This window comes from Crinia signifera, chromosome 4 (assembly GCF_055691185.1).
Source record: "Crinia signifera chromosome 4, ASM5569118v1, whole genome shotgun sequence".
NCBI classification, from domain to species: domain Eukaryota; kingdom Metazoa; phylum Chordata; class Amphibia; order Anura; family Myobatrachidae; genus Crinia; species Crinia signifera.
In genome coordinates this window covers 284534451-284649592 of record NC_139220.1, presented here as the reverse complement: position 1 = coordinate 284649592, position 115142 = coordinate 284534451, and the positions used below count along the sequence as shown (strand labels likewise).

Sequence of the window (115142 nt, the reverse complement as noted above, 5' to 3'; positions counted from 1 at the left end):
CACTCCTGTTAGGAATAACACACATTCTGCTTATACTGTATGTGCATGGTTTTTATTTATCATTATGGTAATGTTATTTTGCTTCACATTTAATAAAACAAGTAACGTCTGAATCTGTTTTGGTAATGGTCGGTACTTTGGGCCTAATTCAGACCATACTTGCCTACTTTTAAAGTTGTCTCTCCAGGAGATTGTCTCTCCAGGAGTTGTCTGATTCAGACCCACTTCGCTAGACAGCATACACTCACTGCCTAGCGAGCAGGTAAGCGCCTCCCTGATGAACGCCCCACCCCTCACGTCCATTGCCACCCGCATCTCCTCAGTAACATGCAAGATAATGTGTAAATTCCTCTATCTATATTTATATATATATAGATGTGGAAGAGTCAGCAAGAAAGTAATTTGGAGGATCCAGACCAGGTTTTGGGGCAGTAACAAACCCAGGTGTGTAATCAGCAGCACCTGGGTTTTTCCTGATAGAAGGGTTTCCAGGGCAGAGTCACCTTGCTCTTGGGGGGGGGGGGGGGGGGGGGGGGGGGGGGGGGGGGGGTTATTATAGGGACCATTGGTGCATTTCAAGAGTCTGCATGGATTCTCCAGGCTGCATATGGATTGAATCTGCTGTGCTGTGACTTGCTGTACAAAATACTGTAAACAACACAGTCTTCATCTGAGTCCCTGTTTACATATACACATATACAATATATACATATTAAATACTTTGTTCTTTATATAGTTGAATGTGCCGGCAACAAAATCACACAAAAAATTATCAATCGAAATCAAAATTGTTAACACATGAAGGTCTGGATTTGGAGTCACACTCAGAATTAAAGTGGAAAACCACACTACAGGCTAATCCAACTTGATGTAATGTCCTTAAAACATGTCAAAATGAGGCTCAGTAGTGTGTGTGTGGCCTCCACGTGCCTCCATGATTTCCCTACAATGCCTGGGCATTCTCCTGATGAGGTGGCGGAGGGTCTCCTGAGGGATCTTCTCCCAGACCTGGACTAAAGCATCCACCAACTCCTGGACAGTCTGTGGTGCAACGTGGCGTTGGTGGATGGAGCAAGACATGATGTCCCAGGTGTGCTCAATTGGATTCAGGTCTGGGGAAGGGGCGGGCCAGTCCATAGCATCAATGCCTTTGTCTTGCAGGAACTGCTAACATACTGTACTCCAGTCACATGAGGTCTAGCATTGTCTTGCATTACGAGGAACCCAGGGCCAACCGCAACAGCATGTGGTCTCACAAAGGGTCTGAGGATCTCATCTCAGTACCTAATGGCAGTTAGGCTACCTCTGGCGAGCACATGGAGGGCTGTGCCTCCCCCCAAAGAAATGCCACCCCACATCATTACTGACCTACTGCCAAACCGGTCATGCTGGAGGATGTTCAGGCAGCAGAACGTTCTCCTTGGCGTCTCCAGACTCTGTCATGTCTGTCATGTGCTCAGTGTGAACCTGCTTTCATCTGTGAAGAGCACAGGGTGCCAGTGGCGAATTTGCCAATCCTGGTGTTCTCTGGGCAAATGCGAAAGTCCTGCACGGTGTTGGGCTGTAAGCACAACCCCCACCTGTGGACATCGGGCCCTCATACCACCCTCATGGAGTCTGTTACTGACCGTTTGAGTAGACACATGCACATTTGTGGCCTGCTGGAGGTCATTTTACAGGGCTCTATCAGTGCTCCTCATGTTCCTCCTTGCACAAAGGCGGAGGTAGCGGTTCTGCTGCTGGGTTGTTGCCCTCCTACGTCCTCCTCCACGTCTCCTGCTGTACTGGTCAGTCTCCTGGTAGCAATTCGATAGAAAGTTGATGGATTGACCTTGCGCCTGTGATTTTGTGCAGTTGAATGGATCACCTATCATACAGAAAATAAACATTAAAACAAAAAGATACCAACAATACCTTGGCACTGACAATTATGTCACTTTTGTTCTCATGAGGTTGTACCCAAAAACAAGAAGACAACAATAGTGCTATACAGTCTATATAATTAGACATAAAATATTCCGGAGCTATTCAAGGATGGTAGGACTCGTACCCCTTAAGTTGGTCTACTTTTCAGGGTAGACATAAATCGCTTGTTGGGGAGCGGTAACGTCACCACCAAATCTTAAGTGCCTCCGTTTCCAGATGTGATATGCAAATAAAGCAGAAGCTGGTATAGCGTAATACCTCTTTTTATTCAGACAAACCTTCACATTTAAAACAAAGGTACAGGTATGTCACAGCTGACTCTCACCGAGTAAAAATGTCCACAAGGAATTGTAGACAATAAAAGCAGATGGTAAAACAATTTACAGGCGTCCCTGGAAGCTTGTTACCCGGCTCAGTCAGATGTCCACCTTTTCCTCCGCACGTCCAACGCGTTTCGAACCAGTAGATTTCTTTATCAAGGCATGTGGAGGTAAGGTGCCTGATCCTATATTTATACCCCTATTGGGGAAGTCCTATTGCCAGACATGGAATATCCTAACCGGCTAATCCTGGCTTTTCATAAGCTAATGGTGCCGCTTTCCTGTCCAAGTTTTCCGCAGATGTTCCGTTACTCACAGATGTTCCTATTCATTGCCGCAATTCCGCTGCCAGTCCTCACCGAAAGCAGAGATGACTGATGCATTCCAACGGGGATGGCATGTGCGTTCCAGGGTCTTTCATTTCCAGTATTTTCAAAATCAGGTTGAAGGAGATTATGAAACTGATCACAGAATTGATTATAGAATACCCGTATCCAATAGATTTTCAAACCTAGAGGATAACTACTCCCCCAAAAAGAAAATCCAACCATCATTTTTTAGAAAGGTCACACCTGACAGATTTGAAAACATTACGAAAACTACTAGAGGGAAAAGGGGAGGAGAGAAAAATAAAAACAAAAATAAGAGGAAAAATAAAGAAGTAACAAGGTTAAACCCAGGGCCGGCGCCACCACTGGGCAGCTCTAGGGCGCCAGTTTGCAGCTGGAGGTGCTCGTGGAGGTGAGTGGCACCGGCGGTGAGTTGCACCGCAACTCCCCCCCCCCCCTCCTGCGGCTGCCTCTCTACCCCTGGTATTACTTAGCAGCGGTCGCCGGATCACCTGACACCCCCCCCCCCCCCCGCCCCCGGGAAATGATGTGGCGGCACTGCCCAAAGCCCGAAGAGAAAGGAACTATTAAAATGTTTAACTTAAGTGACCACTTCATGATTACAAGAGGAGAGGACACTATTAAAAAAAGGTTTAAAATTCTGCCCCTCCATACCGATTAATCAGTTTGATGTCTTCAAAGACCTTCAAAAAATTTTAAGAAAACTAACTTTACACTTTTTTTCATAATCAAGACTCAAATGATGAGTTTGATTTCGAGGCTCCAAATTTTAAGCAGAAATCAACTTTTTATCCATCACATCTAAAGGTTATTTAGACTCTTAGGGTGAGATTTAATAGGATGAGAGATTCAGAAAGTGAGAGATTTTGTGAGAAACCTCCAGTTTTTTTTAAAGCGGCAATCATTTACACTGCAAAATCAGTTTGATTTTGCAGTGTAAATGATTGCCGCTTTAAAACAACTGGAGATTTCTCACAAAATCTCTCACTTTCTGAATCTCTCATCCTATTAAATCTCACCCTTAATACCTTGGTAATGGATGATGTAATTTACTTAAGTAATTTTTCTTAAGTACTAAAAAGGTCGAACAAAATTTATCTCACAAAGAACGTAAAGGTTTAAAGTCCCTAACAAGTAATAAAGACCTGATCATCAAACCCACTGACAAAGAGGGTGGCATAGTCCTTCTAAACAAGAAGGACTATAAAGGAAAGATTTACAAACAGCTCTCTGATCAGGAAACATACAGTATAGGAAGGTGCAAGGTGATCCGACCCAGAAAATCTCCACCCTTTTGAAAAATCTCACAAACAAATATAACAAATTAGGTGTGATAACAGAGGAGGAAACTAAATTCCTCAATGTAGATTGTCCGTTATTCAGACAATCTACATATATATGTGTGCCGGTAGCCAATCTTAGTGCTGCTTTGTTTGATTGGCATTTACCTTGCCAATCAATTCCATAATTTTAGCACGCTAATATATGCTTAAGGTTACAGATATAACTTGTAAGAATTACTTATATCATATGTATATACCTAATTTTTTTAATCCTGATTGGGCCCTTGAACATAGTTATTGGCCGGCATTTAATCCCTTATTTTATTTATTTTCATCTTTATTTTTTGTTGTCCATTTATCAAATATTTAGATATTTAAAGACCCTTTACATCCCCCCGGAAGACCAATTATCTCTGGTGTTGATTCCATAACCTCAATGTTTATAGATGTACATTTGCAGCCTCTAGTGGTTAAAAATCCTTCCCATTTAAAGGATACCACCGGAGTTCTCCAAGTCATAAAAACTCTAGAATGGGGTGAAAACCTCTTTCTAGTCACAGCAGATGTGACTTTGCTCTACTATACTACTCTCTATTATAATTCATATACAAGGTGTAGAGGCGATTAAAAAGGCCTTATCAAACTCAGAAATTAATCAGAAATTACAAAATTTCTTAGTTGAAGGAATTGAATTTATTTAGCAAAATAATTATTTTGGGTACTTGTTACCTAGAACGGCGCCCACAATTTTGATCCTAGGAATCGCAAGGAAAAAAATCGCATGCGATGCGACCGACGCGATTACCGCGATTTTACATAGGGAACAATGTTAAATGGCCCAATTGACCCGATTTCACATAGGGAACAATGTTAAATAGCCCACAGACCCCAAATAGCCACCCTGAAGTGTAAAATGGGCCCCCCAATTGTTAACGCCACCCCACGATCAACATCAACCCGTAGCGTGGCGAGCGCAGCGAGCCCGCGAGGGGCAGCGGTACGCGTCCTCCGACCTTTTCATACCCCCACTATCCACGTCGGCGTGGAGTTGAGAATAGAAAGTGTGGCGAGCCACCGAGCCCGAAGTGTGGCGAGCGCACCCCACGGGTTGACGTTGATCGTGGGGTGGCGTTAACAATTGGGGGGGGCCATTTCACACTTCAGGGTGGCTATTTGGGGTCTGTGGGCCATTTAACATTGTTCCCTATGTGAAATCGGGTCAATTGAGCCATTTAACATCGTTCCCTATGTAAATCGCGGTAATCGCGTCGGTCGCATCGCATGCGTTTTTTTGGCCGCATGCGATGCGACCGACGCGATTTACCTTTTACCATTCATTTCTATGTGAAATCGCGGGCATCGCATCGGTCGCATCGCATGCGATGTACATGCGATGCCCGCGATGGGCGCCGTTCTAGGTAACAAGTACCTTATTTTGTTTTTAGAGAGGAGTTCTATGTCCAAAAAACCCACCATGGGCACCAGATTTGCCCCAAGCTATGCTAACATCTTTATGGGTGAGTGGGAGACCGAAGTCATCTGGCCCCACCACCAATACGGGGAAAACCTGGTGTGCTGGCGGAGGTAAATAGACAACATCCTTTTTGTTTGGAGAGAAGATAAAGAGGGGCTGGATTCATGTTGTGAATACCTTAATCCCAATAATAGAGGAATTAAATTAACATTGGTACTCTTTACCTAGCACGGCGCCCACGATTTTGATCGTGGGCATCGCAGGTAAAAAAATCGCGGGCATCGCGGCCATTGAATGCACTAAAAATCGGGTGCGACGCGATGCCCGCGATTTCCCATAGGGAACAATGTTAAATGTCTCAATTGACCCGATTTTCATGTTCAATGCCTCAATTGACCCGATTTTTCCATAGGAAACAATGTTAAATGGCCCACAGAGGCCAATTAGCCACCCTGAAGTGTGAAATGGCCCCCACAATTGTTAACGCCACCCCACGATCAACGTCAACCCGAAGCGTGGCGAGCGCAGCGAGCCCGCGAGGGGCGGCGGTACGCGTCCTACGACCTTTTCATACCCCCACTATCCACGTCGGCGTGGAGTTGAGAATAGAATAGTGTGGCGAGCCACCGAGCCCGAAGCGTGGCGAGGGGACGCGGATACCTTCACAGGTAAACGCGTCCCTTCGCGGGCTTCACAGGTATCCGCGTCCCCTCGCGGGGTTCGCTGCGCTCGCCACGCTTCGGGCTCGGTGGCTCGCTGCGCTCGCCACACTATTCTATTCTCAACTCCACGCCGACGTGGATAGTGGGGGTATGAAAAGGTCGTAGGCCGCGTACCGCCGCCCCTCGCGGGCTCACTGCGCTCGCCACGCTTCGGGTTCACGTTGATCGTGGGGTGGCGTTAACAATTGGGGGGGCCATTTAACACTTCAGGGTGCCTATTTGGCCTCTGTGGGCCATTTAACATTGTTTCCTATGGAAAAATCGGGTCAATTGAGGCATTGAACAGGAAAATCGGGTCAATTGAGACATTTAACATTGTTCCCTATGGGAAATCGCGGGCATCGCGTCGGTCGCGTCGCACCCGATTTTTTAGTGCATTCAATGCCCACGATGGCCGCGATGGGCGCCATGATAAGTAAAGAGTACCTTAACATTCAATGTCAGTCAAGACCAAGTTAGTTTTCTCGATATTATAATCTATGTAGTTATATACTAAAGACAAAAAACTATATAAAACCAACTGACTCCCAAGCATACATTAACAGAACTAGCTGCCACCAAGATTGATGGCTTGACTCCATTCCTATGGGTCAATTTAAGCGCCTTAGGAGAAATTGCACAGACCACTCAGTTTTTGAAGAACAAGCTAAAGAGATGAAAAAAAAGTTCTTAAAAAGTGGCTATGATCCCAATAAGGTAGACCAATCGTTGGTTCAAGTGCAGGATTTAGAACAAGAATCATTGTTCATCTCAAAAGATAAAAAGGAAAATCAAACTGAAAGATTTAAATGGTCCATTACCACAAATTACTCTTCGCAACATCAGTAGATTAGGAAAATTATCCAAAAACATTGGGGTCTCCTGAAGAAAGACCCCATCATAGGGACTGAAATTCCCTCAAAACCGGTGTGCACATTTAGAAGGGCGCCAAATCTAGTCAAAACTTGTTAAAAGTTTATGCCCAGTATCCCCTAAAAAATCTACAGTGACCTCAATAGGGTTTTACAGGTGTGGTACATGCGCAGGATGCAAAACAGTTAAAAATAATTTTGGATCAAAAGCAACTGAGGTAGTCATTAAGGAGAAAAAACATGTCATGAAGGACTTTTTAACTTGCCACTCTTATAATGTAGTCTATGCAATCAATGTTATATTGGCAGGACAAGCAGACCCTTTAAAGTTAGACTGAATGAACACATAAGGAATATTCGTAAGGGTCTAAAAACATCAATGCAATCCTGATTTTATAAAGAATTTTTGGTACTCTTTACCTAGCACGGCGACCATCGCGACCATCGCATGCACTAAAAAACGGGTGCGATGCCCGCGATGGCCGCGATTTCCCATAGGGACCAATGTTAAAAATCAGATTGGTCGCGATTTTAGTGTTAAAAGTCAGATTGGTCGCGATTTTTACATAGGAATCAATGTTAAATGGGCCACAGAGCCCTAATAGTCCCCCTGAAGTGTGAAATGGCCCCCACAATTTTTAACGCCACCCCACGATCAACGTGAACCCGAAGCGTGGCGAGCGCAGCGAGCCCGCGAGGGGCGGCGGTACGCGTCCTCCGACCTTTTCATACCCCCACTATCCACGTCGGCGTGGAGTTGAGAATAGAATAGTGTGGCGAGCCACCGAGCCCGAAGCGTGGCGAGCGCAGCGAGCCCCGCGAGGGGACGCGGATACCTTCACAGTTATACGCGTCCCCTCACGGGCTTCACAGGTGTCCGCGGCGACGCGGACACCTGTGAAGCCCGCGAGGGGACGCGTTTACCTGTGAAGGTATCCGCGTCCCCTCGCGGGGCTCGCTGCGCTTGCCACGCTTCGGGCTCGGTGGCTCGCTGCGCTCGCCACACTATTCTATTCTCAACTCCACGCCGACGTGGATAGTGGGGGTATGAAAAGGTCGGAGGACGCGTACCGCCGCCCCTCGCGGGCTCGCTGCGCTCGCCACGCTTCGGGTTCACGTTGATCGTGGGGTGGCGTTAAAAATTGTGGGGGCCATTTCACACTTCAGGGGGACTATTAGGGCTCTGTGGCCCATTTAACATTGTTTCCTATGTAAAAATCGCGGGCATTGAGCCAATTAACGCTAAAATCGCGACCAATCTGACTTTTAACATTGATCCCTATGGGAAAATCGCGGGCATCGCGGGCATCGCGTCGCACCCGTTTTTGATTTACCCGCGATGCCCGCGATTTTTTACCCCCGACGCCCGCGATTGTAATCGCGGGCGCCGTGCTAGGTAAAGAGTACCGAATTTTTATGTTTTAAAGAAAATCAAAGGAGACAGTAGAGGTGGAGATATTGCCACCTCCTTAGCTAAAAACGAAATGACTATGATTTTTAGTTATCAGACGCTCGCTCCTAAAGGTCTCAATAAAGACTTTGAGCTTAAATGGTTTATGTAGATTTATTTTTTAGAGATCACATAATTTTTATCTTTTTTATCTTTGTTTTTATTAAAACTAATTTTTAATTATGCTATTAAACTATTAAATTACCATTGCAGTTTTTATCAAGTAAACATTTCTTATGATGACAATGAACAAAACAGTATTTGTCCACTATTATGAAAACTACAATAAAATGGAGGACGGAAATGATGCATGGACACTTTAAGAACCAATATCCTATAGAGAAATCTCATCTGATATCGAATGACGGCGAAAATACCGAAAATGAAAGACGCTGGAACGCACACGCCATCCCCGTTGGGACGCATACGTCATCTCCGCTTACGGTGGAGACCGGAAGCGGAATCACGGCAAAAGTTTGCCACGAATAGGAACATCTGTGAGTAACTATGGGCCTTATTCTAGTTCACTCTTTCTGACTAAAATCCTTCTTAGATGGACAAAGCCATGTGCACTGCAGGGGGGCAGGTGTAAAATGTGCAGAGAATTAGATTTGGGTGAGTTATTTTGTTTCTGTGCAGGGTAAATTCAGACTGCTTTATTTTTACACTGCAATATAGATCCCACTTTGAAGTAAAACCCCACCCAAATATAATTCTCTCTGCACAAGTTACATCTGCCCCACCTGCAGTGCACATGGTTTTGTCCATCTAAGAAGGATTTTGTCAGAAAGAGTGTACTAGAATAAGGCCCTATCTGTGGAAAACGTGGATGGGAAAGAAGCACCATTAGCTTAGGGGGCGTGGCCTGATGCAAGCTGGAGACGAGGAGAGAAGGATGCCAAAAACTGTGCTGAGTGCCGGGATCGCACTATACAGGCGGTGAACGAGCCGTGAGAACCGTGAGTGCACTGAGCGGGTCCTCCTCATTTGTTGCTGTGTTGCCAGTGTGGATTACTTTTAATATCAAGTGGTATACAGTCCACCACTGAGGATTTTATTGGTACGCATGTCGTGCATTGGAGTTTTTTAACGTATTAAAGTGTAATTGATGACACTGCACTATTAGACATCCCTTTCTTCATTTTTTTTTTATATATATATACACAATACTCCAAAAGCCCAGCACTCCCAGTATCTTATACTTAAAGCAGCGATGCCCCAACAGTCCACTTACTAATATCCATATAGGTGCGGCACTCGTCTCCAGGAGAAAAAAAGCCACTAGGACTCCAGTTTGACAAGCAACGTTTCAATGCTATTTAATAAAGAATTTTCACCAGGCCTGAAAATGCTGCCGAGCAGTACTTACTGTCCAAGTGACTTGAGTTGGTATAATGGTTACGGTGCCAGCCCCTAATTGCTCAGTTGTAGATGTCCTATTAGATTCTAGTAATGTGGACCCACTAACATATAAGGCAGAGTCTCCTAAATGAGGTCCTTAAGGTACCCTAACACTCTAGATATTGGCTATTTTTAAAACCTGGAGGGTTAGGGTGCCTTGAGGACCACCCTTGGGAACCACTAAAATAGGGGATTATGATGACTCAGGCAATGCTCCCTACACTGCTAGGACAGGGGACAAAAATGGGTATCTGGATGACTCACAGACAATATCTCGATAGACGATCAATATGTCGACACCAAAAGGTTAACATGCATTGTGTCAACATTAACCAAAGGTCAACATGGCAATGGTTGACATGTGAAAAGGTTGACATGGGATTTCATAATTTAAAAAAAAAAGTTGAACTTCTTGCTTTACCGTCAACATAGACTCCAATTGGGAACGGTAAAGTGTTCCGATGCATGGTGAGCAAAGTGAGTCATACAAGGCTACTCGCTACATTAATTCTGGGTCTATGTGCTTATGTGTCTACACGGAAAAAGGTTGACACATGAAAAGCTCAACATGATTTTTTCAGTGTTGACCTTTTGTTTGGGTTGACCTTTTCCATGTTGACCTTTTACTTTTGTCAATTGTTTGTGCATGTCGACCTTTTGTCTTTGACAACCTAGTGCATGTCAACTTTTTGTCAGTGTCGATCTTTTGACTATTTTCCTCTGCCACCAATTAATAGATATATATATACTGTATATTACATAGCAAACGCAGTAGAAGGCACTCCAAAGATTTGACAAAACTGCACATCAGCAGTATATATATATATATATATATATATATATATATAGATCAATAAAGAAGATACAGGTAGTGCTATATATATATATATGAGAGGGCTGTAAAGAATCTCTTTGTTATCCCTTTCTTCTACCACTTACATAAATAAAGTGTGCAGACGCCATTACCATGTACGATTTACGGCGGAAATATAATTGAAACACTTAAACTTTCGAAGTTGTTTAAACAATGGGTGTATGCAGGTATTAACATGCCGCTGGTGTTAGGTGACTTGGCTCTTACTGAATTATAACCTCATAAATCAGCTATTACAGTCTTCACTTCATCACAGTCCTCTGGCTATCCTGAATATATAAGTGTTTACATACAGCAGTGACGTGTAATGAAATAATAAAGCATCAGTCAGATAAGTAGTCACATCTAGTACAGACAGGACGTCTCATTATTGCATGATGCTTACAAGATCATTCAGGATGACGGTGCCACCCTCTGGCCAATGAGGATGACAGTGCCAGCCTTACATGCTGACATGGTAAGTGAGAATGGCGGTGGCACCTCCTATAATGACGTCGCCAATGATGATGTGGCACCCTCTTGTATTGAAGTGGGAAATTGGAATGACGGTGGGGCCCTCTTATATTGATGTATTTAGTTAGGAGGATGAGAGTGGTCATATTTACGTGGTCAGGGAGGATAATGGAGGCACTCTTCTATGGGTGTGATACAGCAAATACACATCAAAAAGATAGACAAACAATAGGTCGACATGGAAATTGTAGACAGTAGAGAAGGTCAACGTGAAACTGGTCAACACTTTGCTGTGGTCGACACAGGTTACTTTGCCAATCGTAGTGCAAATGAATGGGAAATTAAGGAAAAGTTGGGGAAATATTGACGGTCTATGTTTGTACTGTAGATCTGCCAACCGGATACACTTTTATATTAACACTGTTAATTAGGATGATGGCTGAACTTAATTAGAGTAATGAGGTCAATCGGGAAAATGAGGCACAGTCTTATGTATACAATGAAGATGGTGGATGACTCCATGACGATGATGGAGCCACTCTTATATTGACACAGCCAATGCGGATGATGGAGACACACATTTATTTGGTCTTATAGCTGAGATCACCAAGGATGATGGAGGCACCAGCTTATATTTATGTCATCAATGAGGATTATTTACTTATATTTAGGTAATCAATGAGACAAACTTTTGTATTTGTATAAGGTCAGTGAGGACGAGGGAGGCACTCCCTTATAGTTACATACTGTAGTCAATGATGACAATGGAGGTACTCATATTAAAACGGCTGATGTGGACGATGGAGGCACTCATATACAATGCTGATGAGCACGATGGAGACACTCATATACAAGGCTGATGAGGATGATGGAGGCACTCATATACAAGGCTGATGAGGATGATGGAGGCACTCATATACACAGATGATGAGGTTGATGGAGGCACTCATATACACAGCTAATGAGTACGATGGAGGCACTCATATACACAGCTGATGAGGATGATGGAGGCACTCATATACAAGGCTGATGAAGACAATGGAAGCACTCATATACAATGCTGATAAGGACAATTGAGGAAGTCATATACACAGCTGATGAGGACAATGGAGGCACTCACAAACACAGCTGATGAGGACGATGGAGGCACTCACGTACACAGCTGATGAGCACGATGGGGGACTCATATACATGGCTGATGAGGACGATGGAGGCACTCATATACATGGCTGATGAGGACTATGGAGGCACTCAGATACACAGCTGATGAGGACGATAGAGGCACTCGCGTACACAGCTGATGAGGATGATGGAGGCACTCATATACACAGCTGATGAGGATGATGGAGGCACTCATATACAAGGCTGATGAAGACAATGGAAGCACTCATATACAATGCTGATAAGGACAATTGAGGAAGTCATATACACAGCTGATGAGGACAATGGTGGCACTCACAAACACAGCTGATGAGGACGATGGAGGCACTCACGTACACAGCTGATGAGCACGATGGGGGACTCATATACATGGCTGATGAGGACGATGGAGGCACTCATATACATGGCTGATGAGGACTATGGAGGCACTCAGATACACAGCTGATGAGGACGATAGAGGCACTCGCGTACACAGCTGATGAGGACGATGGAGGCACTCGCGTACACAGCTGATGAGCACGATGGGGGACTCATATACATGGCTGATGAGCACAATGGGGGCACTCATATACATGGCTGATGAGGACGATGGGGACACTCATATAAACCTGATTTGAATCTAAATAACATACATACAGATAGTGGTAGATGCTCAATTAGTTCAGTAATATTACTCAGGTGCATGAAGGAGGGGTTAATACTGAATAAGTAAGCTGCATTCAAAATGGATTGTAGTGGTTTTCTTAGGAAGACCTGTAAGGAGGCTATTGCAATAGTCAATGCATGGATTAGAGATTTTGTAGTGTCTTGTGTAACACGGACACATTTTGGATATGTTTTTAAGATGCATGTAACATGATTTAGAGACAGATTATATTTTAGGAATAAAGGACAGTACAGAGTCAAGGATGACCCCTAGGCAGCGAGCTTGTGGAGTAGGATTGATTGTTGTGTTCTCAACAGTGATAGAGATATCAGGTTGGTAACTACTCTTGGCTGGTGGGAATATAATTAATTCTGTTTTTGAACTGTTGAGTCTGAGGTGGTGAGATGACATCCAACATGAAATGGCAGAAAGGCATTCAGAGACACGGAACAATACTGATGGTGTCGTCTGGGAAGGATAGCTTTGAGTATCATCAGCGTACAGATGATACTGAAAACCAAAGGAGTTGATTAGTTTGCCAAGAGAGAAGGTATAGGTTGAGAAAAGCAGAGGACCTAAGACTGAGCCTTGTGGTACTCCAACAGACAGAGGTAGTGAGGAGGAGGTAGAATCAGAGGAGTGAACACTGAAAGAGCGATTAGATAGGTAGGATGAGAACCAAGAAAGGGCTGTATTCTGAAGACCTAGAGATTGTAGTATTTGTATGAGAAGAGAGTGGTCAATTGTGTCGAATGCAGCCGAGAGATCTAGAAGAATAAGGAGTGAGAAAAGGCCTTTAGATTTAGCAGTGGCCAGATCATGTACTACTTTATTCAGTGCTGTCTCTGTGGAGTGTTGAGAGCGAGAGTCTGACTGAAATGGGTCCAATAAGTTGTAGTCATTAAGAAAGTGTGTGAGGCGAGAATAATATAAAGTCTCTCAAGTAGCTTGGAGTGGCATTGGAGCTGAGATATAGGACAATAGTTATGTGGGGTACACACGAGGATGATATGGCCCAAAACGAGCCAATTTAGATACAATCTAGACCGATTGTATGTAAATCGGCCATGTTTTGGGCCATTTCGCTGCCCTTTTGAAGTGATCCCGTTCCGATGTGCAGCCCCGCGGGTCGGTCTGTCTTTTCTGAGATCCTACCTGCTGCAGGTAGGATCTCAGAAACAACCATTGTAGTAGTTGGGGGTCGCGATCGGATCGCGATCACATCAGGGGTATTTTCACGCGGGTCGGCAGCGCCGTCAGCTCGTGAGCGGGTCGTGAGTTCCTGTAACGACCCGCTCACAAGCACCATCGTCATGGTGTGTACCGGGCATTAGAGAGACAGTTTGGATCAGAATTGTGCATTTTCAGAATGGGAGTAATGAACAGAGAAGGAAAGATACCAGTAGAGAGAGAGGTTACAGGTTTTAGCTAAGTTTGGGATAAGCACAGGAGACAGAGCTTTACTGACTTGTAAGGGTATAGGATCAAGAGGAGAGTTAGTGGAGTAGGAGGATGAGAAGAGTGTTGATACTTCGGGGGAAATTTACTAAAGGAAATTTGTAAAAAAAATAGGTGTATTTGTATCCAGGAATACACTTATTTTTGACATTTACTATCCCGAAAATACGGCAATTTGTATTCGTATTGATAGCACATCAATAGTAAATTTCCCCCTTCATCCTCACTTGTGGGGTCAAAGGAGGAGAAAGTGGCAATGGGCTCAGGAAAGAAAGTGAGCAGGTCACTAGCTGAAGAAGAGCATGCCATTTTAACAATCTTGTCCTTGAAGAAGGAAGCAATTTCTTGTGCACTGATATTAGCTGGTGGGGAGGGTGCAGGCAGCGGGAGGGTAAAGAAGTGTTGGTGGTATGAGAAGAGATAAGAAATTGAAAATATGTTTGTTTAGCAGTGTCCAGAGCATTACGATAGGAGTGGTAGGTAGTCTTGAACAGTGGCGTAACTATGGAGGGTGCAGGGGATGCAATTGCTATGGGGCACGGCGGCTTGGGGGGCCCCAGAGCAATCCCCTGCACCCTTTTTATTATGTTTCCTCCAGATACGCATTTAGCATGTCCTGCAGCCTCAGTGAAGGGAGACACCGCACCGGGGAGAGGAACTCACGTTGCGGTTATCGGCACCAGGAGCCTGCGCCATGAAGAGGAAGGTGAGCAGGAGAGACCCGGTGCAGTGAGCTTAGGTAGGAGACACCACGCCGGGGAGATGAAGACCCTGCACGGTGAGTGGTCCCAGGAGATACAGTACTGCACTCAGTGCACTGGGGAGGAGGCATGGTAAGCGGGAGCAGGTAAGGCCACGCCGGGGAGAGGAAGTCCCGGTGCGGTACGCAGGAAACACAGCGCCAGTGAAAGGGAGCCTGCACTGTAGGTGTCAGTGAGAAGGATCCCTGATTTTCTGCACTGCTCGCTTGGACAGAGAGGTACACAAAGCTACACAGTCCTCCCTGTACTTGGGGGAGGATTAGGAGGGACAAGTGATGGCTGCCACAAGTTTGTAATCCCCTGCCCTCTGGCCTCTCCTCCTCTACCCCCCCCCCCCTTCTCTAACCCCCCCTAGCATCCTGTACACCTTCTCCTTTTCATCCTCTACTCCCTCCCCCTCTTGTCCTCTACTCCCCCCTCCTCCTTTACCCTTCTCACCCCTTCCCCTCTCTTTCTATCTCTGCCCACTCTATTTCTCACCCTTCTCTCTCAGTCCACCTCTGTGTCACCTTTCTCTTTTTACGATGGAGCCGCTGTCAGCTAACCTGCAGAATCGCCAGATTGCATGTGCTGGTGCAGGCTGGTGGACGGTGGAGTGGCTAACTGGGACGTGCGTCCCCATCAGCAAAATGGCGGGGAGCGATGATCGTTATTCAGTGTGCTGAATTACATAGACCCCTTTGTTGCTCATTCCCATGACTCTCCTGCCCCCATAAGGGGTATTGTAGTGACAATGGGGAGGGGGCCCCTTTCAAGATTTTGCTATGGGGCCCACTAAGTACTAGTTACGCCCCTGGTCTTGAATGTGAGGGAGTCACTTGGATTCCGAGATTTATGCCACTGAGTCCCACTCAGGTGTCATGTTAATTTAGAGTGCTGTGGTTGGCATCTAAGCCTTCATGGATTGTGAGGGGTAGCTGGAGCAACTTCATCAAGGGCTGTTTGTAGTCTGGTTCAGGTGGGATACAGCTGCTTCAGGACAGGCAAGTGTAGAAATGGGTAAGAGCAGTTGTTGCAGAGAGGTAGAGTATTTCTGTGGGTTAGAGGAGGCTTGCATGATTTCAGTTTTATAGCGTTTGGACAACTCGAGGAGGATGAGAAGGTGATAAGGTTGTGATCAGAAAGAGGGAACGGAGTGTTCTCGAATTCAGAAACAGCATAGTCTGGTGAATACAAGTTCAAGGCAGTGGCCCTCCTTGTGAGTAGAGGACTCAGACCATTGGGTGTGGGTGAGGCCAAGAGAGATGGTTAAAGAGAGGAGTTTAGAGGAGAAAGTTGAAATCACCCATGATGATTGTGGAGATGTCAGAAGATAAGAAGTGTGGAAGCCAGGCAGAGAAACCTTCCAGGAATTGTTGTTTTTGTAGATAGATAGATAAATTGATCTTGTGGTAAGTGGAGGGAGGGGTTGTTTGTGTCCAAGCTGTGCAGATAGAAGAGGGAACTGAGGGTGAAAGGAGACAAGGGCACAGGGCTGGTCCCACAGGAGGACTATAAATTTTGCGCCGCACTGCCTCCAAAAAATTATGGCACCTCAAACCCCTCAAACGTGCCAGTGTTCCAGGAATCTGGTACTTTTGGGTAATACTATACCCTTTACACTTCCCTGATGCTAGAGGTCCCTTAAAACCTCTAGCATTCGTCTCCTCCAAGGTGGTGCCCATTTTTTGAAGACCACATGGAATCTGCATGGACCATGGGCTCATGCAGTGCCGGCTCCTACAAGCCACTGCTTAGACTGCAGTGGCATTGCTATGCCATGGAACCAGCCCAGAGTAACTAGTCACATACTGTATGGGTCAGAGCTAGGGGCAGGGGGTGAGAGCCAGGAGGGGTGTGGAGAAGGTCTCTGGGGAGGGAGGAGGTGGAGCAGCCGGAAAAGGTATCTTCTTCTTTCAGAGACTACAGACATACTGCCTATGGTTCTGTAACCCTAGACAGCAGCCTCACTGCACCCTAGACTCCGACTGTCACCTTTCAAATATTTTTGTGGAAAAGATGACCCATTGCCCCATCCCCAGCCAGCGCCTATGGGTACAGTAGGTACTTGTGACTTTGCCATGAGCCCTCAGCAAAGTCACTAGTTCTTAGTGAACAGATAGGCCACAAATGGGCTGACATGAGAAATGTGTAAGTTAAAGCTATTTCACAAGCTTCTGGCAAGCAGCACAAGCCAGGACCTGACCCGGCTTGCTGAACTTCTGACTATACGCTTTCACACACCACTCATTTCACACGTCCAGTGACCTTGTAGGCAATTTCCCATTAGGCACCTGCGGCACATGCCTAGGGCCAGCACTTGTTGGGGGCTGGCACTTGGATGCTTGTGTTCATAATGTCAGCCTGAAACTTACCAGTAACTGCAAGATATTTCCTCTGTACTGTACCAGATGCCATCTTCAATGGAGTGTCTAAATGGGCAGGACATGCACATACTGCCCCTGTAGTAAATATGTATACATAATTAAAAAAACAAAAATCATAGTGGCTTTTTTTTTATTCTATTAAACTGGCTATCTTCAAATGACGGCTTATAACTAATCAATAGAAATAATACAATTAGGCAGGATGGGTTGGCCATTACAGTTGTGCCCAGGGGTACCCTCACCCCCAAATCCGCCCCTGCTGGTAGGTGTACGCTGCCTAAGTGATGCAGTAACAGGTTAAGTTAACCCGGCCGTACAAGACAAAACCATTGCTTGTGATTGCCCATACATTTTTTTACCGATGGACGAAATGATTGCAATCCGTTGTGTGTGAAACTAGCCTGACAGGTGCACTGGGATCTATACAATGCTCTGTAGTACAATAATCTGCCGTTAGTACATTGCGCCATTCTGTAACACTAGATCTATATTACTGGTTGTGAAATAGGAAAAATGACACCAGCACTTTTATTTGTGAATACAACAAAAGGGGGAGAGTGAGACATGACCGAACTGTGTGATTTGGCAAGCCTGCATTCACATATACATCGCACATATATATAACAAATCAGACACTAGGAGCACATTTACAGCTACAGGGACACTTGTGACACACACAATAGTACACATAACAGGTAATGTCCCACCAGAGTTGACCCTGATTATTTGATGCCCATGACAAGATTTTTGTAGTTGCCCCCTAGCACTCTCACTAGCTCGGTCCCTGACCCATTTCTTCTTTTTTACATTACACCTCAAGGTACTGTTCCTTATTTACACTTCACCACACAGTATTGCTCCTTATTCACACTGCACCGAACAAGACTGCACCTTATACACATAATGCCACATAGTAAGCGACCCTTATACACATAATGCCGCACAGCAATAGCAACATTTATTCACATAATGCAACCCAGTAATAGCACCCCTTATACACATAATGCCACACAGTAATAGTGCCCCTTATACACATAATGCGGCACAGTAATAGCAACCCTTATACACATTATGCCGCACAGTAATAGCAACCGTATACACATAATGCTGCACAGCAATAGCGAACCAGGGGAGAAAGTGTGGGGGTGAATGTGGAGGAACCTGTAATGGTAGGGGAACAGTTCCACATCCCCCACAGCCCTGCACAGTAATTCCAACAGAAAATCCTGTCCAAGCATCACTGCCACTAAAGTGAAGAAAAGCCACTAAGAGGAGCAGGCTCTGTGCAGGTTGAAGACAAGGTGAGAGGAGTCTGGAGGGACACAGAAAGGCAGAGAAACAGCTGGAGGGACTCATGGCTGTTGGGGGAAAAGGGGCATTGAGCTGCTTGAGTGACAGATGCAGAAATGTATATAAGGGGCACTACTGTGGGCATTAAGTGCATAAGGGGCACTACTACTGTGGGCAGAGGCAGAACTCTGGGAGGCAATAGAGTCATCTGCCGCCGGGCTCCTGCTCCCAAAGGGGCACCTCTCCCTGGAAGTTTAAATCAGTTATTTAAAAGCCAACGATATTGCTTCTGTGGCTGAGTTCTGAAATATATATATGTATATATACATGTTCTATCTATCGATCGATCGATCTATCTATATGCTGAACAGAATATATATATTTTATATAAGGTTATATAGAGTTGTGTGTGTACGTATGTGTGTGTGGGGGGGGGGGGGGGCACCAATATATATCTTGCCTCCGGGCAACTTGAACGAACTTACGCCACTGACTGTGGGCATGAGTTCCACCACCTGAGCAGGATCACAGTAAGCCCTGCAGTGACCCTTATACATGCGGCAACCGTGCTTTAAGCAGGTGTTAACTAACAGCTCAAAGATAAACACACAGATATTATATGATAAAGTCACAGATATTATACTTGGTTCAGGGACGCATTTATCAAGTAATATTTGCGGCTAAATCTCCGAAAACAACCATTTTCGGGGGTTAGCCGCAAATATTAAGTATCACCCCAATGTATCAAAGGGGACCGCAGCAGGAATCTCCGATCCCTGCTGTGATCCCCCCTTCGCCGCCGTCCACATCCCCCATAGGGGGATGCGAAGCTGCCCAATGTATGAACATCAGGCAGGCACACTGGCTTTGCACCCCTGGGCAATCGCCATTCTGATATGTCGATAGCCCACTGTATGGCTATGGGATCGCGCTGCCCCCCGGCTTCTGGCTCCGGAATTCGCAAGAATGGGCTCTTCTCTGAGCCCTGTCCGCTCAGGGATGAAACATCCTGCCGATGGGATCGCATTTTACAAGGCCCAGATTGCATTGTAAATGCGATCCTTCATAAATGGGCCCCATAATCTTTCAATAATAACTTAGCAGCAGCCAATGAACATGGCAGGACTTGCTCTAATCCATCATGTTTTATATACTGCACATAGGGGGTCATTCAGGGTGGCATGGTAAGCTGCGTACCTTTGCAGTTTACCGAGCCATGAGACACTGCCCGCCGGCCGTACAAGGGATCTACAGAAACCGTTGACAACCATTATGTCGACAAACAAGAAGGTCGACAAGCAAAAAGGATGACATGTAAAAAGGACACAAGCATTAAGTCGACAGTGTCTAGGTCGACAGTCGAAAGGTCGACATGGGGTATTTCACTGTTTTTTGAGCCATGTGCTGACGGCGTTATTTCATGCCCTACCATCCACTAGGGCGTGGTGGGAGAAAAATATAGTGTGCCCGAAGCATTGCGAGGGGATGTGGTGCTCTTCATACTATGTCCATATCGACATACGGGTCAAAAACCAGTGAAAAACCCCATGTCGACCGTATGAATGGATGTTCAGTGATTGGTCTGTTCAGAAGAAAAGGGGAGTGGCTTCACTGTGAGAAGACATTTCTCCCCTGTAGCTGGGTGCAGAGGGGAGGGGGTGTGCGCATGGGACCCAATGCGATGCTGCCCGATGTTGATACATCGGGTAGTATTGCATCCTCTATGGGGGATGCGGCTGGTGGCGGGGCAGGAGGAAAGGCAGCAGGGATTGAGATTCCTGCCGCAGTCCCTCCTAGATACATTCAGGTGATAATTAATATTTGTGGCTTACCCCTGAAACCACCTGTATCAGCCGCAAATATTACATAATAAATGCATCCCGAAATGAGAAGTCGCCCTATTATCCCAGTCTGCAGTACAGCACATTGTATTGTTCACCCTACAGAATACCAGGCTTATACACTGTACGTGACCTTTGTGGGCATAGAGCTGGCGCATGTGCCTCAGATCGCCCTTTTGTCACTGCCATGACGGCCTCTGTGGGCACAAGTAGCTCTTTGTCTTGTTATTTGCATGTTTCATTCCTCTGATTCAGGCTATGCCGCATACATATTCATCAGGAGAGACAGATGCAGAACATTGGGGCTTATACATTAGTAGCAGCTGAAGAGACGCGGATTTCTTGGCACACACTTGCTTATGAAGATCAGTATCCTATGCATGTGTGAAGGATTAGATAGATAGTCAATAGGTCAACCCCTATGGGTTGACATGCAATAGGTCGACAGGATCAAAAGGTCAACATGGGGAAGATTGACAGGGTCAAAAGGTGGGCATGTAAAGGTCAACACAAGTTTTTAAAAATAAAATTTGCTCTGACCCTACCGGCCCCCATAGACAGGAATTCCCACAGGCCAAGTCATTAGGATTCTCTCCTAGCAATGGAAGCAGCTTCAGGTATTTCTAATTCTAACTTCCAATTTTATATTCATGGTAACTAAACTGGGCGCTACCTGTCAAGCTTACTGCGGGGCTCTAGGCCCTCAGCAGTGGTCACAGCGCTAAAACCCCATCCGGTATAAGAGCCCATAAGCAGGGCCGGCGCTACCCACTCAGCAGCTCCTGCAAAGCAGGGAGGCGCCATGCTGAAAAGGCGCTGTCTCCCTCCCTGCTCTGCTAAAGCTGCCTCAGCCCTCACTGTCACTGCCTCCTACACTCCCATACCTCCCAACTGTCCCTCTAAATGCGGGAACGTCCCGATTTTCGGGTACATTCCCGCATCCCTCCCACGACCGGCAGTGTCCCGCTGCGGAAGGGGGGGGTTAATTTGGGAGTCCCCCCCAATCTCACAGAATAGACGCTGTGCGCATGCTGGCAGCAGTATGAAGAAGCCGAGCAGCTCCCTGCACCACGCACACACTGTCCTCCTACGACCTGCCCCCTCTTCCTCACGGACACTTGCGCTGAGGCATGTAGCGCTGTCTGTGAATGCCTGGATGACATGTCATGTCCGGATCCGCCCCCCTACCGATTCTCGCAGCGTGTATGGGCACCTTTAGTGCCTGCAACATTTTGCGGACACAGCACTGACATGGTGTATGCATACATGTACATGCACCAGAGATCCTTCATAGGATCGCATGTTGCATACGCTCCCACAATCGGGCTGCAGCTTGTTGCAATGGCAATGTGAAAGGGCGCAAAATTTATGGTTTGTAGGAGGGCGTCGGACACCCTAGCACCGGCCCTGCCCATAAGGGAGAAGAGATTCTTAACATATTTAATGAATTCTATACTAAACTATATACCCAATATACTGTAGATCAGGCTCAGAGGGCGACATTCTGGGAATCAGTAACACTTCCTGGGATCTCGGACTTGCATAGAGACCGAATAATGGCACCTATTACAGATGAAGAAGTCAAGCAGGCCATTTCTTTGTTTAAGGCTCCAGACCCAGGCGGCGTCTCCTGGGAATTTTACAAAATCCTGGCCCCCAGGATAGGGGAAACTCTTAAGGGATGCAGTCAAAATCCTGACAGTGTCAAAATACCGACATATAGAATGTACAGGAGAAACAGTCAAAATGACTTTCGGTTGCGAGGTCGACATGGCTTTTTTCACTGGTTTTTGAGCCGACATGTGCCGACAGGCGGTATTTCATGCCCTACCATCCACTAGGACGTGGTGGGAGAATAAAATAGTGTGCCGAGCGCAGCGAGGCACCGCGCCCCAAGGATAGCGAGCGAAGAGAGGGCCTGCGGTTCACTTCCAACTGTGTCAATGCCGACATGTTGACTGTTTCTCCTGTACATTCTATATGGCGGTATTGTGACGTTGTCAGGATTTTAAATGTCGGGATTTTAAATGTCAGTATTTTGACCCATTCGAGATTTTGACCCTGTCAGAATTTTTACCGTTGGGGTTTCATACCGAATCCCTCTTAAGAATGTCTTTAATGCTATTATGTCTGGCACAAGGGTGCCAATGTATTTTAACTCGGCGGTAGTTAAGGTGTTGCCCAAGCCAGGCAGGGACTTGGAGGATCCAGGATCCTTTAGGCGTATTTCTCTGCTCAGCGCAGATTATAAATTGCTCACCAAGATTATTGCCGAACGATTGAAATACATTCTGCCAACAGTAGTTGACCAAGACCAAACTGGTTTTGTTTGGGATAGGCATTCGGTGGCGAATATTTGGAAGGTCTTGGCGGTGGTTCAGGGATTAAAAAGCATTTGACCTGGTCACCTGGGACCACTTATATGAAACTCTGACATGCTCAGAAATCTATATTGGCGTCCACAGACCCAGATAGCTTGTAATGGCTACTTGTCTGACCCTTTTGAAATACAGAGGGGGACTAGACAGGGCTGCCCCCTGTCTCCCCTCCTGTTTGCTTTGGCGCTTGAACCGCTGGCAGTCGCACTGCGCTCCAGTGCACATTATAAAGGTATTCAGATAGGGAACACCACCTTGAAATTATATCTTTTCGCTGATGACATGCTACTGTTTGTTTCTGATCTAGAGTCATCAATGCCGGCAATACTAGATACGCTTAAAGCCTTTGGGTCATTTGCGGGCTATAGGTTCAATGTGTGCAAGTCCGAGGTCCTACAAATTTCCACCCCAGGTGTCCCTCTTCCATTGCTAACCTCAGTAACCCACCAGTTTCATGTTTCCAGGAAATCCATAAAATAACTTTACTTCACCCCGATCATAGCTAAAATAGCAAATATGTTAGAGAATTGGAGGCATCTCCCACTGTCAATGATGGGTAGGACGGCTGTCCTACAATCCATAATTTTACCAAAATTGTCATATTGTATACAAATGTTGCCTATATCAGTGTCTAGAAATAATGTGGCCAGAATCAATACATTATTTTTCAAATTCTTGTGGCAGGGGAAGAAACATCGTATTTCCAGACATAAAACTTTTGTGAAAAAAACGGAGGGAGGACCGGGGATCCCCAACGTAACTGCATTTACCCAATCAGAAAGATCTGTGATCTTAAGATTTATCTTAAGATTTCCCTTGAACTCCCCATCTGCCCAACACAAAAGATTTAGTTCAAAAGAGTAAATTTTGACAAAAGACTTTCAGAAAAAATTATAATAATGGGCTGGTCTATGTAGAAGGTAATGGGCTGGGCTATGTAGAAGGTATAAAAGTATTGGCAGATCAGTGCACATTCTGCTCTGTGACAAGTGGACTTGGTGTATATTTGCTGAACTTTCCACTTTAGCTACTATGCTTTGATTTAATTGGCATTACAAGTCATTTTTCCGGTGTTCTACATTGCACTCGGTGGTGATGGATTCCTATAGCTATCAGCTTTTGCTGGCTTCTGTTTATATGAAGAGGAGAGCTGAGAAGAATCCGGAAAGGAGAAGCGTGAGGTCCTGCTGGACGAAGGATTGGCTGAAGAGAAGGGACACTCGGTCCCACATGCCGCTGCTGATGCAAATTAGGGAGAACAGCCCTGAAGACTATCGCAACTACCTACGTATGGATGATGCGACATTCCAGGAGTTGCTTGCCTTGATATCCCCATACATCCAGAGGCAGAATACCAAGATGCGTAGGGCTATACCTGCTCAGGGTGCACCAGACAGTGCTGTGCCTGGGGTGCAGGGGGCACCAGTGGTGTGCAGGGGGACCAGTACTGTGCCCTGGGTGCAGGGTTGATACACACTCTTTCTTTCTCTTTTACAAACAGGAGCTTGTTTTATTTTCTCCTTGTGTCAATTGAAATATGTCATAAGCATACATTATATATATTGGGGCCCTGGAGTGGAGAAGGGAGGTTGTATTTATCAATCTATCTATATATTATACTTGTCTGCTCACATGGATACAACCTCCCTTCTTCACTCCAGGGCCCCTAAAACTAGACCCCGTACCCACCACACTGGCATACCTCCACCTTCATTACATCAAATATACCAAAGCAAAGATGCCATTATCCACCGTACAGCAATAATGTCTGTGTGACTACTGAAAAAGTGTCACAGTGTCCGGAGCTGGCTGGCGGCTATGCGGCTCCGACAGAGCAGGGTTGAGTGTGGCTGGGAGCAGGAGGTGTCTACCTCCCGGGGCACACGCTGACTCCCACGACACGTCTCCTGCCAGGTCCCCGCCGCGTCTCCTGCCAGGTCCATGCCGCACGTGTCCGGCTGTCAGAAAAGTAGGAGGACAGCTTCCGGTTATGCGCCGGGTAATCCACGCCCCAACACATGACCAGAAATTGGTCAGAATATTTGCATATCTTCCCTGCAGCAGGGAAGATGAACCGACGCCGCATAAGATACACGGGGACGCGCATCTGATGGTATTTGTTAAAAATACTGAACGATGTGCACTAAAAATCGAACAATTAATCGTTCAAACGATCAAAAACAATGAAATCGGACGATAAATCGTTCTAGTGTGTGGGCACCTTTAGACTGGCTGCAAAACAGCCAGTCTTATACCCATAGGTCATTGGAAAATGATATGGTAGCTCCTTACGCCATGGCCGCACTACTACATATACCACGTTCGGCTCTCCCTTCTGGATCCCTTGATAATGTGTAATTTGCTACAGCTTTCTCAATCTGGGTGAAAATAAATCAAAAATTAGGGAGTAGACTCACTGACCATGTTGCTCCCCTGTTGGGAAACCCATCTTTCCCTGCAGGGATGGAAAACTCTGGATATATCAGATGGAAGACAAAGGGGATTTTGTCCATAAAGGATGTGTTTGACCCAGGGGGCACTGTAACATCATTCCAAAATCACAAAGAGAAATATAAAATACCCAACAGTGATTTATTTATGTACTTCCAGGTGCGACATTATGCACAATCAATGTCGGCACACGTTGAACTCTGAAGCACCTGACGCTCTGCATCCTATTTTTGTCCTTAGTTCTACAGGTCCCTTTAGGATTAAATATATTTACTCGGACCTTCTCCCGGTTCAACCGGACACTATATGGTCGAAAGCATGGGTCTTCAAACTGCGGCCCTCCAGATGTTGTGAAATTACAAATCCCAGCATGCCTTGCCACAGTTTTGCTATAAGGGAGTGTTAAAACTGTGGCAAGGCATGCTGGGATTTGTAGTTTCATAACATCTGGAGGGCCACCGTTTGAAGATCCATGGTCTAAAGCAATAATAGCTTGGGGTAGAGATATACCAAACATCTCAGATGTGAAGGTTTTCCTGAAACCCATGTAAACGATTTTAAAAACTCTTCATTCTGCCCAAATTCAGGAGGTTCCTATTAAGACCCTGCATAGGGCATATATTTCCCAGGCACAGAGGAAACACTTTGGGCAGTATTCAATGAGGCTGATTCGCCATGTTTTATGGGGATTTTGTGCTATTTTCGTGCTGTACGGCGATTTTTTTTGACTAAAACGGTGAATCACCCTATTCAATGACCAGATGGTGAATACATTTCAAGGTTTTTATCGTCATGATTCACAGAGTAGCAATCGCTATCTTTTTATGGTGAAGTGGAATGTGAACTTTTAAAATAAAGTGTTTTGTGTTTTACAATTGGTGTCAAAAAATCTGGAATTTTATTCTGAGGAGGGGCATGCTATTTTTATTCATGTGCTATAAGCACATGAATATATATTTAATTTAAAAAATATATATATATATATATATTTTTTTTACACAGCAGCCAGCAGGGGGCCGGGAGCCGAGCCGCTCATTAGATATTCATATATTCACTGCACCCGATCATTACATATGCACGATTGGGTGTAGTGAATACCCGGTCCCCTGTTGGCTATCCCGGGGGGCAGCCTGTGCTGCCTGGCACCCGGGGAGCCCACCTCTCCCCCACAAACGTTCTGGGGCAGGCAGGGAGACTTCCATCTCCCTGCCTGCCGCCGTCCTCGGGCTCCCTGCGGCATCGCCGCAGGAGTTAAAATTCGCCAGTCAGAGGCAGATAGCCCCTGACTCGTTGAATACTGGAGCCGGCGAGGCTCCGGAACGCAGCGAGCAGTGGCGAATGTGCAGCGAATCCTAAACAGGATTCGCTGCACGTCGTCAGTATTCTCATTGAATACTGCCCATAGAGGTTTATGAACAAGTCTTGTAGAGAGATTAAATGCATACCTCCCAACATGACCCATTCCAAGAGGGACAAGATGCTCTGTTCCTGGACTTCCATGCCAGTGGCAGATACAGATCCCAGGCTGCAGCACAGTCCAAAATTCAGATAGGGGAACCCCACCAACTGCCACCCCCAAACACCATAGTCTCACTCACTGGCAGGTGTGGGTCCACTATTTGAATGTTGGACAGTGGTGCAGCCCCACCTCTGCAATTGCCACTGTAAAGGAAGTCCAGGAGCAGAGCAGTTTGTGAGGGAAGTATGTAAATGGGCGGAGATAAATGGGGCAGCTTTTATAAATAGTGAGCCAGCCAATCAGCTTCTATCAAGTGTTTGAGAATGATATTTAGGAGCGGATTGGCTGGAGGCTGGAGCACCATTTATCTTTCGATAACAAAAATATCGGTACTTGTTTCCTAGCACGGCGCCCGTCGGGTTGATCGCATGCCTTAAGTTTAAGGTACTTAAGGCATGCGATCAACCCGATGGACTTGATTTTATGTCAATCACCAGTGTATTTGCCAGTGAAAGACAAAATCGTGTTGATCGGGTCCATCGGGGCCATTATGATGCGACGCGACCAACGCAATCAACGCGATTTTCCCATAGAGAATAATGTTAAATTAGAAAATCGCGTTGATCGGGTCAATCGCGGCCCATTATAATGGGCAGCAACGCGACCGACGCGATCAACCCGATTTTCCCATAGAGAATAATGTTAAATTATTTTTAATGTTAAAATCAGGTTGATCAACCCGATTTTACATAGGGAACAATGGGAAATGGGCCAATTTCTCATTGTATAGGGTTAGAAAGTATGGTTAATGTCCCCCCATTGTTAACGCCACCCCACTATTGATGCCAACCCGAAGCGTGGTGAGCGCAGCGAGCCCGCGAGGGGCGGCGGTACGCGTCCTCCGACCTTTTCATACCCCCACTATCCACGTCGGCATGAAGTAGATTTTACCTGTGAAGTTATGCGCGTGCACTCACCTCGCTCACCACACTATATAAGGTCGGAGGACGTGTACCGCTGCGCTCGCCACGCTTCGGGTTGGCATCAGTAGTTGGGTGGCGTTAACAATGGGGGCCATTTCAACCATCGGGGGGGGGGGGGTTTGCTATTAAAATGGGGGGGGGTTTGGGGGCTTTTTACATTGAAATCAATGTAAAATCGGGTCTCAGGGATTCATTTTACATTGCGATTTGGTTGGCATGCGATGCGATCGATGCGATTTTTCCGACCCGATCAATACAATCAAAATCTGTGGCGCCGTACTAGGAAACAAGTACCAGAATATCACTCGTTGATAAATCAGTTGAGGGCTGATTGGCTGCTGTTTTATCCTCATCCACTTTTTCTCTCTCCAAGGCTTAGCACATAGGGGGTGATTCAGCAGTGATCGGTTCCGAGCGTATTTGAGCCAGGGACCGATGTTGCGGCTCTGTGCATGTGTATGGGCGATTATACACATGTGCAGGGCTGCGGTGCAAGCGCCTTCAGCATCTATCACAGTCGCCGAGGTATTTGCACGGATAGGGTAAGGGGGGCGGACACCGACCCGGATCAGCGGAACGCCCAGCGCTTTATGGTCATCCCCATAAAAACGCTTGGCATTCCCTTGGGAACGCAGACGGGCCGATGCCTGCTCAGGGCGGGCGGCTGATGTCACATGACATCAGTGCCCGTCTGTCTTCAGCGATCTGAGTAGGAAATAAATTTAAGTCTAGACTGACTTTTGTTCAGCAGGGCAGCGTTAAGGTGCTCGCTAAGCAGCAAACGACGAGCCAACTTGAATTAGGCCCATAGAATGGAAGACTGCCTTCCCAGGATTCTTTTCTCCTGGCAGATGTATTTCTGTTGCCTTGACAACAGATCTGCTGTGTAGATAACATTGCAGAGATAAGCCTATTTATTACTGTATCCAAGGGAAATGGAAAGAAACAAAGCTGCCAGGAGAAGTCATCTGAATGTGGACTACTGTAAGGACATTTACATTGGCGTGCCGGACTCCTTTACTAACCAACTAAGACAGAACAACAAAAGCACTTTATATAGAATGGCCCATACAGGTAGACAAGCAGGTGGTGTGTCATGAATATGGTACTAGGACAAATCAGACCAAACAGCTGTTCTGCCCAAGCCATGCCCAGTGTAGCTGAGACCGTGCCCTTCTCAATGCTGGTATTCCGCTATTATAATCAATGGGCTTTGGTGACGCCATACAGGACTGTACATTAAAGTGCACTTTGTAAATGATGCAAGAGTGTTGTATACATGTGTCCTCATATTGCTGCAGTCGCTCCAAACACCCCCCTCAGAGTGCCCAGTCCCGGGTGACAGCTAGTGCATGGCGAGTTTTGCCTGGAAAGGCATCTAGTTGCAACTAATACACGTCTGTGGGCTTCATTTCATATGCAACACTTCTATATCTGTGTACCACTTACGGGTCTACATGCCCTAACCTTCTTACCCCGCAACCTAACCCTATCCTCCTCCCTACTAATACCTTACCCTAACCTTCTTACCCCGCAACCTAACCCTATCCTCCTCCCTACTAGTACCTTACCCTAACCTTCTTACCCCGCAACCTAACCCTATCCTCCTCCCTACTAATACCTTACCCAAACCTTCTTACCCCGCAACCTAACCCTATCCTCCTCCCTTCTAGTACCTTACCCTAACCTTCTTACCCCACAACCTAACCCTATCCTCCTCCCTACTAATACCTTACCCTAACCTTCTTACCCCGCAACCTAACCCTATCCTCCTCCCTACTAGTACCTTACCCTAACCTTCTTACCCCGCAACCTAACCCTATCCTCCTCCCTACTAATACCTTACCCTAACCTTCTTACCCCGCAACCTAACCCTATCCTCCTCCCTACTAGTACCTTACCCTAACCTTCTTACCCCACATCCTAACCCTATCCTCCTCCCTACTAGTACCTTACCCTAACCTTCTTACCCCACCCCCTAACCTCCTCCCTACTAGTACCTTACCCTTACCTTCTTACCCCACAGCCTAACCCTGTACTCCTCCCTACTAATACCTTAACCTAACCTTCTTACCCCACGTCCTAACCCTATCCTCCTCCCTACTAGTACATCACCCTAACCTTCTTACCCCGCAGCCTAACCCTCTCCTCCACTCTACTAGTACCTTACCCTATCCTCCTCCTCTTACCCCTGAGAATCATTTGCTACACCGTAGAATCTTGTTTCCTTGAACAGGGACACAGCGCAGTTGTTGGTGGATATTCTTGGGTTAAAGTTTATCTATATGACACCATAAAATATTCAAAGGTCATATACTGATAGGATAATATAATGCACCGCAACATGTAAATAATAGATAATGGAAAGTGTACAGTACAGACTTCTCCACAAGTCACATCTGCCACAATAAGATGGTGATTTACTCCCACACAGGAGAGCATTTGTAAATGATGAAGTTATTTGCATTTGCAATGGCTACATTTCAATGTCAATTTAATCACTTTATAATGAACCTGTCTCTTTCTCTGAGCGGGATGTATTAATATACATTGCCGCCCGGCCGCAGAGATGCTAGCACATATGTATTAACATATGCGCCTAGCATTGCAATGTGGTGACGGAGTGTGTTATACCTGTGAAGTGGTGTGCAGGGGGTTTCCTGCTGCTGGAAGGACGTCCCGGCTGCGTTGCTAGGGGTGTGGTATAGGGTCCCAACAGTCATTATTCCGAGCCGGACCCAGACAGCATGGTGAGCGCAACAAAGCCCTTTGTGGGCTCGCTACGCTCGCCACCTATTCTATTCTCCTTTTATGAGGGTCGTGGACTCCCACGAGGGAGAATAGCCGGTGGCCGCCGGGCCCCCATGTGTCGGGGTTTTGACTGTCGGGACCCCGTCCGGCACCTGTTGCAAGAGGGAAGCAGGGATTTACCTTCCGGGTCCAGTAGGACCTGCAGGAATGTAAGCAAGGGGGGCGGGGGGGGGGGGGGGGGGCGGTGAAAGGTGCTTATACCCGAACGGGGGTTTTACCGCATTTTTAGCTTAGTATCCTGCCCTCTCTCTCTGATACGTTTCGGTGATGTGGCTGAAAGAACCAGGGATCTAAAGGTGTGTAAACACACACGGATCAATGTGGGGCCGCCGGGACAGGCATAGAGCAGCATGGCCCTCCTTATGATGTAGCAGATTGATGAACAAATAGACTTGCCTGCACAGATTATGGTACTTATGTAGTATCTGGGCGCCCGATTTTTTTATTTTATGCCTTAACTTAAGGCGTACAATCAGATGTGATTCAACGTGATTTTTCTGGAAAATCGCGTTGATCGCATCGCATGAAACCAAATCGCATGCGATCATGCGATCAACGCGATTTTCCATTGGATTCAATGTTAAATGGTCCCTGTTCATACCCACACTATCCAAGTGGGCATGGAGTTGAATTTATATAGCAAGGCGAGTGCAACGAGCCCCGCGAGGTGACACGGATTACTTAACATGCAATGCGATCGACGCGATTTTTCCGACCCGATCAAAAAATTGGGCGCCCAGATAAAACATAAGTACCTAGATTATATTGGCTGTCGATCCTGAAGCCGCGGGTCCAAATCTAGAGCGAATGCGGCTAACACTGAATAAGGATTTTGACTATATGGTGTGGGGAAACAGGGTTAGTTTCAGCAGAGAGTGAGGTATTTCTCCGGTCACAACTGCTCTGTAATGTGGTAAGAAGCGGCCGTCCAGCCTCAGAGAGAGTGCTTTGCAGCCAGATAGCAGAACCTGGTTCAGTGCAAAGCCAGGAATGGGTCTCTGAGGTATGTTTGAGGGAGAGACGGGTGGGCTCTCAAGCACACAGCTCTGGTCCGAGTTTTAAGACCTGCACAGCCACAGCTGAAAGGTGGTCTGGTTGCAGTAGCAGGGATTTAAACCCTGGTCAGTCTGCTGCTCATGCCAATAAGTGGCCATCTGGTAGGTCTAATATCTAGCATCAGGGTCTTGGACTGTCAGTGCCTCCGCGCGCACAGAGCGCTGGGCAGAAGTACATGTTTTTTTGGTTGTCCATATGAAGGTAAATGTGTAATACAGTGCGCTGTACCAGAGGGAGCAGGAAAGACAACAGCCCTCAGTGACCCTGTACCCAGCATATGGCCAAAAGGGCAGTGTCAGAACAGCTGAAGGGGAGGAGATTGGTGGTACTCCTCTTCCAATCCCTGTTCCCATATTGTGCACCTTCTCAACCTTTGGGTTCCAGCCAGGTTATTTCTCCCAGTCTTATAATCTCTCTCTCTGACTACTACCCCACCTTTCTCTTCACCTCCAAGATCCTTAGGCAAATTATCTGCAGCTAACTTCCTTTACTGAAGTCAGACATGATCACTTTGCTGCAGAATCTAATGGCAATTACACGTGACTTGACCTTTCTGATATCTTTGACATCATGAATCAACTCTCTCTCTTCCTGCAAATCTTCCTTTTGGGCTACATGACCCTGTCCTCTCCTGGCCTTTCCCCCTACCTCTCTCACCACGTGTCCCTCATGATTTCACCTCTGTAGTAAACACCTCTGTTCTTGGATCCTTCTTTCTCTCTGTATACTTCCTCTCTTAATTAGCTCATTTGTCGTCCAATATCATCTTTTTGCCTCATCACCGACCTCTCCTCACTCATGTTTCCATCAGTCTCTCCCCAATTCCTTTCTAGTTGGCCCAGAGCTTCCGTTTCCTTAAGCTGGTTACACATCTGGCCAATGGATTGGCCATTCGGATGATCCGCAGATCTAGCTGAAGATTGATAAGTGTATACACACTTACCAATTGTCCGCCAATGTATCATGCCTAATGTCGCAATTGAGTGGGCACTTAAATGTACCTGCCCAGTTGAGATGTTAGGCACGTGCGGTCCCTGAAGCAGATGCCGACCGCCCAGACACACAGCCAGATGTGGCGATATATCAGCCATTGGATGTGATGCAAGACTAACATAATGTGAAAAACGTAATTCAGACATATTGGGCATACACAACCAGCAACAGTCTCACGATATACATTGACTGTTCTATTCAACATCCAATATATCAATCGGTATACCCAGCTAAGCTTACAATCTTCCCACTTCTGAGTCCCCTATTGATTATACATTGATGACATCACCATCTTTATTTACCACAACTCCCCCCCAGTCAAGAAATCCACTCACATATCCCCTCTCCCAACTGCAACCTTCTCTCCAGTCTGTGTATTCCTATCCATCCTTAATGTTGATGCTCAACTCATCTGTCTCTTACGCCACACTGAATGTGCCTCTCCTCTGCTGTGCACTACACTGGCCTCCTCCCCTTACAGAGTACAAATCACACTCCTCACTCTCACCTATAAAGCCCTCACCCAATCCTCCCAGGGCTATGAAGTTATGGTTATTGATTGCTTGCATTAATTTGGTTTGTACTATACTGTATTTACTTTATATCACATTTGCAAAAAAAATAAAAATCATGTACTTTGTAAGGAGCTTGTATAGGGCGATAGCTGTTTGGGCTATTGTGTCCATAACTCTGAACGGGAATCTTGTCATTTTGGAATAATTTATATCATGTGAACAGACTGCTACATCCAGAAAGTAATATCTTACAATACTAGGATATTTCCTGCAGGATGGGTATAAAGCCTAGAGACTTATACATAGCGGGAGAAGTTCCTGTAGGTCTGTCGGACATAGACTTCTAATCCACCTCAGTGTAATTACTCAGTAGAGTTACTAAGAGGGACCCTGAGGATGACTGGACTTTTATTCTTTAAACTACTTATCTGATGACAACCATCCGGGACAGATCTTAAAACATCTGAGATAAAAGCTGAGTATTAACTTGTTACTTATTTGCATTTTTTTATTATTGTAACTTAGATTAATAAAGGTTTCTTTTTTTTTTTAAATGTCCTGTGTCAGTCTCCATATTTAACACATTGTATCCCAGAACCTGGTCGCTTGAGTTATTATTTTCAACCGAGAACAGAGCTGCAGACCGTTTGTGGTGCCCAAAAAATACATTTTATTAATAATATAACGATTTGTAAATCATTAGGCAGCCTAACCGAGGCACCATACCTGACACAGCTGTTTAGATAAGGCACCATGCCACTCTGCCAAGGAGGCAGGCACCAACATGGTAGAATATTCAGTAATCATTTTAGGGACAATGGCCAGGATGTATTAAGATACAACGCTGCCCCGGTTCTAGCGCGTATGTATTAACAAGTGGCTAGCATCAAAGTGCGGTGACGGAGGCCCCCCGCGATACCTGTGATGTGGTGTGCGGGGAGGGGGGTCTCCTTCATATCCCCGGTGCCTGCACCTCCCCCCTGCAGCTGGAAGGATATCAGGCTATGACATATGTTAGGGGTAGGAGGAATTTGATGGAGGACGTGGAGGGGGGCAGGTACCCTGCCTTGCGAAGACGTGGCGGCCGGGTATTAGTACATTTGAAAATGTGGTAAAACCCCTGAAAACAGGGGTTTTACCGCATGTTTCCCTTCATACATCCAGCCCAGGCTCACTTATACCCCGTTCTCAATGCTAGTCAAATTCCCGGGACTAGCGTGTCGACCTGGTAATTTGCATTTTAACACTTTTTTTTTTTCTTCAGTGTGAACGGGTCAACCTGTGTTGAAATTCCTGGGTCTCCATCCCTGCTTTTTACCCACGTTTGTAGACACGGGTTGACCCATTCACACTGAAGGAAAAAAAAAAAAAAGAGTTAAAATGCACATTTCCAGGTTGAACTGCTTCACCTGGGAATTTTTCCTTAGCAGTGAGAATGGGGGTCCGTCGGTGCAGTCCCCGGCATTAAAATGCCGGATGAAAGCCGAGTATTTCACACAAGCAGTGTGAACACGGCATTACTCTAATAGAAACCTGATGAATTACAATGCTGGCCAACCTGTTGTTCCCAGGTTCTACGGACATAGGTAGTCTATGCCTTTAGAACATCCAGATAGGGGAGAGCGCGCTCTCTCTCTCTCTAGAGATTTACCTAGTTCTAACACCTGAACCACAATGTCCTGATGAAGTGGAACTTCGAGACCACTTTGAGATAAAAAGTTTTATTCTAAAGAACAGCTACGTGTTTATAAAAATTATTTAATTAAATTGGAAAATGCGGTTTAATGTTGATTAATGTAAAGTAATTTACTATGGGAACAAAAATGAACAAGCTACTTATAGGCTAAATGGAGTTATTATAGGGAATTCTGCTGTAGACAAGGACTTGGGGTCATCATAGATGAAAAATTGGGTAACAGTGCACACTGCTCAAGTGCAGTAGCAAAAGCAAACCGGACACTGGCATGCATTAAAAGGGGTATGGATTCAAGGGATGCCAATGTGATAGTGCCTCTTTACAAGGAGTTGGCGAGACCACACTTGGAATATTGTGTTCAGTACTGGGCACCGCACCTTATTATTATTAAAAGTTTCTTATATAGCGCACACATATACCGCAGCGCTTTACAGAGAATAGTTGAACATTCACATCAGTCCCTGCCCCAGTGGAGCTTACAATCTATATTTCCCTACCACATGTACATGCATGTACATGCATTCTAGGGAGCCAGATAACCTACCAGTATATTTTTGGATTATGGGAAGAAACCGGAGTACGCAGAGGAAACCCACGCAAGTACGGGGAGAATATACAAACTCCACACATTTAGGGCCATGGTGGGAATTGAACCCATGACCTCAGAGCTGTGAGGCAGTAATGCTAACCATTACACCATCCGTACTGCACCGCACCTTAAAACTTACATAAATTAATTAGAACAGGTACAGAGAATTCAAATATAGGTTAACCAGGCTGAATATGTTTTCACTGGAGGAAAGGAGGCTGAGAGGTGATATGATTAGTGTGTTGAAATACAGGATTGGGAATCATTTAGAACTGAGAGATGATTTTTTTCACTAACAGGCCTATACGTAGGACACGCGGGCATGTACTGAGGCTCGAGGAAAAGAAATTCCATACTGAATTAACAAGAGGATTCTTCACCATTACACCAGTAAAATTGTGGAATTCATTGCCGGTGGGGGTGGTTACAGCAACTACTGTCAAAACTGGATGCATTATTGGACACTAAGGACACTATAGATAGGACTTATTCAAGTCAGTAGTGACAAGTTAGATAGGTTGAACTTGATGGACTAACTTATTTTTTCAGCCTTAATGTACTGTGTTATCTATGGAACATAAAACAGGTTCCAAAATCCTCCTTATTGTGGTGATAGTCAAATGAAAGGTGCACTTCTTAGTAAGGAACTCCAACAAAGTGAAGATACAGTCCTGTGCAAACAGGTTCTGGTCCCAAGGGCAACAGTATTACATGGGAGCGTGCATGGAGACTGCAGCTTCACCACTTCTCAAAATAGTGTTGGCTGCATTTCAGATCACCTACCACACCACCCTGCACCACCAGCTGTAACCAAACCAGCTTAGAAGAGTTTGGACGCCCTTCTATTCACAGCAGGAGATGCAGGTCTTCCAAACCCTGTTATATTTATCTGAAACAAACCTCTTACCATTAAGCAATGTAGGAACCATATGGTCTGTATACCATGACTTTCTAGGACATTAAGGTGCTGTCAAACCCACACTAATACCCTTTCTTTTCACCTACCTCATTGCTAAGTTAGGTTTAGGCAGAGGACTTCGGTTTAGTGCCTTGGGGTGTTGTGGGGTGGGGAGATCAGGGTTAGGCCGAAGGGTAGGAAGGTTTGGATTAGCCAAGTACAGTATATTTACCAGACCTGTCGGGATTCCCTCTATCAGTATTCTGACTGCCGGTATTCCGTCCGCCAGTTACCCTTATGTCTTCCATTTGGCGTCCAGCATATGTAAGGGGACTCCAACTACTAGACTGTCTGCACAGGCTGCAGGGAAAAGGGATGCTAGTAATCCGGATATCTCCACATCACACCATTTGGAAGGAACGTTTCCTCGCATGAGATACGTTGGCTCCTGGCATGGGTATAGCGGCTAAGAACTTGAGCTATTGCGGATAACGTTAATAGTGCCCAGGCAAGATCGCACTCTATACTCCTGTGTTCCAGCATCCAAATGGGTGTACGACAACACTTGCGCTGCAACTGTACTGCAATCTATTATATGAATACTTAATAGTAAACTTTGTTCCTCAGATCTTAGCGATGTCACCAGTTCCTCCTGAAAAGCAACCTCAATCTCTTATATATTTAGCCAGACCTGTCACTTATCCCCTGTGTATATAACATTCCCGCACAGCGGGATACACAAACCCGCCCCCCCTAGGGAAAAGACCAGTGTTTTATGTGTATAACGTTCCCGCCCAGCGGGATACACCACCCCCTTGACATCACCTCCCCCCGCCCAGCCAGGGCTACAGTACACGCCCAGCATCCACCATTACTCCCGCAACCCCCCTCCCACGATTCACGGGCCCCCGCGACCCCCCCTACCACGATTCGTGGGCCCCCCCGCGACAGCCCCCTCCCTCGATTCGCAGCCCCCTCCTGTGATTCATGGAAACCCCCCTTAGTGCTCCCCTCCCGCAATTCTCGCCCCCCCCCCCCCCCCCCCCCAGCGATTCACCCCCTCCCACGATTCACGCCCCCCCCTCATGCAATTCACGGCACCCACCTCCTGCGATTTGCGGCCCCCCACAACCCCCCTCCCACGATTAATGGACACCCATGCCCCCCCTCCCTTGATTCACGGCACCCCCGCGATTCACGGACCCCCACAACCCCCCCTCCCGCAATTCACTGACCTAGACAACCCCCCTCCCGCAATACAGGGCATCTTACATACAATTCTAACCATATTTCTCACAATACAAACAAACATTCACAAATTAAGGGGGCACAGCCCCTTACGCCGGTGTGAAGAGCGCCCATAGGGCGCGATGAATCACCTAGTAGTCAATATACTGTTCCTATAGCTTAGCCCACATGATTGCTGACTGCTGTAAGAGACAGAGCAGCATTAATGGCAAAGTCCATGCATATAGATAGTTTGAAATCTAGAACAAGATTTTATTAATGGCTTGAAGGCTAAAATAATCCATGTTATGATTTACCTGGTTTGGGCTGTTTACCCAAACAAGAACATCTAGTAATGCATGGGAGCAAGTGACAATTGAATGTGTACTCCCAAACATGGAAAACAGCCAAAAATAGACAAATTGGTTAAAGCTTTTGGATTTAGTCAGTGTATGCAGATGACTGCTTTTGCACATTTTCCAGCTTTTTGGAGCAAATGGTTGATTGTAATTTGTTCCCAGACATTATCAGATTTTTGTTCCATCCAGCCAGATAATGGTAAAATGTGTATCCAGCTTTAATCTGGTGGAATATGTATTCAGGTGCCTGTGGCGATGTAGTGTCGTCCTGCAGGTGCCTGTGGCGATGTAGTGTCGTCCTGCAGGTGCCTGTGGCGATGTAGTGTCGTCCTGCAGGTGCCTGTGGCGATGTAGTGTTGTCCTGCAGGTGCCTGTGGCGATGTAGTGTCGTCCTGCAGGTGCCTGTGGCGATGTAGTGTCGTCCTGCAGGTGCCTGTGGCGATGTAGTGTCGTCCTGCAGGTGCCTGTGGCGATGTAGTGTCGTCCTGCAGGAGCCTGTGGCGATGTAGTGTCGTACTGCAGGTGCCTGTGGCGATTTAGTGTCGTCCTGCAGGTGCCTGTGGCGATGTAGTGTCGTCCTGCAGGAGCCTGTGGCGATGTAGTGTCGTCCTGCAGGAGCCTGTTGCGATGTAGTGTCGTACTGCAGGTACCTGTGGCAATGTAGTATTGGATGGGAATACAGCTGTACTGTTGGGAAATGATTATAGTTATGGGGTTTTGGTGGACAGAATTCCCGTTACTAAAGATGAATAAATCTACAGGTGAACATCTGCACATAACCATACATGTAACACTGCATGCATAGACAGTGCCTCAGTAACGGCATACAGACACACACACACACACAATCCCAGGCACTCACAGCCGGCAGTAATAAAACTCACACCTCAGTTATCTATTTTGAAGTTTAATCTGAACAATTCTTTTCCTCCCAAATTCTTGTGGAAAAAAAAAAAAATCAGCATATACTTTTAAAAACATTTTCCTCTTTTTTTTTTAATACAAGACAACTCAGCAAATAATAAACTTAATGAAGAAAAGAATGAAGAGGGAGGGAGAGAGAGAAAAAAAAAAAAAAGGAGGTTGCATCTCCCAACTCCCCCGATGCTGCCATCAAAATAACTCTTCAACATGGGTGCAGAAAGTGTCATTCCTTGTGCTACTTCTCACTGGAGAGGCACCACAGAAGATGGGTTACCCCACCTCTAGGGAAGTTTCCCTGGTGTCTTTAACGACCCTGCAGGAGATTTATGGATGAGATTTTCTGAAGGTAACCCAGCTCCTGAGCGCCTTATTGCGATGGCGGTACTGGTTCCTGGCCTTTACAGGATGTGGAACGCAGTATCTAAGTGCCATAATAAAGTCTGTCACCTCCAGCCCTTGTGGTACAAAGGTTTCCTGTGAAGATAGCCCTAAGTGCACTCCTGTAGTATAATGGATGTGCCCTGCCATAGTGAAGAGGAGTGTGGGCATCACCCCTCCAGAAAGGAAATGTATTAATGTGATCTCTCTCTCTGTTATAATGTTAGTGCTTGAGAGGGATCAGTAATGACCCTGCAGAGCCACCCGTCGCAGTACATTCCGTGCATGCAGTGCCGCCCGTCGCAGTACATTCCGTGCATGCAGTGCTGCCCATTGCAGTACATTCCGTGCATGCAGTGCTGCCCATCAGTGGGATGAGCATGTTGCAGCACCCTTCACAGAGCATTCAGTGCAGAACCAGCCGCTCGGCAGTTTTGTTATCATTTGTGCAGTATAATGTGTGTGTGTGTGTGTGTGTGTGCGCGCGCGTACACAGCAGCTGCTGCTGTGTCCAGTATGTTGTGATCATGCCAGTGATGTCTTGTATGTGCAAATTGTGTGTAGATCGGCTGATGGGATTCATTTACAGAACTGGGACATCATCAGTCTCCACATTTCTCTGAGAAGGGCCACAGAACCTGGTGAGATCCGTACAGCATGCAGAAGAAGTGCCGCTGCTGTACCCTCAATGCTTCTGTGATACAAACTCAGCCCTAATTAGCACCAAAATACTGAAGTAGACCCCTGGGTTGGGCCTTATTGACGGCCTGGTTTCTACATGGGTGAAGTACAGGTGGCTCTGCAGAGTGTGGTGGGGGGGACAGGGGAGCTGCGGGTTGGGACCTGACCCTGATAATATACAAGACTGCAGCCGCTGCCGCTTAACAAATCCTACATTAAAAAACAGGGTATTTATATTACACATGTATAAATATATATATTTAGAACGCAAATGACATTTACAAAGAGAATACAAACTGCAGGACAGACCAGCTCAGTGTGTGCTCACAACTCGTGTTTTACAAACTCTCCGTGTGTGTGTGTTTGCGTGTGTCAATATGTACACCCATGTTCCCCACTTCTAAGTCCATGTACCAGTCTGGAGTCATGTGATTTCTGAATGGACCCTATAGTATACACACCCCTGGTTAGGGTGCACCTCTGTATGTGTGTAGAGCAGCAGGGTAGGATGCGTGTGTGTTTGGGACATCAGCCTGGTTTGAGAGTCCTGCCCTCGAGCACGGATTGTTGCTGGGTGTGATGGGAGTGTGATGGTGTACAGGCAGGGACAGCGGCAGTGTCACTGTTGGCTCTTGTTGGTACTGTTCTGATCAGTGGAGTTGAGGTCTTGGGGGGAAGAGGAGCGGCGCGGAGGCATGCGCTCATTTATCCGGTCTAATCCTCTCGCTTCTTCAAAATTGCGAATCTTGTGTTGTGGAGAGAAGACTCGCACAGCTGTGGGGAGGAGACATGCTGTTACACACAACACTGCCAGGCGGAGGAACACAAACATGAGTAATACTGGTTATAGCTCTCTATACATCTATCTATCGTTTGTCAGGTCTGTCCGCCCGATCAGACATATCTGATTGGACCAGCAGCACACAGCCAATGCCGTCATGAAAGCTGTATCTGTACATCAGCACTGGGACCTATCTGCACGGACCGGTGACATCAACATCTCACGCGCCCAGTTCTGAGGCCCAACATATCGAGCGGCTGATTGGCAAGTGTGTATAGCAGATGTGGCGCGACAGTGGGTCTGCAGACAAGCAGGGCAGGTGTGTGCCCAGCCTAAGAGACAAAGCTGGCAAATATCTGCTGAATTAATAAGATCACACAATGCAATTCTTACTCTGGATAGAGGAATGATATATGGATAAATGACGACACATACTTAGTGTCAGGGTCTATCGGTACATTTTTATATGAATGGGTTTTTCTTTCAAATGATTTATTGACATCATAAAAGATATGTTTCCATGTACAAATACTGGCTTATTACTTATAATACACAAAACAGGACTTGTAATTACCACCTGTATCATATGTTAAACATCTCCTTTGCTGCCAGTACTAGCACATCGCCCCCATGTGTCAGTTCTGCTAACTGCTAGCAAAGCAGACTGATACAGTGTGTGTAACCGAACATACTGCTGTGGATAAAGGTCTCTCTTACCTTCCTGAGCCTCAACCGCTTCTACTGTGGCTGTAAGGGAAACACAATGAGACGGTGCATCAACGGAACATCCGACAACACTTACAATGCACATTATTATACTAGTAAGTCACACCCTTAATACTGAAAGTCCTAACACAATGACTGACGTGTAATAAGCTCACTCGCTGGAGTTATAGGAGGGTAAGGAGACATCACTGGCATCCAGACATTATCATAGATCTAGTGGTAGATACTGTAGAACAGTGGTTATCAAACTCGGTCCTCACCCGGCAAAAGATCACAGGTGGAACTAATTATGTCACCTGTGATTCTGTGTGGAGACCTGGATATGTGCACTATTGGGGGTCCTTGAGGACAGAGGTTGAGAACCACTGCTGTAGATGGACCCTTTCTCTATTCAGCCTAAAATCTGTACAAATCCATACCATGCTGCCATTACAAAATATATAAATACATACACACATATAGTGTTACAGTCACAAGCCACGCAAAGGAAAGAAAAGACATAAATGCATTAAGCAATTCTCCTAATGTTCATATTGAATACTGAGGTTATACAAAAGCTCAGTGATCAGCTTTACCCTGACCCCGTGATCTCCCTCCGTGTGCAGAGCGTCACTATACAGTCAGCACCCACTATGAAAGCATGGAACCGGATGTATCTCCATCACTCATTGCCCTGACCCTCGCTACATCACTCCTATAACATCACCGTATAGGTACGGATACATGATGGGAGGGCCAGCAGCACACGCGCGCGCACACACACACACGTCTTACCGCTCTCCAGAGTCTGTCTCCCACCAGATAGGACACCCTGGGGCAGTGTTCCTGTGGGTGTCAGGCCTTTCAGCGTCAGCACACTCTCACTCTCCTCCCTATGGGAGAGACACAGCAAGAGGTCAGGCTACAGGGTTACATGGGTAGTCCTGCTACTAATAACAAATAACCTCTGGGGTAAACAATAACAGAAAACACAAATGTAATTGCGGGACATCAGGCATAGTGAGACAGCACACAGGACACCAGGATTTCATGTGGTAGCACTATCCATCTTTGGTCTTCTGCCTACACAGTTATAATGAAGCTGACGGCTGTCAGAAGACAATAGCCGGAATCCCAACAGTCAGCATCCCAAATGTAAGTATGCCCGAGAGGGTTGTGGTTAGACTGTGGTGGTGGTGGGTATAGTATTGGCAATGGTGGGGAGTTAGGCTTAGGAAGGGGAGGATTATGGTTAGGCAGTAGGACTAAGGGCAGGGTACAGAAAAGGGTTAGCACACTTACTAAACCGTGTCCACACTCGGACCATTGAGATGCCGCTATCACTGACTGTCGGTAGGTATCCTGACTGACCGGATCCCCACCTATGAACTCACTGTAGGCGTTACTGCTGCACACTGGCACTCAGCAATGTCACAGGTAAGCTGCATGGTCAGGGACACAATGGCTCCCTCCCCTGTATGCAACTGTAACTTTGCATTCCAAAATCTATCTTCATAATGTTCATAACTCATTGGGGCAGATGTATTAAGCTTTAACAAGAGATAAATGCAAGGGTGATAAAGAGAGATAAACATCCAGCCAATCACCTGCTAACTGCCATGTTACAGCCTGTGTTTGAAAAAAGTCAGTAAGGAGCTGATTGGCTGGACGTTTATCTCTCCTTATCACCCTTGCATTTATCTCTTGTTAAGGCTTAATACAGCTGCCCCATTGTGTGGTTATGTAACCAGCACAAGTGAAGCTACTGTAGATTTCTTTTTAAACAAGTATTCCTCCGCCAGGGACGGTGTGCTCATCCTGGGTGAGATTGGCGGCAGTGTCTTCTTTCATGGTGAAGAATTGCATTTGCTGGGTTTCTATGCATTCACTGTGAGGTTTGCATTTGGCCCCTGGGCCTGACTCAGATGTTCCCAGTGCCGATGTTGCCGGGTTTCAGCCTTCTTTTGAAAGGTGCAAAGTGATTGACCCTCAGTGTTCGTTTTTTGGGGGTAATGGGGGAAGGGTGGCTTGTTAATCGTAGGGGTTTAACATTTCTGGGTGGGACTTCTTTGTGTCCTAAGACTTGGACAGATAAAAGTGCAGAGAGAAAGTACTAACCAGCTCCTAAATGTCATTTCTGAAATGTAGCATGGCAGTGAGGAGTGGATTGGCTATTTTCTCTCTTCAAGGCCTAGTACCTGGACCCTTTAGTTCTGATGTTACAGATGATGCTTCTTTTGTATGTCAGTGGATCAGACGCGACCAGGCTGCACCAGCAATAGATTTCCGCTAAACCGCCACGCACAGAATTCTGTCACAACAGAACCTGCATCTACTTCTGAATCAGGCCCGCTGTGTGCTATGCCCCGTACCGCCTTGGTGCTCAGCGATCTAGTTAAGCAAAGCAATCTACCAGCGCTGTGCGCTGAGCGATCTGTCACGGCCAGTGTGTACTGCATGCAGTATAAATCTAGTCAGGCGATAACGACGTGAAGGACTGTTCCATGCTTCATTTGTAAGCAATCTAAACATATCTCCCCGTGTGTATGGCCAGATAGAAACCAACGTCATACATCACCTGAGTACGGAGAACACGCGGGCCATCTTCCCAATCGCTCGGATCTTGTTCCGAATAATCTCTTTGCGCACAGTAGCGCCACCTTAAAAGGGAACATAAAGACTATGTTATAGTAAGATGAATAAGAAACTAAAACAGCCCAATGCGCAGCACATCCATGTTGTCTAATGCAGATATGGGACCATCTTACACTTTACAGCTTGACAAGTAAATGGACCATGAGGCGACCTGACCGGACGCACATCCTGGAACACAATCGCTGCAGGACCCAGCGCCTTTCATTACATTTTTCAACGTTTTTCTTAATATATTGATTGTGTGTTTTGAAGGCAGAATCCACTTAATTCTAAAATGAATAATAGTAAGCGCGCTGCTGTGGAAACAGAAGGGAACAGCAGTCTCCATGATCACACAGCGCCTATGTCCCACAGTATATATAGCAGGTGGTTGTTCTAGCAGAGGAGTCTAAGCAGGCAACACTCGCTGTTCGGTACCTCTACCTGATAAATAGCTTACTGGGCTGTTGGCAGGACATACACTACTGTGATGTCTCCGAGGGGAGAAGCCGCAGCCGATCCCCATGAACCGCCCTGGACCATCCCGAGCGGCAGCATCGCATTTGCTATATAGGATGCGGTCCTTTTGCATATGATATATTGCATGCAATCCCAGAAAATGCTGTGCGATCCGAGAAATCTTAAATGCAGCACAGGATCAGATCGGATGCAGAAGGGGCCGTGCATCGATCCGGATACAAAACATAAGCGACTTTCCAACTGAGTTCTCGTCCCGATCTGTTGGAATCGAGTGATAAGTGGCCAATTCATGTATGGCCAAATTAGGACTCGAATATAAATATCCCTCATATGAATATATTTCCTTATAGTGTCCTAATAAGGTGCTCCCCAGCACTACACCCAGACTATAAGCACTCCTACAAGACGAAGGTGATCCCTAAGCGGGTGCAATAAAAACCTCTTATAATCATAAAAATGTTCAACTTTATTGAGATACTTTAAAATAAAATGTTACATAAATCAAAACGAGTGAAATATTTAAAATTTAGAATGTGAATATAGAACTAAAAAAGATGATCTAGATTTAATAGTGCTCGGTAATTATTGTTCATCATGTGATTTATTTGTATACTGCCCTTACTAGCTATGTCCTGCGTCGTCTGCATGTACAGACAATGTTGGCAACGTATGGGATCGCGCATCGTCAGAGACATATTGCAAACACACTGGACGGTTTGGTTATAAATACTGTGCAATGTAATGGTATTTGTCAGAACAATATTATGATAAGAAAAACTCCAGTGGGCATCATGTAGTTGTAAATGATTTCCATGCATATATATCTGTATCAACAATACTGGGTACTGCTTGCATTAATCCTAATGATATATTAATATGAATTCTAGTTCTACTAGTATTATACACCACTCAGATTCATAATCAGAGGTGTAGACTATGGTGTGCCACTCAGAAGTACGAGCAGGTACCACTATGTTACCACCGGGGGCACTAACATTGAGCATTACAGTCACACTGGTGCGGTTATGCCGCTTCTCACAACTCCGCTCTGTTAACTAAGCCGACGCCCCGGATCACTATTACTGGCTGCACATTTGAACAGGGATCGCGTCTCCTGCAAGTATCCCACCTGTAATTTACAAGTATAACAACGAGGAGTATATAGACAGCATTGGATGACAGTTTAACCATAGAGAAGCGGCGTAACCGCACCAGTGTTTATATACAGCCATGCACAAAAGTTTTGAGCATGACACAAGTATTGGTTTTCTCAATGTTTGCGGCTTCAGTGATTTTAGACCTTTTGTCAGATGTTACACTGAAGAAAAGTTAGAAGCATTTTATAAGTGTCAAATGCATTTATTGACAATTACATAAAAGCACTGTATACACGGTGGGTGACCTGTGCTCCGTGCCGGGCACAATTGCTCGGCAAAGCTTTGCCTATATTTTATAGGCAAAGCCCTGTAATCTAGCAGGAAAGCCAGCAAGCACTGGCTTATCCCTGTGGGCGATCACGACACACAGGATCGCTATAGCTGTAGGGCATACACAACAGGGCCATTTCTAAGCGATGAAGTCAGATTGCTTAGAATGGGCACTGAAATCACCCTGTGTGTATGCCCCTTTACTTTATGCATGGAGTCAATATTTGCAGTGTTGACCCTTCTTTTTCAAGACCGCTGCAATCCGCCCTGGCATGTTATCAATCAACTTCTGAGCCACATACGGACCGATGGCCGCCCATTCTTGCCTAATCAATGCTTGGCGTTTTTCAGAGTTTGTGGTGTTTTGTTTATCCACCCGCCTCTTGGAGAGTTTCCAGGCCACGAAAAAATTATTATGTTCCCCGAGCCACTTAGTAATTCTTTTTGCCTTATGAGAAGGTGCTTCAATCAAGCTGGAAAAGGCACATGTTCATCACCAAACTGTTCTTGAATGGTTGGGAGAAGTTGCTCTTTGGAGGATGTTTTGGTACCATTCTTTATTCATGGCTGTGTTCTTAGGCAAATGATCCCACTCCCTTGGCTGATAAGTTTTACTGTTAGCATGACACGTAACAGGACTGATGGTAGCGGTCACCTTTCCTTCTCCGGACATGCAGTTTTCCAGATGCATCAAATTATCTGTAAGGGTACTCATCAGAGAAAATTACGGTACTTGTGTAATAGCACGGCGACCGGCTACGCTACGTTTTCAGCGTAGCCCAATGGCTGCCTAGCGTAGTTAGCGCAGGGACTCAGTGGCAGCCCGGTTCTGTCCCCAGCGTCCATAGCTCTGTCCCAGGCAAGCCTAGTGAGCGCCTCTCACACAGCGCCGGTAACCGCCAGATCCCCTGCGCTGGCGGACGCCGGTGGAGAGGGGATCATGCAGGCGCCGGCTGAGAGGCGCTCCAGCTGTCTGAGACGCAGGGTGCGTCTCAGATGCTCCTGCGCCTCAGTAATTATTGTGGCAGGGTACGGCAACCCTGCCCGTGTTCGCAAGTGCGTCTTATGCACAATAAAGGAGGCATTTGCCAGTGGTCCATGTTACATACTGAGAAATGCCTCCTTTTCAAACCCCCACTATCCACGCCACCCTGAAGCGTGGCGAGCACAGCGATGGGGTGCGGAATACATGTGAAGTAATCTGCGTCCGCTCGCCACACTTCATAGAATCAACTCCACGCTGACATGGATAGTGGGGGTATGAACAAGTTGGGAGGATGCGTAATATGCCCGCTCGCCACGCTTCGGACTGGCGTGGATAGTGGGGGTGTTTCAGGAATACATTCACACCTGTTATTGGGTGTCCATTAATACAAGTTTGTGTCAGTGGCAGCAAATGGTGCTGCTGGAAAAAAACCACTGACTCCTCCTCTGTCTGCGGCAAGTCACTGACAGGGACGCTGACTCTCTGGCCGCGGGAACATTACGCTACTTCTGACTGACTACGCAATATACGCTGGCTGCGCGAACACTACGCGGATTCTACAGCGCCGCTACGCTAACTGCGTAACGGGCGCCGTACCAAAATTACTTTTACCCCAGTCCTCAGCAGTCCAATCCCTGTACCTTTTGCAGAATATCAGTCTGTCCCCGATGTCTTTTTGAAGAGAAGTGGCTTCTTAGCTGCCCTTGACACCAGGCCATCCTCCAAAATTCTTCACCTCACTGTGCATGCAGATGCATAGTGTTCATTCTAGCACCCGCCATCTTTGAAAACCCGTGTAGTTCCTCTTCCCTGCCTGGGGTGTTGCTGTCTGCTGTAGTGCTTCTAGCACAGTGTGGTCTGTATATCAGCACTGATATGCAAACCAGACCTGTGCTAGAAACACCACAGCAGACAGCGACACCCCAGGCAGGGAAAAGGAACTGCATGGGTTTTCAAAGATAGCAAGTGCCAGAATGAACACTAGAAGCACCGACACCTGCCTGCTGCCATTCCTGAACAAACTCTGCACTGGTGCTGCCCCGATCCCACAACTTTAGGAGATGGTCCCAGTGCTTGCTGGCCATTTTTGGGCACCCTTCTTCACAACTTTGGAAACTCTACCCTTAAAGTTCTAGCTGACCCGATACACAGTTGATTGAAGTGCAATCTTAATAGCAGCAATATACTTGCCCGTGAAGCCCTTTATGTGCAAAGTAATGTTGAATACTGTACACGCGTTTCCTTGCATGTAACCATGGTTAACAGAAGATTAACAATTATTTCAAGCATCACCCTCATTTTAAAGCTTCCAGTATGTTATTCTAACTCAAGCAGTATGACTGCATGATCTCCAGCTTTGTCAACACTCATCTGTGTTAACTGTATGCCTGACATGATGTCAGCTGGTCCTTTTGTGCTGAAATGCAGTGGGAATGTTGTTGGGATTAAGTCTATTGTCATGGCAAAGGGGACTTTGCAATTAACTGCAATTCATCCCATCACTCTTCATGACATTCTGCAGTATATGCAAATTGCAAAAAAAATAACTGACACAGACTGTGAAAATGTATATTTGTGCCATTCTCAAAACCTTTGACCATGGCTGTTTGCGTGACCACTATAATGAATCTTGGCGCTCCCGGTGATAACATACAGTGGTGCCTGCCCATTCGTCTGAGCGCTACACTGTAGAGGAATATCTTTACAGCTACACCTCTGACTATATATCTGACTGGTGTATACTTGTGAAACTAGAGTATTTATATATCGCTAGGATTAATGCATGTGGAACCCAGTATACTTATATGCCTTTCCATACACATATACTTGATGTACAGAAATGATTTCACAACTCTACGATACTCACTGGTGCAGTTGTTGATCATTCCACCACCTTCATGCAGAGCCCAGTAGAAATGGGCGCCATTATTTCCATGCACAGCCCTGTGCTCTTACAGCAAAAATGGGAGCTGTCATTCCAGAACCTATCAGAATGAGTGTTGCTCTGCATGCCACCTTCATCGGCAGCCCTCTGCTATTAGGGGGGGGTGGAATGATGTTCTAAGAGCAAAGGGTTGCAGATGAAGGTGACATGCTACAGCATTTTACATCAGGTTTATGACCATTATAGAGGACAAAGGGAAATGTTACCAGACTGGTGAATATGGAGCTGCGAAACGGTCTTTGGTTCCGTCAGCGGATACAGATGGCCACAATAATAAAGACAGCCCAGAGGGATGGTTCTGTACAATGTAAAACAAGAAGATGGGAGAAGGATAACTCACTTTCCAGTGCGTCCTCTCCGTCTGTGATCAGCTCATCGTCGGAGCATATACTGAGAATATTCACCAGCATCTCAGTGACTGGAGAGAGACAGCAAGGTCATACACATATACACACGCAGGTGCATCAATACAATCATCAGAATACTTCATAAAACTAGTACTATAATCTATATATTAGGGAGAGGTTGTTCGGTTAACATTTGAGGTCTGTCCACAAGATGCAGTTAGCTGCAGCCTTGTGCAATCATATACAAGTTACTCCTCCGAGACTTCTATACAGCTATTATATGTCTAATATCACATACATCTGAGTAATGTAGTAAGCAAGTGGAGGTCACATGACCTACTGCAGCAGGGGAAGCGCCACAGTTTCCACGTCATTACAAACAGTAAGCACAATGTATGTAGCAGGTCAGTCTATTATTTCACTGGGCCCTCTCAGACATAATCCTGTCAGGTTAGTTTGTAATTGGGGGTGTTGTGCATTCAGTACAGTCAGTGTCCATGTAACAGGAAAGACATGAATCACCAGTGATGTCACAGACTTAGCACAGTGCAGGCACAAAGTATATGGGCCAGATGTAGTAAGCCTTGAAAGGTGACAAAATGGAGTGTGATAAACCACCAATCAGCTACTACCAGGTCATTTTTCGAACACAGCATAGGAGTCAGAAACTGATTGGCTGGTGGTTTATCACTCTCCATTATATCACTTTTCTAGCTTAAAACATCTGGCCCTTTGTGACAGATTTGGAAGTACTTGGTGGTGATGTCAGTGAGCACAGTGCATTCAGTAATTATATGGGTGGTGATGTCACAGTGCATTCAGTATCTATGCAACAGGTCAGTAAGTAATTGGGTGGTGATGTCACAGTGAGCAGTCGCACAGTCTATGTAACAGGTTAGGAAGTAATTGGGTGGTTGTGTCACAGTGTCCATACACCACAGTGTCTGTAAGTCACTGGTAATTTCAAAGATAGACTGCATGACCAGGCTAGCATACAATTTGGTGGCATTGCCAAGGACTGAGCGCAATGTCACAGTGTCTTTGTAGCAGGTAGTCTGTGATTGGATGGTGATGGTGGTCTGTGACATGTTAAGCACAATGGAATTTGCTGTATAAGAAACTATAAATAATGTGAGGTCAGTGTAAATAGCTTGTTGGTCTGATTGAGGTGGAAAGTCACAAGGGTAAGGTCAGTGCAATGACACACTATATAGCAGGGTAGTCCGGGATTGGGTGGTCATGTAATAGTGTAAAAACAGTACCTGTGTAGTTTTATCTGTCAGTCACTTAATTTCACAGATGGAGCACAACACAGTTACAGCCTAGGCAGGTTAGTTTGTGTTAGTGTGACATCACTGCACCATTGCTGTTTGTGTACCCAGTTATTCTGATTGGACAATGATGTAATAGTGTGAGCACAGTGAAGTCGCACAGTCTATGTAACAGGATAAGCCTGTGATTAGATTACAGTGTGAGGAAGGAGCAGTCACACTGTATGTAGCAGGTTGAATGATTGGGTAGTGATGTCACAGTAAGCACAGTGCAGTCAACTTGTGAAGTTTAATCCCCCATAGCAAACAGATGACAGTCAGGGGCATGGGAGGAGGCAGCTCTTGGAGCTGACGACCACATCTCCAAGTGCTGCCTCCTCCGAAGTGTGAACTAGGCCCGGGTCACTCGACCCTGGGTACCCCTTCACACTGCACAGCAACCCGTGTCCGACCCAGGATTAATCCTGCTTTTAACTTGGGTCGGAATACCAGGTTGCTGGACCCAGTAAATTTAAAATGGTGCTTTCACACAGCACCTCAACTGATAAATCATCAACCCGTAAATAATCCGTACTTTGTGATTGGATGGTTATGTAATAGTGTCAAAGCATGAAGAGATATAGTGGATTGATCTGAATTGCTCTAGTACACGTACCCCAGTGTGAGCACAGTGCAGTCACAGAGCAAGTTACAGTTAGTGTAGAAGGTTAGTAAGCACTTGGGTGATGTCACAGTGTAGGCAAAATATATGTAGCAAGTTAGTCTGTGATTTATTGGCAATTATACAATGAGTGCAGTGCAGCCACACAGTCAGCATAACCGGTTAGTCTGTGATTGGGTGATAACGGCGTCTATTTACTAAGCCTTGGAGTGAAAGCAGAGAAAGCACCAACCAGCTCCCTTATCACAGCCTGTAACATTGCAGTTAGGAGCGGATTGGCTAATGCTGCATCACTCAACAAGTCTTAGTAAATAAACTCCCTATGTCACATAATGAACACAGTGCAGTCACACAAGCAATGTAACAAGTTAAGCCGAATACACACTATACTATTACTTGGCTGATCTGCAGATTGTACAGTGTGTACGCAGGAGTATTAGACGATAAATGGCTTTAATGGCTCCTGCAATGGTCAGGTGAGAAGTGCGTGATCTAATGTGCTGCACACGCTGAGCTAGAAACTGCTATGGGTTATAAAGTCTATGTAGCGGGCTGGTCTGTCAGTGGACGGTGAGATCACAGGTTGAGCGCAGCGCAGTCATACAGTCTATGTAGCAAGCTGGTCTGTCAGCGGATGGTGAGATCACAGTTTGAGCGGAGCGCAGTCACAGTGTCTATGTAGCTGGCTGGTCTGTCAGTGGAAGGTGAGATCACAGGTTGAGCACAGCGCAGTCACACAGTGTATGTAGCAGTCTGGTCTGTCAGTGGACGGTGAGATCACAGTTTGAGCGCAGTGCAGTCACACAGCCTATGAATTTATGACTTAGTTTTGCCGTTGCCTGTTTGCTAGTACCCAGTCTTGCCTTGTCTCAGCATATTGGTGTGTATGTAGATGTTCAGCATTTATGCAGAGGTTATGTCAATCACAATGTAAGCAAAAGCTATTTATAAGGACATTGACACCATGTTACTCCTCACTGTGGATGGGTAATTATACATACATGGCACATTGTTACCAAGCAAGAGTGAGCTCATTTGATGTTTGTTACTTACTATTTTCTAGGTACATGGACCCAGGTACATTCCTGCAAACACTATTACTGTGGTCCTCTTATTATTATCTGTGAGAGCTTAATTTGTAATATCTAATACATTCCTGCACAATGGTGTGCTATGGATCTAGTTACATACATTGTACACAGTAAGAAACGTCATTACCTTTCTCCCCTACAAAGGGCAGGGACCAAGTGAATACATCCATGAAGTTTGGCAGCCAGTAAGGGTGAGGAGAGCAATTAAACTGACGAATATTCATCACATTATTTTCATACTTTAGCACTGCAGCTGTGAGGAGAATAGAGGACACAATGAGTAGTTTCACATACAGAGCAGACGTCTGCAGTACAGGACACACATACACACACAGTCAGCAGTAGGAGCGGCTTCCCACAGAGATATACTGTAGAAGCGGTATCAGAAACACACACAGGAAAGGTTTAATGCATACAGAGTTCCATCTACAGTATATACACAGCACAGGCAAATAAGTCTCCTATACACACACAGCACAGCCACAGTACACTACTACAGCCATAGCAGTCTCCTATATGCACACAGTACACTACTACAGCCATAGCAGTCTCCAATACACACACAGTACACTACTACAGCCAGAGCAGTCTCCTATACACACACAGTACACTACTACAGCCAGAGCAGTCTCCTATACACACAGTATAGGCAGAGGCAGAGCAGTCTGCTATATACACAGTACAACCAGAGACAGTGCAGTCTCCTATATACAAAGTACAGGAAGAGGCAGCGAGTCCTCTATATACACAGTGCAAGCAGAGGCAGCGCAGTCTCCTATATACACAGTGCAGGCAGTGCAGTCTCCTATATACACAGTGCAGGCAGAGGCAGCACAGTCTCCTATATACACAGTGCAGGCAGAGACAGCACAGTCTCCTATATACACAGTGCAGGCAGAGACAGCGCAGTCTCCTATATACACAGTGCAGGCAGAGACAGCGCAGTCTCCTATATACACAGTGCAGGCAGAGACAGTGCAGTCTCATAATACACAGTGCAGGCAGAGGCAGCGCAGTTCCTATATACACAGTGCAGGCAGAGGCAGCGCAGTTCCTATATACACACAGTGCAGGCAGAGGCAGCGCAGTTCCTATATACACAGTGCAGGCAGAGGCAGCACAGTTCCTCTATACATAGTGCAGGCAGAGGCAGTGCAGTCTCCTATATACACAGTACAGGCAGAGGCAGCGCAGTCTCCTATACACACAGTATAGGCAGAGGCAGTGCAGTCTCCTATATACACAGTATAGGTAGAGGCAGCACAGTCTCCTATATACACAGTACAGGCAGAGGCAGCGCAGTCTCATACATACACAGTACAGGCAGAGGCTGCACAGTCTCCTATACACACAGTACAGGCAGCGCAGTCTCCTATATACACAGTACAACCAGAGACAGTGCAGTCTCCTATATACAAAGTACAGGAAGAGGCAGCGAGTCCTCTATATACACAGTGCAAGCAGAGGCAGCGCAGTCTCCTATATACACAGTGCAGGCAGCGCAGTCTCCTATATACACAGTGCAGGCAGAGGCAGCACAGTCTCCTATATACACAGTGCAGGCAGAGACAGCGCAGTCTCCTATATACACAGTGCAGGCAGAGACAGCGCAGTCTCCTATATACACAGTGCAGGCAGAGACAGCGCAGTCTCCTATATACACAGTGCAGGCATAGACAGTGCAGTCTCATAATACACAGTGCAGGCAGAGGCAGCGCAGTTCCTATATACACAGTGCAGGCAGAGGCAGCGCAGTTCCTATATACACACAGTGCAGGCAGAGGCAGCGCAGTTCCTATATACACAGTGCAGGCAGAGGCAGCACAGTTCCTCTATACATAGTGCAGGCAGAGGCAGTGCAGTCTCCTATATACACAGTACAGGCAGAGGCAGCGCAGTCTCATACATACACAGTACAGACAGAGGCTGCACAGTCTCCTATACACACAGTACAGGCAGCGCAGTCTCCTATATACACAGTACAGGCAGAGGCAGCGCAGTCTCCTATATACACAGTACAGGCAGAGGCAGCGCAGTCTCATACATACACAGTACAGGCAGAGGCAGCGCAGTCTCCTATACACACAGTACAGGCAGCGCAGTCTCCTATATACACAGTACAACCAGAGACAGTGCAGTCTCCTATATACAAAGTACAGGAAGAGGCAGCGAGTCCTCTATATACACAGTGCAAGCAGAGGCAGCGCAGTCTCCTATATATACAGTGCAGGCAGCGCAGTCTCCTATATACACAGTGCAGGCAGAGGCAGCACAGTCTCCTATATACACAGTGCAGGCAGAGACAGCGCAGTCTCCTATATACACAGTGCAGGCAGAGACAGCGCAGTCTCCTATATACACAGTGCAGGCAGAGACAGCGCAGTCTCCTATATACACAGTGCAGGCAGAGACAGTGCAGTCTCATAATACACAGTGCAGGCAGAGGCAGCGCAGTTCCTATATACACAGTGCAGGCAGAGGCAGCGCAGTTCCTATATACACACAGTGCAGGCAGAGGCAGCGCAGTTCCTATATACACAGTGCAGGCAGAGGCAGCACAGTTCCTCTATACATAGTGCAGGCAGAGGCAGTGCAGTCTCCTATATACACAGTACAGGCAGAGGCAGCGCAGTCTCATACATACACAGTACAGACAGAGGCAGCGCAGTCTCCTATACACACAGTATAGGCAGAGGCAGTGCAGTCTCCTATATACACAGTATAGGTAGAGGCAGCACAGTCTCCTATATACACAGTACAGGCAGAGGCAGCGCAGTCTCATACATACACAGTACAGGCAGAGGCTGCACAGTCTCCTATACACACAGTACAGGCAGCGCAGTCTCCTATATACACAGAACAGGCAGAGGCAGCGCAGTCTCATATATACACAGTACAGGCAGAGGCAGCGCAGTCTCATACATACACAGTACAGGCAGAGGCAGCGCAGTCTCCTATACACACAGTATAGGCAGAGGCAGCACAGTCTCCTATATACACAGTGCAGGCAAAGGCAGCATAGTCTCCTATACACACAGTACAGGCAGAGGCAGCGCAGTCTCCTATATACACAATACAAGCAGAAGCTGCAGTCTCTTATATACACAGTGCAGGCAGCGTAGTCTCCTATATACACACACAGTGCAGGCAGAGGCAGCATAGTCTCCTATACACACAGTACAGGCATAGGCTGCAGTCTCCTATATACACAGTGCAGGCAGCGCAGTCTCCTATATACACAGTACAAGCCGAGGCTGCACAGTCTCCTATATTCACAGTACAGGCAGAGGCAGCGTGGTCTCCTATACACACACACACACACACACACACACACACACAATACAATACAAGCAGAAGCTGCAGTCTCTTATATACACAGTGCAGGCAGCGCAGTCTCCTATATACACACACAGTACAGGCAGATGCAGTGCAGTCTCCTATATACACACAGAGCAGGCATAGGCAGCGCAGTCTCCTATATACACAGAGCAGACTGCACAGTCTCCTTTACACACAGTACAGACAGACGCAGTGCAGTCTCCTATATACACACAGAGCAGGCATAGGCAGCGCAGTCTCCTATATACACAGAGCAGGCTGCACAGTCTCCTTCACACACAGTACAGACAGAGGCAGCGCAGTCTCCTATACACACACAGTACAAGCAGAGGCTGCACAGTCCCCTATATACAGAGTGCAGGCTGCACAGTCTCCTTTACACACCGTACAGACAGAGGCAGCGCAGTCTTCTATACACACAGTACAAGCAGAGGCTGCACAGTCTCCTATATACACAGCGCAGTCTCCTATATAACACAGTACAGGCAGAGTCAGCGCAATCCCCTATATACACAGTGCAGGCAGAACATTCTTCTCTATATACACATAGAAAGAGTGGCACACAATGCATGCTTGTGGAAATGACCCTCTAACCTTTGTTATTGTATACATCAAGGTAATTTGGTGCAGAAAAAATGGTGATGAGGGAAGGGAAACCAGTCGTCTGACTTTTCCGGTACATTCGGTATCTGTGGATTGAAAATGAAATATTAAAAAGTAAAGAACTAAAAATGTTATCCAGTTGCTCACCACCGCCATTCACTTCTATTAGTAACTACACAATAAGTGGTAAAATGACACATTCACACGAGAGAATGCAGAGAGAAATAATTATATTCCAAGACATTGTTTCTCTGAGTAATTTCTCATCTTATAGGTGTATCCTATCCCTATTTACTCAGCATTATCCAGAAATAAAAGAGACGTTTTCCTCTACACATTACCCAGCATCCTGTGCTTCATGGGCTCGGATCACCGACAGGAGGTTGTTACTCTGCAGGAACTCGCAGACAGCAGGGTAGCTGGAATATAGACACAATATACTAGTAACATACAATGTAGTATACAGCATTCAGTGCTCTGGTTAGCCGATCCCTGGGTCGACAATGTCTAGGTCAACATTCAATAGGTTGACTGCTACTGATCGACGGTGACTAGGTCGAACCTTAAGAATGGTCGACATACCCTAGATCGACAATGATAGAAGGTTGACACAAGCTTAAGGTTGACATCTACATGGTTGACAAGGTTTTGTTTTGGTTCATACTTTACCATCCAAGTGGGCATAGTGTTCGATTATAATAGTATGCCAAGTGCAGCAAGGCACCATGTCCCAAGCATGGCGTACACTTATAGACAACAAAAAAAGTGAAAACCTCGATTTGACCTTTTGAGATTCGACCATGTACATGTCGACCTTAAGCTTGTGTCGACCTAGGGTATGTCGACTATTCTTATTTGTCGACTTAGTCACTGTCGACCAACAGTGGTCGACCTAGTGACTTTCAAACTAGACACTGTCAACCGATTATCCCAGAAGCGCGCACAGAGGAGCACAATGGTCACCTGTAGAAATAGGAGCATCCTCGTACTGTGTTGTGGGTGAAGTGCTCTAATGTCTTTTCATTGCCGTAGTCCTCAGCAGGGTCAGACCAAAGCAGGTCACACATAGGACCGAATGCCGGAGGTTCCTTGAATCTATCTAACTAATGAGACAGAAAGGAGGAGAGAAATTGAATTTGCATAACTGGCAGGACCAATGAAAAAAGGGGCGACAAATAGAAATTGAGGGTGTCAGGGTCCTGTCCAAATGATTATGTGAAAAGGAGAAAAGACAGTGAAATGCGTGTGATGTGAAAAGCGGTGGGGACTGAAACGCGTCTTCCCCAGAGGCTCTATCAATCACAGAGAGCAACATGTTGGAACCATGAGGGTTCTAGGAATTGATCATAATGATGATGTGTAAAGTGGTGGAGACCTTGAAATGCATGTAACCCTGGAGTTTTATGAATCGGAGGAGGCGAGACAGGAATAAAATGTTGGAACCATGTAAATGATGATGTGGAAAGAGGAGGAGTCAGTACAATGAATGTAACTTGGGGCCTCTTAGAATCCATATAACTGAATGGAAAGTGGGAACGAGGAGGATAACTGATGATGTGGAAAGAGGAGAAACCAGTGAAATGCGTTCACCCCAGCGGCACTAAGAACCATGTGACTTCCTGTATTCATTACTCTGCTACAAGTCTAAGAATGTGAACAGTGGGTAACCCCATGGGGAAGTCTGTCTGACGCAGCTAGCTCAGGGGACACTATGCACACCCTCATAAAATACTTCCAATTGGGTTATTTATGACGCTATTGTGTTATAGAAAAATCTTAATACTGAAGATCTAGAATGAATCTATTCAACCAGTACATATCTATAGATGTAGATTGCAGTCGTGTTATGGAAAATCACCTTTCTGATGTCATCCAGGCATGTGATTTCAGGGGAGAGACCCCCGTGCACACAGAGGAACTGCTGGTTAAGCAGAGCTGCTAGCGGGAGGCAGTCAAAGGCATCCATGCAGGAGTCATATACTCGCTCTGAATACTTAATTTTACCTGTGGGTGTAGTGCAGGACATGGATTAGAACACAGGGAGGGGAATAGAATCACAAAGCATAAGACAGACAAGCGTTTCTACCTTCTCAACACCATAGTTTATGCAGAGTTCCTCCTGCCCTACCTTCTATACAGACACAGCTCCCTGACACTTCCTGCCTCTTACAGTAATAGCGCAGCTTCTAGCAATAGAAAAGGTAATGCAACATTAACAAGAGGGTAGCGGGCGCTCATTAGAAGTTGTTCCTCATACTCTATGGATACACAAAGCTTGGGAAAGAAGATCGGAACATGAGGATGAAGCCGAACACAGACGAGGACACAGAGGGATGGGGTGAGGTGAAGACAGAGGGTACTGGATGAGACGGAACGTGATGAAGATTGATGTACTAGGAGCATAAGGTGAAGCAAGACAATGAGAGTTTTTCAACACAACCAAGTCTGTGGTGCACCGCATTTCTATATGTCAAATATACATTAATGGTCTATTTCCATATGAAGTCGCCATTCTGTGTTTTGGAAGTGCACAATCATCAGGGAAAGCAGTGTATGGTGGGAAAGGTAACCCCCCCCCCCCCCCCTCCATTACTTCTGTCCTCCTGCAATATAGATGCAGATGGATCTGTAGTACAAACATCTATACAAAGGTGCACAGACCACTGAGACTTCATAATGTCAGGACTCATCTGCTTTGAAACAGAGCCAGATGGCAAACTACATAAAAAGTCTCAGCAATAGGATGCAGTGTGCAGAGGAACTGACTGGACGGGGAACGTAGCAGGACGGATGCAGCAGAACAGATGGACACACTGATATGTGCACAGTACTGAAGGCAGCTGGATGACACAGAGCTGCCAGACAGGACTCCTGGAGCAGAAGTAAGTACACAGCAAGCAGCAGCTTCATATACAGTGTATGATGGCCCTGAATGGAATAGTCTTGCCACAAGATACCTGGAGCAGCAGGATATGGAGTAGAGGGCTGAAGTGTTCCACAAGATATCTGAGGCAGCAGCACACAAATGTGTAGTAGCATGCAGGGGCAGCAGGACGGGGCACGGCAGAGGTGCACAGGGGAGCAGGACGGGGCACGGCAGAGGTGCACAGGGGAGCAGGACGGGGCACGGCAGAGGTGCACAGGGGAGGAGGACGGGGCACGGCAGAGGTGCACAGGGGAGGAGGACAGGGCACGGCAGAGGTGCACAGGGGAGGAGGACAGGGCACGGCAGAGGTGCACAGGGGAGGAGGACAGGGCACGGCAGAGGTGCACAGGGGAAGAGGACAGGGCACGGCAGAGGTGCACAGGGGAAGAGGACAGGGCACAGCAGAGGTGCACAGGGGAGGAGGACAGGGCACGGCAGAGGTGCACAGGGGAGGAGGACAGGAGACGGCAGAGGTGCACAGGGGAAGAGGACAGGGCACGGCAGAGGTGCACAGGGGAGGAGGACAGGGCACGGCAGAGGTGCACAGGAGAAGAGGACAGGGCACGGCACAGGTGCATAGGGGAACCAGATGGGGCACAACAGAGGTGCATAGAGGAACCGGATGGGGCACGGCAGAGGTGTATAGAGGAACAGGGCAGGGCACTGCAAAGCGCATAGAGGAACCGGAGGGGGGCACGGTAGAATGCATAGAGGACACTGTAGCAAAGTGCTAGGCCAGCAGGACAGAGCAGAAGGGTAATAGTAGGAGTAGTAAACACATCAGAGTTTAGGATGCAAATGGAAACTTTAATACATTATTTCCTTATTTGACTACTATTTCCATTTAGTAGTAACTCCTAGCATTAATGCCAAATCATAATTAGTGTATGCATACAGCATTACTCATTAGCGGCTCAGTGACACACACCCCGCCCCCCACCCCCCCTAAACACTAAACATTTTATCTGCACTTTTGCATTCGATATTTCCTTGCCTGCACAGTCTATTTTTCTTTTCGATATAGAGAAAATGGGAGCGCGAACCAAATCGAACGCGGACCGAAAGTGTTTTAAAAACCATTAAGATTTCATTCGATTTCGCTTCTAGAAGCAAAAATGAACCAAAAACCTGTCAATATTTAAGCAATTCTACTAGGAAAGGAGTTCATCTGGATAGGCCTGAGTGAAGCTGGTCACATTTTACCATGGAGAAAGTGGAGTCCAACTTGCCCTTAACAGGAATGTACTGGAGAACCGAAATGCAATGTGATTATTTCTTTACAGACATTGGTACAGTTTTTACTCCACAATCTTGTCCCTTGGCAGAAACACTCAATGGTACTAGAATCCAACAGAGCCTCTAGACCAGGCATGTCCAACGTTGGCCCTCCAGATGTTTTGAAAATACACATCCCAGCATGCTTTGCAATAGTTTTAGCATTTTCTAATAGCAAAACTGTGGCAAAGCATGCTGGGATGTGTAGTTTCACAACATCTGGAGGGCCAACATTGGACATGCCTGCTCTAGACGAAACATCTGCTTTGATGTAGAGAAACTTGACTTGTGGCAACCTATGAGCTAACCATGGGTCTGAAGAACCTGTATTGTGTTTAGGAGAAGATCCTGAGGGATGATCGGGGAACGAGCAGCCAAAAGTAGATTGTCCAGAGAAGTGTAATAACGTCATTACTTGGAGATGTAGATCAGTTGCAAACCGCTAATGGTCCCTGCAAATGGGGATATGAAAGTAGGCATCCTTGTTACCAGAGAATCCCCCGGTTCTAGCCCCTGAATAATAGACCAAAGTGACGCCATCTAAAACCTGTGAACTCCGAGAAAGACAGCAAATAAGAACGTCTTGGCCCATCTAGTCTGCAGTTCTCCATTTCTCTTCATGGCAAATTCAACCCTATTCGTTCTCTAGGCTTTTGTCCGTCAGCGCATGTCTTTGTGTTCTAATACTGCTCTTCCTTTGAAGAGTGTCTTCCTCCTGGACCCTGTTAAAACACTTGAATCTGAAAGTTTCTATCACTTCCCCCCCATCTCTGCTCCAAACATACATATTAGGATATTTTAGTCTTTCCAAATAAGATTTGGGTACTTGTGTAATATCTGGGCGCCCGATTTATTCATTTCATTGCATCGCATCCAATATAGTGGCATACAATTCATGCGATGCGATTTTTCATTGTAAAGACCCAATTTTTAATTGTATAGTCACCCACTATCCAACTACGCATGTATACAGAATACATGTAAAGTAATCCGCATCCCCTCGCTGCGCTCGCCACACTATATAAAATCAACTCCATGCGTAGTTGGATAGTGGGGGTATGAAATCACCCATGGGTGACTATACAATTAAAAACCTGTTCTTTACAATGAAAAATCGCAGCACATGCCTTAAGTAGTGGCATGCAATGATAAAATCGGTCGCACAGATAATACACAAGTACCAAGATTTGTGCTGTAGGTCATGCACCATTTCCGTTGCCCTTCTTTGTAACATCTCAAATGTATTTGTATCCTTCTGGAGACATGGCCTCCAGAACTGGAAAATTTTGGAGGCGGCTGTACCAATGGCCTGTACAGTGGCATTATTACTTCTGCTACTTTCCTCTTCCAGTGCAATGAGAAGGAAGAGTGTGAGCCTGCATACTTATATTTTTGCCCTTTAATTTAGGCTGTAGTCCGCATTATTGTGTAATTTTATTTGCGGGGGTTCAGTCTGAGGCAAATGGATTAATACAAAGATTCAAGAAAAGGAGAAAGAGATGCCAATATTAGACGCACACTCAGGGAATTCCCTCTGTGTTCCATAAAAGGAGGAAACAAAGGGATTTTTAAATTGATATCAATAAAAGTGAAATTTTATTTCAAATATCTGTCTTTCATAGATGTGCGTCTAATATTGGCATCTTTTTCCCCTTTTCTTGACTATTCCTATGCAACCAAGCATCTGATTGGCCTTTCCCGTTGCTTGTTACATTAGTTACCTGCCTTCAAATCACCTTACGACTCCTAGATCCTTTTCATTATAGTACCCTCTATACCAGGCATTCCCAACCACGGTCCTCAAGGCACACCAACAGTGCAGGTTTTAGAGATATCCAGGCTTCAGCACAGATGGTTTAATCAGAATCCCTCAGATACTAATTAAGTCACCTGTGCTCAAGCCTGGATATCTACAAAACCTGCACTGGTGTGCCTTGAGGACCGTGGTTGGGAATTACTGCTCTATACCATACTTGCCTACCTGACCCTCTCCATGCGGGAGAAATTGCTCTGTTCCTGGGCTTCCCTGGTAATGTATGATTGCCATCACCTGTGCTGAAATACCTTTACCTAAGCTCCCCACAGGTGATGGCAATTCTACATTACCAGGGAAGCCCAGGAACAGAGCATTTTCTCCCGCATGGAGAGGGTCAGGTAGGCAAGTATGCTCTATACCCTTGATGGCTAACCTTGACACTCCAACTTACACATCCCAGCATGCTCTGCGTCAGATTTAGCATGGCCAAAATAGCAAAACTGAAGCAGGGCATGCTGGGTTGTGTAGTTTAAAAAACAGCTGGAGTGTCAAGGTTAGCCATCAAGGCTCTATACCAGGCATGTCCAACGTTGGCCCTCCAGATGTTTTGAAACTACACATCCCAGCATGCTTTGCAATAGTTTTAGCATTCTCTAATAGCAAAACTGTGGCAAAGCATGCTGGGATGTGTAGTTTCAAAACATCTGGAGGGCCAACGTTGGACATGCCTGCTCTATACGAAGCCTTTGGTTTTTCGAGACCCAAGTCCATTATTTTGCATAATTGCCATGCTCTTGCCCATTCCTCTCGTCTACCTAGATCATCAAGCATTTATTTTCCCTACCTGGCGTACCTACCCTGTTGCATACCTTTGTGTAATCTACAAAAAGGCTATATTTCCCTTCAATACCAGCTGTCATCAATAAAGATATTAAAAAGCACTGGTCCAAGTACAGATCCCTGCGGTACTCCACTCATGTTTCCCTCCTGTGAATATACTCCATTTACTACCACTCCCCGCTTCCTACCCTGCAGCCAACATTCACCCGCCAGGACTACTGTGACAGCATGCTGGACAATAATGAACATCTATCCGCAATTTATGCTCTAGAATGGACAGAGTAGATGGAGTAGAACGAAGCACGTCATATAGGTGACACTCACATTCTTGCTTGAAGGTGAAATACTCTGTTAGGTGTCGGCACTCATGGTTCCCTCTCAGTAGGAACAGGGTTTTGGGGTGGATTATTTTCAGGCTCCAGAGGTAAAGGACACACTGCGGGAGAGCAATAGATAAAATATATTAGAAGTGTCAGGTTCGTCTACAACATGAATATCTGCATGGCTATGTGCATACAATTCACATAATCGTGCTGGGGCCATTCACGTAGGGGGGAGGAAGAGTTTCTCCTTCTGACCTAGCACAGTCACATGTCTGATTGGGTCTTGCTAGGAGATTACGAGCAGTTTTTCAAGATATCATTTTCAAGATATGAAATGTCAACATTTTTGAGGGCATCTCCTGTGGAATATTTTCTCCATGCCCTGAGACACCAGCCGCTATTTTCAAGGGAAAGCATTTTGGGCCACATTTTATACAGAAATGCATATTTATATAATAAAATAAAAAAATGACAACATACAGTAAATAAGACAGAGACACGCCGGAAACCGCCTTAATCACGGCCAGCATTTCTTCTGCATAGTTATAACCTGCGACTTCATCCAGAGCCGAGCGACTCCAACCATTAGAGGTCAAATGTATTTCTGTATGTGTCCTTCACATGTAATGTGTACATTACTCTCTGCAGGGAAATTCCATAACTGTTTATCCAGCAGTCACACAATGGATGGAAACGCAATGTCTCATGTGCTTTGCATATGTTTAACCTTTTCAACAAGACCTATTTATCCAGGTCTAATCTGTCTGGCAGAGGAGAAGTACTTAGCCCTCGGTTTCTCTGTTTGCGACTAACCTCTATACTGAAGTATCCCCGGTCCACATAGTCCCCCAAGAAGAGGTAGCGTGTGGTGTGAGGAGAACCTCCAACCTCAAACAGCTTCATGAGGTCAAAGAACTGTCCATGGATGTCCCCACACACTGCAATGAGAGAAGAGAGATCATTCAGTGTAAACCAGAGTCCAGGACAACCAGTACTGGGGCAAGAGCTCCTCCATCTGAACATTCTATATGAAGCCATTAACAAAGGCTTTCTATTAGTTAATGAGGAATCAGCCAGACTTAAAAGGAGCCTCTTCATGCTGAAGGAAGGATATGAACGTACCGCAACAAAGACTTTTCCCTCACATGTTTCCTACCTGCACTCCGCATTAGAGCAGTGTGTGCAGATTCCACCATATACTGTAATAAGCATAATGGCAGCTCACCTGTGATGGGAGCTTCCACCTCCAACATAGTTTTCTCATGTCGCAAAACGGCAGCTCCTTCACGGATAATGCGCAACGCGACCTCTTCCTCCAATCGTCCCTCCTTGGTCAGGTGATTCTTTAGTGTTTCCAGCTGGGGGCGGCCCTCCACAAATACCTCGTTCATCGAAAGGCGCCGAGTGGGAGGGAAAGGGACAGCTGCAAGGTGGGCACAAGAGAGGGGGAAGGAAAACGATGAAACAGGACAAGACCAGAAACGCAAAAAAAATTAAAAAAAGAGACACAAATAAGCATTATACTATACATATGGGATAGGCAACATGCGGCCCTCTGGCTGTTTCGGAATTCCACATCCCAGCATGCCCTGCCAATTTTTGCTAATTGGAGTGCTAAAACACTGTAAAGGCTTGCAGGGATTTGTAGTTCCACAACAGCTAAAAAGGTCTGCATATAGCGCACCCCTACTGAATTGAAATAAGAACAGCATAACTTTGTACAATATATATGAACATGAATAAGGTCAACCTGTCAATATGCGCACCAGTGACTTAGATGCAGATCAAAGAAACTAACTATTGTATAAATCAATGGCCTTTTATTGGGTACACTTGGCTTTTTAGTGCAGACATTATAAGATAACAATGTAGCACCAAGTCAATACATTAAAGCATGCAGACAAGGTGAAGAGGTTCAGCTGTTAGGTCACATTTCTTTCCCATTCTGGTGTTTGGTCTGAAGTGACATTGATTGTGGAGTGATCGTTGGTGCCAGACAGGAACGGCTGAATGGATAGGCCGGTCCATGCTGGCAGGAAGGAGAGGAAGTTGGAAAACCAGGTACTGTGCAAGTACTATGGAGGAACCACACTCATGGCCCCAGTCCTATCAACTGAGCACAGGGAATGGAGGCACAGTGGGCACAAGCTCATCAAACCTGCACAGCTGCAAACTGGTGTGTCTAAGCTCCATTACGGCCCACGTACATGGCAATGAGTTCAGTATACACAGACGGCCTACAGTGTCACCAGATCGCAATACAATAGGATGTGATATAAGGAGATCTGCATCTAGAATATGCAACCTGCAGCAACTACCTGATGCGGTCATGTCACCATAGGTGAAATCTCTAAAGAATGCTCCAGCACCTTGTTGAATCCATATTGCAATGAGCAAGTCCCAGTGATTTTTCCTAAAAATAATGATCTGAGGAAAAATCGGACTTGCTCAGGTGGTGAATGAAGGGAGGTGGGGTTTCTATAGAAATCACTGTGCCTCATTTTCTCTCCAGCAATTGAATAGCACAACCTCCCAGCTGCAGGGATACAGGCCGGAGCTATGTCTTCTTAGGTTAATGGGATATATGCACTGGAGAATGTGTCCTATATGCGGACATAGAGAAAAGGCCTTCTGTATAAATGTACAGTGGAATCTGTAATACTTACAGTTCCTATTTTAGGACATTAATGAAATGTATTTATTGATTTGTCTTCCAATGCCTTTATGAAGTGATAGGATCTATGGCTGTACATGTAATGGATTACCAATTAACACCAGATCTATGGCTTCAGCTGAACATTTTTATTTAATAGCAATGGGAAAGAATCCAATACATAGACACAAAGGAACAATAAATCACAGCCACATACACAGAAAGTTGAGCACATAACTCAGAGCGTGTGCCCGCTGGTGCAGAGGAACACAGTATTCCCAAATATAGGGTCTGTCTGTGCAGTTTCTGTGGCAATGCCAAGGGGCTGTCAGTGTGTGAGGAGCAGGGTGCTAATTACATGGCAGGGAGAGAATCAGCCCCCACAAGACATGGCTGCCCGCTCTGCACCAGTGTATGTGTGTGGGAAAGAGAAGTGTACATCCCAGATAAACACAAGAACATGCAGAGTAACCCTTTCCTCACACAATGCTGCAGCTAGAGCAGATCCACACTTCCAGCACGTTGTAGTGTAGAGTCTGGCAATGTGCAGAACATGAAAGGAAAGGCCTTCACGCCGGTCGGGGTTTCTCTCTCTCTAAGGTCGGGGTTTTGATAGCAACAGAAGAAAAAATCCTTTTAGTTTATTAATGTATGGAGGTCACATAACAGGTCAGGAAAAAGTCTGGTTATCTCAGAAGGTACCTAGTAGGTACCTAGTGTGCAAGGTAAAACATTGCCAGTTATACCCCTTTTACATTTTTTACAAAAGCCGGTGTAAAAGGGGCCAACCCGGGTCCATTTACATGGGAATCCTACCCAGGTCCTGACCAGGGTGGAACACTAGTAGGACCTGGGTAGTTGGTGGTGTAAACTGTCCCATCCGGGTAGTACTGAAAGGATACCAGAAGTGTGTGACGCGCTTTCCGGAAGTCAGCGCCATGCGTTCCACAGTGCGTTGCCGCAGCTATAGACAGCAACCGGGAAGTACACAGCCACGAGCGGACAGCACACACAAGCTCCGGGCACCCCTGCTACCTGGCGTTCTACAGGCGGACCTGCCACAGCCCTATCCCACATTAGGAAGCAGCGCTGATCAGCAGTAGCGGGACCAAGAGCTTAAAGGAGGAGGGTGCGTGATGTACCTCCCACTCCAGCGACTACATTTTTGTTTGAAGGATATATACCATACCTACGGAAATCATAACTGGATGCAGTATCATTTATGTTCTTTTTTGGAGGGAGCACATGGGAGATGATGCACTTTTATACTGTTATCTGTACTTGATCATTGAATAAAACTTGATCACAGACCTTCACCATCACCTGTGCACAGCAGGGGCAGCCAAGTGCAAAAGGTAGGACTCATTTCATTAGACTCAATCTGTTCAGTCCACAAAGAATAAGTGATGTCACTTGCTCTTTGTAAACTTTTGTCTCAGTGATGTCACTAGCTCCCTTTAAGCTTTGTGCCCTTATTTTAGTTTCAACAACCCAACCCAAATCTAAGGCCCCATCCAGTAGTGTGAGGTCTCGCATACAATACCGGGCGGCTGGACTGCATACAATGCATCCTATGCCGTCCCCTTGCATATGATGTATGCAATCCCATTCATGGCTGTGGGGTTAGTTCAAGATTCATGGCAGCCACGACGATCTGTGACTCCGATCATAGGAGCATGGGAACGAGCTTCGGATCGGAGCAGGGAAAATGACATGCGATATGGCCACTTTCTATCTGATCCCTCATTCCAGATGCCCGAAATCTGATGAAGTGTCTATGTCGCTCTGGTGGATGGGGCCTTAACTCTGCACATGTTTTACATCTGCTCCACCTGCAGTGCAACATTGTTTTGCCCATTTGCATGCTTTTGTGCTTTGCTAACAAAACTGAATCAGGCTGTGTGGCCATACTAATACCTCCCCAGTGAGCATTAGTTCCCAGTGAGTTTGGTGCCTCTGTTAGGTCACTGGCTCCCTGTACGCTGCTCACACATGTAATATTTGCATGCAAGTCAAATTAGCTTTTTTAAAACAAGCTCATCATTGAAGGATTTGCACACACACACACACACACACACACATTGATCTATGAAAAAGGTGTTAAATGATCACTGAACTAGGACTGTTCAATCCTCCCCACACATACTGTATATCCGTTTCACACCGCAACTTACACCCGGGTAAGTGCCGGATTGCTGCAGGGTTAACCTGGGTCAAACTAGCAATTCGACCCGGGTTATAAGAAGGGTTAAACCCGTGCCCCCCCTGTGTTTAATGAGCGACCCAGGTTTAGTGTGAAAGTACCGGACCCGGCAATGCGGTGCGAAAGTGGTATTAGTGACATGATTATAGTTCTGTAATATCAATGAGTCCCACTGTGAATGATCTGCTGTCTGTCAAGTATGCAGTTCTAGCAAGGTGCATACACACTGGGCGTTTTTACCAAGCGTGTATGCACAGCGATGATCGTGTGTGTGCACTGAAAGTGATTTTCCAGGGGGTGGACTACTTTCAATAGCAGAAAGTTATGAAAAGCCGTCCTACCCGTTTCTCATCTGCTGGTAATGCCATGGCGACGATGCGGGAGTGCGCATAACCGCTCATCAACAGGCTGAACACACTGCGCGGCTTTGGAGCTGAAACTGCAAAACTGAGCGGCTTTCAGCTCAAAATCACCCAGTTTGTATGGGCCTTCAGCTCTTAAATACAAGTAAGTGTGTGGGCTGCCGGGCATCTTCTCCCTATACCAACTTTAAATTATTCTGATAGTCCTACTACAGCTGTGCCTGAATCACTCTGAGCCCATGTTCTTTATAATAAAAAAAATAATCCAGATAAAAAAACCAATGAGTCATTAGCCCTGCCGCTCTCTACATGCAAACCTCTCCCTGTAACGCACTGACTGGTGAGGGTATATACCTGCCGCTATGTGAAGCAGTGGTGTATTAGGATCTGCTGGCTGGAAGGATCACAGGCCAGAGAACACACCACCTGTTCTTCAAGGTTATAAGTTAGTAAGTGTAGATAGACGCTGATAAATATACACATGGACATGTGCATACAGGCGGAGCAGCACTCAGTTCAGCTGTACAGCCATGCACCAGCCACCCCCATCCCTCCCTCCATGGGACAGTGGTGATCCAGATACAGTAATTAGGGCAAGTCTCTTCTGAGCACTAGGAGGATTCCAGGCTTGGCTGGAGGTGCCATAATCTTCACCAGCAACCTGTGTGACTGTACTGGAAGGTGAAGGATGTCTGTGTTGTGCTAGTAAGGACTATATATAGCCACACACCTGTGCCAGATACATGTATGTATGGGATAGGACTATCCCTTTATTTCCAATTACAGCATTCCGTACCTTAGTCACATGACAGTGATAAGTACATTGCTAGACCCGCATAATAAACATAGCAATACTATGGATTCATTGTTTTGTCTATAAGGTGGTGGGGGGGGGGGGCTGGACCACATTAACCCTTTCAGGTCCAACGTCTAGTCAGGCTCAACAGCCCTAGGGCTAATAGCAGAGCTAATGGTGAGTCACTTTGAAATAAGAACATTAACATCATTCAACTTAGACCATTTAAAAAAAATACAATTACAATGAATTTAAACCAATTTTGAATTGCAAAAATAAAATTAAAATAAAAAAACTACTGCACTCATGTGACCCATCTGGGACATGTCCACAGTACAAGTGGAGCATGGGAACATTCATCTCTACAGTGGCTAGTCCCGGCAAGACCCGTTAAGTACACATTTTGCACAGCGCTTCCCACTCACACTATGCATAAGACACATTTATTTATTCTAAATTACCATCTGATGCGAGGCATATCCTAAACAGAGGCACTATGTGTAGGACATTATTGGTGTAAGTCAAATTATTTTTTACGCCGGTTGCCACGGGTGGCTGACGGAGCAATTCTATTGTTCAGCAGTGAGCAGCCGCCAGCATTTTTGCTCGTAGCCCCCCTGTACTGGTGAGCAGGAATGTGTGAAAAGTGACCCGTTTGGGGCCCAAAAAGCACTCTCCGCGTTGCATCCAGAACGTAAGATGCTTTAAACCCTTTTTTTATCAACATGATAGATGGAGATCGGGCATGCAAAAAAAGTTGAAATGCACTGATTTCTGGACACTGCTGCGAGGTATATTCTGAATAAGAGGCACTATGGTGTGTGACATTATGATTTCTGGACACTGCTGCGAGGTATATTCTGAATAAGAGGCACTATGGAAGGCATGTCCAAAGTCCGGCCCGGGGGCCAATTGCGGCCCGTGCCATCATTTCAAGTGGCCCGCAGCCTCCAGCCAGAAGCGGGCGGAGCATCAGATGCAGGATGCAAAGCACAGGACACTAAAGGTGGGGTCCCGGCGAACGTGCCTTTACCTTGCTATCTGCAGCAGTGAGGAGGTGCCAGCTGCCACATGAGATGTGTTTGGCGGCTTTTGGGTGAGTGTGCGTCCAACCCCTAGACATTCAGAGAAGGGGGGGGGGGGGGGGAAGCTATGGGACAGAGTGAATGGGTGCAAAGTGGGGAACATACAGTGAATTGGGGGCATACAGTGAAGGATGGTCAGGCAGGGGAATATAATGTGAAGGGGTAGAGTGGAGAACATACAGTGAATGGGGGCAGGCAGGGGAATATACAGTGAATGGGGACAGAGTGGGGGACCATTCTGATGTGATTAATGATTCAAAAAATGTCAGGCTGAATGGTCGGCCCCCACACATTTTCACCTCACCAAATCTGGCCCTCGTCGCAAAAAGATTTGACACCCCTGCTATGGTGTGTGACCTTATGATTTCTGGACACTGCTGCGAGGTATATTCTGAATAAGAGGCACTATGGTGTGTGACCTTATGATTTCTGGACACTGCTGAAAGGTATATTCTGAATAAGAGGCATAATGGTGTGTGACCTTATGATTTCTGGACACTGCTGCAAGGTATATTCTGAATAAGAGGCACTATGGTGTGTGACATTATGAATTCTGGACACTGCTGCTATGGTGTGTGACATGAGTTCTGGACACTTCCTCAGCGGTCAGCACCTGACGAAAAATAATCCTAGAGAGTACAGGTATTGTTCAGTGCACACACTGGGGTCACTGGAGTGTCCTACTGACCACCTCCAAATGTGAGCAATGGTTCCCACCGCATATCAAATATGCTTGATATGTGGTGTCATTGGTAGCGGGTGAGCAGCCTCATGCATAGAAATATGACTGAGGAATAATCAGGAAGGTATTATTCATATTATCCTCTCCCCCTCCTCCCAATATCCCCTCTATCAGCCCAACGCTCACTAGCAGATTTCTGTGCTGCGCTGATATATGTGGGAGTCTGCAGGAAATCTGGGGGAAGGGTTCCTTGCAATGTTTTGGCTGCTACTTCAGCTAAGTAGGAATAATGTAATGGGATTTACACATGACATTCGTATGCATTGCTGTGGAAACTTCCATTTTCCGAGCCGTTATTCCTACAGGACGGAACCACATCAGAATGGCACATCCGACCTCCTCAAAATGCTGCCAAATACATGCACAACGCGCCATGCATCACAGCAGGAGAATACGCCTTAGTTCTGTGTGATCCTGCAGTGACCTGAATAAACCAGTGACAAGAAGTAAGGTCTACCTAGTGGTGCAGGAGATGTCAGCCATCTTACTAGTGGACTGAGTGAGCCTCAGAGAGAGAAGGGCCTATTTGCACATGAGACGCACATAGGAAAACCGCACACAATTGTCACATGCGTATCTTGAGTTATATGTATTTTAAGATGGATCCAGTTCATTTGCGCCAAACTTCCATCCAATGTAAAAGCCAGGGTACCTTATGTGCACACTACAATAATATAATATAATAAAGTGTCCAGCGAGAAGTTCACAAATGGGTTCTCAAATTCAATATACAATCTACATAAATGGCCAATCAGAACTATACAGAGCTGACAATAGTACAGGGTGATTCAAAGTTGCAGGAAATGGGAACACTGAATACTCCAGTAAGGTATGGGCGAGTAGGGCTACCTTATCTTTTACGGTGTGTACTGAACATACCTTACTGGAGTATTCCATTTTCCCATTTCCTGCACAGTTTTGGAAACAAAAGGGGTGTACTAGACTTTTGAATCACCCTGTAGTAAATATTTGGTATGGATGCACCAACCCAAGACTGCAACTAGGGGGGCACATGACCCGGGTGCCAGATCAGAGGGGGCGCTGACAGGGTTGGCGTGAAACAGGTAAATGCACTGCTGAAGACTCGCGTTCCCTGCGCCACCATGCTGGCCTCACACCCAGTGCCAATGCTGCTGAAATAGGTGTAACAGGGAGGAGGGGAGCAGCACACAACACAGGATTGGTACTAAATCCCGACAGCCGGAATCCTGGCATTCAAATTCCTGACACCGGAATCCCGACCGCGGGGGGACGTGGACCCCCCCCCCTGTGGGCTTGCTCCGCTCACCACGCAGCGGGCCCGGTGCCTCGCCACACTAAATTATTCTCTCTCTATGGGGGCCATGGACTTCAGCGGTCGGGATTTTGATTTCCGGGATTGTAACTGCATCTCTGCAACACACCTGACTAGCACTGCAGTCAGGACTTTATCCACCCACTGGGCTCTGGCATGATGCTATGAGCACAGAGGACTTGGAAGAGATGCTGATAATATGATAGGTAAGACAAATATCACCTATATGTGTATGCACTGGAGTAGTGCAGTGCAACCCAGTATGTGCGCACGAGCTGTAGTGCAGTGCAACCCAGTGTGTGCATGCACTGGAGTAGTGCAGTGCAACCCAGTATGTGCACACGAGCTGTAGTGCAGTGCAACCCAGTGTGCTCACAAGCGAGCTGGCGCAGTGCATCCCAGTGTGTGTGTGTGCTGGAGCAGTGCAGTGCATCCCAGTGTGTGTGTGTGCGTGCCGGAGCAGTGCAGTGTAACCCAATATATGTGTGTATGTGTTGAAGCAGTGCAGTGTAACCCAGTGTGTGTGTGTGTGTGTGTGTGTGTGGGGGGGGGGGGGGCTGGAGCAGTGCAGTGTAACCCTGTGTGTGTGTATGTGTAAGGGGGGGGGGGGGGTGTTGGAACATTGCAGTGTAACCCAGTATATGTGTGTATGTGCTGAAGCAGTGCAGTGTAACCCAGTGCGTGTGTGCTGGAGCAGTGCAGTGTAACCCAATATATGTGTGTATGTGTTGAAGCAGTGCAGTGTAACCCAGTGTGTGTGTGTGGGCTGGAGCAGTGCAGTGTAACCCAGTTTGTGCGTGCTGGAGCAACGCAGAGTAACCCAGTGTGTGCGTGCTGGAGCAATGCAGAGTAACCCAGTGTGTGCGTGCTGGAGCAACGCAGAGTAACCCAGTGCATGTGTGTGCTGGAGCAGTGCAGTGTAACCCAATATATGTGTGTATGTGCTGAAGCAGTGCAGTGTAACCCAATATATGTGTGTATGTGCTGAAGCAGTGCAGTGTAACCCAGTGTGTGTGTGGGCTGGAGCAGTGCAGTGTAACCCAGTGTGTGTGCGTGCTGGAGCAACGCAGTGTAACCCAGTATGTGCGTGCACATGTGTGTATGTGCTGGAGCAGTGCAGTGTAACCCAGTGTGTGTGTGTGGGCTGGAGCAACGCAGAGCAACCCAGTGTGTGCGTGCTGGAGCAACGCAGAGTAACCCAGTGTGTGTAGGTGCTGGAGCAGTGCAGTGTAACCCAGTGCGTATGTGTGCGGGATGGAGCAGTGCAGTGTAACCCAGTGTGTGTGTGCTGGAGCAACGCAGTGTAATCCAGTGTGTGTGTGGGTGCTGGAGCAGTGTGGCAATGCATGTATATTACCCCTTTCACATCGCACCTTGGACCCGGGTTATTGCTGGGTCGGTAACTTATGGACCCTGGTCGAGGTGTGGTGTGAAAGCACCACAGCTTATATACCGGGTTGGACAACCCAGCATTCGGCCAGGTTATAAGAAGGGTTAAACCCGGGTTGCCCTCTGTATAATGTGCAACCCTGGTTTACATGTGAAAGGGATAAACTGGGTTGGAGCTGGGACTACGATTCCAAGTCAGACCCGGCTCTGCAATGTGAAAGCGTACAAGGTATACTACTGTGTGGCACAAAGTGCTATAAAAGGGCATTTTTACTCTGTGCCATATTGTGCATAAGGTGCTCTGTTGTGCAATGGGAACTTGTATGTGGTGTAACATTAATAAGGGGTAATACTGTATGGTGTAATATGAATAAGATTGCACTACTGTTCAGCATAATTTCATTTGAATTTTTTTTTGGGGGGGGGGGGGATGTGACCAAAACCACTTGTGGGACTATGCCCTTATTGTGCACATCGTAGGCTTGTCCACCACATTACACAGAAGTCTTCTGTATGCATGACATCCTATTGTAAAATGCAACAGAATATGCTGCGCTATATTAGAAACTTAATAAAATAAATAAATGTGTAGACTATGCAGAGGCAAACTAGCATATCCCAAAGCTGCATGCACCCTCTGCCCTTACAGCACAAGCTGCGGTTACTACGCTTACCTACCATGACACACACATAGCTATATAAACAGACAGTACCTGGGGCATGCATGGGGTTAACTCATTGTGACCAAGCGGCATATACTGGTTCCATATAGGGCAATGCTATAACACCAGCCCTATGCACCAAGCAGTCTGTGATGGCAAATACAGTGGCTGCGCTAAGTCTGCGCTGTGCACCAGCTTCCCACTTATACTGCTGCCTCCACATTACCGTTCAATTCATTATCCAATGTCCCTAATCAATTATTCATTCTGGCCACGCTTCACCTCCACATAAATCCTAATGTATTGCATATACGCGAAGCCAACCCACTAAATCACTAGCATGCCTCTAACACCTAGATACAGCATTGCATCCACTTATAAGTCTTACATTATACATCAACCCAGCACCGGCTCTGGGATGAGCACTGCTTTATACGCTGCCACTATTGGGGGAGTTTCTCACAACTAATGGGGTCAGTGTACTTATGACAGCGCCGTGTCCTAAGTATAACCAGGGTAATTTACAAGGAGTAACAGAGCAGTGATGCAATACCATGCCCACCTCTTACTGTGCCACCCTCCACTACACACTAGTTTACCCCATACCGATTGCTGCCCTTGCACCTTCTGGGGCCACCGCAGGTGTAGTGACAAGGATCCTGTCCTCTCTCTCAGCCTTTCCCCCTGTGGTGTCTCCATCACAGGTTGGCTGGCTTTTAACTGTTCCCATGCTGCATCCGTCCCTCCAGGTGGAGGATTATAAAGGGACAGAGACACTCTAAAGCCGCGCCACACACCTCCAAGCAAAGCTGGTGTGTGGGGGAGGAGGGCAGGAAATCCTATTAGTGAGTCAGGAGGGGGAGGGAGAACCACGATTACCCTGCACAGAACGCTCTTTATAACAACCACCCTACATGCAAAGTACATTACCTGTGCGCCCTTTCCAGGTTTCTGAGGGCAGCATACCAGGCCAAACCATTAATCTATGATATGCGGTCGCTAGGTCGACATGTGTTTTTCTTCCTTTTTTCTTTTTAAAGGTGGTTTTGCATACTTTACTGTTCAAGTGGGCATAGAGAATATAATAGTGTGCCGAGTGCAGCGAAGCACCGTGCCCGAAGCCATGCAAGGGGACGCAGTACACTTTATCCATGTCAACAGACACCAATAAAAATGTGAAAAACTCATGTCGACCATACCTGTGCCAACTATGTCTGTATCAACCACAAGCTTGTGTTGACCACAAAAGCGTGCCGACCTTGGGTATGTCGACCTAGATATTGTCTACCATTTATACTGTAACTTAACCTATTACTTACAACATAACACTGTACACGTCTTTTAAATTAAGAAAATGTACAGACAATGGTCAAAACCGGCACCGTGACTGTAACAGAGGCTGCTGAGATCCAAACACTGTGGCTAGAGACGAAACCAGCCCAAAGTGACTCCATGTTGTGCTTAGGATGAGGAAAGCATGTCAGTGAGGTGTGTGCACAAGACCATACAGCAGGCTCTGCGGTGATGTAGCACCCCACATTTACACATATGTGACTAACAATATACCACAGTCCCTGACCCACCGCCCGTGAGCTGATCCCTAAAGGGACTTGGATCCACAGGACTGAGGGGTAGATTTATTAAGCTCGGTGAAGTGATAAAGTGTCTGGTTTTTATCACAGTCCAATCCGCTCCTACCTGTCATGTTTCAAACCAAGCCTGTAACTTCACAGGAAGGAGCTGATTGGTCGGTAATAAAAACCAGACAGTTTATCACTTCACCGAGCGTAATAAATCTTGCAACTAAAATGCCTAGCATAATGTGTGGGGGCCGCCATTTTCCAACACAAAAAGGGCAGTCAATTGAAAAGCTCCGAGGACATCCTTTCCGGTGCTATACATACTGTGCTGAATTAAACGGACCCCAAACATCTAGTATTTAGACACAACTGGGGAAACCAATCCCTGGCCAGTTTTTTTTTATCACAGGCTTTGCTCAATTCTGCGATTGACCTCCAGGACCCACGTCATGACGGGAACTGCTCTGCAGGCACCGCTAAGGGGCCACAGGCCCTGCTTGAAGGGTGGTATGTGAAGCTCTAGGGCCGTGCAGGTGACTGGACATGTGGCCTCTATCATCACAATGCTATTCAATTAGATACCGGCAATCAAACTTGCGAGCAGCCCCTAAGGAGAAGTTATTGGTGATTTCTGCTTGCATTCTTTGTAGTCACTTCCAGCACTTTACCCAGGAGAGGAGACCAACCTACACACCCTGCAGGCAACGGAATCTGCCCCGGAGCGCAGCTATGTACATAGCGACTTATTAGGAGAGAAAAACCCATTTGTTTTCTTGTGCTGACAGCACACGTTATATGGAACCGCACAGCTAATTACATACAGCAGAAACAACATGCGCATCAGATGCATCTCTGCAGTATACATATAGTATATGCATCTCTTAATAAGCCCCTAATGACAACCACAATTGTGCACAGTCCTTCTGGAGCAGGCACACATAGCCAACTTGTGCAGACTGTACACTGCGAGTCACAAATCCCACATCTCCATATGTGCAGCCAATTTTCCTTGTAAAGCCGCCCTGCAGTTACCCTAAGGCTACAGGGATTCTGGAGTTTGCAATGCAGTGCTTATTGCACGTAACAGCCCACATAGAGTAACATGAACCGCAATTACACACACAGTCCATTTATGTTTCATAAACATGTGTCACAGCAATAGCAACACAGGAAGCTACTGGATCTGATGTACGCAAAAGCCAGTGGAAACACACATGTAACACTGCTTAGCTGCGTCTCATTTTAATGTGCTCCCGATAAGAGGAATATTTTCATGGGCGCACGTCACTTACTGAACAGGACAGGACGAGTTTTAAAGAAAATACAGATAAATGCAGAATAGTAATGCTAGTGGTTGGCTCCTATCAGTTTCACAATCTGAACCATAGAAGTTTTCCAGTAAGTATAAGTAATCCCGATGTAGATGGGGCGGATCACGTGTGGTTATGTCACTATCTAGGAGAGGTCACAAAGTAAGGTCAGTGGTAACAATGGTAAGAAGTCCTGTACTAGAGTGCGTCATATGTGGAAACTATGTGTGGCAAAATAGCTTTATCATGCATAGTTGAGAAAGTCTGAAGGGTGTATTAATATATGGGTTCACCTGTGGTAACATTAAGAGCTAGATAAAACGTATAGGAGCAAATCCTGGCCTCCTACCATGGCTCTCCAGCTGCTAAATTCCCAGCATTCACTGCCACAGTTTTGATATTAGAAAATGCTAATAAGGTGGCACATCATGCTGGGATGTGTAGTTCCACAATAGCTGGAGAGAGACAGGTTGGCCAGGCCGAGAACTGTCAAAATCAGTCAGTCAAACAACAGGGATGTATGAAAAAAAGTCCAGAAAATGAAGATAAAAAGTTTGGAAACACTCAGATCAACCTTTTCCTCTACGAATTAATGCCATGTCCACATAATGCTTGTGTTGACCCTTTTAACCATGCCAACCAACACAGTGACTAGTCTGACCTCGACTGGAGTGGCTGGAAAAAGTTGCAATGATCTGTGTATGTTAACCAGGAATGGCGGTGGCTGCGTAAAGATGGTAGTGCTGGCAGGGAAAGGATGGTGGCGCTGGGAGTGGGCAGGGACTGGGAAGGGATGGTGGCGCTGGGGGTGGGCAGGGACTGGGAAGGGATGGTGGCGCTGGGGGTGGGAAGGGACTGGGAAGGGATGGTGGCGCTGGGGGTGGGAAGGGATGGTGGTGCTGGGGGTGGGCAGGGACAGGGAAGGGATGGTGGCGCTGGGGGTGGGCAGGGACTGGGAAGGGATGGTGGCGCTGGGGGTGGGCAGGGACTGGGAAGGGATGGTGGGCAGGGACTGGGAAGGTGGTGCAGGGTTTATGTACTTGTCTAGGATGGTAATCCAAAAATGTAGCTGACTATAGTGATTGTAAAGGTTGGTGGTGCTGACCATAGAGGGGGAATGAGGTCAGGAGGGCCCGGAGGGCAGGGCGGGGAGGGGGTCAGGATGGCACGGAGCGCAGGGCGGGGAGGGGGTCAGGAGGGCACGGTTCGCAGGGCGGGGAGGGGGTCAGGAGGGCACGGTTCGCAGGGCGGGGGTCAGACAGACATGTCACCGTACCTTTGACAGCTCGCTCTGTGCTGGACAGCTTGCTGGGAACCCGGGGTGCTGACATGACGCCTTCTGGCCTCGGATGCCTCTCTCGGTGGCCCGGTGTTTGGATGCCTCTGGGCTGCTGTCACTTCCCCGCCATGTCCCGCACCTGGCTATGGAGATGGCCGCAGTCACTGGGCGGTCTCGCTGGCTGTCACGGCTTCCTGTCAGTGTCCTCACATCGCTCTCTTGCCCCGGCCGTCTCTCCCTAGGGCATCCCCTCTCCCCGGCACTCTTTGTTCTTCTGATCTGTAATGCCGTCTAATCTGCACGCTGCCCCGGTGTGACAATGCCGCCCCCTGCGCTGCCCGGCTGCCGCCTCCTGCGCCCCCTCCCGACCGCACGCTCTCTCCTGTCCCTCGCCCCGGCTGTCTCTCCAGGTCCCCGGGCGTCTCTCTCTTTCTCTCTCTTCCTCAGACTCGGTCTCTCTCTCTCCCGCGGGTGCGTGCTTCCGCCCACCTGCCGGCCTCGGGAGCGCGCACGCCGGGCACGCCCGCAGCCGGATTCCTGCGTCAGCCTGAGACTACCACCTCCAGCATGCACCGGGCGGTCCCTGTCAGGAGGAAGGCAGAGCGGGCGCAATGCGTGATGGTAAATGTAGTTCTCCCTAATACTAACCAGCTCTAGTAGACAGTCATTAGGTTGACAGGCCAAAAATTGACACAAATAAAAGATTGACATTACAATGGTTAATGCCTGAATAAGGTCGACATAAGTTTCACATTTTATCATTTTTTTGGTACTTCCTCATCTTTGCTGCCACAGCTTACACTACACCATCTGTTACATAGTGAGACACAGAGCCCAAAGCGTGGCAAGAGAAGTGAGCCCGCGAGGGGACAATGGTGCTATTCTGAAAGCGGCTAACGGCACTGGTGTGAGCTGTGGCCACAAAGATGAGGAAGTAACTTTTTTTTTCCCATGCTTTACTATCCACATGGATTCCAATTGGGAACAATAAAATGTACGAGCAAAGCACCAGTCCCACAACATGGCCAGCCATGCAAGGGACAACAATACACTAATTGGGGGCCATGTTGACAGTTGTCAGTATGGACACCAAAGTCATTAAAAACCTCATGTCGACCATTTGTTGTCAACCTATTCACTGTCTGTCTAGATACACTGTAGACCAGAGGTCGCCAACTCCAGTCCTCGAGAGCTACCAACAGATAACATTTTCCAGGTCTCCTCACAGAATCACAAGTAATTACCTCTACCTGTGGATCTTTTGTCATTTGCCAGGGAGTAAAGAATGCACCTGTTAGGTGGTCTGGAAAACATTAACTGTTTGTAGCTCTCGAGGACTGGATTTGGCTACCCATTCTCTACCTTTCAGTCCATATCAGAACCAAACACATTGAATTTTTTACCTCCCCCATCAATTTATTTCTGTCTCTGTGTGACCCTTCTACTTGCCTGTGGTGCATGACATTGCGATGCAATGCATTCCGCCACTCATTGAATGCACACGAGCACCTACCAATAAGAAAGACTATTTCAGCCGATCCCGCCTCCCCAGCACCCAGTTGCTCATCGTGGCCGGCTTTGGCAAATGTGTATGCACTCATCTGAATCATCGTCAAGTCCGTTGCACCTGATGGCATGACAGGTACACATAATTTAATGTAATCCCAACATTAACTTTATTATATGTATAAATAAAAAAGTAGCCTTCCTACCTCCTTCATTCATATTGTCCATGGGCAAATGGAGATGTAAATGTACCCTAATAACACTCATTTCTGGCCATAGAACCTTGCAGTCTGTAAGAATAGCACTAATAACTGCAGGCACAATGGTGGGTCATTCAGGCAGTTGTACCTACTCCTGTTGCCCTGATTTGCCACATGCAATTGTATGTTAATATGGGCAGAAGCTAACCATTGCAAAAGAGTGGCCACTGCCATTGCAGGTACCGGATGACCTCCGAACAGTCGGGAATCAGGTAAACCGACATCAGAATCCAGACCGTTAAATGTCCGACCATTGGGATCCCAACATACAGAGGCTATTTTCCCTTATGGTGGTCCACGACCCTCAGAGGGAGAATAGAACCAGTGGCGAATGCAGGAAGCCACAAAGCCCGCAAGGGGCTTCCACACTTTCATATTGTGAATTGGGGGTGCTGTGTGGTATAATGTATAGTGGCAGACCTATAATGTGAAATAACACACTACTATGGCTCACAAAATAAACTAGAGCACTACTGTGGGGAACAACTAAGAAGTGTTTCTCTAGAGGCATTGGGACAGGGGCCCCTTCAAGTTGTTTCTATGGGGCCCACAAAGTCCTCACTACATTCCAGGTGCGAAGTATTGTCCCACTGTATGTCAGCCAGTCCGTGCAGACACTCTCAAGCTCCATGGGGGGGGGGGGGGGGAGAGATAAATCACACAAAGCATCTGCATTTTAAATGTTTATTGTCAGAACCTGAGATGGGGAGTTTCAGAAAAAGAAGATGGCTACAATTTGTGCATTCGTTACACTGCCAGCTTGGAACAAGGGACAATAAAATTATTGTATGCCATTAAAAGCCTCAATAAATAAAATAAAAAAAGTTAAATTTTGTTCCATTTTAGCATCAGTTTTTTACATTTTTATCAACATTTCCGTCCATTGTGTTGTTCTAACATCCTCAGCCACACACACTAGCACAGCATGATCATATTTCAGGGCTGTACTCTATATCCTTCAGTCAGCAACCACACGGTCCACTCTCACAATGTACCAGTGTAGAAATCCTCCCAAGTGCTGGACAGTCTCTCACGATTATGCATGTGCTACTGTAGGCTAGGCACTACTACATTGCATTGCAGTTATTGTGTTGTATAACACTGCATGTCCTTGCTTCCAGCTTCACGTACTGTATATTCTTACTTCAAGTTATAAAAGAAGAAACCCTATTTGGTTGTGATCAGGTCAGTGCCACATGGTGGTGCCCCACCAGTACCCGGTGCCTCTTGGTCAGTTTATCAATGCGAAACAGAGTGATACTGGCAGATGCCATAACGGAAGAATATGGGCGACAACAATCCCCACGGCTCCTGCAGCAGAGAAGTCGCTGGCTGTAATGTTACAGGGAAATCTCCACTTTGGGTCAGATTGGTCCATTGTTCTAGAGGAATATAATCCATTTATCAATATGATAAGATAAAACTCTCTTAAAACAGTCAGTCATCAAAATACAGTAAACAGAGTCTTTTTTTTTTTTAAAGGAGAGAGCCAGCCATAGTTACTGGTGACCTCAGGGTTGCTAGGCGCTCTGTAAACAAAGAGCATTCGGCAAGAGCACGCAACAACCAGGGAGAGTCTTACTTCCAAGATCAGAGAACAGGCTGGCATTTCTTACACAACAAATGTCCAGATTATGGCTGTATGCTTAGCCATAGCAATGGCTTCGGGATAGAGGGCACGAATGTCTGCTTTAGGATGTTGTGGGGTGCTTGTTTGTAGGATGGAGACCGCGGCAGTCCCCTACGCAGATGTCCTATGCTGCCTCCAGTGATCTTTATTGGTAGTGTGCCATTATCTCATCTCTAAAGAAAGATCGAGAACTTGTATGGAGGAGTCCACTGCCAGGCGCTCCTTTACCTATCCCAGCTTTATCTGGCCAGAGAACGTGGTCAGTAGCAGCATGATGGTGAAACCAGTGAGAAGACCAGCGTTCTGTATTAAAAAGGCAGTCATGGGTCGACCACCTTCCTCATCCTCCTTGCTGACTTCATTCATCTCTGGGAACTGTCACAAAGAAAATAAAATAAAGACATTAAAACACCATAAAAGGACAGAAAATCCTCAACGTTCTAAGGTTAGCAAGGCTACGGATTAAGTCAAAGAGACAGAGCTACAGAACATTTCTTCTTTCACTTCCATTGCATTTCATTTTCAACTGCCCCACTTCTTATACCATTGCCCCATCCATTTTGGGGTCTGCCAAAGTAACACCAGCCTCAACCCTCCCTCCTCCCTTCACCAGCACAAAGACTAACCATTGCCCCTTCCTCCATGACCAGTTACCAAATTAAGAAAAATGGTCATAACAAAAACAATCCTCTGGCCATCATCTTAACAGGGCTCTCATGGATGTGAGCATGCAGTGCAGGCCCCAGCAAGTGCCACCCCCCTATGCACCTGCCTAGCAGGAAATCTACTCACTGCATGTACTCTCAGCATAGAGCAGGCTTGTCCTTCCAGGCAGATGGTTGGGCTTGTGAAATGAATGGGAGGACCGTTCTTGGTAAATAGTTATTGAGCCAGTCTCCAGAAGTAGAAAGATTCCTTTATTTAGCCAATTAATAATTTTTCTCCATCATCCTATAGGGGACACTGAAGTCACTACGCTGAGGGATAGAGTGGTGGTTGGAAGAGTCGGCACTTTAAGAGATTGAAGAGTGATGCAGGCTCCTCCCCCTCTATCCTCCCCTCTGACCCCAGTCTTAGTAAAGTGCCCAGGGGAGTTGGATTCCTGTGCCTGGGCTCTTTTTTCACTTCAAAGCAAGGACAGTTAGTCCATCGGGGTCCCACTGCAGCTGCATATGGCTGTCATTGCGGATCCATGGCCAGTCACCCACCGGGGCTCCAGGGAGCAGGTAAGTGCACTATGCACCGGGTGACTGCTAGACCAGCTTAACGCACTGGTCTAGCTTTAGGGGGCTTCAGACAATATTTATTATTTATAAGGCGACACAAGTAGCACCGTACATATAGAACACATTAGAACAGTACAAGGTATACCAATCTAGACATAACAGCGACAGAAGAACAAAAACAGAGCACAATTAAAGCACAAATCTTGGTACACAATACAGCTGAGTTATAGGGAAGTGAGTGAGATGCAGGTATAGATGTAGGTGAATAAGAGAGCTGTAATTGAAATGCAAGAAGAGTGCTGTGAGAACAGAAGAGAAGAGGGCCCTGTTCTAAGGAGCTTACAATCTAGAGGGAGGGACATGCTTAAGTGCCGCTGTACACAGCGTGCGCAGGCAGAAGGGGTGAAGCTAAGGCCCGGGGTCTCTTCCTACCATGTCCACCTCTGCATTAGGCGCCATTGCCCACACTGCAGCTCCAGTGTCTCTGCGCCTCAACGGGACCCACCGTTACAGGACAGAAACCGTGTTTTCCACCTCCCAGTCGCAGTGAGTCACTAACGCTGGTTAGGAGTAACCTAATAAAAAGGTTTTCTCTGCACTTGGTGGGATACAATTTGGGGATACCAGTCCTTTTTGCCTATTGTCATTCTTCTCTTCTTCATCTTGTTATAAAGTAAGGAAAAGAGTATTCTGTATTTACCTCTCATATAGGTAATTTACAGTGAGAAAGCGCTGTGTGTGTGTGTGTGTGTGTGTGTGTGTGTGTGTGTGTGTGATTGGTTTCTGTCATGGCAGGCAGATGTACAAGCTCGAAAGCCTCTCCGAAAGTTCTCTCTTGCACTCAGTGCAAAGAGCAGTTTATAAAACATGTCAGGAGCATCACCCTGTGTGAGAATGGTTACAAAAGGGCAGAAATATTAAGCCTTAACAAGCGATAAATGCAAGGGTGATAAAGAGACTAACATCCAGCCAATCAGCTCCTTACTGACTTTTTTCAAAACACAGCCTGTAACATGGCAGTTAAGGAGAGATAAACGTCAAGCCAATCATCTCCTATCACCCTTGCATTTATCTCTTGGGTACATCTGCCCTATAGTCTCAGAACAGCACTGAACAAGCCTCTCCCACCCTATCTGCTGAGGGTGTCTCTAGTATCAAAAGTGAAGAAGAAAAGTACTCTTCTGTTTGGGGGCACTCCTTAAAATGTCAAAAAGGTTTTTAATAAAATTTAACTTTTAATGATTCCATTAAAAATGTTATTAGACATACAGACAAACAACATCAAACGTTGAGGATGGACAGTTGAAAGGTATTGAATATTATAGAATACATTTATATTCAACTGTTAGTATAAACCACAGGATAATTTGATAGGAAACAAATAATGATCAGACCATCAGGGCTAATATTATAAAATCAGCCAGGTTTCGGATTCAAATTTTCTTGTTCCGATCACCTATGGTAAGGAAGTAATAAGCGAAATATAAAATGTTAGATTATTTAGCCAGAGAGAAATTGTTTTCCTCTGGTGCAGTCCGGATATTATCCCTTTTAGCCTAAGCAGTCTCAGATGGGTCAATTTATCAATCAATAAGTTTTGCAGAGCTGCTTAGTGTGACAGAGTATGTTATCCACACTGGATGCTGAAATGGCAGCATCACGCAGGTACAGAGTTTCTGCATACCCATCTTGCCTCTTTTAACCCCACAGAGCCCTCTTGGGCTAGGGATTTAGTTAAATCAGTGGATTTAGCGATGGAAGAATGGGCCAAGGAACTCTCCATAGGTTGAAGAGAAAATAAGCTACGTTCGCAACTTATTTGTTTGGCAGAGTATATTCGTGGGTTGGCCATTTACTTAGGTAAGCCTCGAAAGACATGGCAGTTTTAGGTGAAAAGATTTCTGCTCTGGCGGTTAAAGCCAGACGCTCCCCATGGTTGAAGTCATGGCAGGTAGAAGCTGTAGAGGCTCTACCCTTCGGTTTGTAGCTGGATAAACTAATTTCACAGGCCACCGATGTGAAATCTTCCTTTCTACCATTGGCCACCACGCCACCTAAAAAGTCTTATCCCGGACCGTCGTTTCGGTCGTTTAGGGGATCCTCAAAGTTCAGAGGAAAACCTAGGGGTTCATACTCTCGAGGAGAAGTAAAAGGTTCCATTATCTTCACCTCAGGATCACGTTATACGGATCCCAAGTCTGTCGACAGGCTTCTGGTATGACAACCTTCTGTCCCGACTGAGGGATCGCAGAGTGGGAGCTCGACTGCGAGACTTCCACAATGTTTGGCTCGGGTCTTGCAGAGACTGGAGTTTGTTTCCTTACTCCACAGAGTTTCTACACTACTGGTCTTCCTGCTGTGGATGCAGACAGGGACAATCTCCATCAGGCGCTTAATCAGCTTTTGTCCACCAAGGTCATAATTCCCATTCCTCAGGAACAATGCACATAAGGATTCTATTCCACTCTTTTTGTGGTGCCTAAACCAGACAGTAGGGTACGTCCCCTTCTCCATTTAAAGTCTTTGAACCTTGTATCTGTCCAATCAAAAACGCAATACAGTATGAAGTCCATACTATCAGTCATTTCCAGCGGAATCCTTAATCTCGCTGGAGATCAGGGATGCTTACTTACACGTCCCTATTCACGTCCCTATTCACAAATCGCACTTAAAAAATACCTCAAAAGGTTTACAATTCGGGACCAATACTTCCAATTTCAGACTTTATCCTAATGGCTCAGCCTTTATGTACGAAAAAGAAATGCCAATAATGATATTGAATGCAAGTTCCGATAACATTTGTCCTGTATTGGGATGATCTACTGATCAAGACTCCATCCAGGGACTCAACCCATCTCAGAGACTCCTCTTTCTGGCCTTGATTCTAGACAGTTCAGAAATGGAGAAAAATCTCTCCCTCCAAGACTTCACAAAGAGGGTACTTCGACTTCTTTAGGTTTCTGTACACCTCTGCATATGGCTTTTAGGTAAAACCATGGCCTCCGGCGAGAAGTTTTCATTTGGCTGATTTCACACTCTGACTTTTCAACTGGACCCGTTAGCCCAGAGGTCAGGGTCCCAGGTTCCATTGCACAGACTGGTGCCTCTGTCCTCACTGACTCGGCTGTCTCTACATTGGTGAATCAAACCTGTTACAGAGTTGCCCATTCGGTTTGTGGAATTGGATGACAGTCACTACCGATGCCATCCTCAGGGGCTGGGGGGCAATAGTCCTCGACCACCAGTTTCAGGGGTGTTGGTCTCCCCTAGAGGATGTTGGTCTCACCAAGAGCCCAGACTGACGATAAATATTTTGGAGATAAGAGACATTTGCCTAACCCTTCTCCAAGCAGATTCTCTCCTCAGAGGTCGAGCAGTTTGCATTCAATCAATGCCACGGCAGTGGCATACATCAACCACCAGGGGGGGGGGGGGAACTAGGAGTCGCAGGGTGATGCTTGAGGTTAGTACACTCCTGCAGTGGGCAGAAAGACAGACACTCACATTTTCAGTGATCTTTATCCACTTGGACTTTCAAATCTCATCTACCAGTTTCCTCTGATGCTTCCATGGCTTCTCAAACGGATCAAACAGACCACAGCGTCAGTCGTACTAGTAGAACCAGATTGGCCGCAGAGAGCCTGGTATGCCGATCTCCTAGGTTTTCTGGTAGACAGTCTTTGGTGCCTCTCTCCAAGAAGATAGTCTGTATCAGGAACCGTTCATCTACCCAGTCTTACCGGATCTACGCTGACGGCGTGGCTATTGAATTAATGTTGTTGACTTACGTCTTACGTCTATTAGCATGGAAAACTGTAAAGTTATTTGCACTGGCTTCAGCTATGAGAGTGTCTGACCTCAGCGCGCTCATGCCGCTCTCCCTACCTGGTCTTCCACTCAGATAGGGCAGAACTTCAGACTACGATGGATTTTCTACCTACGGTTGTATCTTCATACCATCTCAACCAGCCAATTGTGGTTCCTACACTGTCTGGGAAATCGCCTGTGTTGGACATAGTCCATGCCCTCTGGGTGTATGTTGATAGAACCGCAACCTACAAGAAATCGGATGCTCTTTTTGTCTTATATGAAGCTGCCAAAAAGTTTGGCCAGCATCAAAACAGTCTTTGGCTCGCTGCATCTGTTGGACAATCAAGCAAGCATACTCGCATTACTCCAGACTTTCCACTGCCTCTTTTTCAGCTCATTCCACACGCTCCATGGGTCCATCTTGGGCAGCGACCAGGGGTGTATCCATTTCCCAATTGTGTAGGACTGTTACTTGGTCAGGTTCTCAAACCTTTATTAGGTTTTATAGGTTTGACACGTTTGCCTTTTCTGCCACTAGTAGGAGCGGTTTTACAGAATTCCCAGCGCCTTCCCTCCTGTGAAGGTAGCTTTGAGACATCCCCAGCGTAGTGACTTCAGTGTCCCCTATAGGAGAAAACAGGAATTTGATACTTCCGATAATTCCATTTCTCCGAATCCATAGAGGACACTGAGCACCCGCCCGATGCAGTTCATGCCTGTAGGAGTGTTGCTGAGTGAATCAGTTATAAATTAATTGTATCATGTTGTCACAGTTACTATTTTTTTTATTAGTTATTTTTGTATTTTCTCTTTCCCTCTCTGTCTGAGATTCCCTGGTCTCTTTTTTCCCCTCTCGGGCACAGTTTACGAAGGAGGAGGTCGGGGGCAGGGGGAAGGGGGGAGGAGGAGCCTGCACCACGCTCGGGGGCAGGGGGGGGGGGGAGGGAGGAGGAGCCTGCACCGTGCTTCAATCTCTTAAAGTGCCAACTCCTGTAGCCACCACTCTATACCCCAGCATAGTAACTGAAGTATCCCCTATGGATTTGGAGAAATGGAATTATTGGAGAGTACCAAATTCCTGTTTTAGTCCTTAGGACAGCTTGGTCACTATAGACTATGTATTAGTGTAATATATAAATTAGTGTAATATATGCATGTACAAGAAGCATCTCATTCACGCTAGATATAAATAACATTGGAAATGGCTACTTCTGTCACACGCACATGCTGCATCTATTCCCTGGTATAAGTCTCATGTCAGAGGCTTATGGTTTCCAGCATTTTAAAATACTTCCCCAAACTCCGGTCTATAGAAGTAGCATACACTGGTCACTGACCCTATAAACGTGCTTCACTCACACCGCACTACTTGTTACCATTCACTGACAAATTACATGTTCCCTCACCTCTTGTGCCTAGTACTTTGCCTCTGGACTGTAAACTCTTAATCCTATTGTCATGTTTCGGTAAATCCTAAAATCCTGTCATTGGTATAATGCCCTGTACGTATCACATCTTCTGTACAGTGGTATAGAATATATTGGATGATAACATTTATAATAACAATAACCGAGAGCTCTGCTCCTTTTCAAAACTATTTGATTTATATCTGATTTTCTCTGTACCAACCCTTAATATAATTGTATACTGTAAATTAATCATATCTCCTCTTACGGCCCCCATACACTTATCAGAGGATACCTCGAGCAAGTCACGCAGAATCCTAAAAATATCATATGCAGCTCTTGCGATCTCCGGATCCGATGTGTACAGGACTGTGCATCAAAAGCGCAGGTTAAGCATGTACAATTTGGGCACTTTTCACCCGATTTCTTGGCCAGACCCGTCAGAGTTAGGTAAAAAGGGCCCAAATCCTATTAGGTCCCTTTTTGTCTAATGTAAATACACCTAACCTGGCTAGCCCTTCCTCCTAACTACTTGAACACTATCAATTTTGTTGCTCTTCTCTGAACCTTTTTAAGTTCCAAGATGTCTTTTATGGAGTGGTGACCAGAAACGCGCACTGTATTCTACATAAGGCTGTACCAATGATTTATACAGTGGCAAGATTGCACAGTCTGCCCTATCCTTTATGGGGATGCGGTCATTTGGTCTACAGCATGATGGTCGACAGTCATTAGGTCGACACCATTATGTAGACATAGGAAAAGGTCGACATGGTTCTAGGTCGAAAGGTCATTATTTTCGACAGTCAAAAGGTCGACATGGGGTTTTCCACTTTTTTTGAGCCGACACCCCACTAGGGTGTGGTGGGAGAATAAAATAGTGTGCAGCAAGGCACTGTGCCCGATGCATAGTGGGCACTTTAAACTGTGTCCATGTCAACTGTGTTGACATTCAGGTAAAAAAAAAAAAAAAGTGAAAAACCCCATGTCGACCTTTTGACTGTCGACCTAAACATTGTCGAACTAATGACCTGTCGACCTAGGTCCATGTCGACCATCATGCTGTAGACCAAAATGATCCCAACCCCCTTTATGTCCCTTTTCATGCATGCTTATACCTTATTGGCCTTCGCTGCTGCTCCTTGACAATGAGCACCTGCAAATCTGTCTCCATTAACAATTCCCCTACATCAGACCCTCTTAATTCATACATTGCTCATATAGCGCTTATAGAGGTGATTCCAGGACCAAATCAAATTACGTATGGTCCAAATAAGTAAAACCAGTGCTAGTGGCTGCCTACCATAAAACAGGACGACAATTAGACGCACAACTGAATACACCCACGCAACCGACTCAAAGGAGAGAAGATCGTCACAAATTACTTCATTATATATTGTCTAAATGTATCAATACACAACGTATCCTAGGGGTAGTGTCAAATAATAATTATGATGTAGAGCTGGCTTATAGTATACCTTAATAGAAGTTGGGTATTTCATTTTTCTTTCTACCAGGCCTATGTAAGAACCTAACTATGCAAGGTCACTTGTATTGGGTCTTATCCATCCGCATTTCAGGTAAAGTATTAGACCTGGGCTTACATTTAATTGCAGGTTAGAAACAGCCATAGGCAGCGACAGCCTAAGGCAGGGCTGGCCAACCTGTTTCTCTCCAACTGCTATTAAACTACAAGTCCCAGCATGCCCTGTGCCACAGTTTTAGCATTCTCTAACAGAAAACTGTAAAAAGGCATGCTGTGACCACATGTTCCCAAAGAATGGCCTAAGGAACTACAGACAAAAACAAATCAGTAAGCCACATAAAAAAAGTATAGGGCCAGAAGTGTTTATTAAGTGTTATAGGGGAAACTTAGGGTTGTTCTACAGCGGTTTATTAGGGGAGAGAGTGAGTGAGTGAGTGAGTGAGTGAGTGAGAGCGCGCGCGCATATGACAGCTGGAATAGTCCCAGACTGCCAAGCAACAAAAGACTGTTGGATAATGAGCAGTTCTAGGATGCTGCAGGCAGAGGACCCAGGCAGGAGGGAGGACAACAAAGAAAGTCCTAAGGTTCTTGTTCCGGGTGTATCAAGAGAGACGCCCACCTGCTTGCTAAGATTTGTGCCAAGATTTTCAGGGTACCATTGAGATCATAAGCAGTGGGAGCGCCACAACATTGGCTAAGGCAGGACATAAAGCGCCAGAATTTTGTCAAAAAGTTTGATTAAATGATGAGAGGACCGAAGGAATAAATAATGCAGACAAGATGGGCCAAGAGGTTCGTATCTGCTGTCAAATTCTATATAACCAGTGGAAATATCTTGTAACTCTGCACAGAGAAGCCATAACGGCTGGGGCAGGGGTGGGTTTGAGGATTAGAATAGGTGAAAGCGTTTCTTCTTAGTAAGACCAGCATTAAGCATTAGGAGCCAGGTCTCAGATATTCCAGAAGGAAGCGTTTCCCATGCAGGAGATGTAATCCCTTAGGCTATATTAGGGATCAGTGTGGAGAATTTATATACGTGGTCAATAAACCAAACTTTATTAGTTCCATTTACTATGACGGATGCAGCAAGAGTACCACCAAACACTGTGCAAGTCAGCGACACTTTTCCTGACTCCCTGTGGCACTTGGCTACAAGTCGGTGGCAGCTGCCATGAACATAATGCAAGCAGGTTCAGGTCAATGTAGTATGTATCCGGTGTATACAAGCATGTCTATGGATACTAAGGCAATGGTTTTGTGTATTACTATTTAGCACGATGAGGCTAAAGAATAAAATTCTAGTTGCTGTTTCAGCATCCATAAACGCCATCAGGTCCTAAAATAAGAATCCAGTTGAACGGAGCAAATGGTTTATAGATAGCAAAATAACAAATCAAATACCACCACCACCACCCCTCCCCCTCCCCCTCCAAAAACAAACAAACCTATAAAACATTGCTTTAGTGCAAGAGACAAATATGAAGACTTATCTAAATGCCCCCTTGCCAGGATAGTGGATAGATCCATCACAGCAACAGGCCTATTAATAATAACTGCCCTCACCATTTTATTTCCCCTAGGCTGCCTAGACCGACTTTGTTCTGCCAAACTGCAGAACCATTTCACAGATCATATCTCCAGTAAATATCATATTCTTCCACCAGCACCATGTAACCTGTCTTGTGGTGCCAGCCGGGACAGAAGGGGGGGGGGGGGGGGTAAGCTGCGGCCTATTCCTTGTTCCTACTCACCATGTCAGCAAGTGCAATGTACAGGAACATTCCTCCTGCTAAGCCGAAGATCCAATTAGAGCTGAAGTGACTGGCAGCAAGGATCCCGAAAGCCAGGCCGAGGTAGCAGCAGCAGGCAGACAGGAAGTTAAAGAAGAGAGCCTGAGGAATGCTCATGCCGGCATTTAGCAGAATGACAAAGTCTCCTGTAACAGAACACGGGGAAAGGGTTATTGCCTGGAAAACACTACAGATCACTAGGGAGGAAATTACAGGATCTGTGGTCATCTGACATAAATCGCTGTGCCACATATATTATATAGAAAACTGATGTACACCTATGAAATAACATGGGGTTAAATGCATGGACCCATAATAGAGGTTTATGTATGGCCACTGTGCTCATCCCAACAGAGAAAATATATGCATCTCAGAGTATCTCCCCCCCCCCCCCATACCATTATTAAGTATTATTATAGAAGTATAAAGCAGTGAATGAAATGCCCTGATTAGAACAAAACTTCAAAATAGACTACGGCTGTGAAACACTCAGATATCCGCCCAGTCTTTATGGTTACTAGCCTTGTCGCCCGATTCAGAGGTGGACGCAAATCTAACGGTTTCTACAGCACATGTGCCACCACGGTCTTAGGACAACACTCACAGTGTGGATTATTGGCCCTTTGTGTAATGTAACAGGGGTGTGACGCCTCAGATGCAGGCGGGTTGAGATGGCGTCAATGAGCACTGGGATCAGGAGACACTGCCTTCTCTACAGGAAGCAGAAGGTCTGTTCTTCTAGTATTACCAAAAGGTTTTCTTGATAAAAGGGAGCAGAACGTTTTCTATTCAATTTTTTTTAAAATATATTTAGTCATGGCACCTCTTTCACAGACTTTTTACAAAGGGACCCTAGAGGGTCATCTGTATGCATATGGAAGAGCCCCCTTGTGTTCAGCAGAAAAATAGCAAGTGCACCATGAGTTTTTATTTGCATTAGGTGAGTAACCAATGCAATGTTACTTAGTATTATGTAAGGGACAGAAGGATGCCTCCATACCGAGCTCATGTGGAAACTCCTCACACAAGATGGCAATGGATGTGCTGACTCCTTGGAAGACAGAGACTGTGAAGGAGGCACCAATGGCCAGCCCATCTATAAAATTATGGAGCCCATCACTAAGTGTGATCATCCAGGCAAGAGTTCCGATGTCAGAGTAATGGATCCCCTTCAGCCAATAACAGGAGCTCTGCTGCCCGGGGAGATCCTGAGTTTGGGGGTAAAGGAGAAATGACATTAGTGATATAGAAGGAAACATTCCAGATTGCACTAGCATATTGAGAAGCAGGAATGGGGCACGTAGGACTAACCTGCACAGCCAGTGAGCCCACAACAGCCTTCTCATCACTGAGCCGTTGGCATAGGTCAGACTCGCTGCCACCTGGCGGAGGTATAATGTGATCCAGATCTCCGTTCTGCAGCTTTTCTGTCACCCCTTCTTCAGCATCACGTTTACTGACGCCCGCTGGGAAGTGGCTGTGGCCATGCTGGAGGGAAGGCAAATTAATAATTGCCCATACTATAGGTTACATAGAAGGGCGACCATATGAATCTTAAGTGGCACAATCACTACAGTAATACAGACAGGTGCTAGAGCACATGACACATACAAGTCTGCACAGCTAATGGTTCCTAATTTGTGTAACAGAAATCAGCTTTAAATGCAAAGGCGCTGCTATTTCATAGCCACCGTTCTATTTCCCCATTAAACAAACTTTTCCACAGTTTACTCAAACTAAGCTAATCACTGGATGCTGCCATAATTCTATGAAAATCTGTCCCATGTCGCTGATAAAATGATAACAAAGCTGACTACTCAGAGAGATTACCTCATGTTTTCGTTTGAGAAGCATCTTCAGAATCTTTTCAGTGAAAAAGAAAAGATAAAAACCTCCAAAGACCACAGCAGACGTAGAGATGTACGAGTCCTCCAGTGGGTTAAAGCCAAAGGCCTGTGGTATGGGGAGAAATGAGGGTCAGTAACCTGGAGGGGAGCGAGGGCTCCAGAAACTAATGCTGGGTACACACTGGCTGATATATCTGCTGTTCAACTGAATGACCATCGTCCAGTGTATACCAGCAATATGTTTGAACGATATCATTCAGACACATTGCGTTGGCTGAGAAACACAGCCGATGCCCAATATAGCGGATCATCATGCTGTTTGTATGGGCAATCCCCTCGGCCGCCTGTACTAGGAGCCGGCATTGACTAACGCTCAACTGGGCTGGTGCATGTAATTGGGGCTGGCCCAGTTGGGATTGTGCAATGTATGTACGGGGAGGGGGAGAACACTCTGCCCGATCTGACGAGCGATAGATCATGAGATAAACTGATCTGCAGATAGATCTTCTAGTGTGTACTTAGCATTAGAGTTATTTACTATGTGATCTATTTAAATATGGAGAAAAGATTCTAATCTTTAACACATGTGGGCAGCTGTGGGTCTCCAGCCAAATAATATGGAACTACAAGTCCCATAAAACCCTGCAAGCAGAAGAGCTGGGAAACCGCAGGTTGCCAAACACGGTTTTAGAATGTGTTACGTAGAAGTGAAGAGACTAAGCCCTCATACAATAGACACACACACACACCAAATATCTACTCACTACTATATTGTACAACACACACACAGCCTCAGATTTGGTGATGGTCCCCACCCCATACCTCTGGGATGAGCTGAAAGAGAGCGTTGGAATAAAGGGTCCCAATGGCGAGAGCAATGAAGAAGAGGAGAAGACGCTTGTAACAGGCTTTCTTCATGAAGGGAACCACGCCAGCCCCCAGGAGGGAGCACAGAGAGATGACGGTGACACAGAGGAAGCCGTAACCCCAAACTGAGAAGGGAATTAGGAGGGAGGTAGAGACAAACAGGAGAGAGAAGGGGGAAGGGTATTACAGAGGGACACAGAACAAACAGACAATTATTTCACAAGACACAGAATGGTACATACAGGTGAGGCCAAACCAGAGGGAGGGGGAAGAGATAAAAATGCTGATTAATGATCCGATTCCACCAATATCAGACTGATCAAGTGAACACATTAAGAACTCAATAACATATACACTGAGCACTATAGGTTCCAGTACACTACTATATCTCTCTCCCCCACTCCCCCCCCCCCCCCCCCCCCAGTAATCTAGTAATAATTCCACTGGTATTCATGACCATCGCAGCTGGATTCATATTTATATAGTCCTTAAGAACTATCACTCAAGCATATAAAGGGGTCTATGTACTAAGCCTTGGGGGAATGATAAAGTGCCAGCCAATCAGCCCCTTACAGGCTGGGTTTGAAAAAAAAAGACAGGAGACGATTGGCCGAGAATTTATCTTTCTCCATTTTATCACTCTCCAAAGTTCAGTAAAATGGACACCCACTCTAAGTTTTTTTTTACCATCAGTGGGGGCAGCAATGTTGCAGGCCTATGAAATCACTAGGAACCAATGACATCACAGAGGGCCGGGGGACATACCACCATGACGTTCCCAGTGAAGTGACAGACTGCAGGATGGATTCAGTGCTCAGTGTAAATGCGTAGAGTTGTATATTTCCCACAGTATCTCCACTGTATATGATTCTCAAGAACATCAAACACGGGAGCAAGACGAGGATTTCAGCATTACATTAAATACAGGATTACAACATAATACTTCTGATCAGAGGAAGCCATGCCTCAGCAACATGGCTTCCCAAACTGGTGTGTATTCTGCTGCAACCACACATTGACCACAGCAGGAAACACAGCCAGAAATGACACCCTGAAATAGAGAAAAAGTTGAATTGGCATAGTTGATTAATAAGTTACCACAAGAAAATATTCCTGTACATGTTACAGACATGTAAAGGATGGTCACTGCAGCAAGTTTATTCTGATTGAGAAGAACACATTAACGTACCTAGCACACAATGAAGGCAGCCATATAAGCCTAAACAAATAACCAGCCAATCAGCTTACCAGGAACAGAGGTTACCATAGCAAACGGACAGGCAATGGTTCGTCCTGCAAAATGGCTTCTCCCACTGGGTGCTGGTATCAAATATACTGAATTACGGAGAGTTCTGTCAGCTCATCAAGGACATGGGGAAAGCAGGAGACCCTTCTGAGACTGTCCGAGCACACAATACATGTCCTTATACTAGTGTAATTAAATCCTAATGAATTAAGTCAGTCTCCACAAAGTTACAAGTTATGAAATGTACGTATTACTGCCAATGTGCAACATGTGCAGGGTGAGAAAATTGCCACATGCAGGCACTATGCCATAACAGAGGCTGCTTTGTGTAGTCAGTATGTTCTTATAAAGAGGGCACTATGGGCCTATTTCATACATTATAAAGATGTGAGTGAAGAGAGTGTTTATGACCATATGAAGGCCAACAAATCATTTATATGGGATGTTAAAAAGGAGAACTTTATTGAAGTATTATATTGTAAATGATGTTGTTACAATGTGCCATAGAAAGTGCTCAGCAAGTCTACGGTGTACTGTAGGTGGATGTTACTTAGAGCGTGAGCTCCTTCTGTGGTGTGAGCTGGTACTGCACCTCTGGGATCAACTGCAGCAGAGCATTTGACAGCAGCGTGCCAATGGACAGGGCGATGAAATAGATAAGCATTCGTCGGAAGAGGGGTTTCTCTACGCATGGTGCAAAGAAGACACCCATGAGAGAGGACAGGTTGATCACGGTGACTGCCAGGAACCCATAACCCCAGACTGCGGGACAAGAACACACAGTGAGGGATGCATACAGGCTCAAATCTAAACAACTTAGGGGGAGGGACAAAAAAAAAATAAAAAAAAAATATATATATATATATATTAATAATATTACACACCAGGTGATGAAAAATAAAATGAATATCGGTCAGCTCTTACATGAACGATCAGAGAACAACATTTAAAAAAGTTACATTTTAACGCATTTCTTCCTTGTAAAAAACAAATATAAAGTACAGTATGCATGTTGGGGCATAGCGGGACTCACACACACGTGTGCTGCAATGGTCACATCTAGAACTGGCCACATACCGGTACTACTGCTATGTATCACAGCAGTGTATGGGCATTCGATCCCCCCACAAGCCACCCAGGATCGCATGCAACCCGTTCCCCGCCGCCGGGAGGGGGATCCGGGTCAGAGGTTGCATTCGATTTGGGGTTATTTCTTGTCCCAATCCGTCGGAAATGGGTGAAATCGGCCCAAATCACTACTATAGAACTAAACATTGCAGCATGCCCTACCACAGTCTTACAGTCAGTGCATGTTAAATCTGTGCCAGGACATGCTGGGGTTTGTAGTTCCACAGTAGCTGGAATACTGAACACTGAATACCCTTGAAGTGATTTATACAGGTAAAGCCCGATCCCCTTCACGTAATACAGGTTGAGTCTCCCATATCCATATACAGACTATTCAAATAGAATAGTCTGTATATGGATATGGGAGACTCAACCTGTATTACGTGAAGGGGATCGGGCTTTACCTGTATAAATCACTTCAAGGGTATCGGGCTTTACCTGTATAAATCACTTCAAGGGTATTCAGTGTTCAGTATTCCAGCTACTGTCCGCCTCACCTATTCTGTGTATTGCACAGAATAGGTGAGGCAGACAGAGAGTGACACTATTGATTTCTGATGGAAACTGGCTTTGTTTAATGCACAATATTACTACAAATATTGTATAAATTTACCTTTAGGCCCTGGTTAGAACAGTATCAGGTGTATATGAAATCATGCTTTCTGTGATTAGACTCTGGGTCCCATCCCCGGGATCTCCCTTTATGCTATGAAAATATTCCAAATGCCAAAATCCAATATCCATAATACCTCTGGTCCAACTCGAAACTGAACAGACTCAACTTGAAACTGTATTAGACTGAACCAACCTGAAGACAAAGTACAGTACAAGTGTTTCCGGACCACTGATCATGCAGCTAACAAGCAGAACACATGTTTCAGGGCAAGCATGCAGTGATTAGGGAGCAGACATTTGGTTTTATTGTACAACTTGCTCTGGATCAATGAAAGCCTATTTGCTGGTTAGTTGCTATGGTTACTGCATATTACGCTTAATTCTAGAACACAAGAGATCTATGCTCAGTATTTAGGGGAAACCTGCAGCTTCATCTGGAGGTGGAATACTTCCAAAAACATGGCGTGTGGCTGAAACACCCGATTAGCTTGCATCTACACCATGGGTCTTCAAACTGCGGCCCTCCAGATGTTGTGGAACTACATGTCCCAGCACGCCCTGACAGTTTTGGCATGCTCTTATAGGAAAAAACGTGGCAATGCATGTTGGAACATGTAGTTTCACAACATCTGGAGGGCCACAGTTTGAAGACCCATGATCTACACCTTTGTACCTAACGTTTTTGGATTTTCCCGTGTTTTCACTGTAACGTAGCTATGCATATGTCTGTTATATGCAACTTGAACAAACTTTGTTTATATAGACGTCACTGAAAGCATACAATATTCCAGAACCTGCATCATCATCTCATGCTAAATATATACACTACACGCACCACAAACTGGGGTGCTATTTGTGATGTGCTGTTCTCTGCTCTTGCTGCACATTAATGCTGGGTGACGGAACAGTAAAAAAGTGTAACGGGTGGAGCCCTTGCTGTGCCAGGGCAGTCTGCATAATCAGGCAGTGACCAGAACTCCTGTTCTCAGTAGCCAGGTTGCTGCAATACAGCATTTACATACAATAGTTTACATTGGGAATGCAGGATTATGGCAGCTCTGGTAATAAACTGAGAAGGATTTGGGTCAGATAAATTCCTTAAATTACAGGAACAGCATTCTGGAGGCTGACGGGATATAAGGGAATTTATGATGTGTGTGGGACTGCAGGAGAGAAGATCTAATGGGTAGGCGGATGTTTTTGGAGTACTTATTATGAAATCCCCAAGTCACTATGCTTGTAGAAATGAAGGACACAGAATGGGGGAAAACTCGCTCTTTCCAAGTAGCTGGGCACTGGAACTGTCCCAATAAGCATCTGCTCCTGGCCAGTTTACCAGCAGTGGTGCAGATTGCGGTACCAGTGGACTTGCGGTCAGTATAAGCCACAGATGCATTAGCGGAGCCCCTCGCTGCCAGCTTCACTCCATTAAAGAGGTCTGTCCCAGGCCCTGCAACTTTTAAGATCTTCTGCCACCCACTATGAAGGCCATGCTAAGAACATACTAAATCAATATGAAAAGATTCCCTCTGGAGATCTTCCAATCTGGATAGAGCATCCCCAAAGGACTGCTATAATGAGAGAGGAGCAATTGTAGCACTATGAGAAGACATTCTTGAAGTCTTAACAATGGCACTTCGGAGAAGGAAAAGCTGAACAACAATTTGTAGCCTTCCCTTACCTCGCCTGAAGGCTCATAGTGCCGAGGAGACCTCTCCCTGCACAGGATCTAGAACTGCCCAGCCTGCCATTCACTCCTATCAGTCTCGAAGATTCCCAGAATGGAGAACCCAGAAGATGCAAGTGGACAAGTACATTAAGACTTTTATTGTCTGAAGTGGGCAAAAATGTGAACGGTTATTCCACCACTTCTTACTGTCACAAAGTCATAATCCTGCCGACCTCATCACTGCAGTTTACTGCTTAAAGTTTAATTTCATTACTCCAAAGCTGATTCAGCTCTGTGTGCTGCCACTTTTGTGTCACTTTCATCATCGTCCGTCCACAGAAGTTACAAAACCCATTTAAATTTATTTCCTACACTTATCACAAATCATTTGTTCACCATTAACATGGTGGCAGTATTTCACTCATCCATGGTAGCACCTAATTGTTTTCTTCTGCTGCTATGCCCTGTAATATCAAATGGGTTGCAGCACGGAGTCTTAGGAGGTCATTCTGGTGTATATGCTCCCCCGCGCACGTTTCCTCTGTGCATAACCATTTATGTGAAAGGACGCGGTGACTTGCATAGTCGTCGGCCCGTTTGCATGGAGCAATGCGGGCGGGCGGCACGGGTTGCACCCATGGGAATGCCCAGCGGTTCATTTATTAACAGTTTCTTATATAGCGCATACATAGTCCGCAGCGCTGTACAGCGAATATTTGACTAGTCACATCAGTCCCTGCCCCAGTGGAGCTCACAATCTATATTCCCTACCACGCACACAAAGACATTCTAGGGTTAATTTATTTTTGGGGGGGAAGCCAATTAGCCTACCAGTATATTTTTGGATTGTGGGAGGAAACCGGAGTACCCGGAGGAAACCCACGCAAGCACGGGGAGAATATACAAACTCCGCACAGTTAGGGCTATGGTGGGAATGGAACCCATGACCTTAGTGCTGTGAGGCAGTAATGCTAACCGTTACATCGACCGTACTGCCACTGTTCACGGGTGCTCCCATGCAAATGGCACCGTGACGTGGGTGAACAGCTGACGTCACCGGATGTCAGCTGCCCGTCCTTTACATGTAGCAGGGTGCCACAAATCGGAGTCACCAGAAAGTGACTTAAAATTTGCGAACGCTTAAGAAATCATTCGATGGTCGGAGACCATCGGATGATGCCGGGCCCCACATGCAAGGCTGCGAATAGAGGTTTATGCAAAACAGAGATTGTATTTAATTGTATAACATACTTTATATGCACAAAAATTAATACACTTTCTTAGATATTCAAGGTCGAACCTTGTGAACTTAATGTAAGGGTTAATATTACAATCTGGAACTTGAAAGCTATGGTACCTCAGCTTCAAAAACCAACATGAAAGTTCTACAACAAATAGAAGTTATGTTTTTGTTTTTTATTTGGCCTTGCAAGCATACATTTTACATTGTTTTGTCATGTTTGCAACCCTGTTGCATCACTGAGGGCTAAAACTGTACATATGAACGTTCTCGTCTACATCCTACTGAATCTTATGAAAATCTGAGCCTGTCGGGTTGGAATTTGTGACGATTTGGCATGGAATGACCCATGAGAGGGGGCTCATAGGGAGAAGAGGGGTACATGTTCTTCCAGTGCCTGGAGCTTAAATTGAAAAACCTGATAAAAAGTAATATTTAACTATAGTTAATAAAATCAATAATGGATGTGTCAATAGACTTTGGGCAGTGGACTTTAAATGACTTGAAAATACAGAGCCAAGTAACACATGTCATATGTATATTATCTTTTTCCCCTGTGTGAAGTGAACAGACTATAAAATAGACATAATAACACATCCAGTACCGTAAGGCATAACAAAAAAAAAAAAAAAAAGTTAGCCAGACATGTCGGAGAGTTGGATCATGGGGAACATGAACACTCCTAAGTTGTGGTTTACTGGTCGAGGAATTTGGCAAGTAATCAGATCTCTTACTGCCAGACTAATTGCTACACATCAATACATGATCATAAACTGGGCAGAGAAGTCATAACACACTAATACCAAGTACGGAATCTAGTTGTCCTTGGCTGGACCACATTTAAAATGAATCCCCAAGGAGCGCTCAATTAGATGGCTATGTCTTTTCTCTCTTACCTTCCCCACTGCTGGGTCTTCCCTCTGCGCTGGTGTCATTATTAAAGACAGGGACCTCTTGACACGTCTGTGTTTCCAAGTGCTGGAGGATGGATGGGCAGATATTCTGCAGACCCTCAGCACCCACCGTGGAGTCTTCTGTCAGGTTGTTCGCAGCAAAGACAGCAGAAGCGCTGAGACACTGGAAGGGGACAGACCGCTGGTTAATACAAATATCGCTCCCTGGGGGTTATTCTGGTTTACTCCTTCTTGCTAATTCCTTCTTAGATGGACAAAACCATGTTCACTGCAGGGGGGCAGATGTAACTTGTGCAGAGAGAATTAGATTTGAGTGAGTTATTTTGTTTATGTGCAGGGAAAATACTGACTGCTTTATTTTTACACTGCAATATAGATCTCACTTCGAAGTAAAACCCCACCCAAATCTAACTCTCTCTGCACATGTTACATCTGCCCCACCTGCAGTGCACATGGTTTTGTCCATCTAAGAAGGAATTTGCCAGTAGGAGTAAACCAGAATAACCCCCCCCCCCCTGTACACAAAGCAACCAGGAGAGGAGGATGCCGAGGCCCATGTTAGGTAACCTAGGTACAATGCTACAGCCAGAAAACTTAGAAAAGGATTCCTATACACGGGATGAGGAGAGGGGCTAGCAGCAGCAGGGATCTAACCTGAAGCAGACAAACAGGAAATATGTAAAGTGCCCTTATGCCCCTTTCAGTCCCCACAAAAAAAAAAAAAAAAACACGGTATTTTGCCGATTTTTAACCGTTTGGAAACGGTAATGTGTGCGGTCTGAAAGGTGCAAAGTGATTTTACCGTTCCCAAAAAAAACATTTTTTGGGAAACTGTAAAAAAAGCAGGGTCCTACCCGTTCCAGACCCGTTTTTTTTGGTGACAAAACTGATCTGAAATGGGATTCCTACCCCCCCCCCCCCCTCCCCCCTGGGCAGCGCACCACCCTGCTGTCAGATGTGGATGCTTACAGACAGCGCAGCCCATGCTGTGATTCCTCCCGAGCCGAGTCCCCGCAGCTGCCGCCGCCGGGCGCCCTCCTCAGTCCTCGCTTCCAGCGGTCAAGGTGCCCATACACGTTACAATTATTGTATACAATATCGCATCTCATCCGATCTCGGTTTTGCGATGACATCAGATGAGATGAGATCTAGTACAAAAAGTATGTGCTGCACATACTTTTTGTACTAGATCTCATCTCATCTGATATCATCGCAAAACCGAAATCGGATGAGATGCGATATTGTATACAATTTTGTATACAATAATTGTAACGTGTATGGGCACCATCAGTGCCAGCAGCGACGCGTAGTGTCCTGCAGCCGGCATGTCCCTGTGCACAGCCCACAGGGAGCGGTGATAGGAAGCGAGGCTCATGCTCCTCCCACACTACTAACGCCTCCTGCAGCTACACCGGGCCGGACGTCTTCTATCAGCAACATGGTAACGGTTGCCGCGGCTCTGGGCATGTGTGCGGCTGGGGTGCTGCTATTACAGCAGGCAGCGCACCAGGGCTGCTCCCGGGGCTCATGGCTACTGCTGGGATGATAATGGGGGTGCACAGGGCGGCACAGGTCTGCCCCCTCCGTGGCTACAAAGTCTTGGTGGGGACCCTGGGGCTCCTCTGTAAAAATTGATTCATTGGGGGCAGGCTGCCCAGCCTCCACCCCCCCCCCCCAATAAATTAATCAGTTTTGCGGGAGGACCCGCGGGCAGCCGCTCCCCCCCCCCCCCTTGCCTGGACCGGCCACAGTGCACAGGGGAGCAGTGTGAGCAGTTTTCACTAGCGCTTTCACACCGCAAACCTGCTTTAGACCAGGTATTTAGATGCGGTGTGAAAGGGGGTAAACTTCCTCTGACCCGTTTTAAAATAAGTTTTAAATACCTGGTCTAAAGCAGGTTTTGCAGTGTGAAAGCAGCATAAGAGGCTGCTTCAATAGGTCCTGGATTATATGGCCTTTGCCAAAGTGCCCTGTCGCCCTCATATTATGAAGCTAGAGATAGCAGGGAAGCTAGCAGGTATTGCAGCCAAAAGTGACATCAGACGCGTCATATGGCACAATCTTTGCCTGCTGCACTAGCAGGCAGCAGTCATCTAGAAGATACCTGGTTATTTACAGTTTCTTACATAGCGCAGAATATTCCGTTGCGCTTTACAATTGGAAACAACAGTGATTAAACAAACTGGGTAGATACAAACTGACATGGAGGTAGGAGATACTGGATAACTTGTCTAGAGCAAGATACAGGCAGATCTCACCCAGCTTGGCCACACTTCTGGATGATCCCTTTGGAAGGAGAACCTGATGCAGCAAGACTGGCTCACATGTGGTCTCCTACTAATCTATAGTAACACATATCCCTGAGTCTGGACTCAGGAGAGTCTCTAAAGCAGGATTAATAATACGCAACCTTTCATACTCTGACATTTTTACAGTAGAAATCCAAATAGTTCCTTAGGACTCAAGCCTCACAGTATATTACATCTAGCATCCCAAAATCCAATAAGAAAAATGAAAACCTCAAAACTCTTCCCCCTCCTGTTTCACCAGTTAAATATTGCACCCAAAAAGAACGGTCGCTGTGAGCAACACTGGCATTTTTAGCAGGTACAGTATTTTGAGGATCTCCCACAGCAGCGTTGGCCCTAAACGGGTTAAAAGGTTATTGCTTTAAATGTCATTTTCCTTGTATTTCGGTTATATTGCACAATCAGTATAATGTATTTTGATTCTTTCCAGAGAGACTGTCAGTCACTGTTACTGTAGAAGTAACTAACAGCTACTTTTAAAGTTTTCCTAAGGCATAGAAGATTCATTAAATGCTGCAGACATCTATACCATTATTACATACCGTATTATTTTACCCATCAGCACTCAACGTCAGCTAAAGTATGAAATACACTGAACATTAACTAATCACAAATCCAACGTGTCCTTAATTTCCCAGAGTTGTTTAATAATTAATAGCAGAAATATGAACAAGTAAATAGCACCAGGAGATAAGTGATCTAGTAAGCAGATGAACCAAGGTACAGTGATGACATAGGGGTGCAGGGAATATAACCAGTCCTGGAAATCAGGGCACTGACACAATTACATATGGACCAAGCAAAGATCCCAGCGACACTGGGAACATCACGACTCTATACAGGAGCAAGTGTGGGGACACAAATTATTTCTGTAACTGGGAAACTTGCAAAGAAATAAAAAGGCATGGTGTTTAGCAGCCTGAAGTCTGCAAGTAAAGGTCACTGGAGGTAAATGGATCATATATTTACTCTCACAATGACCCTGGTATAGACTAATTGTTTTCTATTATGCAACTATACTTATGTTATTGTGCTTTAATTTGCTTGCCACTGCTGCACTCACCTGCGATATGTTGCGAGGCTCACTAACCCCCCTTCCTGCTTCCAGACGCCCCAATAGAGACTGCAGCTGCTGTAATGAGAGGGTCTCGTTCTCTCCATACTTATTCAAGATATCACGGAGGAAGAAAGCAGCACTCAGCTCACTCCCAGGAGCAGGGACGGCCAGTAGTAAAACTCCTAACAGCAAGGAGACTAGGAGAGACCATATAGGAGTCATAATGCTTCCTAAAGAAAACAAGAGAAAAACAAACATTAGAGGGCGGTAGGGAAAAAAAGATTGACAGTAAACTTGGGGACAGTAGAGGTGGATAAACATGCAGCACGTCGACAGTACAATGTGACATGGTTTGTAGGAGAGCAATAGGCAGGAGGGCGATGTACAAGAAGGGATAGATTACTACAGGGGGGTGGAGGTTGTGGGGACACAGGTTGGACATGACAAATAGAGGGTGGCTGGGATGGATCAGGAGAGGAATCCCTGTGGGGAAGGACACACATACAGAGCAGGATGAGATGTGGGGAGCGCACACAAGTGTGTGACCATCCTAGTGGGCTCATGAGGAAGATCCACACAGCATGGACACATGAGAATGGCCAGCAGTACAGAGTGGAAGAAGAGCACACAGTGTGGTGATCGGCGCAGGCTGTGGGGGAACCCATGGGACAGAAGGTGCCCAGCACAGGGGGTGGGGGAACCCACGGGACAGAAGGTGCCCAGCGCGGGTGGGGGGGGTGAACCCACCGTAAAGAGGGTGACCAGTGCAGGGGGTATTCCCACCAGACAGAGGGTGACCAGCGCGTATGTGGGGGCCGCAGGGTATTAATTTCCAACCAGACAGAGGGTGACCAGCAGAGGGGAGGAGAGAACCCACAGGATGGAGAAAGTGACCAGTGCAGGGGGGAAATGGGTAAAAGAACCCACAGAATGAATGGTGAACAGAACGGGGGTGTATAGATGGGACAGAGGGTGAACAGCATATGGGGGGCTGACCAGGAGAATGGTTGCACAATAAAACGGTGGATGACAGTGCAGGGGGTGCAATAAGGGACATATTAGAAGATTACATGACAGAAACAGTGACCTGCAGTCAAGGAGGCGATGCCTCATCTGTCACACTGCAGAGTTTTCATTATAAAAAAAAAAAAATATTGGAAGGAATACAGACATATTTATGTGTGTGTAGCCAGTGCCCTCCGCTACTGAACAAGCTACGGGCAGCACTGGTGGACATACCGGAGGATAACAGCAGCGCAGGAGGAGGGGGTCAGTGAGGTGACCACCAGACAGTCAGCGCAGGGAGGAGGACAGTGAGGGGACCAGACAGTCGGTGCAGGGAGAAGGACAGTCAGGGGACCTGGCAGCCAACGCAGGAGGTGACAGGCGCCGGGACTTACCCTCCGTGCAGCTGCTTTGACTCTCCGGTGTATATCAGACTTCCCGCAGCATCACACAGACTCTGTCAGCAACGTGGACCCCGCGAGCTGGCTCTTTAAACCCTGACGTCACATCAGATTAGGCAGCGCCTCTTTCCGTGGCGTAAACCAAAAGGGTTGGACTGATACATGTGGGGACGTGACCAATTCACCTGTAGTGTGACACACAGCCAGTAACTGCCCTGGCCTGAGCAGCAGCTAAAAACCCAAGTGTGAGACACGTCTGCACTAACGCTACAGCGGCGCCATTTTACCTGAGACCTTTATCAGCTCAATGTAATAGACCGGGCTTCCCAATATGGCTCCGAAGAGTGGAGTCACTGACATAACGTCTTCCTGGCCATCTAGTGGTCACACCGCGGTGACAGCTCCCGCGCTGCACTGAATGAACAACGCTGTGCCTGACAGAGGCCCCTCCCCGCTCTGTGACTTAAGTTGGCAACACGTGACACAATGTACGTAGCGCGGAGGCTAATATCACCGCAACCTTGAAGGAATGTGGCTGGGACTATCACGTGACCACTGACTCACTGGGCTAATACATATTACAGAGTTGCTGCTGCGGAACTGCAAGTCAGTCGCTAACGCTGTGTGATTGTATAATAAAGAGAACAAAGTTATGGATGTGCAACATTACAGACTGGATGATAGGTCGACAGTGACTAGAAAATACAGTCATTAGGTCGACATGCACAAGGTTGACATTGACAAAAAGTTAACACAAAAAACCCCTGAAAAACTAATGTTGGCCTTTTCAAGTGTCGACATTTTCCATGTCAACCTTTTGCACATGTCAAATTTGTCATCGGTGACATTGTGTGTCGACCTGGTACTTTTTGATATCGACATATTGACTGCCTATCTTGACACTGTAGACCAGGGCCGGCGCTACCCACTCAGCAGCTCCTGCAAAGCAGGAAGGCGCCATATGAAAAGGCGCTGTCTCCCTCCCTGCTCTGCTAAAGCTGCATCAGCCCTCACTGTCACTGCATCCTGCACACCGCCCGCAGCACCTGTCTGACAGCGGGCAGCAGTATGGAGAGGCTGAGCAGCTCCCTGCACCGCGCACACACTGTCCTCCTCCTGCGACCTGCCCCCTCTTCCTCACTTCCTCATGGACACTTGTGCTGAGGCATGTAGCGCTGTCTGTGAATGCCTGGATGACATGTCATGTCCGGATCCGCCCCCTACCCATTGCTCCCTGCGCCTGTCAGCTGTCAATCAAATGACTAACAGGCAGCAGCGCTGCCTCCCCTTCCTTTCCTCTTCTCAGTGTGCTGTGCCAGTGCCACTGCCAGCACTGAAATGGTGTATGCATACATGTACATGCATGTACAAGGGTGGTGTGTGATTTGTCTAGTGCACCCTTTCCCCAGCAGCCCGAATATGTTCCCCAGCCGGTTCAATCAGCCGACACGGCACATATATGAAAGGATAGAGGTTTGAGGAACACTACAGCTCAGGCGCTTGGAGTAAGAGGTTTCAAAAAAAACAGTAACTTAATTCCAGAAATTTTAATTAAAAATGTATAAAATGTTGGACAAAAACGAACAGAAAAGTTCCAGTGGATCGCACAAGGTCGGATCAGTCCCGTATCTTGTTCCAGGATATGAAGGGTGTTCTTACACCTCCTTTTGTCCAGGCTCAATTTGTAATCCAGAGGTTGTATAACTCCGTCCCGGCACTGGTATAGGTGATAGAAAGGACCACGTCCACCTGCCGCCAACGCGTTTCGATCCACGGCGGGATCTTTGTCAAGGGTACAAGTACATGCACCCGAGATCCTCCAAAGGATCGCATGTTGCATACACTCTCACAATCGGGCTGCAGCTTGTTGCAATGGCAATGTGAAAGGGCGCAAAATGTATGGTTTGCAGGAGGGCGCCGGACACCCTAGCACCGGCCCTGCTCTAGACCTTTTAATCCAGAACCATGGCTACATACATACCTAGCATTCTTTCTATACCCCAGCGATTCCTTTCATATCCCAGCTGAGCACGCATACTTGTGTCCCATAATCCTAGCAATCGAGCAAGAATGAAAATTATGTCCTAAAAAAAAAGATTAATAAATGGCATGTGTGATAAATGTCGAGTCTCCCTTATCCATAGATTTATCCGAAATTGTTCTGCCCCCTTTTCATACTTACCAAGTCCCCCGATGTCCATGGCGTCCTTCGGGATCTTCTTCAGCGGTCCCAGGAGTACATTGCGCGAGTGCGCGGGCGCACCGGTGGCGTCACTCGCCCACGAACTCGCACAATGCACTCCTGGGACCGCTGGAGAGGATCCTGAAGGCCTCCGTAAATGCCAGGGGACACTGTGGACGTCGAGGGACCAACGCGGCACTACCAGGGGACCTGGTAAGTATTAAAAAACAAAATTATTCCCCAAAAAATTAAATATCCCTTATCCAAAATTTGTGGTCCGAAGCATTTCGGATAAGGGATACTCAACCTTTATATGTCATTGAGAATAATTACTTCAGGCAGTATTTGGATATATGTCTTATTTTAAGGTTCTAAACAAAGAAACATTATTTTAAGCATAATGTACACCTGCTGTGACTAATGGCGCTGATGTATAGAAGTCGCATTTGGGTTACAGCCTCATGCCCTTACGTAGTCACTTGTAATTCATATATGCAAGTGTCATATATATTGTAATATTTGTCCCACACATGCACAGAATGCATCATACTATCATAGAGGCTGGGAAACACTGGACTCCAATTTCCTTCTGAAGCTAGGGGGGGTTATTCTGGTTAAATCGCATCCCCCATGCGTTCGCACGGGGAACCAATGTGCGCAGATGCATTTCTGCGCATGTGCAGACGCAGGGTGTCCGCACCCAACACTGCGGGTGTGGGGCCCTGGCGGGTAGTCACACGCATGGGAATGCCCAGCGTTTCATGTGCGTTCCCATGTAAGTCACCCTGTGATGTGGGTGCTGGGGGCAGGCAGCTGACATCAACGGATGTCAGCTGTCCGCCCACTTCCTCTCGAATGTACGAGCAAATCTAAGTTTACCTGATAGTAAGCATAGCTAAGTGTGCACCTTCCACATCATTCGATGGTCGGCGACCATTGAATGATGGGGGTGTTCCCCATAGCCTGCGAATGGATGATTATGTTAAACATCCATTCGCAGCCCATACGTGGCATGCAAGGGTACCAGCATGCGATTCAACAAGAATAACCCCCTACATTTTCACAAGCGTGACATCATGCTGGCAGCACCCACTGCTATTCTGCAGCATAAATGACCAACAATTGCTAATAAGAATCATAGAGAATGGTGAAATGGTGAAATTGCAAAGACAAAAGTAAAAGACAGAAGGTTCCTATTGTGGTGCGCTCTTTAGGAATAGTATAGAGTAGTAATATATAACTTTTATAACTAAATGTAGTAAAAAAAACAACTTGATGGATAAAACCCAACTCACTATAATACTATATTATATATAGTTCAAAATCGCATATCCACTAACACATGCGATTATTAATGCAAAGAACAGTTCTTCTGGTAAGAGTCCTGGGAGTGCCGCCTCTGCACATGGGTTTTTACCGCATTATCATAGTACATCTCTCCCTATAACTGATATCCTGCTATGTAAATGACCGGATGAGGGTGCAATCTATTCCTTATAAACCAGAGTCCCCAATGACCCAAAGTGTCTGCCCAATCTGAGTCCACTATAGTACATTATGATTTATGATCATAACCCAGGGGTCATCAGGTCCCCCTTCCGGCCCCGGAAAGGGGGGCAACCCTCCCGGAAAGCTGGCCAGCTCCCGCGACCTTCCCCTCGGTCCGCGGGTCAAATGACGCAAATTGCAACGTTTTAGCCTCACCCACTGCACTGCAATTTAAAATGGCATTGCACGTTGGGGCGTGGCTAAAACAACGTGACCGCTCTGGCCACGCCCCCAAACATGTAGCCATGTTGGGGCGTGGCTAAAACAACGTGACCGCTCTGCCCCCGCCCCACCCCTTTTCCCTCCCGACGGCCCCGTCCCTCCTGAGCTGGCTGCCCTCTCCTGGAAAGGGCAGCCAGAAAGTAGGTAAGTATGTAATAACCCTGGATACTATTTTTCCCAAAAAATTGTCTAACCCATTTCTAAATGTATCACGTGAATCTGCCATCACACCCTTCTCTGTCAAAGTATTCCATGCATGCATATGCCCCTAAATGTTACAGGTTTTCTCAGTGGACCCTTGTGTATTGTGAGTGGGACAATGATATATTATATTAATAAAAAAAAAATCCCCATGTCATTTCTGTGTTAAGTAGTCAGTCTCATTATGCTTCCAGGGCATGCTGGGCTTTATAGTTCCAACCGATTAGAGGGCCACAGGTTCTGAATCTGACATTCAAAGTAGGTGTAATGTAGACACTGTCAGTACAAGCCACATTCCTTCTAGTTGTGTGTTTGTGTAATAACAGAGCACAACCCTGTGGTGTGTAACATTACAGATCCTTCACTTCGCTCAGCCTTATAATTACCATAATAGCAGCAGCAGCAGCATCATTAGGGTACTGTGAATGCACAATGCTGAGTGTGTGTCTAATACAATCACCCATTAGTCTGTGACTATAGATGTCCATGGACCATGCATTCCATGTTTCTATACTTCAGCAATTTCGGGGGGGGGGGGGGGGGGGGGGGGGGCGTTGGCGTTCACCAGGGCTTTAATCTGCTTGCTAGTCTCAGAATATATGCAGCCTAGCGAGCGGGCCTGAATTGTGCCCATAGTGTTTTGTGCACTAGACATCGGGCACTATATCAGAAGCCGATCCAACACGCATTAGACCATCTGCCGGGCCCCAGTGCTACATCCTCCAGTGCTACATCCAGATATAGCCATGCCAGGCCCCAGTGCTGCATCCTCCAGTGCTACATCCAGATATAGCCATGCCAGGCCTAAGTGCTGCATCCAGATATAGGTATGCCAGGCCCCAGTGCTACATCCTCCAGTGCTACATACAGATATAGCCATGCCAGGCCCCAGTGCTGCATCCTCCAGTGCTACATCCAGATATAGCCATGCCAGGCCTAAGTGCTGCATCCAGATATAGCTATGCCAGGCCCCAGTGCTGCATCCTCCAGTGCTGCATCCAGATATAGCCATGCCAGGCCCCAGTACTGCATCCCTGAGTGCTAAATCCAGATATAGCCATGCCAGGCCCCAGTGCTGCATCCTTTAGTGCTGCATCCAGATATAGCCATGCCAGGTCCCAGTGCTGCATCCTCTAGTTCTACATCCAGATATAGCCATGCCAGGCCCCAGTGTTACATCCAGATATAGCCATGCCAGGCCCCAGTGCTGCATCCTCCAGTGCTACATCCAGATATTGAAATGCCAGGCCCCAGTGCTGCATCCAGATATAGCCATGCCAGGCCCCAGTGCTGCATCCAGATATAGCCATGCCAGGCCCCAGTGCTGCATCCTCCAGTGCTGCATCCAGATATAGCCATGCCAGGACCCAGTACTGCATCCCCAAGTGCTAAATCCAGATATAGCCATGCCAGGCCCCAGTGCTGCATCCTACAATGCTGCATCCAGATATAGCCATGCCAGGTCCCAGTGCTGCATCCTCTAGTTCTACATCCAGATATAGCCATGCCAGGCCCCAGTGTTACATCCAGATATAGCCATGCCAGGCCCCAGTGCTGCATCCTCCAGTGCTACATCCAGATATAGAAATGCCAGGCCCCAGTGCTGCATCCAGATATAGCCATGCCAGGCCCCAGTGCTGCATCCAGATATAGCCATGCCAGGCCCCAGTGCTGCATCCTCCAGTGCTGCATCCAGATATAGCCATGCCAGGCCCCAGTGCTGCATCCTCCAGTGCTGCATCCAGATATAGCCAGGCCCCAGTGCTGGATCCTCCAGTGCTACATCCAGATATAGCCAGGCCCCAGTGCTGCATCCTCCAGTGCTACATCTAGATATAGAAATGCCAGGCCCCAGTGCTGCATCCAGATATAGCCATGCCAGGCCCCAGCGCTACATCCAGATATAGCCATGCCAGGCCCCAGTGCTGCATCCAGATATAGCCATGCCAGGCCCCAGTGCTGCATCCTCCAGTGCTGCATCCAGATATAGCCATGCCAGGCCCCAGTGCTGCATCCCCCAGTGCTGCATCCTTTAGTGCTGCATCCAGATATAGCCATGCCAGGTCCCAGTGCTGCATCCTCTAGTTCTACATCCAGATATAGCCATGCCAGGCCCCAGTGTTACATCCAGATATAGCCAAGCCAGGCCCCAGTGCTGCATCCTCCAGTGCTACATCCAGATATAGAAATGCCAGGCCCCAGTGCTGCATCCAGATATAGCCATGCCAGGCCCCAGTGCTGCATCCAGATATAGCCATGCCAGGCCCCGGCGCTACATCCAGATATAGCCATGCCAGGCCCCAGTGCTGCATCCAGATATAGCCATGCCAGGCCCCGGTGCTGCATCCTCCAGTGCTGCATCCAGATATAGCCAGGCCCCAGTGCTGGATCCTCCAGTGCTACATCCAGATATAGCCAGGCCAGGCCCCAGTGCTGCATCCTCCAGTGCTACATCCAGATATAGCCACGCCAGGCCCAGTGCTGCATCCTCCAGTGCTACATCCAGATATAGCCATGCCAGGCCCCAGTGCTACATCCTCCAGTGCTACATCTAGATATAGCCATGCCAGGCCTAAGTGCCAGATATAGCTATGCCAGGCCCCAGTGCTGCATCCTCCAGTGCTGCATCCAGATATAGCCATGCCAGGCCCCAGTACTGCATCCCCAAGTGCTAAATCCAGATATAGCCATGCCAGGCCCCAGTGCTGCATCCTACAGTGCTGCATCCAGATATAGCCATGCCAGGTCCCAGTGCTGCATCCTCTAGTTCTACATCCAGATATAGCCATGCCAGGCCCCAGTGTTACATCCAGATATAGCCATGCCAGGCCCCAGTGCTGCATCCTCCAGTGCTACATCCGGATATAGAAATGCCAGGCCCCAGTGCTGCATCCAGATATAGCCATGCCAGGCCCCAGTGCTGCATCCAGATATAGCCATGCCAGGCCCCAGTGCTGCATCCTCCAGTGCTGCATCCAGATATAGCCATGCCAGGCCCCAGTGCTGCATCCTCCAGTGCTGCATCCAGATATAGCCAGGCCCCAGTGCTGGATCCTCCAGTGCTACATCCAGATATAGCCAGGCCCCAGTGCTGCATCCTCCAGTGCTACATCCAGATATAGAAATGCCAGGCCCCAGTGCTGCATCCAGATATAGCCATGCCAGGCCCCAGCGCTACATCCAGATATAGCCATGCCAGGCCCCAGTGCTGCATCCAGATATAGCCATGCCAGGCCCCAGTGCTGCATCCTCCAGTGCTGCATCCAGATATAGCCATGCCAGGCCCCAGTGCTGCATCCCCCAGTGCTACATCCAGATATAGCCATGCCAGGCCTAAGTGCTGCATCCAGATATAGCTATGCCAGGCCCCAGTGCTGCATCCTCCAGTGCTGCACCCAGATATAGCCATGCCAGGCCCCAGTACTGCATCCCCCAGTGCTAAATCCAGATATAGCCATGCCAGGCCCCAGTGCTGCATCCTCCAGTGCTGCATCCAGATATAGCCATGCCAGGTCCCAGTGCTGCATCCTCCAGTTCTACATCCAGATATAGCCATGCCAGGCCCCAGTGTTACATCCAGATATTGCCATGCCAGGCCCCAGTGCTGCATCCTCCAGTGCTACATCCAGATATAGAAATGCCAGGCCCCAGTGCTGCATCCAGATATAGCCATGCCAGACCCCAGTGCTGCATCCTCCAGTGCTACATCCAGATATAGCCATGCCAGGCCCCAGTGCTGCATGCTCCAGTTCTGCATCCAGATATAGCCATGCCAGGCCCCAGTGCTGCATCCCCCAGTGCTGTATCCAGATATAGCCATGCCAGGCCTCAGTGCTACATCCAGATATAGCCATGTCAGGCCTCAGTGCTACATCCAGATATAGCCATGCCACGCCGCAGTGCTACATCCAGATATAGCCATGCCAGGCCGCAGTGCTGCATCCCTCAGTGCTACATCCAGAAATAGCCATGCCAGGCCGAGAATCGCACACTTTGTACCCAGCTTCCGGTGCCTAGAGAAGTAGCTGCAGGTCATCTTGCTTCCGTGGGCCCATGCACAACAGATGTGACATTGGATACAGAGACCAGGCTTTTTTATACTAGGACACAAATGCCTAACGGATTAATAGGCTGAATATATAGGGGGTAATTCAGGTTGGCTCGCAAAGCCAACAAGGCCTAATTCTGATCAGCGAAGGTCCCCCATGTGTTTGCGCAGGAGACCAATGGTGAAGCCCTGCGCATGCGCCTATTCACATATGCATATGTGCAGGGCATCTCTGCGGGTGCCTTCGGACACTTGTATATTCTCCTTGTCGCTCGCACAGGTGGGGGCGTGATGGAAGCGGGCAGGGGGTGTCAGCCAGCCACCCAGTTGTCGGACAAGACGCCACAAGTATATTTACCCTGCACAGAAACAAAATAACTCCCCCAAATAAATTGAACTCTCTTTGCACATGTTACATCTGCCCCACCTGCAGTGCAACATGGTTTTGTCCATTAGCAAACCAAATGTGCTTTGCGAGCCAACCTGAATCATCCCCATAGAGCAATAGTCAGCCACAGCTGAGGCAGCCATGTGGTCACCTAACCAGTGCTCATTAGAATTGCAGTTTATCAATTCACTATGACTCTGCTCCTTATAATTGGTGATTATAGAGCTTCTCATTGAAGTTGTCTCCACTTTTTGAAGACATCAATATCTCTTTAACAATTTAAAATAAATAATAATCATAGTAATAATCAACAACTTTACATCCTTCCTCACTTAGGGAGTTAATCTAGTTGGCTCTTTCTGACAAAATCCT

The 115142-nt window shown here is 46.5% G+C and overlaps 2 protein-coding genes across 4 annotated transcripts; both read right to left on the bottom strand.

The window, feature by feature from the left end:
• Positions 1-38933: 38933 nt before the first annotated feature.
• Positions 38934-79294, bottom strand: PPP3CC (protein phosphatase 3 catalytic subunit gamma). Its single transcript, XM_083184833.1, has 14 exons — positions 78767-79294; positions 64640-64837; positions 64228-64352; positions 63416-63527; positions 58153-58298; positions 57258-57397; positions 56636-56713; positions 56286-56380; positions 52480-52605; positions 49323-49400; positions 44090-44171; positions 42307-42404; positions 41524-41553; positions 38934-40799 (listed from the first exon to the last, which is right to left on the bottom strand). The coding sequence occupies exons 1-14, from the start codon at positions 78819-78821 to the stop codon at positions 40645-40647; spliced, it is 1518 nt and encodes a 505-aa protein (XP_083040959.1). The 5' UTR covers positions 78822-79294; the 3' UTR covers positions 38934-40644.
• Positions 79295-81205: 1911 nt separating this feature from the next.
• SLC39A14 (solute carrier family 39 member 14) lies at positions 81206-106597 on the bottom strand. Of its 3 annotated transcripts, XM_083184831.1 has the most exons (10): positions 106469-106597; positions 106176-106366; positions 104782-105005; positions 101392-101572; positions 94553-94722; positions 93714-93836; positions 93195-93371; positions 92884-93091; positions 91845-92029; positions 81206-82540 (listed from the first exon to the last, which is right to left on the bottom strand). In XM_083184831.1, exons 3-10 carry the CDS (start codon positions 104995-104997, stop codon positions 82394-82396), a joined length of 1407 nt encoding a protein of 468 aa, XP_083040957.1. In that variant the 5' UTR covers positions 104998-105005; positions 106176-106366; positions 106469-106597; the 3' UTR covers positions 81206-82393. The 3 variants fall into 3 exon arrangements, with proteins under 3 accessions (XP_083040957.1, XP_083040958.1, XP_083040955.1); XM_083184832.1 differs by lacking the exons at positions 94553-94722; positions 106469-106597 and adding an exon at positions 96436-96605 and having other exon boundaries at positions 106176-106425; XM_083184829.1 differs by lacking the exon at positions 106469-106597 and having other exon boundaries at positions 106176-106419.
• Between the last annotated feature and the right edge of the window lie 8545 nt (positions 106598-115142).

Bases quoted from the DNA above. Each gene is read 5' to 3' on its own strand.
- PPP3CC (XM_083184833.1), bottom strand. From the start codon at position 78,821: ATGTCAGCACCCCGGGTTCCCAGCAAGCTGTCCAGCACAGAGCGAGCT. The intron at 56,714-57,257 runs GTGACCATTGTG...TCTATATTCCAG, and splicing joins GGATGCTCCTATTTCTACAG to CTACCCTGCTGTCTGCGAGT. The intron at 56,381-56,635 runs GTAATGTGTAGA...TTCAATCCACAG, and splicing joins CATGAAGCACAGGATGCTGG to ATACCGAATGTACCGGAAAA.
- SLC39A14 (XM_083184831.1), bottom strand. From the start codon at position 104,997: ATGACTCCTATATGGTCTCTCCTAGTCTCCTTGCTGTTAGGAGTTTTA. The intron at 93,837-94,552 runs GTATGGGGTGGG...CCCATACCACAG, and splicing joins TCTTTCAGCTCATCCCAGAG to GCCTTTGGCTTTAACCCACT. The intron at 93,372-93,713 runs GTAATCTCTCTG...CCTTCCCTCCAG, and splicing joins TTCTCAAACGAAAACATGAG to CATGGCCACAGCCACTTCCC.